Source organism: Ovis aries, chromosome X (genome assembly GCF_016772045.2).
Source record: "Ovis aries strain OAR_USU_Benz2616 breed Rambouillet chromosome X, ARS-UI_Ramb_v3.0, whole genome shotgun sequence".
Classification (NCBI taxonomy): Eukaryota; Metazoa; Chordata; class Mammalia; order Artiodactyla; family Bovidae; genus Ovis; species Ovis aries.
Window position 1 is genome coordinate 98,665,581 of NC_056080.1, and position 144,179 is coordinate 98,809,759.

A 144,179-nucleotide genomic window follows, 5' to 3' on the forward strand; every position below is an offset into this window, starting at 1 on the left:
ATATCCTGCCTCTCAGGAAGCAGGAGCACGAAGCAGCACCGTGAAGGAGTAAAGTGAGTGAATTCGAAGTCAGCTAGTCAAGTCCAAGCTCTGTATCCTAACAGCTGGCTGTGCTACATTTGGCAACTTACACACCCTCTCTGAGCCTCGGTTTTCTAATCGAAACCAGGAGGATATGAATACTCGCTCTGCGAACCTCACCCGTTTGTTGGGACGATCAAATGAGATGTATTCTAAACGAAGGCTTTAAACGACAAAGCCTTGTGCAAACGCGAATAGGTGATAATATTATTTTCTGAGAACCTCACTCGGCAGTGGACGCAGAGTAGGAGCCGAGCACCGCTGATGAGGGGATCTCAGCCATCCCGGTCCATGCTCTGGCGACACGATCTGCACTGTGTTGTAACTCTGCTTGGGAATCTGTCCGAGACTTGTTCGGGACTTGCCAACTCTGTCTGCACAGCACCTGGCTCAGCCCTTGGCCCTGAGAGAAGCCTAGGTCGTGGTACTAGTTTGTGGGGGTGACAGTGGGAGCGGCAAGAGGAGGAGAGGCCCTAGCAACAGCACTTGGAAGAACTCACTTTCTGGGCGGCTACACCACCAACCTGTGGCCAGCAGAGGGCAGCAGAGACCCTTCCGAAGCCCAGACAGTCCGCGCAAGCCCTGGTACCCCGCCAGGAATCCGTGCATCTCGGACCTTGCTTGAGATTTAGCCTCTCCCTAGGGAGGCCTGGTGTGCTGCAGTCCATGGGGTCGCAGAGTCGGACGCGACTGAGCGACTGAACTGAACTGAACCAAGGAGTGGAAATTGCGCTCCGTTTGACTAAAGTGTTTTCCGACCCTTTAGCAGTTTGCGAATTTCGGCCTGAAACTAGGGCAACAGGAGTCGTTTTAGTCACCAAGGCCAGACCCAACGTTCGCTAAGCCACCGCATCCGTGAGCTCTGAAACTCTCCGCGGAGGGACAGTTGTGCTGCCCGCTTCCTTGCCACAGAGTTCCATGCGTTTGACAAAACGTATTATCAAATTTGGAAAGAGTTCCTGGCTTTTGAAGGTTGAGAACTGGAAACTTCTGTTTTGTTTTGAATAGTGTATTCAAAGTCCCTTAGAGAGAGCTGCCATCTACATATTATTTTGATGTTCTATAGTTAATAGAAAGGCTCATAAGTCCACATTGGGAGTCACTTAAAGTGGTTGAATGGATGGTAATTATTTTAGCTAGCAATGGAAAGAAGAGCCCAGCATACTGGTAAAGTGGCCTGCTTCTACTAATTGATGGGCCAGCCTTATTATTTTTTCCATTTGACACCAAAAGGCTGCTGGGACTAATGGCCTTTCAAGAGAAGGCAAAAGCTTTCTATTTATTTACCTTATTCTCTAGCTTTTACAGGGTCCCATTTTAATACCCCTTAATTACTCTATAGCAGTTGAGTGAAGGGGTTAAGAGTAATGGGCTTTGGAGTCAGACAAAACCGGGCTTGAATCCTGTCTCTAACAGCTGCCTGGGCTGGGCCACTTAAGCTACCGCTCTGAGCTTTAATTTCCTTATCTGTAAAATGGCAACACTAATTCCTGCCTGGAAGGGTTATTGTAAAGATTCAATGAGATGATGCATCTAAAGCACTTAGCCCAGAGCAGGGACCGATGAGTGCTCAGTAAATCATAGCCCTTGATATTACTCAAATATTGTAAGAATGCTAAAACACAGGCATACACAATTATGAATTCACATTGAGGATAGTCAGTAGCCATGATAAAATGCTCAAATCAGACCCTCATAAGGTAATGAGGTTCAGAGGGATGAGGTAATGCCCCAAAGTTGGTCAGAAACTGCTAGAGATGGACCTTAAGTCCTGTCTGTCTGAAGCTAGAATTAAGTTTTCCATGTCAACTTTCTTCTGGAATGGCAATCAACTCTTCCCTCCAGCCTGAGATATTGCAGAGCTCTGGTGTAAGGGGCTGCCCTGAGTCTCCTTGGACAGCCATCCTAGAGCCCATGTCTCTAATTGAGGCTGTCTCCCAGGAAGCTGAGTTATTTGCCTAGAGTCACACAGTTGGCTGAGCAAGACCTGGAGAAAGAGTGGGAAATCCATTGTTCCTTAGCCTTGACCCTGTAGTTCTAGAACATAGAGTATAATTAATATTCCAGGCATCCAGTCATTCATAAATATGGCACTGGGAATATGGTAGTGATCCGGACAGACCCAGTTCACTGTCTAGGGGGGAAGAGATAGTTACCTGGGATAAACATGGGGTGGCCAGTGCTGTGATGGCTCCCAGGGAGCCGTGGGAGCTCAGAGGAGGACACCTAATCCAGGCTTAGGTGGAGGTGAGGGTGCAGGCCCAGGAAGGATCAGTTCTCTTCGTCGGCCAAGAATAACATCAACTGGCCAGTGACACAGTGCTATTTGCATTCATTTTTTGACCAGACATTTACTGAATGAGGTACCTGTGCCAGGCACTGTGCTAGGCACGATAAAACACAGAGATTACTCAGCCCTGGGTATTGCCCTTCTGAAAATTGGCACTTTCCGTTAGGAAGTAGGTGGCATGGTGCTTTTCAGTTTATTCAGAATTATCAACTCCCTCACCTTCAGGAAACAGGTAACAGTAAGTCTGAAAAATTCATTGGTTGGATTTCTGCCTGGTTAAAACATCTGTTGATTATTTGTTCTTTTTGCATCACAAAATGTGTTATTTTGTGAGCAGGAAAGCGCACCTGAATTTCTGGAACTTCCTGCACGGTTATAGGTTGTGATATTAACTAGTGGAGTCTTGAACACTGACCTTTGCCTTCTGAGGATGAAATCAAACTCAACGTCAGTGATATTAAAGCAGACATGTTAGCACTGAGGTTTGTCTTTTGGTTTTGGCTTCCATTTTTTAAATTCTAGTTTTATTCCATTTAGAACCATGACATTTTGCACCATAGGTTTGTTCTACCTGAGTATATAAATTTTTAAACTGTATATAAATGGAATCTTGCTACTTCTTTTGGAACTCCAAAGTATTTCTCTTTTTGGTAAAAAAAAAGGCAATATACTCTCAGGGTACCAAACTCTTCTGACCTAGAGTTGGAAATGCTTCTAATTTCAATAATTCTAGAAGTTACTGACATTAAGCCAGTTAGAGTGGACAGATTACCATTGCAGTCAGGTTTGGGGATACAAAATCTTAGCAAAAGGGTTGGGAAATTCTGAAAAATGTATCTCAATTATCTTCCTCAAAGTCCCTTTTCTGTCATTAGTAAGTTGGATGCAAACTAACAGAAAATGAGAATGTCATGTCATGGCCTATGTTATTTCAATGTATTTCACTTTCCAACTTCGCAAAGAATATATTGAGTATTTGCAATAAAATCCTCTGCTGTTGCCTTCACAACATGACCAAATCATAACCAGAAAACTAGGGGTTTGCACCATCTTGCAGGATCTTACTTCCCTAACCAGGGATCAAACACGGGTCCCCAGCAATGAAAGCTAGAGTTCTAACCACCAGGGAATGCCCTATAAATATATTCTAAGAGAATGATTCTGTAAGAAAATCTCTGTGGGTGCAGGTCATTGTAGATTGTTTCATAGAGAGATGTTAGGTGCAAGGAAATGGTCAGCTCCTGCATTCTGATATTATGATGAGCTCTGTGGCCTGATTTTCACCTTATCTGGAGATTCCAGATCTGCATTGACTATGAAGTTGGGGAGACAGCAACAAGTGTGCCCTGTTAGAGCATCAGTTTTCTCTTTCTTCTTTCTGGGACATCGTTTAAAAGTTCCCACGACTAAGAAAAATATTTTTTAGACTTTAAAAAATGTGATGGAAAGCACATCACTTAAAATTTATCATTGTAACTGTTTTAACTGTACAGTTCAGTAGTGTTAAGTATAGTCACAATGTTGTATTGCATATCTCCAGAACTTTCTATCTTGCGAAACTGAAATTATACCCATTAAACAACTCCCTGTTCCTCCTCCCATCTCTAACAGGTTTTATCAAGGGACCATCACCAATCCTTTATGGGTCAGTGCTCTCACTAAAGGGAATAATCGTTACAGAAACTGTTCTCTCCCTCTCCCTGTGTTGGGACCTAACAAACGCCATGATAGGCTTCAGGGACTAAGGTAGGACTCACGGGAAAGGCTGAGTCATTGCCCAGTGAGGTCATCCCCGCGGATGCCAGGACTTGTCTAATCAGCATACTCCCTGTAACCTGGTTTGAGTTTATCAGGACGTAAAAGACATCCCCCTGCAGCCAATAGCCAATTAGTAAATACCAGGAAACCCCTCCAGCCAATAAAGATTAGCCAATTAGTAAATACTAGGAAACTCCTGCAGCCAATCAGCCCTTGCCAACTCTCTGTTCTAAAGCCTATAAATACTGCTGTAAATCTGGGCTCGGGGCTCCTTGCTCCACTCCACTGCATTGGATGTGGCGGGAGCCCTAGCTCGAGCTAGAAATAAAACCCCTTCAACGCTTTTGCATTGCTGTGGACGTCTTATTCTCTCAGTTTTGGGGACTCGGACTCTGGGCATAACACCTGCCCACTATTCGGGAACAAAAGAAAGATTCTGAAGTAGTGATGTTTTATCTTTTGTTAACTCAGATCTCAGAGCTGAGTTCTATTTCCCACCATCATTGCCCACAAGGGCTAGAAGCAGAAGTTTTGAGACCTTGAAATGCAGGGTTTTTGTAAAAACAAAAAGTTAAAATTAATTCTTTTTTAAAAAATTGAAATGGCAACCCACCCCAGTATTCTTGCCTGGGAAATCCCGTAGACAGAGGAGCCTGGTGAGTTACAGTCCATGGGGTCACCGAAGAGTTGGACATAACTTAGCCACTAAGCAATAACCAGGAAAAAATTGCAGAGATCCCCCTGGGCTAATAGAACATTTTCCTTAGAAAGGGCAGAGCTGGTTTGGAATTCCAGCTCTGAAGAATTTCAGGCTGTGTGACTACTACAGACTGAATACGTAGCTCCAAATTTATATGTTTTGACCTAACCCCCAGTGTGGTATTAGGAGGTGAGGCCTTTGAGAGATTAGGAGGTCACAAGTGTGGAGTACTCATGAATGAGATCAGTGCCCTTATGTAAGAGACCCCAGAAAATACCCTCACCCCTTCCCTTACCTGAGGACACACCAAAAAGATGACTGTTCAACGCAGAGCACATCATGAGAAACTCTGGGCTGGAAGAAGCACAAGCTGGAATCAAGATTGCTGGGAGAAATATCAACAACCTTAGATATGCAGATGACACCACCCTTATGGCAGAAAGTGAAGAGGAACTCAAAAGCCTCTTGATGAAAGTGAAAGAGGAGAGTGAAAAAGTTGGCTTAAAGCTCAACATTCAGAAAACGAAGATCATGGCATCTGGTCCCATCACTTCATGGGAAATAGATGGGGAAACAGTGGAAACAGTGGCAGATTTTATTTTGGGGGGCTCCCAAATCACTGCAGATGGTGATTGCAGCCATGAAATTAAAAGATGCTTACTCCTTGGAAGGAAAGTTATGACCAAGCTAGATAGCATATTCAAAAGCAGAGACATTACTTTGCCACAAAAGGTCCGTCTAGTCAAGGCTATGGTTTTTCCTGTGGTCATGTATGGATGTGAGAATTGGACTGTGAAGAAAGCTGATCGCTGAAGAATTGATGCTTTTGGACTGTGGTATTGGAGAAGACTCTTGAGAGTCCCTTGGACTGCAAGGAGATCCAACCAGTCCACTCTAAAGGAGATCAGCCCTGGGATTTCTTTGGAAGGAATGATGCTAAAGCTGAAACTCCAATACTTTGGCCACCTCATGCAAAGAGTTGACTCATTGGAAAAGACCCTGATGCTGGGAGGGATTGGGGGCAGGAGGAGAAGCGGACGACAGAGGATGAGATGGCTGGATGGCATCACTGACTCAATGGACGTGAGTTTGAGTGAACTCTGGGAGTTGATGTTGGACAAGGAGGCCTGGTGTGCTGCGATTCATGGGGTTGCAAAGAGTCGGACATGACTGAGTGACTGAACTGAACTAAACTGAACCAGGAAGCAGGTTCCCACCAGACACCAAATATACCTGTACCTTGATCTTGGACTTCCCAGCTGTGAAAAATAAGTTTCTGTTAAGCGACCTGTACATGTGTGTTCAGTTGTCTCTGATTATTTGTGACCCCGTGGACTGTAGTCCACCAGGCTCCTCTGTCCATGGGATTCTCCAGGCAAGAATACTGGAATAGGTTGCCATTTTCTACTCCAGGGGATCTTTACATTTTTAAAAAACAAATGGGTTACAAAATTATTTTCAATTATGTCCAGCTGGAGAAACAGTTATGGAAAGGGCAGAGTTTATTGTTTATATGGGAGAAAGATGTGATACAAAGATAGCTACTTAGTTTTATCTCTGGAGGGGTTACTTGTTTTCTGTGTTACACTTGATTTTTAGAATGAAAAACTGCTTCTACACAAGTCTCAACTGGCTTTGCAAACATCCTTATTTGGAATTCTTGAGTTTTTGCTTACTGAAAAAAGGAAATTGTCACCTTTTGTTGTTTTTTTAACCCAGGTATCATTCAAGTGAGTTTCCAGCCCACTGGAAACAATTCCCATTCTTTCAGATCGTAAAGTTCAGGAATGGGTGTGTTTGGGGGGGAAGGGTCGCAGCCAGTGAGTCAGAGTGGATCAAGCCGCTTGTCAGTTTCTCAAAACTGTAGAGAAAAATGTGTTTATGGGCTCTAGCCCTATTGGGCTCGACTTTCCAGTTTCAAACCTTGATCCACCTGATTCCACCCCTTTCCCAGCTAGCTAGCATCTCATAAGATTATCAACTGGGAGTGTAGATTAAGCCCCACAGATAATACATGGGGCCGGCTTGTGTATGTGTGTGCAGTCAGCAAGAGTAAAATGCCAAAGGTAGTCAAAGAAATGCTTTTCAAGTTAGCTTTTTGGAAGTGAGGGAGAAAGTAAGAAAGGATGGTTCTAGACAGATGATCTGGGCAGGGACTTACTTGTATCAGAAGAGCTGGGGTCTTTCAGAGGCAGGAGGCCTTTTTTCTCTTTGTTACTGTGGGAAAATTGACTACTACTTTCAGCTTTATACGAGAGAACTTCCAGGCTGAGGGATTTTCGGGGAAATAACATCAGATTACCCAGGTTACACCAAATGCCAGGCCTCTTGGAATCATTTTTTTTTCCCTAAATAGCATAATTAAGAGTTCAATTCTGATGGTACGTGTTACCTTCTAACACAGATGAATCTTTCTACAGTGAGCCAAGATAAACACCCTTGTATAATGATGCACACAAGTGCTAGAGTCAGCCTCCACCCAGAATTTTCCCAACCATCACCTAAAAAAGAACAGCACTTTCGAAGGAAAATAACTTTGAAGGAAAATGTACTGTTTTTTTTCTCTTAGTAAATCTCAGAAACACATGTAACACATTGGAAAAACGATTGAGACAAGAGAATTGCTCTATTACTACCAAGGTCATAGATTCACTCATGTAAAAGCTGTGGTCTTTACACAGCAGATGGGAGAACTAAATAGCTAACAGCCACCTTGATGGTAACCCTTGGTAAGTATTATGGTGGAGAGAAAAGAGCCCTGAGATCAGACCTGGGATCTGGGCTACGTGACCTTGGGCAGGTCATTGGCCTACTCTTGAGTCTTAGTACCCACATGTATTGCTGCTGCTGCTGCGCTGCTAAGTCACCTCAGTCGTGTCCGACTCTGTGCGACCCCATAGATGGCAGCCCACCAGGCTCCCCCGTCCCTGGGATTCTCCAGGCAAGAACACTGGAGTGGTTGCCATTGCCTTCTCCAATGCACAAAAGTGAAAAGTGAAAGTGAAGTCGCTCAGTCATGTCTGACTCCTAGCGACCCCATGGACTGCAGCCCACCAGGCTCCTCAGTCCATGGGATTTTCCAGGCAAGAGTACTGACCCACATGTATTACGTGAAGGTAATCATGTCAATAGCAGAGTTGCTGGCAAGTTTGCATGAAATCATGGAAGTGAAAGAATTTAGAATTAAGAATAGCTTAATCCAGAATTTTCACTTTATTATTAACCCTTTGAGCTATGGGAACAGGGGGTATATGTGTGGGGAGTGCTGAGGGCAGGGATACCGGGATTGTCAGAGCTAAATACCAAGCTCATGCTGGACTGTGAGCTACCAGATTGGAGAGATGGAAGAATTTGGAGAAACTGGTCATTTCATCCAGAACAATCTGCAGGGAGGTCCCGCTGCCTGGTCTTGGACCCATGTGGGTACCCACCCGGGTAGCCCCAGTGGTTCTGTGCTGAAAATAAAGTGTTTTCTCGATGTCACTGACAGTGGAAGAGCTGTAGGAAAGATCCCGTGGTGATGGCAGTCAGGCGGGCCCCTGTGTGAGGCTGTCAGGGGCAGACGAGCACACGTGGGGTGTGGAGACCCAAGGTCCCCCTCGGGGGGACAGCAGCCGAGAAGTCACGGAGCTCATCTAAGAATGCTCTGGATACAGAACTTACTCTAGCCCTGGCTTGGGATGGGACAGTTTGCTTACTAATTTGTGAGTTACTTGTCAGATTGCTCAGTGATTAGAATCACTGTTTTGGAATTGAGTGATCAAACTTTTCAAGTGACGGTATCTCATTCATCAAGGCCAGCCTGAGACTTCTTCAGCTTCCCTTCAAACTTCAAGGATGCAGGAACCGTCCTGCCTCCCAGCCACTCTCTGTGGGTCTTGCCAGTGCCATTAACAGGGAAGCTGGGTATCATCTGGTTAAGGCTAGAAAGTGTCAGGCCGTTTCTGGAATCTCTCTATTCAGTTGGAAGAGTGGGACAACCCCATTGGGTACCATGTGGTCACTGTTGATATGGGCAACCATGCTGATGGAGGGCAAGTTGGCCAATTGCTAAGTAGGAGGGCAGTGAACACAGAGGGTGAAATTTGTCATTTTATTGGGAACAATCTACAGGTTTGCTCCCCACCACTAAACAGCTCTTTTAACCATCTTATATGCTCAAGATTCACTTAACAAGTTTAAAAAAAAAAACAAAAAACATGCTGCAGGGCATAGGTGCCAAGAAAAAGTATAGAATTTCAGAGAGAACAGAAACTTGCTTTGAACCCAGTGCTCTTTGGTGGCAACAAGAAGAAAGGACGGTGATGTCTCCAGACCCTCTGGATTCACAGCAGAAAACCAGAAGCAGGTTTGGAAAAAGGAATTCTCTTCTTTAAACCCATGTTCAATAAAAGAACAGATCTCTTCTTCTCTCTGGAGACTGGCTTCCTGAAAAATAGAATATGCTTGATGAGATAGCAGCTGGCTTGGTGCCCAAGGAACCCAGATTTGAGTCTTGACCTCACCACTCCCAGCTGTGTGACCTCAGGCAAGTTACCTAGCCTATCTGAGCCCCCCTTTCCCCATCTGGTAAATGGGAATACTAATGATACCCATTGCCTACATGAGTTAAACACATGCAAAGACCTTAGAACAGTGCCTGGCACAGATAGGCTCAGTAATACTTGTTAAAGAGGTAGTGTTCTTATATGGAGTAGAATAGAATTAGCGTGTGGTCACACTGCAGCTAGCTTATTCGGTAAGACCAAGGACAGAAAACTGACCCTGGCACTTACCTTGACTCTGGGCAAGTTACTTAACCTCCCTAAAACTCCATGTTCCCATCTGTGAATGAGGATAAAAACAGCACCCATGGTGTAGCGAGCTATGGGTTCTTCTTTTACCTCATTTCTGTGGTTCTTGCCATTCTCTGCACCTTCTAATGACCTTTGGTTCACAGTGCCTCAGTCAGCCATTCGCCGTGGCCACACACTAGACCTTGTCATCACGTACACAGGTGGCACCCCTACCATCTCAATTTCAAACCACCATCTCCCGATGTCATTGGCTTAAGCAGTCTTATCACCACATTTTTATATACTCTCATCCTCCAATCCATCAACCTCTACTACCCAGCACCTTCCATCTGCCTCCATTTCCTTCTTTGAGCAGCTTACATAGCACGATCCCATGCTATGGGCCCTCATTCATCAGGCTCACTTGTCAAACTCTCAACCCTGGATGAGCCAGAGTTTGGCTTCTCTGTGCGTTACATTAACCCAACAGCCCTGGTGGAAAAAAAAAAAAAAATCACACAAGTCAGCCAACTGTTTCCACTTAAACTCATGATGTCAGCCTTTATAGCTGATTCAAAATCATTTGATTAGTATGTTTCCAACTCCCCACAAACAAGCCTGCAAATCTAGTGGCATCTGTGTCCTTACTCCCCATCTTTTGTCTGCTTTCAATGGTAGAATGCCCCCTCCTCCTAGCAAATGCCAATGCTTCCCCACATCTTTGCAGTTGTCTCCAGCCATGAAGTTATTGTCATTGTCTTGTCATCCATCTCTTCATCTCTGTATAGGCTCTATTTTTATTTTTTCTTTCTGGTCACCTGAGGGGTTGTTTTTTTTTGTTTTTTTTTGTTTGTTTGTTTTTTGTTTTGCAGTGGGGCGGAAGCTAATTACTTTTCTGAATAGGCTCTAATATTTGCCTTCTTTAAAAAATAAAGAAATAAAAGACCCTCTCCGCCCCACTAATCTCTGTAGCTACTACCTTACTTTTATTCACCTCCCTCAAGGCTAAGCTTCTGCAAGAAGGTACTGCCATTTACTGTGTCCACTTTCTCAGCTGCCATTCTCTCTTCAACCTACCCCATCCAGCTTTCGTCCACATACTATTAACGAAAACTGCTCTTAACTACATTATCAAAATCTCTGATGCCACATCCAACAGAAATTTCTCTGGCCTTCTCTCATTTGATCTCTTGGAAGCGTTTGACACCGGTAATCACTCTCTGTGTTTGGAAATTTTCTCCTCTTTGAGTTCCTGTAACACCTCACTCTCTGGCTCTTCTCCCACCCAGGGGCTGTTCCTTCTCTGTATTGTCTGCTTGGTTCTCATATCCCCCAACTTCTAAATATTGGCACACTCCAGGACTCTGTCCTCTGTCCTTTTCTCTGCCTGGGTGATCTTTCAGTGGCTTGTAGTGTCGTTTTCATACCAAACAATCTCAAAAGTTTACTCAGGCTCTCCCCCGCTTCTGAACTCCATACTTACATACAACTGTTGGAGAGGGCCATCCGCTTGCATGTCTTATCATCACCTAGAGTGAATGTGGCCAAGGCCGAGCTGTGTTCTCCTACAATCTGCCTCATTTCCACACATGTACCAGCATCCACAGAGTTGCTCATGCAGGCAAATGAAAACCTAAACACCCCACATATTAATAGATCTCAAACACATTCACTTCATCCACCGTCCACAATTGCCATCTGATTCGGGCCACCATCTTGTGCTTCTGGCCTCCTAACTAGTTCTTTCTCCAATGCATCCTCTGCACAATAGTTCCGTGGCCTTATTAAATGCAAATTGGATCACACTTCAAACCCTGCCATACCTCACTGAGTCACTTAGAAGAGAAAATCAACCTCCCACCATGATCCGCAAGGTGCTCTGTCGCCCGGCCCCAGTTGACCTTTCCAGGGCTCACTCTGCCCACACTCGTGTTTCTCCTAGTCCTCACTCACTTCTGGTCTGGGCAGGGCAGCCTCCCCCATCTCCATCCCAGCTCATCCTAAAGCTCCCGGCATCCCTCAGTCTATTTGGGTCCCTGCTCACATATCACTTCATCATAGAAGCCACCCTAGACCCCCTTTATCCAAAGCTGACCTCTGTTTTGCTCTGTTTCAACACTTGGTATGTTTCCTTCAGACTTACCGTAACTTGCAAACATTTTATTTTGTCCTTTTTTTTTTTTGGTGGAGTCTACCTTCCCAACTAGACTAATAACTGTGGGAGCAGGGACCAAGAGTTTTCTACACCATTGTATATATATATATGTGTGTAAGTGTACCATGTCTGGCAATATTTTCTGTAGAGATTGAAGGAATGTACAGTGAACCACTGTCTGTTTCTGCAGATTAAAAAAAATCAAATTCACTAAATATTTTGGCACCAGTTTTGGGGAGTCCCTCCAGAAAGGTCCCTCCAACTATGCTTCCAGCAGATTGCTCTTCTCTCCACATGGTCTCTGCCTCATGTGGGTGTGTGGTACCCACTCGAGAGGACTAGACCATATTGGAGGGGCAGGAGGGAATTGCCTTCCTTCAACAAATATTTATCTGGGGCCTAACAGAGGAAATCTTTCAGACTACCAAAATCTTTCCTGACAGTTTCATCCAGCTCACTTCAAAATAAGGTCAATATATGAGAACTCCCTGGTGGCCCCATGGTTAGACTCAGCATTTTCACTGCAAGGGCCCAGGTTCAATCCCTGGTTGGGGAACTAAGATCCCGCAAGCCACTTGGCATGGCCAAAACAAAACAAAAATCCCAAATCAGGTTAATATAAAATATATCAAGACTCAAACTTATAAAGAGGCTAATGAGTTCCATGCCAAAACTACTCAACCAGGAAGTGATGGTGCAGAATCTGGGTTTCACAAGCTCCCCTCTGGTTTTCAGCATCAGGCAAGATGGGGAAATGGGCGCTGTGCTCTCTTAAGAATGTGGGCTTTGAGGGGTGTTCCTGGTCCTTTTTTCACCTAGAAAGTCACCCCCTTCCCACTCTCCATGTCCTGCTGCCTCCCTCTGCCCAGAGCCACAGTGGCAGAATAGCCAACAGGGGGCTGTTGGCATAGCCAGGTACCCATTCCACACTTCCTGTCAACTATTCTCCACATGGCCCCTTCTCAGGGTAATACTGCTCCTTTGCATGCTTTCCAAGTTTCTGTGACCCCTCATCTTACTCAGGATACTGTCCTGGTTCACAGATGGACAGTGAGCCCATATACAGTGAAGCAATCATACCGGTTGCTAGTCTTCACTGCTATACACTTGGTTTAAGTTGGAATTTTTTTTGATGATTTATGTTTAATGTAATTTATGATGTTGATGATTATGACACTGTGAGAGCAAAGAAATAATTGTACCCCTGCCACTTGCTGTATGATCTTAAGCCAAGTCCTTTCACCTGTTTGAGACTCAGTTTACTCATCTATAAAATGGCTATATTCATTTCTTCACTCATCCAACCTCTACTTACTGCATGCCTCATGTAAGGCACCTAAGATGTCTTCATACATGAATCATAAGATCATTGTGGGGACTGAGCTCACCACCACCGATACATGGTGTTGCTGTTAATTTGGGCCTATGAGCAATTGAAAGCATCAGGCTTTTGGTAATTCTAAGGCTTACAATTTTTTAAATGTATAAGCTAACAAGTACTTAGGAGACTTGATAATCCTGATTTCATACATTAGAAGGTGAGCAGAGCTCATCCCTTCAGGAAGACTTCCATGGAGCCTGATAAAACTGCTAAGGCTCTTGGATCAGCCCTTAATCTATCTTGTCACTTGGGCACAACCAGTTCCTCACAGGGGGTGATTTGTGACTTGCTTGTTTCACTCAACGGCATCAAAAAAATTTAATTTATACTCTATCAATAGGTAGATTTTTACCATTTCCTTTTTTGATGTTCTTTTATTGTTTCCGGCATCTGCTCACTCATTCATTAGACACATATGTTCTGACCTCATGCCAGGCACTGCCACAGGTGCCAGGATGGGTTAGTACACCTCTCAAAGTCTTGGCCCTCAAGGAGTGGACATTTTAGGGAGGTCTATATATTTTGCTCACCCCCACTCCACAGCAAACTGTAAAGTGCCAGAGATCCGAGGCTGCGGTGGCAGCTCTTCCCTTGATGCCTCTCAGACACACAGTGAGAACAGCTGAAGGCACATGGATGCCCTCCCTAAAGGCACTTTTTGCTGCCTTACCATGTGCTGACTTACTAGAGTCTCATTTCCATTAGAATTTACATGTCAATACATATATGTGAATTAATCCTTATCAGAAATCTGATGAGGTGGGCATTATTTTAATCCTCCTTTTATAAAGCTACTGAGGTATGGAGAGATGAAGAAATGTGGTTAAAGTTCCTGAAGCTAGTAACTAATGAAGGTGGATTCAACCCTGAGCCATGAAGGTCCTCATGTCCAATCAGAGATCACCCTCATTGGGCGGTTCTTACTAACACCACTTTCAAATTGAATGTGGGGCCCAGAGTCCTAGCCTTTGGTATCAGGTGGCATTTTCTGACTGCAGAGTCCTGGGGTGGCCCTATGTTCTAGGCTGAAAACTGAACATCTGGGAAAGAGCAGGCTAACCTTCATGAATTTGTTCATTTTCCTGCATCACCTTGGTTACCTCACTAAATCCAGCTCAGATAAAAGAACTTAATAAAATTGCTTTCACAGCCAAATTAGAAAATGGGCAAACCATTTTACAAGATACTAAGTGCATGGGCTCTTTGAGACTTAAAGGCAGCCAATTCAAAGGGTAAAAACACTAAATAACAGAAATGAGAGTCATTCAGTTGCTGGAGATCCTGGTTTTTCTGCTAGAAGTTTGTTTTCAGGATGCGGAGACAAGATATCAAAGACAGAAGCAGACACTCACTTTCAACTGCAAAGCTGGCACCGGCAGGTCCACCATCAGGGGGGAAATAGATTTTCTTAACTAGAAAAGAAGAAAATATGATTGGGAATGAAATCAGGGACTGGGTTAGAAAGTGCACAGTAGCCCCCCAAGGAACCCTAAATCATGTGCTCCTCAATTTTGACATTTGACGTGTTTTCTTTTATCAGATGCTACAAAAAGAGACACTTCTGTTTTGTATGCCCTTAGGGTTTTGTTCCCATATTATGGGCAGTGTTTCTGATCAAAGGTTGCTGACTTCTTCAACAGATCCTGGACTGTCAGCCACTGATTCATCCATTGGATATCAGCATTAGTTGGAGAGTGTAAAGAGTTGGCAACAGTTGAGACTTTGGTGATGAATATTTGTTTGAGAATGGATCTAGAACTTTCGGGACTATGATAATGCTGGCATTGTGGTTTTGCTATGATGTGCCTGGCATATACTAGATGCTTGTTAAATCTTTGCTAAATTTCATTTGAACTGCATGGGCTTGTTTTGTTTGGGACGCGATGATTTGAGCTGTATTCTAACCATCCATCAAGACAGGGTTCCACTGTGTGCGCACAAGCATATACACACAGTTGGCCTCATTTTCCCCTCTGAATCCAGCAGGAACAGATTTCTGAAAAAGAGGACAAGGGTGGGAATGCTCATAGGTTTCCCAAGCTTGACATTTTTATGATTTACTCTTTAAGTACATTGCTAATCAAACTCTGCACATGATGGAGTGGTATTTTAACAGAAAATTTGTTTTTGACATTAGGATGGAACACAGCATCTGACTTTAGACCTCGGTGTAACATAAATATACTTAGTTCAGAAGTAAAAGCAGCTTCTGGCAATTTCTTTCAGGCACAGACCAGGGAGCTGTAAAAGAAAACTCATCCAAGGTGCAGAAAGCCAAAGATGGAGCCCCAAGAAACTATGAAGCATCTATTATTACCAATATTTCATGTGAAGGGAAAATCTTGCAGGAGAGTCACTTGTTTTTTTTGGTCAAAGTAAACTTCAGGCCAGTTCTTTCCCATCCTTTTACAAAGAAGGGAGTCTTTTTTCTCGATGAGTATTTTGCATCTGCTGCTGCTGCTGCTGCTGCTGCTAAGTCGCTTTAGTTGTGTCCGACTCTGTGCAACCCCAGAGACAGCAGCCCACCAGGCTCCCCCATCCCTGGGATTCTCCAGGCAAGATTTTGCATCTGGTAGGTGCTAATTAAATATGTCGGGTGAGTGAGTAAATGGAATAAAACAGTGAATGAGCATTAAGGAGGTTTTCGCTTGGATGAGGAGTAGGGGTCAGGGAGCAAAAGCCCCAGACAGCCAGGCACCATGACGGTCTCCACGCAACAAGGGGGTGGCCTCCACTGTTTCTTTGAATTTTAATATGTGGAGCAGATGGTTGGTATAGACGGCCCTTGTTTCTACCCAGGAGTCTGGCATTATTGCAAGTTGCCAACCTGTTTGGAGGATAGTTTTGAGCCTATAGGTGTATCACTGAGCTCTGTTTTACACATGGGTTATCTGGCAGTTCACAGTGAGGTGAATGCAAGACCCTAAGATTTTAGGCAGCGGCCCATCATTTTTCTAAGCTAAGTCCGAGTCAGCAGACCCGGGTGAATATTCTGGGCCAACTGCATCTGGCTGGCTATCTATGCAACCCTGTAGTCATTAAACAGTGACTATCGATACAGCCTAGTGAAGATAGATGTTTTGTCCCTCAGGAGCCCCACAGCTGGAGAGGCAGCAATTAGTCTTCCCATCCCATCTCATGCTAACTCACTCTCAACCACAACCAATCAGAAGCAACCCTCCAACCGTACTTGGAGGCATTTCCTTACAGTGGGCTGAGCTGGGAGGCAGGTTGAAGAGCAATCCTGTGCTTCCGGCCATCTGGGCAGAGTTGCCATCCTCCCACGAGGCAGATTCTTGAGGATGGGTTAGGCATCTCTCTGGCTGGAGGAGACTTAGGAGGGGCTCATACTTCCCCTCAGCCTGGGGCTCCGGAACCAAGTGCCCAGTGGAAAAAGCATGAGGGTAGCCAGGCTCTGGGAAGCTGGGGCTGGCGAGGGAGGAGAAATGCCACAGCTCGCCAGGTTGAACGGAGGGGCCCCCAGTCAGGGACAGTGGGTACTGATCCATAGGCATGAGACCAGATCCATTCAAGCTGCAGCTGGCGGCGCCATTTGCAAAAGGTACTTCCGGCTGTGGCTTTGTCCACGGAGCAGAGAAACGCCACTGATTTGGAGGCATGTCACTATCTGGGAAGGAAAGATTTAGAAGACAGGTTTGTTTATTGTTTTCAAAATGGAATTAGCTTTTTTTATGGTTAACACAGGGGCTTCCCAGGTGGCTCAGTTGTAAAGATTCCATCTGCCAATGCAGGAGATTCAGGAGATGCCAGTTCGATAGATCTCTGGGTTGGGAAGTGCCCTGAAGGAGGAAATGGCAGCCCACTCCAGTATTCTTGCCTGAAAAATCCCATGGACTTACAGTCCAAAGGCTTGCAAAGAGTCAGACATGACTGAGCAACTGAGAATGCACACACCTACTATGTATGGTTAATATAATGTATTTTTAAATGAGAAAAATGTAGAGAAGTTTAAAAAAATCACTCTAAGCATAATATCAGAGACTATCAGTGTCTATCTTTAGGTGTACTTATTTCCAGGATGTTTCTATATATGTACACATTGTTTTTCCAGTTGTTCTCATGTTATTAAAATATCACAAACATCCTGCTATAGCAACAAATAGAACCAACACCAGCTTTTCAAATCACTGCATGGCATGCCGTCAGAAGGCAGTAACATGACTAACAAACACAATACTTGGGCAGCTCAGTTATTCCATTTTTTCAATGAACAACATTGGGATAAGCATCTTCATATATACATCTTTATATACTCATCCAACTAGCCCCTCAAGGAAACTTTTCCAGAAGTAGAATTACTTGATTAAAGGTGATTTATGTTGTTTGTTGCCATTGTTTGACTTTTATTTTATAGCTGATGTTTTGAATACACTGAAGAGAAGAACCCTTCATACAGTTTTGTGAAGCCTTTCCTCTTCAATGTATTCCAAACACTGGTTGCCAGTATCATACAAGTCTGGGGATGAAACTTCATTTTCAAGAACAGTCTGGGCCATGGGGATGTTAAGAGACTGGACCAAGTTAGCAAAGCAGATTAGCCAAGTAGAGATCGGAGCTGGAGGGGGTCAATGATGGGTAGGAAAGTGGTTGCTTCGTGGGCTCAGTCATGTCTGACTCTTTGTGACCCTATGGACTGTGGCCCACCAGGCTCCTCTGTCCATGGGGATTCTCCAGGCAAGAATACTGGAGTGGGTTGCCATGCCCTCCTCCAGGGGATCTTCCCAACCCAGGGATCAAACCCAGGTTTCACACATTGCAAGTCTGATTCTTTACCATCTGAGCCACCAGGGAAGCCCAGTTTCTTGGACTTCTTTCTATAAAAGCAAAATGTTCAAGGTCAAGTGGTGACTCAGGTTCTTCTTGTAAAATTCTTGTGGACTAGCTAATGGGGATGGAGTCTCCTGTGGTCTCAGAGACACTATTCAAATTGTGCCTCTAACAGCAGCTGAATTGGAGTTCTCAAAGAGTCTTGGGCAGCTTGACATGATCGGATGTTTTCCCCATTCTCAACACCCACTCAGGGAAGAGGGGAGGTGGGAGAGAGCCCTGGCAGATGGTCCTTAAAGCCTAGAGATTCCCATCTATCCAAGATAATGAAGGGGGCATGGGTGTGAAGACAAAGGGAGACTGGAGGGCTGGAGAGGCCGTCTGGCCCCCTTCCCTTCCTCGTGCACCTCACCCAGCGCTCATGAATGTTCAGTTTGCCTGGATCTTTTCTGATAGGTCTGCCCAGTGATGCTGGAGTATCTTACCCACCAGCACAGCTTTTCACGTAATATAGATGGTAAGGGCAAAACAAGCCCTACCCTACATGGCAGATATTCTGCTCAACTTTTTACATTGTTCAGGAGACGGTCGAAGGTTGGCTTCTTTTAGTGAGGTCAAGGGCAATGAAACAATTAGCAAGATTTGTTCCTGAGGATGACTGCTACTTTTGAAAACTGATATCTGCTGGGTAGTAGCAATTCGAGGCAGTATCTATGTGGGGTAGCAGCAATTCAGGGCCACTGTGTAGCACAAATAGAATGATTAAGCTGACTTAGGCTAATCACTGTTCCTGCTTCATATTGAATGAGGGTACTGCATGTCCTAAGCACAAATGAGAAACAATGTTTAGCCTCTGACAACTGGGCAGTTTCCATCTGAACTGGCCTTCCAGATCTCATACATAGGACCAAGGTTTGGAAGGCTTGAAATGTGGAAAGCAGGGCCCCAGCTTGTTTTGAATATTTTCTTTAACTGCTTCCCTTCCAGAATTGTCTGACTGAAAGGTTAAGGGGAGTGGGTGGATGTGCCTGTCCAAGGTCCCACTTGGTCACTGAGTGCACCAGAGCACAGTTTGGATGGGAGTATGTGGGAAGACACAGAGAGTCCCAATCCTGAATTCACAGTAACCCAATTGTAGGCCTTGGGGAGCCCAGAAAAGTCACCTTTCCAGGGCAGGCTTGGGTGTGGTGTCCCATGGAGTGGACACCCTGGACTTTGGTGGTCTCTTTCTCAGGCTTCTTGGACAAACTGCTCCAGTAACCACACCCATCTAGTCGGAGAACCACTGGACTGGCTCATGGTGACTGGTGCAAATAAGTGGCCCTGGTGACACTTCCTTACCCGAGTTCCCCCTCTTAGAACCCCAGGCAAGATTCCACTGCCTTCTCAAACCCCAGCCTACACTAATGAATGGAGAGCAAGCAAGGAACACTTTGGGGACATTTAGGGAAGGCTAGGTTTTTCATATTCTATTTTTTTCCTTCAGATGTGAGTCTATACTAGGCAGTGTTTATGAAATATTAACCACTCCATATCTTATGTCTTAAAGTAGATGCAGCTTTAGTCTTTTTTAAAATTGAAATATAATTGGCTTACAATATTATTTTAGTTTCAGGTATACAACAGAGTAACTCAATATTTTTAGAGATTATACTCCATTTATAGTTATTCTAAAATATTAACTATAGTCTCTGAACTATACATTACATCCTTATAACTTCTGTCCATAGTAGTTCGTATGTCTTAATCCCCTTCCCCTATTTTGCTCCTCCCCTCCCCCCCAGGCTGGATCTTTCTTTCAGTAGGAATACAAAAGGCTTCCAACCCCTGGACCCCTATTGTGAGCATCTAGCCCCTGCCTCTTAGTTCCATCCATGCCTCTAGCATTCACGAAGCCCCTGGTTCTAAGACCAGGTCCTGTTCAGAGAGCACAAGTCCCCATTTCCTCCTTATCCCTTTAGGATGAAAATGTCAAGCTACTCTCCCACCTGTTAAGCAAACCCAGAGACATCACCCATGACCACCATAGATGCTTCTGAGAGCCCCAGAACCTTCTAGAAAGCACCTCTAGGCCTCAAGGAGTTTGCTTCTACCCCAGAGGATCCTCCCTACACTCTGTCCTTGCATGGTGGCCCTGACACCCTGTTCCAGGCTGGCTTCTGGACACACCAACTTCAATGTCAACCCCTCAGAGAGGCTTCCCCTTAACAGCCAATGACAGCGAGCATGTCTCCTCCCATGGATGGAAGGGGACAATCCATGTAAAAGGTTTAGCATGGTGCCCAGGACCTTATAGGCACTCAAGAAGTGAGAGCTGCTGCTGTGGTTAATATTATTAATTATTATTTTGGTTTAGAAACGCAGCGTAGGCTCACATTCACGGGTTTCTCTCCTGGCTTGCGACACTCTACAGGATCAACCAGGAAAAAAAGCCAAATGATAATGCGGGGGGCCTGAGGAGTCTCTTTGCCCTCAGTCATCACAGAAGGGAGGGGAGGAAAGGCCAGAGCCAAGGAGCCTGGGAAGCAGCGGTGCTTCAGGGCTGATATGGAGGATGGAGTAGATACTGGCTATAAAAGAGAGATTTCTGGGGCTTCCCTGGTGGTCCAATGGCTAAGACCCGCGTTCCCAATGCAGGGGTCCAGGGTTCCATCCCTGGTCAGGGAACTAGATCCCACATGCCACAACTAAAGATCTTGCCTGTTGCAACAAAGATTGAAGATCAGTGCATCAACTAAGACCTGGTGCAGCCAAATAAATAAAATAAAAATTAACAGAGATTTCAGAAGCCTTTGCTCCGTGTGTCAATTCCCAAAAATAATCCATCAAAGGTGGGCAGGAAAGATTGTCAATCTAGAGGAGCTTTTGTTTACTAAGCACTTACTATGGGCCAGGCTCTTTGTCTAGCATTCTGGATGCATCTCAGGAGAGCTTCACAACCGTCCAGATGAGAAAATAGAGACTCAAAGTGGTTAATGTAACTCGCCTAAGGCCACAGAACTAGCAGGTGGAGAGCTGGCTGAGTCTCAGCTTCACGCTTGGCCGGCTCTGCCTCCTATTATCTTGAGGATGCACCCACTCCTGCAGCTGGAAAGGTGGCAGGTGAGCACAACGGGCCTAACATTTCTGGCAGCAATTTATCAGCAGATATCAAAACCCTGAAATCTGAATGGACTTTTTGATATAGTCATTCTACCCACAACAATATATTTTAAGAATATAATCAATGATGCTTGTAAAAGTTGAGCTGCAAGGATATTCAATGTGATATTTACATATAGTGAAAGACTGGCAACAATCTAAATGTCCAAAAATTTTAACAGATTTGAAACACCTATCGAAAAGGATACTCTTGAGGCATAAAATGATGTCTTAGTAGAACATGAAATGGCAGTAAAGATATGTATGGTTTATTACCTGTTAAAACTCCAAGTGACGTTAGGTTGTAAAACTTAGTATGGGCGCCTAGATGTGCATGTGGTTTTGTGTCCTGAATGCTTCTCTGTGTTTTGTAAAGTTTCAAAACTTAACACAGTATCTTTGTAATTAGAAGAATTAGTTTTAAAGTAAAAACTTAAGAACCCACTTGACTCAATGAACCTGAGTCACAGCTGTGAAAGGCCAGTGCATAATTGCCTGGTTGCCTTCCATCTAATCTTTCCTTCCTTCCTTCTTTGTTCCATCTCCACCTTTAATATAAATGCTGCTTTACAATGGAGTCGAAGCCGAGAACCCTCTGAACACACACACATATCTTGCCGCATGAAGTTCCCAACTTTGGCCTGACCGATGTGCACACGCTGACACTCCCCTCTCTGCCATTTTGGCTGGTGGCACTTGTCTCTGATGTATTCACTCCAGAAACAAAGAAATATTATTTGTATTAGCTGAGGTTGAAATAACACTAGGACAGAGAGACAGCTTGTGGGGGACAGCTCTGTTTCAGGGCACCCCATGTGTGTGTAGGGGGGAGACTTTCCTACTCAGTCTCACCCCCTCCTTCACAACCACCTGTCTAGGTCCTTTGCTGATTAGCCAGTTTCCCTTTCCCAACTGAAAATGGAGATAAAATACAAAACATGTGCTTGTATTTTGAAAATGGCTAAGAGCTCTGTGCATGCATGTTCAATTATGTCCGACTTTTTTGCTACCCTATAGGCTGTATGTAGCTCGCCAGGCTCCCGTTTGTGGGATTTTCCAGGTAAGAATACTGGAGTGGGTTGACATTTCCCCCTCCAAGGGATCTACCTGACCTAGGGACCGAACCCAGATCTCCTGCATTGGCAGGTGGATTCTTTCCCACCGAGCTACCTGGAAAACCCAGTATGAGCTCAGTATCTAGAATCAAATGATCTGGTTATGAACAGCTGCTCTTATGAGCTGTGGGATCTTGAACAAATCACTTGATTCTCTGAGCTTCATTTTCCTTATCAGGAAATGAGCACGGTGAGAGTTAACCAAAAGGTTACTGTGAAGATTCACTAAAATAATTCATGTGCCAGCCCCTGGGAAAGGGCCTGGAACATAGGAAGCACTCAATAAATGTTGGCCATTAGAAACACTATTAGTGAGAGTGCTAATGGGCAACAGTGTGGACGACCTAGAGATTGTCCTACTGAGTGAAGGAAGCCAGACAGAGAAAGACAAATATCATTATAATATTGCTTATAGGTGGAACCTAAAAAGAGCTTATTTATAAAACACAGACTCGCAGGCACAGAAAACAAATTTATAGTTACCAAAGGGGAAAGAGGGAATATAAATTATGAGTTTGGGATTAACAGATACACTCTCACAAGGAACTATATTCAGTATCTTGGAAGAATCTGGAAGGGAAAAGAATCTGAAAAAGAATAGATACATATTATATACTTACATATAACTGAATCATTTTGCTGTACATCTGAAACTAACTCAACACTGTAAATCAACTATACTTCAATTTTTAAAATTGAAAAAATAAAAAGAAAGAAAGAAACCCAGCATTTCTTCCCCAACCCCATTGGATTCTGGAGGAGGGGAGGGAAGGAGACTGGCTATGAGAGACCTCGGAGGGCTCAGGTTGTGCGAATACCTTCTCTCAGCAGCCCTTGAGGGAAGGGAGCCAGCCCTGGGGCTGGGCTCATGGCTGGGACAGGAAGAATACAGGGTGGGTTGTGCACCAAGACAAGCCCCCAGAAATGGTAATTTATGAAGCTTCTCCGAGTTACCTACTCTGAAATGGCCAGTGTCCTTTCAAAAGGGAAACAATTCAGATACTTTCAGCCTGTGTTTTCTTTTCTACCAGTAGGGCCAGTATAAATTATACCTAAGTAAATAAAAAAACCAACTTGGATTTGAAAAAAGCAGCCAGGAAATTCAATGGCATTTCCTAGCCACATGGGCCTGTCAGAGTACCCTTAAAATGTGGGTGAGCCCGCCATGGGAGCCCATGAATGGGAGCCTGTTCTCAGCTTAGCTGGGGCCTCGCTGAGGCCAGGCAGCCTGGGGCAGGCCTGCAGGGGCTGAGAGGATGCTAAGTGTCGGACGAAGAGCCACTTTATGGATTTCCCACCATTTTCGAAGCTGCGTGCAGTTCATAGAACACCTCCAGTGAGAACCACTGGGGACACGTCTTCTTTCAGGGGACCCTCCCCAGAGGCAACAGAGCTTATGAGAAATTTGACTCCTAACTGTGTAAGAGAGGCCTTGAAGAAAAGAGGCTTTCTCCTTCATTTGTTCAGTCAGCTGGACAAACACCGGCCTAACCCACAACACATGCTGTGAGGGAGATTTCTTCACAGTCGGGGGATCTGTGAGACCATCACACGGAAAATGTGACAACACAGAAGGTAGGCAGAGAAGAAAGCCGCCTCTGTTTGGCCAGAGAAGGCTATCTTGGGCCAGATACAAGACCACGTCCAAGCTTCCTTGGTGGGCAGGGGCTTCATAGAATACAAAGTGAAGTCAGGAGAGTTAAGAAACAGGGCAGCGGCCACCCAGCAGAAGCCAGTGGACAACTTGGAAGCTGAGGGGAGGGTCCTGCTGGTTTGAAGGCGGGCCCTCACATCCACTGTAGACATTCAAAAAACCTGCCTCGAGCCCTCACACACCCCAAAAATTAACTACCACCTCCATGGCACTTGCTATGTGCCACTTGACATGAGTAATCTCACGATTCCTCCTTTAGTTCAATGATACTCAGTTTTACAGATGAGGAAACAGAGGCCCAGAGAGATGAAGTGATGTGCCCTGAGGTCACATGGTTAAACAGCAGAAAAGCTGACCAGCCCCAGGGTGCCTGGGTCTAAAGCCATATACCAAATGATCCTGTCTCTCCAGTAACCCCATCAACGACAGACATCAGCACCCTGTGATCCAAATCACAATGTCATTCATTCCCTAAATATTTATTGAGTACTTTCCATGTGTTGGACATTAGGGTGGGTACTTGGAAAACAGCACTTAACAGACCGACAGCATCTAGGGGGTAGGAAGAGATAAGAAACCCGTAAAATACACAATATGCCCCATGGTGACGCATGCTAAGAGAAATAAAACAGGGTAAGACAGTGACAGGGTGGAGACTTCTATGTTTTAAATAGACTGTTCAGGAAGGCCAGTCTGAAAGACGACATTCTAACAGAGATTTCAATAAAGGGGAAGTCTCGCAGTTACCTGGGAAAGAGCATTTCAGGAAGAGGGGAGAGAGGAAGTGCAAAAGGCCTGAGGCAGTACTGTACCTGCCACACGCTATGAAGAGCAAGGAGGCTATGCTGGAGTGAGAGGATGATGAGATCAGAAAGCTGACAGGGGCTCAGGCAAGTGAGGGCCCCCTGTAAGGCCTTGGATTTGACTCCGAGTAAGATGAGAAGTGGAGAAGGCAATGGCAGCCAACTCCAGCCCTCTTGCCTGGAAAATCCCATGGATGGAGGAACCTGGTGGGCTGCAGTCCATGGGGTCGCTAAGAGTTGGACACAACTGAGTGGCTTCACTTTCACGCATTGGAGAAGGAAATGGCAACCCACTCCAGTGTTCTTGCCTGGAGAATCCCAGGGACAGGGGAGCCTCATGGGCTGCCATCTATGGGGTCGCACAGAGTTGGACACGACTGAAGTGACTTAGCAGCAGCAAGATGAGAAGTTACTGGAGGATTTTGAACAGAGAAGTGATATGGTACAACTTTCTGATTGCTACTTTGAGAACAGACTGAAGGGGAGCAACAGAAGCAGCAGAGAGACTGATGAGGAGGCAAAAATCCTGTGGGGAGAGGATGGCTTTTCAGACTAAGGGGACAGGAGTGGAGGTGGAGAAACATGTTCAGAGCTCAGACAAACTTTGAAGGTAGAACTTACAGAATTGTTCAAAGGGTTGGATGTGGGGTATGAGATAAAGAGAGGAGTTAAAGATGACTGCAATTAATTGGAAGGATGCAGCTGCCATTCATTGAGACTATGGACAGAGCAGGGTGAGGGGAAGATCAAGAGTTCAGCTTGGGGGACATCCCTGCTGGTCTGGTGGTTAACACTTAGCCTTCCAGTGCAGGGAGTGTGGGTTTGATCCCTGGAAGGGGAGCTCAGATCCCACATGCTTCTCAGTCAAAAAACCAAAACATAAACAGAAGCAATACTGTTAACAAATTCAATAGACTTTTGGTCCACATCAAAAAAAATCTTAAAAAGAAAATTTAGCTTGGGACCTGTTTGGTTTAGATTCCTATTAGCTATGTGAAGTGAAGATATCAACTAGGCAGCTGTGTAGATAAATCTGAAATCCAGTCTGGGTAAAGATATGATATTTCATCAGCCCATAGGTGGTGTTTATGTAGATGGTATTTAAGACAAAGAGACTAGAATAGATCCCCCAGGGCATGAATGTAGAGAGAGAAATTGAGATCAAAGTCCTAGGGCCCTCAAATGTTTAAGAGATGAAGCCTTGAAGAGAAGAGGACATTCAGCAAAGGAGACTGAGAAGGAGGGGTAACCAGGGAGAGAGGTGGAAAACCATGAGTATGATATTATGGAATCCAAGTGAAGGAGGTTACTTCCAAGAGGCGGGAGCAATCGACTGCAGCAAATGCTGCTGATGAGTCAGCTAAGACGAGGACAGAGAAAGACCATTTGCTTTGGAAAGTGGAAGTCTCCCACGAGCCTGGATAACAGTGTTTCAAAGAGTGATGAGGATGACAGCCTGAGGGGAGCAGATCTGAGAGAGCAGAAGAGGAAGAGGAAAGAGCATGCATGGACACCTCTTAGGAGTCTGGCTGCGAAATGAAACCAAGAAATGGGACAATAAGCAACCAAGAATTGGTTATATCTCAGGTTGGGTTTACGAGGCAAGGAGAGAGAAAATGAGGGATGACGAATTGCTGGTGCTGACAAAGAAACGATTGTCATATATTCAAGGCAATGTGTTTAGAATTAACTCAGAGTCAAATCGCCAAAGTGGACAGACTTAGCTATGCATGAAGAGCCTGGGATTTTGACCCTTCCTAGGAGCCAGATAGAGCCTCTGAATCCCATTGACCGCATGGATGGGCTTTTACCCACGCATCAATTCCCCAAATGACTCAAGAGCAGCCATTCCTGCAGCTGCTCTGAAGTACTCAGCACACCCTTAGACAGCACCTCCATGCTCTCCACCCAGCCCCTGGTCCCCAGTGTTAGCTTTAGTACCTGCTCCTACTATGCTCCCCTTCCACATGTTTCCTGAACTCCAAAGAGTCTCTGAGAAAACCATCTCACCTGACTGGAAAAGTTATTTCTAGGAGAGAAGCAAATCTGAAAGGCTAGAGAGGCTAATACACCAATTCCCTATCCAGACCCAGAGGCTAGCCAGTCAGAGTGATGGCTTCTGAAAACCAGTGAGCTCTTTACCCACAGGCAGAGGCCCCCTCCTGGGAGGCATGTCCATCCTCCAACGGGAGCAGGGCATTCAACGCATAAGCTCGGCACCTTTTGGCATTGTGCTCTTGAAGTAAGTGTTTTGAGATGAGACAATGCTTTAAAAAAAAAATCACCCAATAGTGTGTGCAATAGACACTGTTAAGGGTAGGGAGACGGATGCGGAGAGACAATCATTTTATCCACCTCCCTCTGGCCCCACTCCACCCACTATTAACTGAGAGAAGCCTGGGTGTTTCTACAGGGGACACATGCCCAACTCCTTTGGTGTTCTTGCCCTGTCAGACCAAGGTAGTAACAATAATAATGGTGCTCTCATCGCATACTGAGTGTGAACCTAGCATTTAACCTAATTGAGGACACAATGAAATCCGTATATTAATTTGATTAAAGTGCGTTTTTTTTCCTTTTTTTTTGCCCACGCCATGTGGCTTGTGGAATCTTAGTTCCCCAACCAGGGATGGAACCTGTGCCCCCTGCTGTGGAAGCGTGGAGTCTTAACCACTAGCCAACTAGGGAATTCCTTAAACAGTGTCCATTTTCAAGCCGAAACTTCTGAGAAAGGGGTGTGGCTTCTCACGGAACAGAATGATGTGCCTTTAGCAAATATACACACGTCTCAGAACATCAGAACTGTTCTTTGATGATAGCCTGATAGGGAATTCCAGCCCCTCCCTCCCAACATGCTCACCATTCCTCAGCAGCACATCTCCGCTCGGGCTGGAAGGGTTCTGTCCCTGGGGGCTCTTGACATTGCCCAGAGCTCTGGAGAAGTGTTCATCCACCACACTGCTAATGTCCCCTTGGAAATAGGTGAAAAGGACACAGCGGGAATTCCATTCAGTTTTAATAGGGCTCTGTGTGTGGACGGTGGTCTTCGTCACGTCTTCCATGGTGACTCAGGGGAGAGCTGCAAAGCAAACGCAAAATGTTACTGGCGCTCTTTTTCCAAGCGGTTTGGCTAAGTTGGCAGAAGTGGCTTCCTTGAGGACAAGCAGTTTGTGCCTAAGGTTCAGGTTCTCTCACTGGGGCTCCCAGGAGCTGCGCAGCTGCTGAGCAGTCTTCAGGAAAAAAAGATAAAGTGCTGAAGGGGTCCTCTCTTATAAATGCAAAAGAGTGCCTGGGAACGTGATTAGAAGAGCATCAGGAAATGAAAAAAAAAGGGGGGGGGGGAGAAAAAGGACACTGAAGCCAAAGACTGCAGTATTGCCAGCTGGGGAAGTGCCTGCCTCCCACTAGATTCCCCTGAACAAGGGCACGAGTCCTCCAGTAGACCTTGACTAAGCAATCAGTGGATACTGACAATTTGTTTCCCTAGCAAGCCTTGATTTCCACCTTGCCCACTTCTCTGCAGAAGCACCAAACATACCAAATTCTCCTGCTCCCCCTGACATGGTGATTCGTGTGGGATGGGGTCCTGTACTCACCCCTACCCCATCTTAGAATTAGCAATTACAATCAAGGCCTCCAGACAGACATACTCTGCCCAGAGTCACTTAGAAAATGTCAGAGCTTTAAATCCAGGTGCATATTGTTTTATTTTTATTTTTTTGGCTGCACAGTGTGGCTTGCAGGATCTCAGTTGCCCAGTGAGGGCAATGAACTCGGACCATGGCAGTGAAAGCCCGGAATCCTAATTACCAGGCCACCAGGGAATCCCCAGACAGACACTCGGCACCCAATGCAGCTAACATTTTTCACACTGATATCTGTTGGGAAAGAGCACTCTGTTCACCAGGCTTCCTGTGCGCCTAGAGCGGTGCCTGCTCAATATTGAGCAAATGCTCCAACAGTCATTTGCTGAATTGCCTTCAACTTGGCCTCAATGGGTCCTACCTGTGAGCTCCCTGAGGGCAGAGGCTGTCCTTTTTTGCACCTAGGCAGGGATCAGGCACGCAGACGGCACTGCAGAGAGAAGCCATGGCTTTTCTTTACCAGGGAAATAATAGTTCTGGGTGCTTCGTCACCTCTGGCCATCCAATCCAACTTGCCCAGAGTTCTGGCTAAAGACATTCTAGTCATTCTGATGCATATAATGCAAATGACTAGAGTTGAATGGCCCGTCTCCTGGTCTGTCTCCTGGTCTAGTCTCCGAGATCCAGGAGGATGGGGGCCATTTCTTATTCATTTCTTTATCTCTAGCACCTAACACTAAGTAAACAATGGCTGAGTGATGAAATGCCATTTCGTGCAGAGAAAGCACAATGCAAGGAAATCACACCAATTAGGGCTCAGAGGACCTGGGCTTGCCCTTGACTGGGTGTGTGCCTTTGGGGAAATCACAGGGCCTCTCTGGCCTTCAGATTCCTCTAGGGTAAAATGAAGAGGTTGGAGTATATGAATTCTCCAGCTTATTTTATTTTTCTGCCAGAAGTGTCAGTCAATTATCATGGGAACATTAGGAGGGAGTCTGGAATAAGCAGAGGACCCTTATTTAAAAGTGCTCCTTTCAGAATCTTAGCCCCAGTCACAGCTGGATTCTGCTGTCTCTAGAAGCCTTTGATTGAGCACGTCAGTCTGTTTCCCCCTGGGTGATAGACATGTTAAGCATCACCAGGCACCACCCTAAAAAAAATGAATCCACTGTATTCTTATTTCAAAAACACATGGGAGCCACCACGTTGAAAAACCGTCCAGCGGTGTCTTCTAAAGCTAAGCGTTCGCTTACCATAAGACCCAGCAATCCCACTTCTAGGCACATAACCAAGAGAAACGAAAACAGATGTGTGCGCAAAGACTTCTACATGAGTGTTCGTAGTGGCTTTGTTTATAAAAGTGAAAACAGCCCAAATGTCCATCACCAGGAGAACAAATAAACGAACTGTGACATTTTCATACAATGGAATGTTCTTCAGCCATAAAAAGGCACAAACGACATCCACCCAACAGCATAGATGAATCACAAAAACATTAACCTGAGTGACAAAAGCCAGACACGAAAGACTGCATATTGTATGACTTCACTTACATGAAACAGGCACAAATAATCTATGGTGATAAAAATCAGGACAGCAGTTGCCTTGAGGTAGAGCTTGGAAAAGAGTGAGAGTGGACTCACAGGGGTGCTGGAAATGTCTTACATCTTGAAGAGGCTGAGGGTTACATATGGATGCAGATGTGTCAAAACTCATCAAATTGTCCAGTTCAGGTCTGCAAGTTTCACTGAAGGCAAATTATTCCTCAGTGAAAAAGCACATGATATCTTCAGATACTTGGGACTTCGAGCAATAAAGCAAAGGTGTAGTCCTTGAGCACATTATGGCATCTCAAAGTATAATCTCACTTATCTGTGGAATTTTCAAGAGCCAAACTACAGAATAAAATGGTCATTCCCAGGGGCAGGGGGGACAGAACCAATGTTGTTAAAGGGAATAAATGTGTAACAAGCAGTGAACAAGCCCTAGAAATCTACCACACAGTGCAGTGAATCTAGACAATACTGCCTTCTAATCATCAAACTTGCTAAAAGACTAGAATTTAATTATTTGAACCAATGAAAAGAAAGGGTAATGATGCATCATGATAGAGGTGTTAATTATGGCCATGATGGTAATTGTATGACAATATATAAATTCATCACATTAACATGTTGTACATGTTAAATCTACACAATGTTATCTATCAAATATATTTCCAAAAAATAGCAAATCAAATGACTAATAAAGCGATGGTATTATGAATGACCAAGTAATGATAAGCATGGACGAAGCCTTTTTGCTAAAGCTGCAGTTCACAGAAGACCTATTCTGTCCCAGAGGCTCCAAATATATTTTCTCCAATCTTTATAACCCTCAGACTAGGTACTATTATCCCCATTTTAAAGATGAGCAAATCTGGGCTTAGAGAAAGAGGAAATCAAGGGCCCAGGCCATGCAGCTAGGTGGTGGCAGAGCTGAGGTTTGAACCCAAGTCTCCCTGGCTTCGGTGTCTGGCCTTTTCTCACCATCCCTTTCTACCTGTCAGGGTGAACAGCCCCTTCCCCTCCATGGGACCCTCATCCTGATCCAGTCCTCTGGCTCCCAGTCAGGCCGGCAGACGGTCTGTCTGCACATTCTCATGGTGTCTCCTGGAAGCCTTCACCTGCAAGGGCAGCTTAGCACCTTTGTGTGTCTTGCCCTCTTACCCTCTTGCCAGTGGCCGGTGCCACTGGCTGAGGTATGACCCAGCCTGCCATCTCTCCTTGCTAAGTCTCCCTGAAGCCATGAGAAGCAGCTGGCCAGACCCCTGAGACATCAATGCCGTGAAACATGCTCCTAGCCTCCCTGGGCAAAGACCATATGCTAGTTCCATAGAAACAGAGCAGATCAGAAAATACCGTCTCGGTCCCCCTCACTTGAGGAGCTCAGACCTCACACAACTGCGGATCCTCAATAAATCTTAAGTCCTACGCATGCCCCTCTTTTCCTTGCCAAACACATGGACACATACTCTAAAGGAAAGCCCTGGAGTACATCTCTGGATCACATCTCATGAGCAGTTCCCTGGCTGTAGTCAGACCTCAGGGGATGAGGGTCTGTATTTGAGGGCTATTCACATCTGTGAGCTGTTACCTGGTTTAATCCTTTACAGAATCGCCTCCCACTGGACCTCTGGAGTGACTTGAGCGGTTTCATCCCCACACGAACCCTCCTTGAAGAGTCTCTCCTCAGGAAGTGAAGTGGTGGGGTGGGTCTGGCTTAGAAGGAGGTGCTGCAAAGCTGGAACCGAGGGTAGGACTTTCCTGGCCAAGATGCTGCTGTATTGGCGCCTGGCTTTGTAGCAAAAGCCTCTTGCAGACAAAACCCTTGGCCTTGGCCAAGCTTTGCCAGGTGTGCAGTTCAAATAGTGTAATTACAATATTCCCCAGCGCTCAGAAATTTAAGACACCAAGTAGGCATCGAAATAAAGCCTGGTTTTCGGCCCAAATATTTTGGGCCAAGAGGAAAAGAGCAATAGTTTGGCCTCCATTCTACCAGGATGCCTACCTGCACACGCTTACCACCCTTCTGAGAAATGGTACCCAGCACCCCTGGGCTTGGGATGGGGAGTCTGAGAGGTTGTCACAGTGATCACTTGGAACAAAGCCCCAAGGGCACCGGAAGGCATCTCCTTAAGCAAAGCGTGTGATGCCCCCTACCACTACCACCCCCCTCCAGCCCCAGTTCCTTCTCAGTTGAATTCCCATCCCTCCTGCCTCCCCCAGAGTTCCTACCTTCTCTCACCTTAATTCTCGACCATCGGCGGCGGAGACACAGCAAGATGCTATGGCCGGTCGAAGGTGTGTTTTGCTGGCTAGAGCTGCCTGGCCTGCTTTAGAGCAGCTCAGTACTGGTCCGAGCAGGGCCTGGCGATCTTGTGCCCTCCCCTCGCTAACTTTCTACCCCTCTAGCTGAGCCTATACGAAGCATTTCCTGCTAGCTATCTATTAAGAATGCAGAAAATGTACTCCAACAAGTCAATCGGGTTGGGCACCTGCAGGAATGAGGAAAATAGGTAGTTCTTTTTTTATTTCTTTCTTTTTGCATTAAAAAAAAAGTGCTTAGCGATATTGTCTCTTAAAGTGGGCAGCCAATTGTTTGCCCGGAAACCACACACAGAGTAGTAGCGTCTCCAGCATCAGTGCTGGGGCTGGGATCCAACCGATGGGACTTTGGCACTGAGAGAAAGCTTGGCTGGTCACTAGTTTCTTCCTATGGGAAGAGAAAGGGAGCTCAGCCCTCTAGGATTCTGGACTTTCTCAGGCTTCCATGGGCCCGGAGGGATCGAGGACTTCTCCAAACCTGCAATAGATGAAGCAGTTCAGGACTCTAGCTTCAGGCTCATAGCAAAGGAGTCCCAGTCCACATTCTGAAAAATCTGCAATAGCACCATCATTCAGACCCCAAAGCCTGGAGCCGTTCTTTGCTTCTCCCATTCTCTGTTTCAACCATATTAATTTAACAGATATTTATTAAACACTTACTATAATGCCAGGCACCATTCTGGGAATTTGGTTCCATAGTGAACAAAACAGACCAAATCCCTGCCTTCGGGGAATAATAAATACGTAACATGTTTTATGTTTGCCTATAGTATATGGACTTGTCAGGTGTCAGTAAGTACTATAAAGAGAAATTAATCAGCCAGGGAATAGGAAGTGTCTCATTTATCTAGGATGTTCACGAAAAAATTTTCTGATGAGGTGACATTTGATCAGAACCCCGGGTAGTGGTGGAAGCATGTCAATACCTGCTTGCCTGATATCTGGGGGAACATCTAATACAAAAGATGGGATCACACCCAACCTGTTTACAGAAGGGTGAGGAGGCCAGCATGGCCGGAGAGGAGGGGAGAGGAGAGATGGGGCCATGGCACAGAAAGCCTCCTCGGCCATGCTTAGGCTGTGGATTCCTCCTGTAAGTGAGAAGGAAACCCATTGGAGACGTTGGAGAAAACCATCAGAAATCTTGACACACAGAGCGTCAAAACACATTCCAGTCCCATCCTTTTCTTGGTCACCTCTGTCCTTTGTCACCACCTCAGCCCTGCTCACTCTCCTGCAAACCCCCATCATTTCTCTGCAGGACCACAGCTTCAGAACTCAGTACTTCCACCTTTCACTTTTCTAATTCTTCACCCCAAGACAGCCACAGTGATCATTTGAGGATGTGCATTAAACACTGTCACTCCTTGTTGAAAAGCTTCTAGTGGTTGTTTTTTCCTGACCTTGCCCCAACCTTGCTTCACTCCAGCCCCACTCACTGCTGACTAGTCCTTGACCCGGGATGCTCATCCCCCAGACCACCTCCTGACTTGCCCGCCTCTTCAATGAAACCTGGGCTCCGTCACTGCCTCTGAGAAGCCTTCCCTCACCATCCTATCCAAGCCAGCAGCCTCTCATACTCTTTGTCCTCTTCTCGCACTTCCTATTTCTTCAGGGTACTTTTCACCTCTGGATGTCATATTGCATAGCTCTTTGTTTATAGTTGGTCGCCCCTTCTAAAATCATGCCTGGTATATGTATTACTAGGATTTCAGTAAATATTTGCTAAATGAATGAGTGAGTAGTGAGGGGAGAGAGAAATTATTCAGGTATTCACACAAATAAATAGACGACCGCAAAGGTAATGAATCAGTATCTGGTGCCAGGCGAGGCTGTGATAAGGATGCTTGGATTCATCAGCGAAGGCCAAGTTGTCTTCCCTGTGCAAATAATGCTCGAGCTGAGATCCCAGAGGCTGAGAAGGAGTTAACCACGCGAAGAGGGGAGAGATGACTGGTCCAAGCAGAGGAAACAGTATGTTCAGCAGCCCTGTGGCGGGAGGGGCCTGGCAAATATGAGTCACAGGGAAAAAGGTAGGGAGACAGCGGCAGGGAGTGCCTTGCAAGGTGAGCTGGAAAAGTAAGCAGGGGCCAGAGCCAGCAGGGCTTTTCGAGCCCTATGGAATAACTATCTCTTTCCTAAGAAGAAGAAGAAGCTATTAAATGGTTTTATGGAGATGTGTGTTAAAAATGGGGAAGGGGAGGGAGTTAGAAGCCCCCGATAGTGAAAGCGCAGAGTCCTAACCACTAGACTGCCAGGGACGTCCCCAGACACGCATTTTGAAAACCTTGGTCTGACTGCAATATCAAGAAAGAATGGAGGGAGCACGTGGCCGTGAAGAGATCACTTTGTGGTCTAGGGTACAGAGGATGGTAGCTGCATCTGGGAGTTGAGGTGAAAGCAGAGAGAAGTGGATGGATTCAAGATGTATTTAGAAAACAAATTTGATACTGGATTGGACACAGGGAATGAGGGGTCTCAAAGATGATAACTCCTAGGTTTGGAGGGTGCATAACTTCATTAATTGGTGTGCCTTTCAGAGCTATGAAATATCACTAGTGTGTTTTCTTTAGGAGAGGAAATCGAAGATTTCTGTTTGAACATGTTGATTTTGAGGAATTTTTGAGCTGTCTAAGAAAGGATGACAGTAGTCCATAGGCAGATAGGTCTGAGTTGGAGATAGAAACATGGAAGCTAATGTTATATAAACTGTCATTAAAGCCTTAGACTCTAACTCACCCAGGAAGAGTAGAGACTAAAACATAGAAAAGAACTAAAGCACTCTAAAAAATAAGGGAAAATAAAAGAAGCAAGACCTGTTCATGTAACTGCAACCTTTACCAGTCAGGTGGAAGTGACAAGCCAACAGACATTACAGAGAAAGAATGGCAAAGGAGAGAGGATAAACATCATGAGTGTCAGGACCCTACAGCCCAAAGAGGACCATGTTTCAAGATGGTGGAACCTATCACCTGGGTCCCATATGCTGAAATGTGGGAGAATCTGATGCCTGAAAATTGGATTTAGTAGCATGGAAGTCATAAGTGATTTTAGTGAGAGATGCTTGCTGGAGGCAGAGGCAGGCTCCAGTGGGATGGGAGAAGAAGAAAGTACCCACAATGTAAAGAGGAGTTTGCAGGAGTTTGGAGGTGAAAGAGAGTGGAAAGATAGAGCAGAATCCAGCAGTGGGAGCATCAGGGCTTGAATGACTTGGGATAGATTTCAACATGACTAAAGACCAGTGGAAACGGTCCAGTTCAGAGCAAGAGATTGAATCTACCACAAAAAGAAGGCATTGTTAATAATAAGAAAATATTAGAGAAAGCAGGAGGAGAGAATGGGATCAAAGTCCAGGTGGAAAGATGGGCTTTAAATACAAGGAAGGACTGTTCTGTTTTCACAGGAGAAAAGGGACATAAAATGGTCGCAGACATACATAGTTTATAACTTTGGTACCTCTGGTAAGTATTTATCTACTTATTTTCAGTAAGAGAGGAACTGGACTAAGATGCAAGAGATCTTGACTTTTGTATAAGTTCTTCCCCTAAATAGACTTATAGCCTTGGAGAAGTTCTTTCTCATTTCTTTGCCCATTTTTAAAAGGAGCGTGCTCTATTAGATGATCTCTAGGATTTCTTACAACTATACTTTAAGTAAATCAAGGGAATGTGAAATTCAAATAGCACAGTGGTAAAGAATCCACCTGCCAAGGCAGGAGACACAAGAGATGGGGGTCAGGAAGATCCCTTGGGGAAGGAACTGGCAACCCACTCCAGTATTCTTCCCTAGGAAGTCCGATGGACAGAGGAATCTGGCAGGTGACAGTCCATGGGGTCACAAAGAGACATGACTGAGCACAGCACACACACATACTTTCAGCACTTCCAGTGGGCCAGCTATGCACTAAACAATTAATGTGTATTAAACCACTTAAATAATTCTGCAAGGCTGGCACTATTATTATCCAATTTAAAAACGAGTAAACAGAGCCACAGAGAGGTTAAGAGCTTGTTGGAGCCAGGCAGGCCAATTCTATAGGACTGTACACGAAACCACTGTTATCTGACCTTTCAGAAACAATAGGAAATTTCTGGAAATTATACTCTGGAACCCACATCCTGCTCACACAGGAATGGAAGAAGGATATTGGAGAAATGATTATGAATCTTCCAAATAGAGCCCCTGAAAAGCTCAGAATTCGCAGGGCTTAGGAGCTAGAGTGAGTCATGAAACAGAAAGTAGAGAAGATAGGGAAAGGTCTGCCAAAGTGGCTGGGCCATTCTCCAACTCTGTGCACAGTGTCTTGCTGTAGTGTTTAGCCCTGGCCATGGCCAGTGAGAGAAGCTTTCTAAATAAAGCCCTTCTTGTGCACAGAAAGGGAGTCCAGCATTGACTCTGTGGTTGGAGAGATAAGTGGGGATTGTCCAGGTAATTTGTAGACCACCATAAGGCTATGGAGAACAAAGGACATGTTGGAATAGCAGTTAAGTCCTGTAAACCATGATACATTCACTAAGACACTTTCCCCACCTCTGATTGCCACCTGTTCCCCACCCATGCCTCATAAACAGGAATCCTCCTGTTGGCACATCCTAACTGTTCACCTGCATAGCTCTGTCACATTTCGAGAAAAAAACCTGTCTGGTGAAGAGTGATTCACAACTGCTGTAGACTACAAACCAATTAACCAAAATGTAGCCACCTCAGTCCTTCATACGAATGGCCTGTCAGTAGACGTTTCAGGAAAACCAACAGCACAATGGAGAAACACTAGAATGAACAAGAAAATAATTGACTTCTGAGGGGAAAGTTCATGTGGAAAATGCTTTAAAAATTCTACCTTGCATCCTGAGAGATGTCCAAGAGGATACTGCATTGCTGGAACAAAATTAGTCTGCTAAGAACAACTGCTGAGATAGAACAGGTCAATCACAATGGGCATAACTTGAAAATGGCCTTAGCAGCATGGAAGCCAGATCATGGAAGAACAGTAGGACAGACTATGGAGTACAAAGGAGTATTTCATATTTTTTAAGGTTCCATATCAGCAGGGAACAAATGGATGAATCAGTTGATGGTATCAAGACAACAGGTTATTCATTTGGAAACAAATTAACTTAGAGGCATATCTTAGAGTTCAGTTATCCCCTTTCTCTCCCACTTGAGTTTCTCGATCTCTATTGGATCATTTCCATCATTATTCAGATATGCCCATGTATCTCCCATTTTTAACACCTCATCCATCTCCATTTCCATTCTTTTGTTCTTCTTCAAAGCAACATTTCTTAGACTTGTGGTCCATGAGTAGTCACTATCTCTACTTCTTACCTTTCCTTTCCCTCCTAAACTCAATCCATGGGGGTGTCCATTCTTGCCACTCCAACATATCTGCTCTTGTTGAGGTCACCAATCATCTCAACATTACTAAATTCAGAGACATCTCTCTGTCCTTTTCCTACTTGATCTCTTACAGGTGTTTAGCAGGGTTGGTCACTTGCGTTCTTCAAACATCCTCTTCTGGGTTTCCATGGCACCACTCTTTCTTGTTTTCCTCTGACTTTACTGCCTCTTTTCCCCCAATCTCCTTTGTTCAATGGATTGCTTAGTTTTGGGTTCTCTCCTTTGATTCTATAATCTCTTGTTTGATAATCCCACCTCCAGAGTCATAAATACCTTCTATGTAACAATGACATTACATTACTTTGCCAACAAAGGTCCATCTAGTCAATGCTATGGTTTTTCCAGTGGTCATGTATGGATATGAGAGTTAGCTATAAAGAAAGGTGGGCACCGAGGAATCGATGCTTTTGAACTGTGGTGTTGGAGAAGACTCTTGAGAGTCCCTTGGACTGTAAGGAGATCAAACCAGTCCATCCTAAAGGAAATCAGTCCTGAATATTCACTGGAAGGACTGATGCTGAAGCTGAAACTCCAATACTTTGGCCACCTGATGCGAAGAGCTGACTCATTGGAAAAGACCCTGATGCTGGAAAAGATTGAGGGTGGGAGGAGAAAGGGACGACAGAGGATGAGATGGTTGGATGGCATCACTGACTCAATGGACATGAGTTTGAGTAAATTCCAAGAGTTGGTGATGGACAGGGAGGCCTGGCATGCTACAGTCCATGGGGTCGCAAAGAGTCGGACATGACTGAGCGACTGAACTGAACTGAGCTGACACAAATTTACATCCCTAACCCAGACCTCTCCTCTAATATGCACTTCAAACATTGCATGTTGAAAACTGAACTCTGAATTCCTTGTGCTCCAATTGTTTCTTATGTTTTATGAAAAGTAAATACTAGAAGAGTTAAAGATAGAAACATAAAAATTAAACTATTAAACTACAAAAAGAATATGTAGAAATGGATTTAGGGGAAATATATTACAGTAGGTATCATTTGAGATGGGGGAGGTCTTTCAAGCATGCCACAAAGCTCAGGAGGTATAAAGGGAAAGATTTTTCCATTGAAACACAGAAAACTCCTGCATACCTAAAACGAACATAGAGTTACAAGACTAAGGACGGAGAGAAACTTCTTGCAGCACTTATCACAAATGGCTACTATTTAGAATAGAAAAAGAACTACAAATCTTTGAGAAAAGCCAAGCAAGTCAATAGAAAACTTGACAAAGGATATGAAGAAGCAAATACAAGAGCCAACAAGAGAGAATAGATGTTTCACTTCCCTAGTTATTAGGGAAATATAGATTAAAAAGAGACCACTTTCAACTATCAGATTGGCAAACATTTTAAAGATTAACAACACTTAGTAATTAACAAAAATATGGGGAAACTGCACACTTTCACACACCATTGTAGTGACTGGTGGTGTGAGCTCAACATTTTTGGAGAGCAATTTGGCAAAATTTTAAATATGTACATGATTTATGATGCAGCATCCTTCCTTTATGAAACATATTTTAAAGAAATACTAAAAGGCATTTAAAACTCAACTGGCATTTCACACAATGTTCTGATTTATAACAAGATAACTACAGGCCAACTGTGATCGTTTGAACGTGAACACTGTTCATCTGTGTAAACCTCCGGAGAGACTGATAATAACTGTTAGTCTTTGCTTAATTTAAAAACAAAACAAAACTAAAGCGAACTAAAGAATGTCAATCTACAGAGAGGTACAGTAAAAATTCCCTTTTTATCAGATGGGTAGAGCCTGCAGCTATTAGATAGGCACCGGTATTCTGCGGGTGTGGGGGAGGGGAGACAGTGGCTATTTATCTAAAGCATTTCTTAAAAATTTATTATAGTTTATGGTAGGAAATGAAACACATTTGTGTCGCCCCTCTTTCCCTCTTTTAAAAGTGAATTGCTTCCCATAATCTAAATTCACAGTTTAGAAATGGTCAAGTGTTATTCAAATCGTTTCCTACCATATTTATTTAGTAAAGCTAACACCTCATGAAGACTGCATTATCTAAAATCAGTGTCTCATTGTAATGCTTGGCAGCACAGTGGATATGTTCATTACAGCTGTGTTAACAATCAATGTCGATCGCCACGTGACCTTTTTAGTTTCTCCTGACACCACCAGAAGTGCCCTCCCTCTCCTTCTGTTCTTGGTGTGCCTGACTTAACACATCTTTGCAGCTCACATACTTTCCTTACGAAGCTTTTCCTGACTCCTGCCCCCCTCCCCCACCATGGAGACGGGATCAGTGTTTATTTGTGGCCCCACTGCTTCCAGGCCAGCCTTCTATCAAGACTGGCTGCACCAGCAGCACCTGGGAGCTTGTTAGAAATGCAGAATCTCAGGCTCTACTCCAGATTTAGGGAATCACACTCTCTGGGGGTGGGGTCCAGTGTTTTAACTAGTTTTTCTAGTTTTATATACTAAAATTTAAGAAGCACTGACCTAGGGGTACTTGACCAGAGTCTCATCAATCTCTGGGTACAAATGAAATCACACTGACATCACTGCCCAAATGACACTAGCTCCCTTGGTCACCCCCATTTGCGGGATTCTCAAATCCTTTCCAGGTCTGCTCCTTTCCCCACCAAATATTTCTGGGAGTCCCTAGGGTGTGTTCACAAATGCGTCTGAGTTGATCAGGATGGCTGCTCACCCCCGCTGTGCCTGATCTCCACTGCTGCTCAAGAGGAAATTTTTTTGAAAAAATAAATTTGTTTATTTTTGGCTGCGCTGGGTGTTCATTGCTGTGAGGGCTTGCAGAAAATGGGGGCTACTCTCTAGTTGTGCTGCATGGGATTCTCACCGCGGTGGCCTCTCTTGTTGTGGAGCATTGGCTATAGGGCACGTCGACTTCAGTAGTGGTGGCCCCTGGTCTCAGCAGTTGCAGCTCAGAGGTTCTAGAGCACAGGCTCAATAGTTGGGACGCATGGGCTTAGTTGCTCTGAAGTATGTGAGATCTTCCCGGATCAGGGATTGAACCCATGTCTCCTGCATTGGCAGGCAGATTCTTTACCACCGAGCTACTAGGGAAGCTCAACAGGCATCTTTTAAGCTGATAGTTCTACACAATCCACTCAAGAGCTAGTTCAGTTCCTCAAGTGAGCAAAAATATAACTGTGTTTTGGCCTGGCGGAGTTAGATGTGAATAACTGCTGGTCACAGCATAAGGCTAAATGTGTTACCTGCCCCATAACTTGCATGGAGCAACTGAATTGCCCAGCCAAAGGTAACTTGCTTGCATCTCCAATTGAAACATCCTACTGAAGTGTTTTCCTGGTAGTTCAGATGGTAAAAGCATCTGCCTACAATGCAGGAGACCCGGGTTCGATCCCTGGGTGGGGAAGATCCCTGGAGAAGGAAATGGCAACCCACTCCAGTATTCTTGCCTGGAAAACCCCATGGACGGAGGAGCCTGATAGGCTACAGTCCTTGGGGCCACAAAGAGTTGGACACGACTAAGTGACTTCACTTCACTGAAGTGTTTCGACCTGTAAGTACCCCCTCTTCTCTTGCACATCCATTTCTCTGCAGCATACCATCTGCATAGTGTCACACACTGTGTGTGTGTGTGTGTGTGTGTGTGTGTGTGTATGCTCATTAAAAAAAAAAGACTTCCAGTTCTGGTCTGATCTGTAAGAAACTTGGAAGTTACCAATGCATCCTAACAATAAGTAAAAAGCTACAAACTTAAAAATCAACAACTCTTCTTAGATTTGTAAGACTAGTGAGGTCACAGGGCAAACTGCTGCCCCCAAATAGAAGAGACTGACAGGGGAATACAGAGAGCCACAATTTACTGGAGCAGAAACCACTGAGGAAAGTGGTGCTCGGGCAGGAAAACCTGAACTGTAATCAACAAATTGCTGGAGGATCAGTATGGGCAAGTCTAAGAGATAAAATACTCCAGGGGGACCTAGTCAGCAGTGAGTGTCCACATTTTATGAGTTTTACCTCCAGGAACTCGACCAGGTTCTCACAGTAAAAATTCGAGAAAAATTCCCTTGTGCTTCCAAAAGGGGGAGGGGAAAAGGAACCATTTTGAAAAACACCAGAGCACTCTTTTTTTTTTTTTTTTTTAACAAGATCTACCCTCAAGAGAGACAAGAGAGACTAGTTAACCAGAGCCTAACCTACTAAGGTTTTTAGTGGACCCTTTCACTTTTCACTTTCATGCACTGGAGAAGGAAATGGCAACCCACTCCAGTGGTCTTGCCTGGAGAGTCCCAGGGACAGGGGAGCCTGGTGGGCTACCGTCTCTGGGGTCGCACAGAGTCAGACACGACTGAAGCGACGTAGCAGCAGCAGCAGCAACTGACCTGAGAGAAGGGAAATACTCAACTCTAGCCCCCTCTAGCCTTCCTCTCTCACCTAAGGAGGGAGAAAAAGCTGAGAAACACTTGTGAGTTCATATTCCCGAGGCAAAGTTTCATTAAAAGACTGAGACCTAATCCTAGGACTGTAAAATGCCTCCCCTTCCCCAACACCTTATCTGCCTATCACTAAAGTTCTGTGTATCAGAGTTCCTTTCATCTCATACATTGCGTCTAAATTTCATGAAAAAATTCCAAGGCATACTAAAAGACCAAACGCATATTTTCTTGTTTTTAAATGATCCTTTCAGTACAGAAAAAAATTTAATAAATTTCAACACATATTCATACACATTCATTCTGAAGCTTTTATAACTTCAGGAAACTCAGAATGGAAAAGAACTCCCTTAATTCGATAAAGGGCATCTGTAAAACACTGACATAATAATAAATAATACATCAAAACACAAATTTGAAGAAACAGAGCAACCATCAGAACCAGATGTTGGAATTATCAGACCAGAAATTTAAAGTGACTGTGACTAAGTTGATAAGAGCTCTAATGGATAAAGTAGACATTGTGTCAGAACAGATGGGCTCAGTAAGCAGATAGATGGAAAGTCTAAGAAAGAATCATAAAGAAATGCTAGAGACCAAAAGTTCTGTAACAGAAATGAAGAATGCCTTTGGTGGGCTAATTCATAGACTGAATACCACTAAGGAAAGAGCCTCTGAGCTTGAGGATATCTCAGTAGAAACCCCTAAAGAAAACAGGAAAAAAAGAGTGGGAAAAAACCCCAGCAGAATATCCAAGGACTGTGGGACACCTACAAAAAGTGTAATAATACACACATAATGAGAATATCAGGAGAAGCAAAGGAACCAAAGGATTATTTCAAACAATGATGATGTCCCCAAATTAATGTCAGACACCAACCTACACATCCAGAAAGCTGAGACAACACCAAGCAGAATAAATGCCGACAAAACTACAGCCAGCTGTATTAGTTTCAAAGGACAGAAAATCTAAGATAAAGAAAAATTCCTAAAAGAAGCCAGAGGGGAAAAAACACCTTACCTGCAAGAGGTACAAAGATAAGAATGATATCTGATTTCTCAGAAACCATGCAAACAAGGAGAATGTCGAGTGAAATATTTAGTGCTGAGAATAGAATTCTACCAACCTAGAATTCCATAGCCTGCGAAATTATCTTCCAAAAGTGAAAGCACAATTCCTTCACTTTTTGTTTGTCTAAGAAGGTCCTCACTGCTTTTTCACTTTTGGATAGGTCATTCTTGATTCTTCTCTTGCCCTCAATCCCCACTCTATCAGCAAATGCTATCACCTCTCCCAGAGAATTATATCCAGAATGAATGCAATCATTTCTCACCATCTTTACTGCTATTTTCCTAATCGGAACCACCATCACCTCTCACCTGGAACAGTGCGATAGCCTCTCCGGGCATTGTTTGTCCTCTAGGCAGTCAGCAGGATCTTTCTGAAGCAGAAATCAGATCACATCACTCCTTCGCTTAAAAGCTCCAAAAGCTTTCTTTTGTATAGCCTCTTTCTGACAGTGTGTCTTTGTGTGTTGGAAATTACTTACTAAGTAATAAGGGACTGATATTGGGATAACACAGAAATTGTGCTGGTTAACACACCGTTTTTCTAGTGCATTAACATTTTAAAGTGATCTGTGGCAACCATCCTATTACAAAGGCCTGGGCAATGTACAAAGACCCTAAGCAAAAAGCAGGAAATCTACAGAGAGACTTTCTATGAGTACTAGTGTGCCTGGTTTAGTGCTCTGCATAGAGGCTGTGGTCTTTTCTGTGGTAAGCTATCTGTCCAAGCAATGAGTACAGATGAAGATGCTGCAAAGGCATTTCTCTCATGGTAAAATGACAAATAAAAAGGCTATGCCCTGGATTTCACTGGTGGTGCAGTGGGGAGGAATCTGCCTGCCAATGCAGGAGACATGGGTTCGAACCCTGGTCTGGGAAAGTCCTACATGCCGTGGAGCAACTAAGCCTGTGTGCCACTACTGTTGAGCCCACGAGCTGCAACTACGGAAGCTTGTGCACCTAGAGCCCATGCTCTGCAACAAGAGAAGCCACTACAAGGAGAAGCCTGCACACTGCAATCGAGAGTAGCCCCCACTCATTGCAACTAGAGAAAGTCCCCGCACAGCAAAGAAGACTATGTTCTGATTCATTTTATTTAATTTCACTGTGTGTATGTGTGCTTAATTACGTCTGACTCTTTCTGGCCCCATGGACTGTAGCCCGCCAGGCTATTCTGTCCATGGGATTCTCCAGGCAAGAATACTGGAATGGCTTGTCATTTCCTTCTCCAGGGGATCTTCCCAACCTGTGTCTCCTTTGTCTCCTGCATTGCAGGCAGATTCTTTACCACTAGAGCCACCTGGAAACCTGAGGATGGTCTTTATTAGAAGTGAATGCCCTCAAGAACTCATGTCTTGGAGAAAGAAGCTGACTCAGGGATTAAGACTGTGAAGGATTAACTGGCTGGGCTACAGAGCATAAATGCCATCAAGGCATAACTCTACTATTACCGTAACTGGAATTTTTTGTGTTAGTCGCTCAGTCGTGTCCAACTCTTTGCAATCCCATGGACTGTAGCCCACCAGGCTCCTCTGTCCATGGAATTCTCTAGGCAAGAATATTGGAATGGATTGCCATTCCCTTCTCCAGGGTGTCTTCCCGACCCTGGGATCGAACCCTGGTCTCCCGCACTATAGGCAGATTCTTTACCATCTTAGCCACCAGGGAAGCCCATTAGAATTGGCATTGCTTTTTAAATGTTCTGGTTACCATGTTCCTTGGGTTTTGAGTGGTTTGCCCTAACGTTACATTTCCCATTGTTGATTGTTCAGTCACTCAGTCACATCCTAATCTGTGACCCTATGACTGCAGCACACTGGACCTCCCTGTCCTTCACCATTTGCTGGAGTTGCTCAAACTCAAATTCATTGAGTTGGTGATACCATCCAACCATCTCATCCTCTATTGACCCCTTCTCCTCCTGCCTTCAATCTTTCCCAGCATCAGGGTCTTTTCTAAATGAGTCAGCTCTTCCCATCTGGTGGTCAAAGTATTGGCCCTATTATTTTTAGCACACATTTTCTGCAGAATGTGAAGTTTTTCAGGGGCATTGTTATAACATTAACAGAAACATCTGTATTTACATAATCAAAACTTCTTACCACCTTCATCCCCCATGTTAGATCTACCTCCAAAACATGTCCTTAATCCAATCACTTCTCACCTCTTCCATAGCTACAACCCAGTCCAAACCACCATCTTTGCTTGCCCGGACTACTGAAATAGGCTCCTTTCTTCTCTCTGCCTGGACTACAGAAATAGGCTCCTTTCTTCTCTCTTCCTTCTAGTTCATTCTCTATGTAGGAGTAGAGGTCTCTGAAGAGATCCCTTTAAAACACAAATCAGGTGGCACCAACACTCTGTTTAAAAATCAACTCTCTAGGTGGGGGGAGGGGTGATAAATTAGGAGTATGGGATTAACAGATGTGCAACATTGTATATAAAATAGATAACCAAGGACCTACTGCATAGTACAGGGAACTATATTCAGTATCTTGTAATAAACTATAATAGAAAAGGAGAAAAGAATATACATAAATATGTAGAACCAATCACTTTGCTCTATACCTGAAACTAACACAGTATTGTAAATTGACTATACCTAAGTCAAAACCAAGTCCAAAAAAAGTAAAAGAAAACATCAACTCTCTAATGGCTTCCCATTATATTCCAAATAAAACCCATTCCCTTTCCTTGGCTCTCAAACCATGCTTTAGAGTCTGTCTGTTTCTCCCTCTTCCTGGAACTGTCTTCTCCAACTCTTCATCTGGCAGGTTCTTTCTTATCATTCGGGTACTGGCTTAGATGTCATCTTTCCAGTGACCTTCCCTCTTTACCACACTAAAGAATTTTCTCCCCACCAAATCAACTCTAGCACATCATCTTGGTTTTACTTGCTCCCAGTATCTACCATCTGAATTTATCTTTTAAAAATATATGCATTGTCTATCCACCCTCCAGATTCCCCTTGTTCACTTCTGTATTCTCAGACCTAAAACAATGTTTGGGCCATAGTCTCTATCCACTAAATGAACAGATTAACTAGTACTTCTGAAAGCTGTATAAGCAAACTCCTGATTACATGGGACTCAGACATAAAAAGTTCTAAGATTTATAGACCTGTTCTTGTATTCTATGGATATACTTGAATTCTCCTACTCATTCATTTGAAGAGATTCCTTGACTTCACCATTGTCTCTGTCATCATTCTGGGTGATTTCAACATTGAAGTGGAACTGGAAATGAAGCTCAAAATCTTGGTATTAAGGCAGTGAGTTTGTAACAGAGATATTGGTATATATGGAAATGAAATAGAGTCTTCCCACCAACTTGCCCAAACCCCTACTCTCTTGCAGTGATACTGGCCTTTGTATTTGAATCTGGCTCTTGTTTCTTCATTTTCATTAAAGATGGAGCTACTTCTACTGGTTGGTGATGATGTGCATAGTCAGATTGGAAGAGACCTAGTTTGTAAAGAACAACATTTTGGTAAAGTTTCCAGCTGTCTGCAGAGCTGGTAGAGAATAAAATGACAGGGAAGAAGAGTGTCAGGAAGTCAGAGAACGAGATGAAAGGGATTTTACAATGGAAATATTCCACTGTTCATTTGCAAAAGATACTTTCTACCCAGTAAGATTTCCAGAAATGAGGAGTCCATAAGCTCCCTAGAGAGAGTTCCTAGTGATTAACTGTCAGAATGCTTAACCTATCTTAGCAAGGCCTTTTGCTATAGTTCAAATCCAGTTTTGTATGAAGATGAAGAAAAACAATGTGATAAAACTGTAATAATGAAATTTTTCATGTTCCCCAATAGAGATTAACTCTAACCATGAACCTTGTGTTTACAAAATCTTATCTCATTGGTGTTACATTACAGATAACTGTTGCCCTACTTGAAGTTCTTCACATTTTTCTAAAAATGTGGAGATTCTCACAGAACACAACATTCTTGATTATGATTCCCAGCCCTGAAAAAATATTTGATTGTCTATTATGTGGGAGAAAGCTGTGGCTGTTACTGAGCTTGCAGGCAGCTGGGTCTGGCGGGGGTGGCAGATGGGAGGAGGGGGATAGGGAAGGCAAGTAAACAAAATAATCTGTTGCTGTGAAAGGGGTTCAACAACAATAGTATCAAGGGGGAGAGGAGGGTGGGTTACAGAGGGTCAGGATTTCTAGGCAGGTGATACCTGATGGGAAAGGCAAACTCACTGGGAAAGACCCTGATGCTGGGAAAGATCAATGGCAAAAGGAAAAGGAGGCAACAGAGGATGAGATGGTTGGATGGCATCATTGACCCAATGGACATGAGTTTGAACAAACTCCAGGAGACAGTGAAGGGCAGGGAAGCCTGGTGTGCTGCAGTCCACAGGGTCACAAAGAGTCAGATATGACTGACGGACTGAGTAACAATACTTAGGCAGCCTGAAGGATGAGATCCAAATTGGCCGGGGAGACAGCATCCCAGGCTGAGGCGTGTGCAGAGGTCCTGGGATAGGAATAAGAACCCAAGGTGATGGCAGTGTGAACATGAGTCTGGAGAGGGCAAGATCACTCAGAGCTTTGTGAGCAGGCCACAGTAAGCAGTTTGAACTTTATTCTAAGTGTGAATGGAGCATTTTAATAGAGACCCATCAGGGCACTGTGCGCAGTAAGTGTGGTGGAAGTAGACATGGGATGAAGTATTCAAATGTTGGGTATATTTGGAGTTAGAGCCAACATGGCTTGGACATGGGAGGTGGAGAGAGAAATCAAAGATGATTCCTAGATGTGGAATTTGGAGAGTTGGGCTGCTGAGGTGGAAGGACCAGGGGGAGAACAGGATAATTTATTTTGATATTGAAAATCATCAAGAATGATGATGAGGTAGTGGAAAAGCCAACAAACGTCTTCAAATGAATGAATGACAGTGTGCAAATGTATCCGTAGAATAAATTCATTCATTCAACAAATATTTATTCGAGCCCTTAAGGGCAAGGCTAGGGTCTCAGCAGTAAAAGAATCCGCCTGCCAATGCAGGAGATGTGGGTTTGACCCCTGGGTCAGAAGATCCCCTGGAGAAGGAAATGACAACCCATTCCGGTATTCTTGCCTGGAAAATCCCATGGACAGAGGAGCAAGAGTTGGACGTGACTTAAGTGACTAAACAACTGTGCAAGGCTCTAGAAATGGTTCTGATGGATCACTGCCACATTTGCTTTCCTCCTCCACACCGCAGGGCATGTGGCATCTTAGTGCCTTCAACTAGGAATCAAACCTGTGGCCCCTGCATTTGGAGCTGAGTCTTAGCCACTGGGCCACCAGGGAAGTCCTGTCACGTTTTTTTTTTTCTGTCTTATCTAAACATAGATTACAGCTGCCTATTGAGGAGGGTTCATGCCTAATGCTGCCTCTATTCTCACTGCCCCTTCTGTCCCACTCCATCTAGTATATTAACAGATATACATTGGCCCAATCTATACTTATTAATGGACTGAATCAAATGAAATAGATGCTACAGTGAGTGTAAATATACCAAAACAAGTCTAAATTACTTGTATGTTAATATGGCCCCTAGTAAAAAGCATTAAAATGATATACAAATTTTGATTACCCTCATCTGTAATTTCTTAAGAATCTCCTGAAAACCAAAGCTTATGTTACTGGAATATAATTGTTTTACAATATTGTTAGTTTCAGCTGTACAACAAAGTGAATGTTATACGTATATATATTTTCTCTCTTAAACCTCCCTCACCCCCCACCCCCAGCCCACCTCTCTAGGTCATCACAGAACACTGAGCTCAGTCCCCTGTGCAATATAGCAGCTTTCCACTAGCTATCTACTTTACACACAGCAGTGCATATACGGCAGTGTTATCCTCCCAATTCATCCCACCCTCCCCCATCTTGTTTATTTAAAAGATAGTTTTGTGAGATCAGTAATATTCTAACCTTCTAACATGGATTTTCAAGTTTATTCCTATATAAAGTAGTTGAAGACTCAGAGGGCATGGTGCTCAAGCCTTTCAAAGGCATTCCTGAAGCAACTTTTGGTTTGTGCACTCAGAGTGGAATACATTATAATACTTATAGTTTTAAGAAGCACTACTCCTTAGAAATTGTCAGGGAATTGTTGAGCATTGCTGTGCTTACCACTCACCCTTACATTTTAATTTTCTTTTGATAACAGGATGTACTGCTGCTTAACAATAAATTCTGTTTTTAGGACCAATAAAACCTGATTACTTGGAAAACAGGTGGGTGCTTCATGACTCTTAATGTCCGCTCACCAGTATCACCTCATAAATTATTTACCATTTTACAGCTGTTGGTGAATTTTGCTTCCAGGATGTTTATGTGAAAAGAGTATGAGTATTTGATATAAACCAAATTAATGAGCAGGGGAAAAGAAGTTAGAATGAAAATGGCCTCCTTCTAAGTCTTAGAGCTAATGTATATTGTAGTTACGTGTTCCATTGTGTACAGAAAATTAAGCATTCTTTCCTTTTTGTTTAGAAAAACAATTCTCCAACAAATTACTATAAACTGTGAAGTGAAAGTGAAATCACTCAGTCTTGTCAGACTCTTTGTGACCCCTGGATTGGACAATCCATGGAATTCTCCAGGCCAGAATACTGGAGTGGGTAGCCTTTCCCTTCTCCAGGGGATCTTCCCAACCCAGGGATCGAACCCAGGTCTCCTGCATTGCAGGCGGACTTTTTACCAGCTGAGCCACAAGGTAAACCCATAAACTGTAGTAAAACACAATAAATAAAGTGTTTAAATACTTCTGCCTTATCTTTAAAAGGAACACTATTTTGGTGTGCAATTTTTCTGTTTAACTTTCTTCACCTCTTTCACTGATTTGTCCCTGGTGAAAAGCCTGAAGATTTTCAACAGATCCCAGACATGAACTAAAAATTTCTCAGAAAGTTGGCTTGAAGTACAAGTCTTTTCTGTCTGAAGAGGGTAATGATTACACTGACAGACGGTATAATGAAAATGCACCAATGCAGTTTATTTTAATTCTAATTTATGAGAATAACTTCTTAAGTGCAACATCAGAAGTCAATTCATCAATACTGAATTTGGAAAGCGCAATCAAGAAAAGAGCCACATTTTTTTTTTTTATTGGAACTACACAATTTCCATAGTACTAGGTACCACGATTCTAGAACAAAATCAAAAACAAAAATCTGAAGTATGTGTGACAATAGTTCTTAAACTCCAGGAGATCCACACGAACTGCCCCAAACTGGATACAGAAGGTTGCGTAGTGTACGTACAGATTTTTCTGGGGAAAGGTCCTGTAACTTGAATCACCTTCTAGAGGTGTCCAAACAGTAAATGGTGGAATTCTAATCTCCTCCATATTTTCAGTAATGGAAACTGTGGACTTTGGGAAGTTCACCTTTACACATTTAAGAGTGAATTTTCATGGGAAGAGGGTAGAAAAAAGTAACTTGTGAGGACTGGGGAGCAAAAAACTCCGAAGAGTTCTTTACTTCATAAGTTTTAGTAACATGTTCTGGTTTAGAGAGAGGAAATGGGGATATCAGTGGTAACATCATAAAGTGGAAGCAAGGAGACACCTACAGGGATTTTTCAAGGCCTTAAAAAAAACCAAACGTTAGTATGAATAAAGCAAGAGCAAGAATTAAAAATGCAATTTAACTCAAGTACAATTTTCTGTTTCTGCATATCAACAACTTTCTTTATTTCTGAATGTCACAAACTTCAATCAGAATACTTTAAAAAATATTATTTTGCATGCACTTAAGAAATCTGACAAAGGACGAGGAGCAAGTTAACTTGCATTATGCTATGGAGTTTGAACTGAACAGCCAATGAACACATATTTAAAATCATTAGGTACAGGTAACCATGAACACTTCACTGCATTAATCGGATGGCATCCTACCTCTATGCACACGTTCATGTAACACTACGAGTAATTACCCTGCAGCAGAGGCAAAATGGAGATGGAATCTCCCTAAAAAGCAAGTTTAAGGGATTAAATAGTGTCGTCATCATCATCATCATCACTACTGAGAACAAAGCTGCTGCCTGTGGACAAGGGCCCTTCCTCCTTAACATTCCCTAGGCCACCCACAGTCCCTCTCTCATCCGAATCTTCAAACAATTTGTCACTGGAGTCGTCATCAAACAACTTCTCGTTGGAATCATCATCTTCAAACACCTTTTCATCTATGTCTTCATCTTCCTTTACATCTCCATCTTCCTCATCTTCTTTTCCGTCCGAATCTTCAAATACCTTTTCATCTGCATCATCTTCTTCGTCTTTTTCATCAGCATCTTCAAGTTCCTTTTCTTCTGCATCTTCTTCGTCCTCTTTCTCATCTGACTCATCATCAAATACCTTTTCATATGCATCTTCCTCTTCTTCCTTTTCATCTGACTCTTCGTCTAACTCTTTCTCAGAGCCTTCTTCATCAAACACTTTTTCAGAGCTGTCATCTTCGAATTCTGATTTTTCAGACTCATTTTCGTCTAACTCTTTTTCCGGAATGTTTTCATTAAATTCCTTGTCAGAGGCATCTTCCTCAAAACCTTTCTCAAGGCCATTTTCTTCTAACTCTTTCTCAGAGCCATCGTCAAACTGCTTTTCTGAGCAGTCTTCAGACTCTTGTTCTGAGTCGTCATCTTCAGAAGCCACCTTTTGGGGGCTGGCCTCCCCCTCAGACTCCTTGCTGGGGCCTTCTTCTTCAGACTCCTTCTCACGGCCGTTCTTGTCAGGATCCGTTTTGAGTTTCTTCTTTTTGGATTCTCTTTCAGGGACAGTCTCTTTTGACTCTTTGTTAGGATTACCCTCTTCACGCTCTTTCTCAGGGCTGCCTTCTCCAGACTCTCTCTCGGGGAAGTCTTCTTCACGCTCTCTTTTGGAACAGCCTTCCTTAGACTCTCTTTCAAGGCAGCTCTCTTCAGATTCTTCTTGGGGACCTTCAGCTTCTTTCTCAGGGCCACTTTCTTTAGCATCTTTTTCAGAAGCAGCTTCTTCAACTTCTCCCCCATCTTCCATTTTCTCAAACTTCTTTTCATCTATAGGTTCTTCAAATGCCATTTCAGTTGCAGCTGCTTGAACATTTGTTTGAGATGTGCCAGGATGCTCAGAAAAATGCCTAACTCTAGAAGGCCCTGCCCTTTCTGGAGCACGGATGGAATTTGAACGCTGTAGGCCTCTGTTGGCCTCGGGAGCATTGAGGAAAGCCTCCCATCCTCTCAGCCTTTCCTCCCTTTCTCTTGTGGTCTCCTCCACCTGTGTACACATGGAAACTGCTGTTAAGAGGTGTTTTAGGCCAAAAGAAGTAACAACGTCTTGGAACATTTCTAATATTGCTCACAGTACTCTGATTTTATAAGGTATCACTTCTGGGAAATGAAAGCAATTCCCTATCTTCACTTTCCAAACTTTACACCTTAATTTAGCAGTGCTGATCTTAAGATCGTTTAAATAAATGCCCAGTGCCACAGCACTGCAGAAATGTCTCATCAATTAAAAAGTTAATCATTGAACTGTCTGTACTTTATAAGACAGAAAAGAAGAGAAACACTTTAGCTTAATGCCTTCTTTCCCTATTGCTGTTCTGAGCAAGCTCAACACTTCAGACTTATAAACTGAAAGAATGAAGCATTTTTCTTTCCATACTCTCAATGTAAAGGGTTATTTAAAAGTACTGTTACATTAAACAGATTACACATAACTGAAAACTTACATGAAAACTGCTAGATCAGTATCTGTTGGAATGAAACAATTCATGTGCCCTTGACAGTTGCAGAACTCACCTGATAATCCGTAGTTCCATCCCATGCTTGGGCAGTGATTTGACGCCCACCAAACCACCTTCCATTGAGGGTTTGAATACAATAATCAGCTTCCTCTGGATCCTTAAAGGACACAGAGGCCACACCATCGGGGTGTCTCTAGAAAAAACAAGGAAGATAAAAGAAGGAATGAACGAGAAAACTGAAAGAGAAATATACACACGTGGCAAAGTAGGGCAGTAGTATTTTTTCTGATCATTTAAGCTAAAGATTTTATGTATGAAGTCTTTCTTTCCATTTACTCCAACCAGTGACAAGCAGCTAGCTACTTCTTTAGCCTAACTTTGTCTAGCAAAAACCAAGCATGATATACTTGGAAATGTTCCTGCTCATAACAGTGTCAAAGGAGAAGCAGAACAGCATGGTTGTTAAGAATGTGGACTCTGAAGCTGAACGGCCTTGGGATTAAATCCTGGCTCTGCCATTTAGCAGCTAAATGACCTTGGGCAGGGTGCTCAATTTCTAAACTCTCTCATCTGTAAAATGGGTAAATAAATAAAAATTAGGTAAAATAGCATGTACCTATCTCAGAGGATTAGGAGGATTAAATGAGATAACATGTAAAGTAACTGTAGTTTACAATCAATAAATGTTGACTCTTTTACACTTTCACCTGGCCATACACTCACTCGAGAGTGATGACAAAGGAAAATAACCAAGGCATAAGCAAGTCTATCAAAGTCTTGGCTTGTAATCCATGTTCATCTAATTATGCTATCTAATACTGCTAACAGACCACCACCACTAGAGAGCAGACCTACTACATAAAAACATTAATATAAAAAACTTGGAGGCATACTGACATTTGGTAATAACTTACTAAAATGGAAAAAAAATTGCTTTAGGAATCATTTGTTCAAGCCACGAACTTACATCAAAGAGAAGGAGCTTCCTAATTTGTCCGAACTTTGAACACTCTACTCGAAGGTCTTCTCTGATTTCATTCAACACCAGTGGATCATCCTACAAAAACACACTCAATGAAAAGGGGTTTTCCCCTTTATAAATCCTGAGAATGAAATTTATTGCTTTGACAAACCAACAAACAAAAGTTTTGCTTAAGGTTATTAGCTATGTTTGCCTGCAGTCTACAAAATTAAAAAAAAAGTCAAAGTCTAAAGAAGTTAGACTATCACATCTGCTGCTGCTACTACTAGTCTGCCTGGCTTTAAGATCGGGAATGGACAAGTATGGTAGGCAGCAATGGAACGTCCAGTGGTAAAGGAGAGGGAAGAAACATGTCAGTGAAAATCCCCAATACTAGCAGCTGTAGCAGGTGAAGTCCTGAGGCATATATTAAGTCAGAGACTAATAATTCTTATGTTCTGCATCGGCGTCACAATGACTGTGAAGATGAAAAACCTTTGCTTTGTGCTTTGCATAGATTCCTATTTACCAAAATGTTGCAAGGAGGAGACATATATCCTTTTCATTGACTGAAGTGAAGTGAAAGTTGCTCAGTCGTGTCCGACTCTTTGCGACCCCATGGACTGTACAGTCCATGGGAATCTCCAGGCCAGAATACTGGAAAGAGTAGCCTTTCTCTTCTCCAGAGGATCTTCCCAACCCAGGGATTGAACTGGGATCTCCTGCATTGCAGGCAGATTCTTTACCAATTGAGCTATGAGGGAAGCCCTTCACTGACTGAGTGTCCTACAATCATTCTTTGTGCTTCTGAGATTTTATTTTAACTCACAGGGTAAACCTCCCCTATAAGGATTCCTGTTCATCTTGCTTCCTACCACACTGCAATAGAAACCCACAAATAAGGAGCTGCTGTTAACCACACAATAAAAGCACGCACTTAACTACTGCTTTATTGCAACTATGAGTCTATTAAGAATACTCAAACACTGCTGCTTCTAGTGGTCTTGAGTCCCCCCTCCCCCAACAACAAAAGGATTTAAGATTTCTTGTGGGAATTAAATTTTCTTCAAGTTCAAAAGCATGAAAAAGGCTCATAAAAAGTTATATTACCAACTTGAATTTCAACTACATAAAAACATATACAAGGGTATCCTATCTACTAATTTCTATTGAAGCAGACCTAAACACTTTTTAGGAAACATCTGAATCCTCACCAACTAAAGAGAACAGCAAAAAATGACAAGTGGCTTCTCCTTCCTAAAGTTTGTCAAAAGGCAAAAATAAACAACTGGTAGGCAGTTACTGAAATCAAATTTAAAATTAAAACTGTAAAAATCCTATAAACCTGAGGCTTCTAAAACTATAGCTGGCAGGACTCTGGATTTCTCCCAATTATAAAATCTAACTCTGGAGAATATGCCAATTTGTTTTATATAAAATTCTCAAACCTGAGAGGAATGGGGAATGGAACATAAACTCTATACTCATTTGGTAAAGCCACAGGGTGGCTTCTAGGGATGTGTGTGTGGCAGGTAGCTCCTATCAGATTGGATGCTTTCTGCAAACAGGAATCTCCCTTGACTGAATTTCAAATACTTCATAGAACACAGCACAGTTTTTTCACACAATGAACAGTCGATAAAAACTTTTTCAGTTTGATAAACTGTTCCTAGTAACTATTTTTTTTACCAAAGGAAATCAGAATTATATTAAAAAAAAAAACTGTTTCTAAAATATTTGATGAATTTAAGCATGATTCCACAATTCTACTGTGGAAGGGAGGGGTGCATCACTGTCTTTGTTTGTTTTTTAAAAACTTTTTTGTTTTTATTTTTGGCTGTGTCAGGTCTTAGTTGCAGCATGCAGGCTTAGTTGCCTGGTGGCATGTGGGATTTCAGTTCCCCAACCAGGGACTGAACGAGTGTCCCTTGCATTGGAAGGCGACTGTCAACCACTGAAGCGCCAGGGAAGTCCCTGTCTTTATTTCTTTATCAAAGCCTCAGTGCCCTTCCTGAAAGAACATCAAATTTCAGCCAAAGACTTCCCAGACTTCTGTTTTCATTTTTACCAGCTTGAAAAACAAATATGTCTTTACTGCTATAGTATCATGAGACTTAAAGATAATAACCCCTTCCCCTGGTTAAGTATCTTTAACTTGGCTAAGCATGAAAATTTTCCAAAGACAGCTCTTCGCAAGCAACAGACCTGAGACTAAACTCAGACTGTTAAGCCGAAACCTTTCGCATGCGACACTCATAATTTTTTTCCAGAGTGGTGCTTTGTTTTCCCAGGAATAAACCGTATTTCTCATTCCTTTCCAATCTAAACCTATTTAAGACAGTAGCCAATAACCCCATGTAGCTACTGAGCCCTTGAAACGTGGCCTGTCCAAATTGATGTGGGCTGCAGGTGTGACGTAAATACCAGATTTTGAAAATTTAGTACCAGAGCGGGGGGGGGGGGGGGGGGAGAATGAAACATAGCTTATTAACATTTTTATGGTATATGCTAAAATTATAATACTTGGATATATTGGGTTAAATAAAATTCATTATTAAAATTTACTTCCCCCATTTCATGCTGTATTTATACTGTGGCTGCCAGAAAAATTTAAGTTACACATGTGGCTCAGATTAGACTTCTATTGAACAGCCCTGGTATACACAATGAGAAACCCACCTCTGCATCTGAGTTTCGGTTTTCCATCTTTTAGTATTCAGATTTGCCAGGCATGATTTTTTTTAAATAAGGCTTTGAATTAAACACTGAAAACCCCCTAAAGTTACATTTAAAATACTAGCCTTCACTGTTCACCCTGATACCAAAAAGTATTTCTAGGTATTTTGCTTCTAGCACTAATCAACTGTTTGGAATAAAGACATACAGGCATACCTTGGAGATACTGCAGGTTCGGTTCCAGACCAGCACAATAAAGCAAATATTGCAATAAGGCAAGTCACATGAACTTTTTTGGTTTTCCAGTTATGTTACACTATACTGTAGTCTATTAAGTGTACAAAAGCATCATATCTAAAAAAGATATGCCTTAATTTTAAAAATACCACTAAAAAATGCTAACCATCATCTGAACCTCCAGCAAGTCATCATAGTAACAAAGATTACTATAACAAAGACTATAACACAAATCACCATAACAAATATAGTAATAAAGAACAAATATGAACTACTGTGACAATAACCAAAATGTGACAGAGAGAAAGAGAGTGAGAAAATGCTACTAGAAAGATGGTGCTAACAGGCTTGCTCCACACAGGGTTGCCACAAAAACTTCAATTTTTTTTTTTTTTAAAAAGGTTCAACCCCTGGTCAGAGATCTAAGATCCCACAAGCCACATGGTATGGCTAAAAAGGAAAAATAATAATGATAAAATAAATAAACTGAAATAATTACATGTGGCTATAGTCTACCATACTGGACAATCTACTACAGTGGACAGACCTATACTGATACACTTTTACATTCAAGCCGATGAAACACTGAGCAAAAAAACAAAAACTGCTGACAGGCTCTCACCAAGCTGGGCAGACCACACGAGACCAGGTAGATGGGCAAACAAAGACAGCACCAAGGGTTTCTCTGCCCAAGAACTCTGAAGCCCATCACTGCCCTTCCCAGCCGCTGTGGCACAGCTGCCTGAAAACTTTCCTTCATTTGCAAAGATGCTAAAGAGAAAATATTCTATCCATTGAGTGAATGAAAACACTCTGCCTTGTGAGTAAAAGGGGTTTCATTCATTCTTTCACTTCTTCAGATAAATATTGAGGGCCTTCTGTGTCCTACGCACTGGGAATATAAGAGCAAACCAGGAAGACAAGAGCCCTGGCTCTCACGGAGCTCATATGCTAACAGATAAGATCCAAAGACTTCAGGTAATAAATGCTATGAATAAAAGAAAACCGGCTAATATAAAGGCTCTATAATTCCACAGTTTATACTAAACCAATAAAGACTTTCTTTTTTAAACAATTAAGAACTGACAAGCATAAAATTTCTATCCTTTAAAACATCCACTGGAGGGAATTTGTAGGAGTCAAGGAAGAATAAATGTGGCTTTTGGGAGGAAAGATTATTTGTTAAGCTAGGAAAAATTAAGTCTGCCCAGGGTGATAGCTAGACTTAAGTGTCTCAATGAGCAAGGCAGGAGGCAGAAACAGGTTAATCACTCAACAGACTTTAACTTACAGAGAGCCTGGATACTTAATAAATTAAATATACATTTATGTTCATGTTCAAGTGTTAGGAGTATAGAATGTTGTGAATCTAGAGGTCTCCAGTCACAGAAATTAATAGGTCACCTAACTAAAAAAATAACTATCTGCCAAAGAAATAGAATGTAGATGAATCACAGGGAATTCTGGAGTTGTACCAAGCAGACTAGATACCATGATCCATCTATACATGCCTTTCAAAGCCCCAGCTGGGAGGGACAGCATTTCAAAAAGCATTTAGTGTGCCTGTGAACGTGTGTGGGCTTTTTTTGGCCAACCTTCCAGCTTGAGGGATCCTAGTTCCCTGACCAGGGACTGAACTTGGGGCCCCCAGCAGTGGAAGCTCAGAGTCCTAACCACTGGGCCGCCAGGCAAGTCCCTATGTGCATTAAAAAATAACAACAACAACATAGTTCATTATCACTGCAAGTCTAAACTGGCTCTGTCATATTTCAAGATTCTTCAGGATTCGAGACAGAAGAGACACCACACAGTACTAATAGACCACATGTATCTTCTCGATGACCTCAAAAGATACAGGCTTCATAGATGCACAGTAAATCTTATCACCTCACTATTTGCAGAGATGGAGTTTCACAGACCATTTTGGAGCTCTCTAAAAGGGGGGTAAAATGATATTGCCACTCTGACTCTGTTTCAGTGCACAAAAGGAACAAGAGTGGGCTTTGATAGGAACAAGAACATATGCAAACTGTCTGGAATTTTACATTACGAACATTGTTTTCTTATGTGTAACTTGTTATCATTAATTTCAGAATCCAGGCAGAGAATAAAGAATTGTTCTTCCATGAATGATCCCATGAGTCTAGGCCAAAACACACAGATAAGAACAAGACGCAGAATGTAACACAAGGTACCCTGATGGCAACTAATATTCCTTAAACCTCTCTAGTAGCTCTTCTTCCTTTATTCACTTTTATTTGCTGTTCCTAGAATTGTCCATGGACCTCAAGTATTACAAAGTCCTCCTAATAGCCACTAAAGGGTTTTGTAAAAATTAGATTCTGAAAAAACAACCTCCACTACTCAAATGTCAGGGACTGTATTTCACTTGGAGAAGGAAATGGCAACCCAATCCAGTACTCTTGCCTGGAGAATTCCATGGACAGAGGAGCCTGGTGGGCTGCTCTCCGTGGGGTGGCACAGAGTCAAACACGATTGAAGCAACTTAGCACGCATGCATGCATTGGGGAAGGAAATGGCAACCCACTCCAGTATTCTTGCCTGGAGAATCCCAGAGATAGAGGAGTCTGTGGGCTGCCGTCTATGGGGTCGCAGAGAGTCAGACACGACGGAAGTGACTTAGCAGCAGCAGCAGCAGCAGCAACAGTATTTCACTAACCTAAGATTTTTTAAGGATCAAACGTTTAGCACTAAAGTGAGGTTTTCATTTCCAATTGTGAAACTGGTCCTCCCCACCAAAGTAAGCCTGTATTGTTGAACTGTACTTAACATCCACAAGTAACTCACAGAAATCTTTTCAAGACTGTATTTTTATATAGCAGCTGCCATTTGGGGCCACAGTATGGGTATTAGCCTGGTTTACTTGGGATATGACTAAAAGAACACTGGACTAAACCTGGGAAAATCTGAAACCTTCAATTGATTCTTGGTTCCATTTTCCAACCATGACAACTCATGAACATGCAGGATGTGACATGAGAAAGATGCGATGAGGCAAGCTCTGGGTTCTCTTGAAAGAGAGAATATCTGTGTTTCTAACCATAAGAATACTTCTTCCTACCTCAAAATCCATTGGATGAAACATGTTTTTGATGATGACAACTCGCTCATGGCGCATTCGGGATGGGCCAGCTCGTCTCTCAGGTCTCCAATCCAACTGCCTAATGTGACAAAGTAGGAACAAGAAGTTGTGAATTTCATTTCAGACTTGTTGGAGAGAGGAAAAAAACAAGCTATAAATATAATCCTTTACTGAATGCTTAATAATGATAATTATTATTTGCTTTCAAAACAACAATGTGTATTTTAGTCACAGTTACTGCACAGCTTTCTGAAATAAAGACAATCGGCAGGTGATAGATGGACCCAGTATCTGAAACGCCCAGAGTAAGTATATTTTTCAGAACTGCTGTCTGGTTACAAACATTCCAATGAGACTCCTGGAAAATTGGTAATTATTTAGTATTTACGACTATCTAGGAAAAGACACTTCGAGGCCAAGGAAATGTTCAAATTGTATTAGTTTCTAGGTATTTTATAATTATAAAGAACAAACAACTGCGTTGAAATATGTAAAACTACTCTGTTACAATCTTAAATCTTACTGGTTTGTCTATAAAGTGCTTAGGTATCTACTTTATTCCTATAAAAACTATTGGCATCACAACTAAATGCTTTTATAACCATTTTACCATTAGTTTAAGTATAGTGTTAGAAGCTTTACTAGAATTCACCCTGATCTAAGTGCTCATCATTTTGGCTCATTTCTTAAAAACAGCATATTTCAAAAAACATTAAATAAAGTAATAGAAACTTGATGACATGTATATATTATATATAAACACATAGTACATAAAAAATGATAAAGCTTATAATTTCTAACTCCTACTAACAAGTATGAATGTAAAAATTTAGCTCCTGGTATGCTGATTCCATCCACATTAAAAATGAACTAATGGCTCTTGTATATAAACCTAAAACATCTTATTTAATTTGATATTCAACATTTTCTGTAGAGATGGCTTTAGTTTATTTAAGTTCCTATTGTATTAAAAATGAACACCCCAGAAAATGCAAAACACCGTCACTACCAAACATCCTGTTACACAGATTACTGAAGGTTTCTGAGGATCTAATAAAAGTTTAAAAAAATTTTGTTTTATATTGGTATATAGTTGATTTATAATGTGTTATTTTCAGGTATATAGTAAATGAAACTCTTTAAAAATAATCTGTAGGCATATTTGATGGAACAAAACTATGCAGTTATTACCAAAAACATACTCTAGAATATTTATACAAAATCTTTCAAAACAGAAAAAAAAACCACCAACTTTTGTTGCATAGACAGCTTTTTCTTGTAGTCTTTGCACTTCTTCTTCTTCTTTGAGGCGTCATATTCTCCCTTCAACTGAAATTTTGCCACCTCCACATGTAATTTGTAGCCTCTAATTTCATCTTCATCCAAAAGTTTTAATGCCAGATCCACAGATTCTCTCTTTGTAAAGTGAAAACAAGTTACAATCAGTAAGTTACACACTGAAATGAAACTTTAGGAGTGTTTTAGATGAATGATTTGACTATACATAAAATAAAAATTTAAATGTAACTACCTACATGGGAATAAAGAACTCCAGAATGCCTATCAGGAAACTTGTATTTAAGTCACAACTGTCCCCAACCGGTTATATGAAGCTAGGCAAGTTATTCAAGCTCCCTGAGCCCCAATTTCTTCATCTATAAAATGGGAATGGAAATGCGTTCTTTGCAGAGTTCTTGACAAAATTAAAGTTATACCATTACTGGAATAGCAGTTTTGCCTTTTGGAGTCTCGATTTCTCATCTGTATAATGAGGCAAATGGACTTGCGTGATTTCTAAGGTGCACTACAGTTTCAAAATTCTAAAAGTTTCCTACTTAAAAGACTAGATGACTCAAGAAACTGGGAATAGTTTGGTCAGCCTTTAATTTTTTTTTGTTCATCAATTAAAATGTAGGTCTGTGATATACTAGGAAGATGATTATCTGACAACTTGAACATTACACACATGTGTGGATTCTGGGTCCTATACAAAGGGGGCAGTTGTCAGCTCTGCACTGATTCAAAGATCTAAGGAAAACTCAAAAGGACAACTGAATTCAGCCACACAATCAAATATGGATCCTGGAACAATTAACTATGTTATTCTGGAACTCAATTCACTGGTTTGGTAATCCTGTACTTTTATGGGTCATAAATTTTATACAAAAAGTTTATCAAAACCCTACTTTTCTTTTTAAAAAATTGTAAAACTCAATGAAACCCCCTAAGAGACTCTTCACAGATTTTTAGTAAACCCTGAAGAACTTATTAAGTGTTCAAGTTCCTTACATTTGAAAATTACATAAATATCTTCCTATAATGGTCATAGTCTTGTATGATCCCCATTATGTTCAAGAACGAGGTCAAAAACCTATCTTTCCCAAAGCTGTCAGCTTACTCTTAGCCCCCTCTGATTTCACTGAAATGCTGTATACTCGCAACACACTTGTGACATTGACACTGTTTTAACACTTTGATTTCACTTTGTAATTATTTTCAGGTTCCATGACATATGTTAATATGCCATCATTGTGCCCATTTCTTTCATACCCCGCAATAATGCATAGTAACACATGCTCCTAACGTGACAGGTGTTCCAAAAATAATGGCTGCCTTGACACTGAGCTTTCCCCTTTGCAATTTATGGTACCATGAATACATAAAGTTCTGCAGATGTCTGTTAATACCATTCTATCTTCTCTCTCATTCAAAATATATTTCAAAGCACTAAGCTTAAGTTATCACTTCCTTTACGGTTTAATTCAGGGGTCAGAAAACTTCTTTTGTAAAGAGCTGGGAAGTTAATATTTTAGGCTATGTGGGCCATGTGGTCTGTGTTGCAGCTACTCAACTTTGCTGTTGCAATGTGAAAGGAGGTACAGACAAATGCATAAATGAAACAATGTGGGAATGTTCCAATAAAACTTCATTCACAAAGACAGGCAATGGGCAGAAGTTTGCCAAACCCCGGTCTAACTCATTCCAATGGGGGAATAAAATGTTAGACTTTCTTATCTTTGTGGCTTTTTGAATGTGTTCTGCGTTGATTACATTCATATACTCGTAAAGAGATCTTTGCAGCAAGAATTCTTTTAAGACAAAAGAAGCACTTCTGTCCTATGACTTACATAATACCTTGACTTGGTAACACAGTTTCTTACAAGAGCACGTGAATAACTTTACAACATCGTTTTTTACTAGAGCAAGTAAACAACTTTATCAGTGTGATACACACAGGCACAATCAGAAACAATAGTTTTATTCCCATCCTGTTTTGAATAGCCCTCACCCTTGGTTATCAACTATACAAAATTATAGCCCTGGTTCCTGAGCTGAAAATGGAGATAGAAGAAACTTCCATGACCATATAACTAACCTTCAAATAACAGCAAAGTCCATCTCCTTTAAGATTTCCTTGATTATCTTTGTAAAGCTTGACCTTAAATTCTTCTGTTTGAGGATCTCTCATAATAATGCCAAACTTTGACATGAGCTGTATAAATTCATCCACTGTAATGTCTGGAGGCAAACCTGTGATGTTAAGGAAAAAAAATTTTAAAGGCATCTATAACAAAGGTGAGGGTTACTTAAGTTTCTACTAATTCAAAATCTGTAACTTGGATAAATGATAAGTGCACCAAAATTTTGGTTTTCTAAAAGTGTAAAAATCTCACATCTATAGACTTAAAGAAATTTCATGTTTACATTTGAATACATACATACTCATTTGAAATATACATACTCAGGTAACTGCTGAGTTACCTACAGCCATCAGAAAGGATGGCATGCAAAGTTATATACATGTACTTTTTCTTAGTTTTATAAAAAAAAAAAAACATATTCCTCACTAATGTAAATGGCTGAGCAAATAAATGACACAATGGTTAAAAAATAGAATTCAGAGATATGGAAATCTAAAAATAACTTTGTGGAAAACCTCAAAATCAAATATTTTCTATTCTAAATGTGGTTAAAAGGTATACATACCAGATACATAAACATTTGTATTTCTGCCTTCTTCAACATGAAACCATCCTAAAAATAAAAATCGAGTTAAAAATCAAGTAAAAACACATGCAAGAAAAGGTAAGAGTCCCATTATGAAATCCTGACAGTGTGGCAGTTTCTCAAAACTTCCAGAAACTTTTTCTTACCCTTGAATAAGACAGACTAAATCAAATCACTGGCTAGTTTTCAAAGTATTTGAATCTTTGGACAAGTAATTCACTTCGGAGCCCTGTCTGAAAAAAGATGGCTAGCTTACCTCGGTTCTTTATGAATCTGATACTACCTTAAAAAAAACCAAACCTTACTCTTGCTCTGACTTTAAGCCTTGGCATAGGTTGCTTCTGACTCCAATCTACTGTCAGATCTGGCCAAGCTGAAGCAAAATTGACTTGTTTAACTTAACTGGAAGTACCAAAAAAAAAACCAAAAAAAACCCAAACCAACCATATAAACAGAACTTTAAATAATCTTCTAATAAGAATTCTGTTTTGGAAAGGAAGAAACTGAGAACTGAACTGAATTGAAACAATCTGCTTGATGCCTATAGGTTAGTGGGAGAGCCAACACATGAACCCCAATAAAAATAATAATAATTAAAAATACCCATCTTATGATTCTGTCAAAGTTATAATTCTCCAAAAAGTAAATACATATACACATACTCATATTTTTAACTTTTATACTCATGTTTTGCAAGCTAAATCTACTTGCCTGATTCAGCCTTTCTCTTTTCTCCCTTCTTTTTCAGATCACTGGGTTCAGGGGGTTGTCTTTGCGGAGGTTCTTCTGCAGGCCTGGCACTGACATCTTGGATACTTGCAGTAGAACTCGATGCGCCATCGTTAGAAAAGCCATAATTGGCCTGATATGTAGCAATGAAATCTTCAGTGATCTAAATAAGAAGTTTAGTGCACACACACACACACATTAAAAAATGATTTCCTACTGTGAAAAGTTTACACTGTATTAAATAACAGTATATTCAGTTATACAATGTCACATTTGAGTGTTTCTGTGGATAACAGTAATTAAAGCATATATGAAGAACAGTCACCTACATAGAAAACTGTGCAAGAGAATAAAAAAATTAAGACATGGGTACTTGGATTATCAACACAAAAGTCTGAGATACTATTAAAGGCATTTTAAGTGATGTTGGCACCTTTCCTAGTTGTTTCATTTGTAAATTACTATCTCTGTAGTCTACTTGACGAAGACTACAAGTATATATAGCAAAGGAAGTACCAGATAACAATAAACAGAATAAAAACCAACAGTCAACTAATAATCTAACAACAGAATCAAATTTTCTTTTACTATACAGATGAACATAAGGATATGTACTCAAATCACATTATCATTTAATGTCAAAACAAATCAAGAACAAATCCAACTCACATCCATCCTCCTGGCTCTTAGAGAAAAGAACAATTGTACAATGAAACAAATGTAGTTATATCTTCCTACCAGTCAATGTGAGGCACACATAGGAATGAGGAAAATTTTGAACTTGGAAGTTTGAAGTGGTATGGGTTCCATAACATAAAAAGATAGAGCCAAAAATTACTATACTATCAGACGACTGTTGAAGTACTCAGAAGGCTGAAGAAACCAAATCTGCACTCTAGCTGGCACCACCAGTACCCAAGTGAAATGTTAAGTTTAACAATTTAGAGGGATTGGAACATACACACAAATAAAAATTGGGAAAGAAAACAGTTTAAATAAATAATTTAAAAAATAACACTCAAATTACACAATGCAGACACGGTTTGCATCACTGGCTTGCAAATCTATTAGTGTGCGATAAGTATCCTTTTTTTTCCACCTGTACCACAAGACTTTGATTAACAGGGTACTCTGACCAAAAAGTTTACAGAACCAAGTTTAACATCCGTCATTTTACTTCCAAGCTGAAACTGAATGCTTAAAAATTTACAGGTACTCTAAATAAATAGGCACAGATCCTTTCCATCCAAATTCTGTGCTCCTCCTGTCATATTCCTGTAGTGATATGGTTCAAATATACGTGTCTAGGACCAACTTTAGTAGGAAAGAAAAAAAAAGATGCAACCTTTAATCAGTAAAAATTTACCAATTTATCAATTTTTTTCAACTCAAGAAGTTGCATTTTGCACCTAGCACATCAGTTAACCATCTGAATTCCTAGGATAAGATTGAGACTGCCTTGAGATTAACATCCATTGAATTTGCTCTTGATGTTTTTCTCTTTGCAATAAAAAGCAGTCACTGACATAAACCAACTGCAACCTTCATAGATAAAATTAATAAGGCATAAAAAGGACTTAAGAATTAAATTACATTGAAGACATCTTCCTAAAGATTTCCGTTCCTTTACACGTCGGTTCTGCCACAGACACAACAAAAAGAAACGTCACAACCAGAGGGGCTCTAACCCAGGACCTCAGCAAAGAAAACGTGAAAGGAGCGCCCCGCGAGGCTGGCCAGGTGGGCCCGCTGTGCAGCGGCGCCCGGGCGACTCTTACCTTGGGGAACCAAGCCTTCTTGTCTAGGTCCCACTCGTACGGGGTGTCAGTCGGCTGCTGCCCGAAAGAATCGGTTTCTCCACCGGGATCTTTCTCGGTGTCGTCGTCCTTGGTGTCTCCGTACAATTCTTGCATTCGCAACTGCTCATCAAACTCGTCATTCGCATCCAAGTTGTTGCCGCTCATGTTGCCCACTTAGCCTAGAGGCAAGGTCCGGTCGAGCGAAGAGGCCGAGCTGATGCTGGAGGGGAACAGAGAAAAGGAGGTTGGCCACACTCAGCTCGCTCCCCACCGCCCCCCGGCCCGCCTCCCCGCGGCGCCCCAGCAGCCCCCGGGAAGTCAGGGCCACTCGGCGGCCGCACCGCCCCCCGCTCCGCCCGCTGCCCGCCCGCCGCGCGCGCGCGCGCGTCGCAGGTCCCGGCCCCGCCGCGCCACCGCCCACCTGATTCGCCCCGCCGGGCCTCGCCGCCGCTGCCCGATCCGGGTCGAGGCGGGAGCGCGCACGCGCGCCGCCGCCGCCGCCGCCGACCGGGTCTGAGGCAACTGCGGCTCCCGCGTCAACGTCTGGAAACCACTTGGAAACCGAGGCCCGCTCAGGATGACGAAGTCGCCATTGTTGGCGCGTCGCGTCGTCGCGGGGCGCACCGGCACGCCCCCAGTGGCGTCAGTAGGAGCCGACACGGGCCAGAGGCGTGGGGCCCCGGGGGCGGGGCTCCGGGAGCTGCGCTGCTGCCGAGCGGAGATGCTCAGCAGGGCTGTCCTGGCGCGGGGGCCGCGGGGAGCGCAGGGCCTACGGCCTCTTGGGAACGTTGGGCTCCGCGGGGTCCGCAGCGGGGCGGTAGCCCAAAGGCGTGGGAAGATTCCCACTCGGCCGGCGCCGGAGCAGGCGTCGAGGCGGCCGCCATCTTGGGGGAGTGGACGGGACAGGCGGGACAGGACGCGCTGCGACAGAAAGATGCGCCTCCTTCTCCCAGAGGCCCCTCCTCCGCGTGGGAAACGAGTCTTTCACTTGTTTCGTGAAGACTTCCCTAGGAGAGCCGGGTTAGCCCGAGCTGGTAGTACAGGGTCTGATGTATAGTGCGTGTGTGGTGAGTGAATGAATGAACGAACGAATGGTGAGTGGAAGGACCAACCTTCTCTCCAAGTCTCTGCTCCGTCCTTTTCTTTCTGGTACCTTCCTCAGGCTGGAGATGACTCTGGAAAGGAAAGGCAACAGTTGCCTGTCCCTTGTTCTCCAAATTTCAGACTTGCTCAAGCTACAAATCTGAAACTGTAACATCCAGTGTACACACCACCTTTACTGCCCCACTAACGTCGTTTTTTGATGTTTTAGGAAAAAAGTGCATGTGATAGAACTTACATGCATATTTATAGTGTAGATAACGAGTTTTATTGGGCTCATATACGTTTTGCTAAATATTTCTTTTAGGATCCAAAAATAGTATTCAGCTGTTTTCAGCAATATGTTATTGAGCTTCCATTTCATTCCTGAATAGGTTCACAGCATAGGTGAACTAAGCAGTTCATAGGTATACTAAGCAGTCCTGCTGCACGTGACTCTGAGCGCCTGCTGTATCCACAGGCCCTTCCGAGCAGGTGGCCAAAAGTTGATGTTTAGCTCCTGTGTGACCCAGTTGGAGGCCTGTGAGGTGACTTGGTAGGGTAGCCCCGCATTCTAGACTGAGTTTGACTCACTGAGCCAGTAAGCCTCTCCCAGAAAGAGGGACGAGTAGGAAATGTGGGCATGGGCAGAGTAGTCTTCTGTGGCCAAGTTCCGTATGGGTGAGAGGAGAAGCTGAGGCAGTGATAGAGGGTCATTGAGTCACCACTATAGTGGAGTTGGGAGCGAAACATGCTTGTAGCTATGATAGCATTCTGTTTGGCCATTGGGTCCCACAGTTTTGTTGCTACTGTTTAATGCTATTGTCCCTATGCGACCTGGTTCCTACTTTTATTTCCTTGTGGATTCCTAGAATTCAACCCCTAGTAACTGAGTTAATCTGGAAGTGTCTCTTTATAACCTGTTCTCACCCCCCCCCCCCCCCCCCCCCCCCCCGCAAGATTTTTTTTGCAAGAAACAGTCCAGGTAACAAGCAAAAGCGGGGAGGGCTGGATCCTTTGTTATTATAAAGATAGTGGGTACCTCCTGAAACTCCAGGACTGGAATGTAGATAGGCTATACAAGGGCCTGCTGGACCCAGGAACCCAGAACCCAGTCAGCTGGCTTCTCCCTGACTGTTCTCTTCATCCTTCTCTTGTTCTCTGTGAAGGGTGGTCTGTGCAGTATTCCTGGCATAATAGGCCACCAGCTTCTTGGTGTATAAAAATTCATTAACCTACAAAAGCAGAGACTACCTGGCCAGAGGAGTCACCTACCTGGCCTAGGAAGTCTTCCTGGAAAATGACTGAGTTATACCAAACTAGGGATTTTTTTTTTTTTTAATGGCCCATTCAGGCTCACTCTGTTGGGGAATTTTCCTCTCCCCATTTTCTGTAATCCCAAGACTTAGTGGAAATAAAAGTAACTTCTTTTGACAAAAAATGTGATGGATCCCTGACTTAAGATGGTTATAATTGCATAAATTATTTAAACCCAAATTTGCTATTGTCAGTAGGAATGCCAGTGTTCGATGTTTTGTGGTACTATCAACCTCAATGACAAAGACTTAATCTAAGTTTGTGACTTTGGTTTCCTGCTTTGTAGCAGGAAAAAAATATGGTCCATTATTCTAAGTCTTGGGTCAGGGCAGACCCTGAGTAAAATTGAGAAGTATACAAAATTTATTTTTCATGTGTCCTCCCCCCACCCCACCCGCAATTTGGGAGCCTGTCCAAAAACAAAGAAATATTCCATAGTAGCTTTTCTGAACACAGTAGTCAGTGTGAAACAAACTGTGGATTTCTTGTAAGGTTAGCTCTGACAAGGATAATCTGGTTTTTTTTTTGAAGACCACCCCCTCCAAAACAAAAAGCAAAGCCATGAATTTTAATCCCAATTAAATCAGTTTCTATCAGATCTTTAAGTTACCTAGGGATTACTCAGGATGAAAAAATCAAGTTCTTTGAGCTCTAGTTTTATCAACTGCTAAAAAGCTTGCTTAGCTTTTATTATCTGGTACTTTTGTGAAGTTATTTCTAAAATGTTATTCTTAGGAGAGTAAACGTGTAATTTTTACCCAGAGTAAGGAAAACAGTAAAATATTTTGGAGTTTGGGAACTTGAAAATACCCTTTGAAGTTAAAATGCGTTCTCAGTGATATTCTGTTAGAAGTACTGTTTTTAGAATATAAAGTTACACAAAGTCATTGAAAACTTTATTTCATATTTATTTTTCTCCCCACTTATTACAACATCCAACTCAAAACAATATTAAGACAATTCTAACATCCCCTACTTTAAGTAAACCAATTTTGCTTAAATGTAAAGTCTAGTGTTAATACTATATCCCCTTTAGAAGCCACATCTTTAAGCAAAAATTCACAGTTACACAAGCCATTTAAGGAAAGCTCAAAGCTATCAAAAGCACACCCCAAAGTCAAGTTTTTGAAAATACAAATTTAACTATCGACAGTTAAAGGCTTTAATTTGCCCCAAGAAAACATTTTCTGAAACCACAGATCTAAAACTGACACATCTATTGACAAGTGTTTTGAAGTAATATTTATTACAACGTTATAGTGTTAGCAAGTAGGAACAGAGGATAGAAAATCAGAACCTTCCATCTGATTTCCAAGGGCAGAGATTAATTAGGTCACACTCTTATTAGAGGACTTAGGCACACATCAGTTTTAAGATAGTCAAGCAGAAAGATGATCTGATAACAACTAAACACCCAGGTGTTAGGGATTCCACGTGGTACTTCTGCATTTTTTAGAAAGAGGGCACTGCTTACCAGAAAGAAATGATTTTTCTCAAAGGATGAATTTCAGACAGTGACAACCTCACAGATTTTTTGACAGGGATCCTTCTTTGGAGCCCTCAAATGACACTAAACATGGCCAGTGATTCTGCCTATGAAGGAGACAGGTTCTTCACAATATCTGTGAATGATAACTTTGCCCAAGTATCAGTCAATGGGAGTTGTAACTCCAGAACTACCCTAAATGAGTAAGTGCTGACCTAGTAAGGCAAACACCCAGCCCCAGATCCTTACTTAACACTGACCCCTCAACACTGTCATTGCCATTGCACAGCTTTAGTTCCAATGGAATAGAGATTAATGGAAAAGGGCAGTCAAGAACAAATTGTGTGAAATTTTATTTTTTAGGACTTCATTTTTTTTAAGAAAATTGCAGAAGAGATGTTTTACCTCTCTTTGATCCCCTTTTCATATGCAAAGTATAATCTCTAGATTTACACCACATAATAAACACAAACACAGTTTTATGTAAATCACAAGAGTATATGAGAAATAAGCATCAGAGATGTGATGGAAACATATAAAGTTTTTAAGTGCCATGTGTACTTCACTTTATCTCCTATTTGGCCTCTGACATAGACAAATGTGTCACTATACCTAGTGGGGCTCCATTTTATTTAGAAAGCCCAGTAACGTTAATGCTTGTACACTGAAGAAAACTATGATTTGTCAAATTCTTCCCTCCTAAGATGCCACCACAATTTACAAGCCATTGAAAATTCTGACACCATATACCTACGCATAGCTCAGAGTTGAACAGACACTCTGGGAGGAAAAAATACCATTTTTAATTGAAAAGCTAGACTCTGTCATCTTCCTTCTTCACACTGCAGCCAGTGAATGGGGACACACTAATTTCAGACATCTGAGTGCTTGCAGCACCCGGGACCCTTCCCATCACTGCTAGGTTGTCAAGAGGGGTATTAGCAGCAGTAGGGTCAGGCCTCCCTGCCTTGCAACAGAATAATTGAGCTTTAAAATGCTGCTGGAAGGTATTGCTCAGCCAGTAAAGAGCAAAGGGGTTTACACAAGAATTGCTGAAAGCCAGAATCCGAGAGATGATGGTGACAAATAAGTGAACGGTAGAGGAGTCCATATAGGTTTGAGAAGTGAATGAGCGGTAGAGATACAGAAGGTGATTCGGCAACCAGCAGAGAGCAAAGAGAGCCACCAGCACCAGAACTGTTTTGGCAATTCGCTTCCGGGATTCAATCTATAGAGAGAAGAAAAATGACAGCAACAGCAACCAAAAACCAAGAACCCATCGACAAACAAAACACCCCCAAAAAGAAAACACTGAGCTGGCAGAGATTTTAAAAAGCCATTTTCTAGATTAACTGAGAAATTTATAGTTAACAGGCTGGTGTCTCTTTGCACACGCAAGTGTGGGAAGGCAGCCTGTGGCTACAGAATACAGCAAGTGAATTGACATAGTAACCTGTGATGTTGGTCTCTGATTAGCTCTAATTCAGGCTCCTGTCTCGTTTTGAGATACTCTAGGGTGTCTCTATCTCAAGGAGTGTTGTGGAACCTTTGAAGATTTAATTTTATTAAGAAATAAATGCTGTACAAAACTTTTAACTGCATCAGCAGAGGCTGACTAAGTTTGAACAGTCTTTTGGGGATTGTGAAAGTTGACAAACTTGTACCTAAAATTGTTTTTAATGTATAGGAATTCTACCCATATAATCAGGGGAATGAAAACCAATGTGCCATCCTTCATATATGAAAATAATCCTACCTACACCTCTTAATAAGAGAAATGACCCCAAAGAAGTGAAGGCATTGCCTGTAGTCACAGATAGAGCAAAGAAAACTGTTCACATGGGCATGAAAATGCAACTTTATAAAATGGTGAATAAATAAATAAAATACAACTTTAGCCTCCTGAGCTAGCCTCCTGAGCACCACTGTTGAACCAACTGAAAGGACTAGCTTGAAAAAAAAGCACTGAGCTCTCCATGTACTGGTCAAGAGGTAAATGGAATCATCTCCTACCCAAGAAAGATAGAAATCCTGTTGGGCTTTTTTTTTTTTTTTAAATTAAGTGGAACAATGTTTTGTCAATATTCTTTTTATTCCATTCATATTTATGAGAGGAGAGCACACCTGGGTCTTGCAATGGTCTTAATCAAGCTACTGTGAGTCACTGTGTTCTCTTGCCACTGGCGCTGGGTCCCTCGAGACCCTCTACCCCCAGTCTGCTCATCTATGTGTAAGTGGTTTGCATTGAATAATGTTATGGCTTCTTGCCAGTTCTACCATCCTGCGTTTTTCTATCATTCTGTTATACTTTCTAAAACAAAAGATGCTTCACTTTATAGTCTCATCTTGTGTGATGTTTCTCACTGTTCTATGGGGTGAATTTTGACTTACCCCAAACTTCAGCTGCCCCTTTTCTAATAATAACAGTCCTACCATTTACTGAACATTTACTATGCAGTAGGAACTATGTTAAGCATTTCATATATATCATCCAGTCCTCATTTTCATTTTATACATGAGGAAAGTGAGGCTCAGAGAAGTTAAGTAGCTTGCTCAAGATTGTTCAGCTGGTATGGAATTAAATCCTGGGTCTGACAGACTCCGGAGCCCATGATCATAGCAAAAGTATGATACCGCTATTATATTTATTGTCCAAAGGTACAAAATGAGGCATTTCCCTTCTAAATACATGCATGAGTCCTGATGAATACATACCTGCTTGCGGGCATGCCTTTGTTCCTCAGTAGGTATGTTCAAGGTGCTTTTGTAAAGAGTTCTAGCAATCAGAGAATAATAGACAGAGATAATCGAAAGTGGAATAATGTAGAATACTAAGAAGCACAGAAGAGAATGTATCTCTTGCAGGAGCCTCTCAGAAACAGGGTAAGAGGCACACGCTTTAAATGTTACATTTTTGTCAGGATCTTGAAAAGTATATACATTTGAAAATATAGCCTCCGGTAGAGCAATGATCATAGACACGATCCAGATGCAGCCAGCTTTGGCACAGGTCTTCAGGATGGCATTGGGGGGCTGACGCTCCAAGGGCTTCACAACTGCCTTGTATCTAGAAACATATAATCACAGCAAAAGGCAAAATCAATATAAAAATGACAGAATCTAAAAATTAGAAGTGACCTTAGTGATCATCCAGTTGTACCTCCTATCCATATGTATATAACCAACTCAACATTAACTAGCTGAAATTGGCTAGGATTTCCAATACACATAATACATCCCAGTAATTTTTATTTATGCTAATCACTTTTTCCTTTTATTCACTGTTGAGATAGTCCAGATTTGCAATTTATATGATTTTCTTGTAGATCCTCTATTTAGGGCAAATAAATATTTTTTGGCATGATTTTGTGTGTGATGGAGAGTAATTCATTACCTGTGTATTACCTTAAGTGTTCTAAAAGACTTCATTTTTAAGTAAGTGACTGATATTAAATCTAATTCTCCTTTCTTCATGAGTGAGCAGACATCAACCTTACTATAAAAGAATTCTATGAGTTTATGCAGAAAAGAGGAGAGGGTTAATTTCTTCCCTGTTCAAATGCTAATTTCTTGCCCAAGCCAATCTGTAGGTAGTTTCAGGGCAAGGCAAGGGTGAAATCGAAAAACCCTATACCCATCCAAAGATGCTTCCTTATTCTGACAAATCTACCTCAAAATCTATATAGCCTTTAGGTAAATCTGTCCTCAAACAGAATATAAAACCAGTCAAAGAAAATTCTATAAAAGACACAAGGAAAGATTTTCTTCCTCTCAGATCCTGGAATCTGAAGAAGCTTTTCCTTCTGGTACCGCCAGACATTGATTACTTACCGGCTTCTCGCAGGCTTTATAAAGCATCATTTTAAACATTTGGAGCCTCAATTTTTTTATGCTTTCACAGTTATTATTCTACAATAGGCGCACAGAAAAACACAGTACTTAGGCTGAAAATATCCTAACAGAGTCCAAACACCCTGACTGCCAGAGGTTCTCATACACTCCATTCATACAGCTCTAAAAGTCAACCGGGATTAATTTATGTCTCTGGAAACGAGAATGTCATTGAACGCTTATAGAAAAAAAACAAATACAATTAAGTCACGACATTACATTGAGTTACCAGGAAGCCAAAAGCCTCGCCGTTTTTTCACCATTAATTAATTTGATTCATTTCAAGTAAATTAGACACATGTATCTTTTTAACCATTCTTCCGGTAGACAGTAATGTATATGCGGTCAATTTCACACCTATGCTGATGTTTTAATGTTGACAATATTGCACCACTAGGCTGCACTCATGTATAAAGCAAAAATTGTTTTTCTTTTTCACCTGGAACAATTTGCCTTAATAAACTGAGGGGAGGGGGGAGACCGTTCGGTATTCTTTCAAACAAACAATTACAGTTCAAAGAAAATAAACGATCCCCGAAGCACACAGTTTCAATCTCTCCTCCGATGCTAACACAGAAATTTTAACATTCTCATATCAACTTTTATTTAAAATGCCTCCCGATTTCCCAATCTTACATCCCGGTTACAGAGTGTGAGAAAAGCAGCAGAGTAACCAGTAAACGCTACATACAAGCTTCCCTTTCTTTTTGTCTAATTTCACATCCTGGCAAATAGAACTGAGAAAAGAAACCCACCTGTCAGCACTGAGAATTGTTAACGTGAACACTGATACACCGACAGAAGTGAGCCGGATGAAAGAGAGCACCTTACATCCAATTCTTCCGAACAGCCATCCCTCTGCCAGGTAGTGGGTTACATCGACTGGCACACAAGTTAGCAGAAGTAAAAGATCTCCAAAAGCCAGGCTGGTGATGAAAATATTGGGAACTGTTTGCATGGATTTGGTCTTGAAAAAGACTTTGATGAGAATAGCATTTCCAAGGATGCCCACTGAAATGATCACGGCATAAGTGATATAGATGGCACACAATGCTTCTATTCCTGGAGAGTTGTCTCCGGTCCTTCTTTTATTTGTGGAATCATTAGGGACGACGGAGCTCGATGATTCTGTGTCATTTGTGGTTGAAATTAAAGTCTGATTAGGTGACTGAGGCTGCCTTTGAGACATTTCTTCTAAAGCCTATGCCTTGAAAATTTCTTCTGCTCAGTTCAAATGTAGTTGATTGTCACGTCTAATGCCTACGTCTAGTAATGAGATGGTAGAGGAACAGAGCAGAATGGCAGGCAAATCCAAGACACTCAGATACTCCTTTCCTTCAGTTGTTCTGTGTCTCCCAGCATGCTTGGCTAAATGCTTACTGATCTGGCACTAGAGGGTGGGAGGTGGAGGAGTTTTATTGACGTTTCCATGACAGAAGGAGGGGGGTATTGGAAATGCTCTGCAGTTGCTTATTCTTTCCTGTTGGGGAGTCTTAGGACTACCCAGGTGTTATTAAATAATACTTATTGTATACTAGAATCACTCTGCTTCCATATCTAGCCACGAAGATCTGTATGGATTTTGTCAATTTTCATCCTTTTCTCTGCATTCAGCAGGTGGCCTAGTGTGCTCTCTTTGACAGGAAATAAACATGTATGTCCCCTGAAGCACAAACTTGAATCCACTCCTCCAGGTTTAATATCAAAGAGGTGCTGAAGCAACAAATTATGTCACAACCGAGGAGGGATAATTCAGGTGACCTGGGCTTATCACCTGATTCTGACGCATGGTAATTCCCAATCCTGCGTATTACCAGGGCCCTGCTACACAAACAATATCAAAGCAACCTTTAAGAGATGACAAATCCAGGCAAACCACCAATTGCTTTGTCTCTAAATGTCCTAATAAAACACCATTTACTGTGTGACTTGCTGTTTTAATGCCATGTATTTTTGTAAACGTTGTTTGGGGTTTCTCCCTTTAGAAATGGTTAAAAAGGAACCTGCCTGGTTGCAAAAGAAAACAACGGAGAACACAACTCAAGGTTCTGACGCAAAAGGACTTCTAAGAATGAAAATCATTCTTTTCAAGTGAGGGAATGCCTCAGGTTATTCTAGAGGTGATGGGCATGTAGATAATGTTTATATTAACCCAAGGACGCAGAAAATAAAAACAATCCTCATAGTACCAGCAAGAAATGCCCCTTGTTACAGAAAATGTATGTGATTTCTGTGTGTATATGCGGGGTGGGGGGTTGTTTGGGAGTGGGAGGCGAGCAGTTTAAAGGCATTGGATAATATTACCTGCTCAGAAATATTCTCTGAAATGATCAAACCCAGAGGATAATCTCTCAGCTAGAAGAAACTTTTTGTAGTAAGGTGCTTATAAATATATCCAGATCAGAATCAGTCTGGAAAGTGATATGACAGACAGTAATATATTTGGTTAGCCAATGAACAGGAGCAGCAAACAAAGATTACTTTTATACTGACAGAATAATAAGCATGATAAATTCTACAGGGAAAGTGAATTGGGTGAATCGAATCAATTATCTGGCTAATTTGAACAACCTAAACCACACCTATTCTCCACCCCCTTATGAAATTATCCTCAAAGCTTGAATTACCCAGTGAAATAACTGTTTTTGATGGGAATGAGGAGGGGGGATGTTTGGATTACCCCAAACCCCTGAACTTTGAGGTATATCAGTTCAGTTCAGTTCAGCCGCTCAGTCGTGTCCGACTCTTTGTGACCCCATGAATTGCAGCACGCCAGGCCTCCCTGTCCATCACCACCTCCCAGAGTTCACTCAAACTCACGTTCATCGAGTCAGTGATGCCATCCAGCCATCTCTTCCTCTGTCGTCCCCTTCTCCTCCTGCCCCCAATCCCTCCCAGCATCAGAGTCTTTTCCAATGAGTCAACTCTTCGCATGAGGTGGCCAAAGTATTGGACTTTCAGCTTTAGCATCATTCCTTCCAAAGAACACCCAGGGCTGATCTCCTTCAGAATGGACTGGTTGGATCTCCTTGCAGTCCAAGGGCCTCTTAAGAGTCTTTTCCAACACCACAGTTCAAAAGCATAAATTCTTTGGTGCTCAGCTTTCTTCACAATCCAACTCTCACATCCATACATGACCACTGGGAAAACCATAGCCTTGAATAGATGGACCTTTGTTGGCAAAGTAATATCTCTCCTTTTGAATATGCTATCTAGGTTGGTCATAACTTCCCTTCCAAGGAGTAAGTGTCTTTTAATTTCATCGCTGCAATCACCATCTGCAGTGATTTGGGAGCCCCCCAAAATAAGGTCTGATGCTGTTTCCACTGTTTCCCATCTATTTCCCATGAAGTGATGGGACCAGATGCCATGATCTTCGTTTTCTGAATGTTGAGCTTTAAGCCAACTTTTTCACTCTCTCTTTCACTTTCATCAAGAGGCTTTTAGTTCCTCTTCACTTTCTGCCATAACGGTGGTGTCATCTGCATATCTGGGGTTATTCATATGTCTCCTGGCAATCTTGATTCCAGCTTGTGCTTCTTCCAGCCCAGCATCTCTCATGATGCATTTAAGTTAAATAAGCAGGGTGACAATATATAGCCTTGATGTACTCCTTTTCCTGTTTGGAACCAATCTGTTGTTCCATGTCCAGTTCTAACTGTTGCTTCCTGACCTGCATATAGGTTTCTCAAGAGGCAGGTCAGGTGGTCTGTATTCCCATCTCTTTCAGAATTTTCCACAGTTTATTGTGATCCACACAGTCAGAGGCTTTGGCATAGATGTATATACCCTTAAGTAATTTCATGCACTGGGCTACTTCTTAAAGATCTGCTCTACAGAAAATGGCTCTCCATTGTATCATTCATCTGTTGATGGACATCTAGGTTGCTTCCTTGTCCTGGCTATTGTAAATATTTCTGCAGTGAACACTGGGGCAGATGTGTCTTTTAGAATTGTGATTTTCTCAGGTATATGCCCAGTAGTGGGATTGCTGGGTCATACAGTAGATTTCGACTTCTTAGGTGGCACTATCGGTAAAGAACCCACCTGCCAATGCAGGAGACATAAGAAGACTCGGATTTGATCCCTGGGTTGGGAAGATTTCTTGGAGGAGGGCATGGAAACAACCCACTCCAGTATTCTTGCCTGGAGAATCCCATGGACAGAGGAGCCTGGTGGGCTATTGTCCATGGGGTTGCAAAGTCAGACACGACTGAAGTGATTTAGCATGCAGCATGGCAGGTTTATTCCTAGTTTTTTTAAGCAATCTCCAAAACGTTCTCCATAGTGGCTGTATCAGTCTACGTTCCCACCAACAGTGCTAGAGGGTTCCCTTTTCTCCATATTTTCTCCCGCATTTATTGTTTGTAGATTTTTTGTTGATGGCCATTCTGACTGGTGTGAGGTGATATCTCATTGTAATTTTGATTTCCAATTCTCTAATAATGAGTGATATTGAGCATCTTTTCCTGTGTTTATTTGCCATCTGTATGTCTTCTTTGGAGAAATATCTGTCTAAGTCTTCTGCCTATTTTTTGATTGGGTTGTTTGTTTTTCTGACATTGAGCTGTATGTGCTGCTTATACATTTTGGAGATTAACCCTTTGCCAATTGTGTTTACAATTATTTTCTCCCATTCTGAAGGGAATATTACTCAGCTATAAAAAAAAGAATGAATTTAAGTCAGCTGTAGTGAGGTGGCTGAAACTGGAGCCTCTTATACAGAGTGAAAAGAGAAAAACAAGTATTATATATTAACACATATATATGGAATCTAGAAAAGTGGTACTGATGAATCTAGCACAGAATGGGCTTGTGGACACAGCTGGGGAAGGTAAGAGTGGGAGGAATTGAGAAAGTAGCATCAGCATACGCACACTATCATGTGTAAAATAGTGGGAAATTGATGAATAATGCAGGGAGTCCAGCCTGGTGCTCTGTGATGACCTAGATGGGTGGGATGGGGAGAAGGGAGGGAGGCTTTGGAGGGAAGGGATATATCTGGTGGCTCAGATGGTAAAGAATCTGCCTGCAATGCACGAGACCCAGGTTTGATCCCTGGATCGGGAAGATCCCCTGGAGAAGGGAATGGTAATCCACTCCAGTATTCTTGCCTGGAGACTACCATGGACAGAGGAGCCTGGTGAGCTACATGTGGTCACAAAGAGTTGGACACGACTGAGTGACTAACCCTATCACCTTCACCCTTTCGTGTGTGTGTATATATATATATTTGTGTTGGTTTCTGCCATGCAACAACATGAATTAGTCATAATTATATATACATATATATTACTTATTATATGGCAAAAAACAAACACAAAATTGTAAAGCAATTTTCCAACAATTAAAAAATAAATAAATTAAAAACAAAACAGCTCTCTATACTGTCCACATTTTGTTCTCACAAAGCTAATGATAAAATCTCTTTGGGATTCCTAGGTAGCATTTAGCAGAGAGTGAACAGTATCCCCCAATTCACATCTCAGCTGATGGCCGCACAGTACTGTTTAGTAAGAAACAAACCCTTGTGTGTGGGTTTTAAAATTATCTGAATTCCAAAGATATCAGGCACACTTGCCTTGGGCTGCAGCCACCAGTGTGTCTTCCCTCCTTCCTCTGCCCTCTGGTCTGAAAAGGTCAGGAGAGAGCAGGGATGTCCCAGGTGCTGCTGATGTTTTGGGCTCTTTAAATTTCCAGAATTCCAGCAGATCAGAGATGGAAGTCATCTTCGAGATGATGACAACAAATCCTCAATTTTTTTCAGAGGCAAAAATGAGGTTCAGAGGGGGACAGTATCTCATGCAAGGTCACACAAGCATTCTATAGCAGAGCTAACATGAAAAGTTCCCTCTGGGTTCTGAAAGATTAAAAATCAGTGTCAAGTGCTGAAAACCCCTCAGCTCCTGACCATGAGCCATATTCGCTCATTTACATTGTGGACATAGGTTTTCCATGTGTTTGTTAACTAAAGAGTAAGAGATCTCCAGGCTAACAAATCATGATAGATACTCTAAATGCATCTACTTATGCTTCATTGACTATGCCAAAGCCTTTGACGGTGTTCAGTTCAGCTCAGTTCAGTCGCTCAGTGATGTCCGACTCTTTGCCATCCCATGGACTGCAGCACACCAGCCTTCCCTGTCCATCATCAACTCCCGGAATTTACTCAGACTCATATCCATCAATCAGTGATGCCATCCAACCATCTCATCCTCTGTCATCCCCTTCTCCAACTGCCTTCAATCTTTCCCAGCATTAAGGCCTTTTTAAGTGAGTCAGTTCTTTCCATCAGGAGGCCAAAGTATTGGAGTTTCAGCTTCAATATCAGTCCTTTCAATGAAGATTCGGGACTGATTTCCTTTAGGATTGACTGGTTGGATCTCCTTGCAGTCAAAGGGACTCTCAAGAGTCTTCTCCAACACCACACTTCAAAAGCATCAATTCTTCGGCACTCAGCTTTCTTTATGGTCCAACTCTGACATCCATACATGACCACTGGTAAAACCATAGCCTTGACTAGATGGACCTTTGTTGGCAAAGTGATGTCTCTACTTTTTAATATGCTGTCTAAGTTGCCATAACTTTTCTTCCAAGGAGTAAGCATCTTTTAATTTCATGGCTGCAATCACCATCTGCAGTGATTTTGGAGCCCCCAAAAATAAAGTCAGCCATTGTTTCCCATCTATTTCCCATGAAGTGATGGGACCACATGCCATGATCTTTGTTTTCTGAATGTTGAGCTTTAAGCCAACTTTTTCCCTCTCCTCTTTCACTTTCATCAAGAGGCTCTTTAGTTCTTCTTCACTTTCTGCCATAAGGGTGGTGTCATCTGCATATTTGAGGTTACTGATATTTCTCCCAGCAATCTTGATTCCAGCTTGTGCTTCTTCCAGCCCAGCATTTCTCATAATGTACTCTGCATATAAGTTAAATAAGCAGGGTGACAATATACAGCCTCAACGTACTCCTTTTCCTATTTGGAACCAGTCTGTTGTTCCATGTCCAGTTCTAACTATTGCTTCCTGACTTGCATACATATTTCTCAAGAGGCAGATCAGGTGGTCTGGTATTCCCATCTCTTTCAGAATTTTCCACAGCTTATTGTGATCCACACAGTCAAAGGTTTTGCATTGTCAATAAAGCAGAGATAAATGTTTTTCTGGAACTCTCTTGCTTTTTCAATGAAACAACAGATGTTGGCAATTTGATCTCTGGTTCCTCTGCCTTTTCTAAATCCAGTTTGAATATTTGGAAGTTCACAGTTCACATATTGTTGAAGCTGGGCTTGGAGAATTTGGAGCAATACTTTACCAGCATGTGAGATGAATACACTTGTGCAGTAGCTTGAGCATTCTTTGGCATTGCCTTTCTTTGGGATTGGAATGAAAACTGACTTTTTCCAGCCCTGTGGCCACTGTTGAGTTTTCCAAATTTGCTAGCATATTGAGTGCAGCACTTTCACAGCATCATCTTTTAGGATTTGAAATAGCTCAACTGGAATTCCATCATCTCCACTAGCTTTGTTCATAGTAATGCTTCCTAAGGCCCACTTGACTTTGCACTCCAGGATGTCTGGTTCTAGGTGAGTGATCACAGCGTCGTGATCATCTGGGTCATGAAGATTATTTTTATATAGTTCTTCTGTGTATTCTTGCCACCTCTTCTTAATATCTTCTGCTTCTGTTAGGTCCATACCATTTCTGTCCTTTATTGAGCCCATCTTTGCATGAAATGTTCCCTACTCTAATTTTCTTGAAGAGATCTCTAGTCTTTCCTATTTTATTGTTTTCCTCTATTTCTTTGCATTGATCGCTGAGGAAGGTTTTCTTACATATCCTTGCTGTTCTTTGGAACTCTGCATTAAGATGGGTATATCTTTCCTTTCCTCCTTTGCTTTTTTGCTTCTCTTCTTTTCACAGCTGTTTATAAGGCCTCCTCAGACAGCCATTTTGCTTTATTTCATTTCTTTTTCTTCGGGATGGTCTTGATCCTTGTCTCCTGTACAATGTCACGAACCTCTGTCCATAGTTCATCAGGCACTCTGTCTATCAGCTCTAGTCCCTTAAATCTATTCTCACTTCCAGTATAATCGTTAGGCATTTGGTTTAGGTCATACCTGAATGGTCTAGTGGTTTTCCCTACTTTCTTCAATTTAAGTCTGAATTTGGCAATAAGGAGTTCATGATCTGAGCCACAGTCAGCTCCCGGTCTTGTTTTTGCTGACTGTATAGAGCTTCTCCATCTTTGGCTGCAAAGAATATAATCAATTTGATTTCAGTGTTGACCATCTGGTGATGTCCATGTGTAGAGTCTTCTCTTGTGTTGTTGGAAGAGTGTGTTCTCTTGGCAAAGCTCTATTAGCCTTTGCCCTGCTTCATTCTGTACTCCAAGGCCAAATTTGCCTGTTACCCCAGGTATTTCTTGACTTTCTAATTTTACATTCCAGTCCCCTATAATGAAAAGGACATCTTTTTTGGATGTTAGTTCTAGAAGGTCTTGTAGGTCTTCATAGAATCATTCAACTTCAGCTTCTTCAGCATTACTGGTCAAGGCATAGACTTGGATTACTGTGATATTGAATGGTGTGCATTGGAAACGAACAGAGATCATTCTGTCATTCTTTTTTTTTTTAATTTTTTTTTTTAATTTTAAAATCTTTAATTCTTACATGCGTTCCCAAACATGACCCCCCCTCCCACCTCCCTCCCCACAACATCTCATTCTGTCATTCTTGAGACTGCATCCAAGTACTGCATTTCAGACTCTTTTGTTGGCTATGAGGGCTAATCCATTTCCTCTGAGGGATTCTTACCCACAGTAGTAGATATAATGGTCATCTGAGTTAAATTCACCCATTCCAGACCATTTTAGTTCATTGATTCCTAAAATGTCGACATTCACTCTTGCCATGTCCTGTTTGACCCCTTCAGTTTGCCTTTATTCATGGACCTGACATTCCAGGTTCCTATGCAATATTGCTCTTAACAGCATCGGACCTTGCTTCTATCACCAGTCACATCCACAACTGGGTATTGTTTTTGCTTTAGCTCTATCTCTTCATTCTTTCTGGAGTTATTTCTCCACTGATCTCCAGTAGCGTATTGGGCATCTACTGACTTGGGGAGTTCATCTAAGACAAGAATACTGAAGTGGTTTGCTATTCCCCTCTCCAGTGGACCACATATTGTCAGAATTCTCTACCATGACCTGTCTGTGTGGATCACAACAAACTGTGGAAAATTCTTAAAGAGATGGGAATACCAGACCACCTGATCTGCTCTTGAGAAATCTATATACAGGTCAAGAAGCAACAGTTAGAACTGGTCATGGAACAACAGACTGGTTGCAAATCGGGAAAGGAATAGGTCAAGGCTGTATATTGTCATCCTGCTTATTTAACTTATATGCAGAGTACTTCATGAGAAACACTGGACTAGATGAAGCACAAGCTGAAATCAAGATTGCCAGGAGAAATTGCAATAAGCTCAGATATGCAGATGACACCACCCTTATGGCAGAAAGTGAAGAAGAATCAAAGAGCCTCTTGATAAAAGTGAAAGAGGAGAGGGAAAAAGTTGGCTTAAAGCTCAACATTCAGAAAACAAAGATCATGGCATGTGGTCCCATCACTTCATGGCAAATAGATGGGGAAACAGTGGAAACAATGGCTGACTTTATTTTGGGGGGCTCCAAAATCACTGCAGATGGTGATTGCAGCCATGAAATTAAAAGATCCTTACTCCTTGGAAGAAAAGTTATGATCAACCTAGACAGCATATTAAACAGCAGAGACATTACTTTGCCAGAAAGCTCCATCTAGTCAAAGCTATGGTTTTTCCCATAGTCGTGTATGGATGTGAGAGTTGTACTATAAAGAAAGCTGAGTGCCGAAGAATTGATGCTTTTGAAGTGTGGTGTTGGAGAAGACTCTTGAGAGTCCCTTTGACTGCAAGGAGATCCAACCAGTCAATCCTAAAGGAAATCAGTCCCGAATCTTCATTGAAAGGACTGATGTTGAAGCTGAAACTCCAATACTTTGGCCACCTGATGTGAAGAACTGAGTCATTTGAAAAGACCCTGATGCTGGGAAAGATTGAAGGCAGGAGAAGAAGGGGACGACAGAGGATGAGATGGTTGGATGGCATCACTGACTCAATGGACATGAGTTTGAGTAAATTCCAGGAGGTGGTGATTGACTAGGAGGCCTGGCATGCTGCAGTCCATGGGGTCGCAAAGAGTTGAACACAACTGAGCGACTGAACTGAACTTTACCCTGTAATTCACCCACATAGCATAACCATGTCTAGTTAATTGAGATCAAGTTGCAAGGCACTTAGCCTGTACTAGATGATTAAGTCCCTTTTTGTTTGTTTTTAGTGTACAACAGGTCAATCTTATCATCCAAGGTTTTCAAAATCAACTTCTTGGTTGTAGATTTGTTGCATAGTCGCTCAGTTGTGTCTGACTGTGCAATCCCGTGGACTGTAACCCGCCAGGCTCCTGCGTCCATTGATTCTCCAGGCAAGAATACTGGACTGGGTTGCCATTTACACATTGAACAAATAAATTACCAATCTTCTAAAGTTAGCTTTCATGGTTTCATGTCAGTTCAGTTAATGTTAGCAAAATCTTTAAAAAATCTCCATGGAACTGGGCATCTAAGGATGCTGAAGAGATCTAATCTCCCTCTAAAGTGGCGGCAAGAGGGATTAGAAGACAATTGCTCAAGAGTCTGCAAACTTGGCTCTAATGTCCTCAGCCATCAGTTGAACATGAAAGGGGATCTCACATTTTGGTTTGCCTCAGAATCGCCATTAAGGCATGTCAAAACACAAATTGCTGGGTCTCATGTCCAGTGTTTCTCATTTGATTGATCTGGAGTGGAGCCTGAGCATCTGTGTTTCTAACAGGTTCCTTGGTGATAACTGATTCTTCTGGTAGGAGACCACACTCTGAGAATTACTTTAATATGATAAAAATGAAAATAATCCAGTTGACCAGCTGAGATCAAAGAGAGATTTCTGTGGGTCTTCATTAAAGAAAGAGGAATTCTGGACTTCCCTGGTGGTTCAGTGTATAAAAATCTGCCTGACAACACAGGGGACATGGGTTCAAATCACTGGTCCCAGAAGATCCCACATGCCCTGAAGCAACTAAACTCGTGTGCCACAACTACTGGGCCCACTCGCTGCAACTCCTGAAGCCCGTGCGCCTAGAACCTGTGCCCTGCAACAAGCGAAGCCCCCTCGACACAACTAGAGAAAGCCTGCACAAAGCAACTAAGCCCTAGCACAGCCAAAAATAAAATAAAGAAAAATCCATGTGCCACAATGAAAAGATCCTGCTTCACACACAGAAGATCCCACGTGCCACAACTAAGACCTGACATAGCCAAATAATTTTTTTTTAATGGATAACAAACAAGGACCTACTGTACAGTGCAAGGAACTCTGCTCAATATTATATAACAACCTAAATCAGAAAAGAATTTGAAAAAAGGATACGTGTATATGTATAACTGAATCACTGTGCTGTACACCTGAAAACTAACACAACATTGTTAATCAACTATACTTCAATATAAAATAAAAAGGTAAAAAATTTTTTTAAAAAAATAAAAAGGAATTCTGTGATGTGATGGATACTTCAAAAATCCTCCCTATGGGAGGGAACTATGTATACCTATGGCTGACTCTTGTTGATGTTTGACGGAAAACAACAAAATTCTGGAAAGCAATTATCCTTCAATTAAAAAAGAAATTAATTTTAAAAAAGTCAAAGTGAAGATGCTCAGTCATGTCTGACTCTTTGCGACCCCATGGACTGTAGCCTGCCAGGCTTCTCTGTCTGTGGGATTTTCCAGGCAAGAATACTGGAGTGGGTTAAAGTTAAAAAAAATCCTAAGTTCAGTTCAGTCACTCAGTCGTGTCCGACTCTCTGTGACCCCATGAATTGCAGCACGCCAGGCCTCCCTGTCCATCACCAACTCCCAGAGTTCACTCAGACTCACGTCCGTTAAGTCGGTGATGCCATCCAGCCATCTCTTCCTCTGTCGTCCCCTTCTCCTCCTGCCCTCAATCCCTCCCAGCATCAGAGTCTTTTCCAATGAGTCAACTCTTGCATGAGGTGGCCAAAGTACTGGAGTTTCAGCTTTAGCATCATTCCTTCCAAAGAATACCCAGGGCTGATCTCCTTTAGAATGGACTGGTTGCATCTCCTTGCAGTCCGAGGGACTCTCAAGAGTCTTCTCCAACACCATAATTCAAAAGCATCAATTCTTCAGCGATCAGCTTTCTTCACAGTCCAACTCTCACATCCGTACATGACCACTGGAAAAACCAGAGCCTTGACAAGACAGACCTTTGTTGGCAAAGTAATGTCTCGTCTCTGCTTTTCAATATGCTACCTAGGTTGGTCATAACTCCCCTTCCAAGGAGTAAGTGTCTTTTAATTTCGTGGCTGCAATCACCATCTGCAGTGATTTTGGAGCCCCCCAAAATAAAGTCTGACACTGTTTCCACTGTTTAACCATCTATTTCCCATGAAGTGATGGGACCAGATGCCATGATCTTTGTTTTCTGAATGTTGAGCTTTAAGCCAACTTTTTCCCTCTCCTCTTTCACTTTCATCAAGAGGCTCTTTGTTTCTTCTTTACTTTCTGCAATAAGGGTGGTGTCATCTGCATCTCTGAGGTTATTGATATTTCTCCCAGCAATCTTGATTCCAGCTTGTGCTTCTTCCAGCCCAGCATTTCTCATGATGTACTCTGCATAGAAGTTAAATAAGCAGGGTGACAATATACAGCCTCAACATACTCCTTTTCCTATTTGGAACCAGTCTGTTGTTCCATGTCTAGTTCTTTTTTTTTTTTTTTTTAAATTATTTTTGATGTGGACCACTTTTAAAGTCTTTATTGACTCTGTTACAATTCTGCTTCTGTTCTGTTTTGGGTTTCTGGCTGTGAGGCACATGGGAATCTTAGCTCCTGGACCAGGGATCGAACCTGCACCCTCTGCATCAGAAGGTGGTGTCCTAACCACTGGACCACCAGAGAAGTCCCCCATGTCTAGTTCTAACTGTTGCTTCCTGACCTGCATATAGGTTTCTCAAGAGGCAGGTCAGGTGGTCTGTATTCCCATCTCTCTCAGAATTTTCCACAGTTTATTTTGATCCACACAGTCAAAGGCTTTGGCATAGTCAATAAAGCAGAAATAGATGTGTCTCAGCTCCAGGTAAACCACATCTAGTGAACCATCGGGTGCCTGTGCTCAAATTTCTCAGGATTCTACGGGTGATCTTCCAATGGGAGAAAGATGAAATGATTTAGCTTTTGACCTATGACTCAAGCTCAAATTCTGTCTGCATATTTGAGAAGTGAAAAATGAATAACTAGAATTCTCAATCTGTACACCCCAACAAGAGGTTCTCCTCTCCACTTTTTTAAAGCTCTTGGACTGGAAACAGGATGGATTTCTTTGTTATTAATTAACTGGGTTAGATCAACTTAAAGAGGACAAATTTGACTTGTGAGTGTATTTGGATCTATGTAATAGGGATTCCTGTCATCAAAGAGTTCTCTGATCTCCTTCATAATTTCTTGCTCCAAAGCATAATCACTCTAATTTCATATTTCAAGGGGAGACTACTATTCAGAGTGGCCTTTTCAGAGACCAGGTTAAAAAAAATACAAATTATGCAATAGTAGGCTTTACGAAGAGCAGAAATTCCACCTGAATCTTCAAGTGGAATTTTTTGTTAAAGCAAATTCTTGTCATGGTTAAACATAATGGCTCCTGAAAAGTGAACAACCATGTAGGCTATTCAGATTTTGATGCCTTTCTTTGTGCTGATCATGATACTTGTCCACCCAGTCAGTTCAGTTGCTCAGTCATGTCTGATTCTTTGTGACCCCATGGACTGCAGCAAGCCAGGCTTCGCTGTCCATCATCAACTCCTGGAGCTTGCTCACACTCATGTCCATCAGGTTGGTGATGCCATCTAAACCTCTCATCCTCTGTTGTCCCCTTCTCCTCCTGCTTTCAATCTTTCCCAGCATAAGGGTCTTTTAAAATGAATTCTTCACATCAGGTAGCCAAAGTACTGGAACTTCAGCCTCAGCATCAATCCTTCCAATGAATATTCAGGACTGATTTCCTTTAGGATGGACTGGTTGGATCTCCTTGCAGTCCAAGGGACTCTCAAGAGTCTTCAACACCACAATTCAAAAGCATCAGTTCTTCGGTACTCAGCTTTCTTTATAGTCCAACTCTCACATCCATACCTGACTATGGGAAAAACCATAGCCTTGGCTCTATAGACCTTTGTTGGCAGAGTAATGTTTCTGCTTTTTAATATGCTGCCTAGGTTGGTCATAGCTTTTCTTCCAAGGAGCAAGAATCTTTTAATTTCATGGCTGCAGTCACCATCTGCAGTGATTTTAGAGCCCAAGAAAATAAAGTCTGTCACAGTTTCCATTGTTTCCCCATCTATTTGCCATGAAGTTATGGGACCAGATGCCATGATCTTCGTTTTCTGAATGTTGAGTTTTATGCCAGCTTTTTCCAGTCTGCTTTTTCACTTTCATCAAGAGGCTCTTTAGTTCCTCTTTGATTTCTGCCACAAGGGTGGTGTCATCTGCATATCTGAGGTTATTGTTGTTTCTCCTGGCAATCTTGATTCCAGACTTGCCTGCAAGTGTCCAGGAGTCTCCGGTGGAGACGTGAATCCACAGTGGCCTGCTGTGGGGTCAGGGGCACTGAATACAACAGTGTGAGCCTAAGTCCTTTTGAAGGAGGTTGCCATTACTGCCATCACCCCTACCATTTGGAGCCCAAAATCACTGCAGATGGTGATTGCAGCCATGAAATTAAAAGATGTTTACTCTTTGGGAGAAAAGTTATGACCAACCTAGACAGCATATTCAAAAGCAGAAACATTACTTTGCCAACAAAGGTCTGTCTTGTCAAGGCTATAGTTTTTCCAGTGGTCATGTATGGGTGTGAGTTGGACTATAAAGAAAGCTGAGCACCGAAGAACTGATGCTTTTGAACTGTGGTGTTGGAGAAGACTCTTGAGAGTCCCTCAGACTGCAAGGAGATCCAACCAGTCCATCCTAAAGGAAATCAGTCCTGAATATTCATTGGAAGGACTGATGCTGAAGCTGAAGCTCCAATACTTCAGCCACCTGATGTGAAGAGCTGACTCATTTGAAAAGACTCTGATGATGGGAACAATTGAAGGCAGGAGGAGACAGGAATGGCAGAAGATGAGATGGTTGGATTGCATCACTGACTCAAAGGTTATGAGTTTGAGTAAACTCCGGGAGTTGGTGATGGTCAGGGAGGCCTGGTGTGCTGCAGTCCATGGGGTCGCAAAGAGTCGGACACGACTGAGCGACTGAACTGAACCAACCTGAACCCCTACTATAGTTTGGCCTCAGGCCAAACAACAGGGAGGGAACACAGCCCCACCCATCAACAGAAAATTGGATTAAAGATTTACTGAGCATGGCCCCACCTATCAGAACAAGACCCAGATTCCTCCACAATCTCTCCTATTAGGAAACTTCCACAAGCCTCTTATCCATCAGAGGGCAGACATAATGAAAACCATATTCACAGAAAGCTAATCAAACTGATCACATGGGCCACAGCCTTGTCTAACTCAATGAAACTATGAGCCATGCCATGTAGGGCCACCCAAGACGGATGAGTATGGTGGAGAGTTCTGACAAAAAGTGGTCCACTGGAGAAGGGCATGACAGACCACTTCAGTATTCTTGCCTTGAGAATCCCATGAACAGTCTGAAAAGGCAAAAGGATATGACACTTGTCCTCCCACACATACCTCATATTCTTTGCTGTGGTCAGTTGAAGTTCTCCAATTGTAATAGATGGAGGCAGTTTTGCATCATACAAAATGTTTAGGCTTCATATATATATATATATATATATATGTATATGTATATATAATATGTGTGTGCTAAGTCACTTCAGTCATGTCTGACTCTTTGTGACCCTATAGACTGTAGCCTGCCAGGCTCCTCTGTCCATGGGATTCTCCAGGCAAGAATACTGGAGTGGATTGCCATGACCTCCTCCAGGGGATCTTCCTGACCCAGGGATCGAACTCCCGTTTCTTACATCTCCTAACTTGACAGGTGGGTTCTTTACCACTGGCACTACCTTGGGAAGCCCTATATATATGTATACATATATGTACACACATTTATATATACATATATATACACACATATATATATGTGTATGTATATACATATACATTTCGATCCCTCAGTCGGGAAGTTCCCTGGAGAAGGAAATGGCAACCCACTCCAGTACTCTTGCTTAGAAAATCCCATGGACAGAGAAGCCTGGTGTCCATGGGGTCGCAAAGAGTCGGACACGACTGAGCGACTTCACTTCTTCACTTCATATATATATATATATACACACACATATAATTTCATTCACACTGCACAGCATGTGGAATCTTAGTTCCCTGGCCAGGGATCGAACCTGTGCTCCTTGCATTGGAAGCACAATCTTAACCACTAGACTGCCAGGGAAGTCCTAGGCTTACAAAATATTGAGGTACAAATTATGAAGTAATGAATTTATTTCTTAGTGCATTTCTGCCTCTCAATAACCTTCTCCTTTTTCCTAGAATTCTCTCACATACCCTTAATCACGTGTCAAGTCAATAAAGGCCAGACACTTACCATATGGCCCCACAATTCCACTCCTAGGTATATCTACCCAAGTAAATGAAAACATATGTCCACAGAAAGACTTGAATGCAAATGTACACGGAAGCATTTTTCATAAAATCAAACTGGAAACATCAGTTTCCAGTCCATCAGTTGGAATCAACTAAATGCCCATCAGTTAGCAATCAGGTAAACATAATGTGACTTATCCATATCATGGAATACTAATCAGAAAATTTAAAAGAACAATATTATTTTAAAATCCAATTTATTGATTATCAATTTTACTTTTTTATGAGACAGAAATTACCATTTTGTAGCTATTTAGTTAGCAACACGAAACCCTTTCATGATCTATTATCTGTAGTGGGAATCGTTCCACATAAAAATAGTGACTCTTACAAATTGGAAATTGTATATTAAATGCATTTGACCATTCCCTCCTTGACCTTTACTGTAAGATTGGAGTAACTTGGGAGAGTTAGTTTTCTTACAAATTAGCACCTAACTTTCATGCGTTCAGAGTGGCTACTGATCCCAAATAAGAATAAACTATTAACATATGTGACAACAGAGATGAATCTCAAACATACTCAATAAAAGACACTAGATATTCTGTGTGTATGTGTGTGTGTGTGTGTGTTAAGTCACTTCAGTTATGTCCTACTCTTTGCGACCCCATGGACTGTAGCCCACCAGGCTCCTTTGTCCGTGGGATTCTCTAGGCAAGAATACTGGAGTGGGTTGTCATTCCCTTCTCCAAGGGATCTTCCTGACCCAGGGATTGAACCCGTGTCTCTTAGGTCTCCTACATAATCAGGCAGATTCTTTACCACTAGTGCCACTGGGGAAGAACAGATATTCTGTATGATTCTTTAATATGAAATTTTTAGAGAAGGCAAAGCTATGATGAGAAAAGGCACATCAGTGTTTGCCTGGGTCTGGAGGCTGGGGCAAAGATGACTGCTAAGTTGAGGCTAATGGAAGTGTTTGTAATTATGTGGTGTGATGATGTTTGTGTAATGGCATACCTTTATTAGGGCTTCTCAGGTGGCGCTAAGTGGTAAAGAACCTGCTTGCCAATGCAGGTTAGACTTAAGAGACGTGGGTTTGATCCCTGGGTAGGGAAGATCCCCTGGAGAAGGGCATGGCAGCCCACTCCAGTATTCTTGCCTGGAGAATCCCATGGACAGAGGAGCCTGGCGGGCAGCAGTCCACAGGTTTGCACAGAGTCGGACACAACTGAAGCAACTTAGCAGGCGCACACATACCTTTATTAAAACTCAAATTGTACACTTGAAATAAGTGAGTTCATGGTATGTAAATTGTACCTCAAGAAAGCTGAAAAATGAGAAAAAAAAAAAAAGGAAGTCCCAGGCTGGGCACTGTTGGGGGATAGAGATGAGTATGCCACTTCCTGCCCGGGGGATGGTGATACAGAGGATTCAAGACTACTCTGGTTAGTACTGCTGCTGCTACACCCAGTACCAGACTCTGCTCTGCAGCCTTCTGCCAGGACTAGGGCTCCTGTTTGAGGAGACACAGAAATGAGTGGAACAAACCACTTATCCTCAAAGAACACGATGAGAGAGAGGAGGTAAGGGCACCACCAGGACACCTGAATTTCTCGGGCATGTATAGACACTTGTCACACAGGATGTTTAGCTTCTTGCAAAGTCCTGCACCTCAAGTATTTCCTGCAGCCCCTAAGGATGGGGGTCTTAGTTATAGTTTGGGACTTAGATTGTCCTAGAGTCGGTGGCAATTTTTTAACACTGCAAGGTCTTTTCTAGTGTCTTCCCTGTGCTCACGAACAAGTATGATTAATATATTGCCATCAGTCCTGTGGCTGCTCCACTGGGTGTCCTACCCTCTGCTCTACCGAGAACAGCAGTCCGTCTCCAAGGAGCACAACTGATCTGTGAGGTGCTTCCAGAATCACAGAGTAGGATAAGCATGCATGTTAAAAATAAGGTCTTCTTAAATCTTAAAACTTCTCATTACAAGAAAAATATGTATGCATAGTGATGGACATTAACTCAAGTTATTGTGGTGATCATTTTACGATATATCCAAATATCAAACCATTATGTTATATACCTGAAGCTAACATAATGTTGTAGATCAATGATACCTCAATTTAAAATGTCTCTCATCTTCCAATATCCAGATCACAATGGCACTGACACCCCCTCCCCTCCATGCGCACTCATGTTTTTCTAGAAAGGATTCTAATGGTTTCTTAAGTCTACCCAAGAATCTCTAGGGTCGTCTCCCTATATACATGAATCAGTCCTCTCTTTGTTTGTTTGATCTGGTCCCCTAAATTTTTGGCAACCTAATCTTGACTCTTGAAATGGACTTCACGACTATTCACACCAAGGTGGTCCCACTTGCCGCTCTCGGTTGACTGATTAAATTCTCCCTCATTTACATATAAGGAGGTTGCTGAATCCAGGTAGCTGGTTCTAGAGTCCTTGAAAGTGAAAAAGGTAGCTTGAAGCTGAGCCCCCAACACCTGGCTCGAGCTCCATACATAAGGGGTATGAACTGCGAGTTGGAACTGAATACATAGGTGAGCATCCTATGGTCCCAGGAATGGAGATAGGAGGATGTCACGGTCTGAGAATGTGACAGGATCTGCACTGCCCCTCTCACAGGCCAAAGGAAGTGCTTTAAGGTCCAGTACAAGAGTATAGTGACTTTCCTGGGCAGGGCTTACACCAAGAACATCCATCTCTTGGGACCAGGTCCATGTCATTTTTTACTACTGAGCAGTAAAGTGCAGAGAACTAGCATAACAGAATGTCCATGTCCTAAGACAAAGCAAATATCAATCCTAGGAACATAAACAAAAAAAGGAACTAATAGTTGTGAGTAATAATGATAATTTGAAGCTCTGTAGATGCACATACTTAATAATAAAAGGTAGACCCTGAACTCCTGACAAGCAAGACAGACCACTATGGCTTTGTAAATACAGGACGGTGCTTCAGTTCGCATTTTCTTTCTTTCGTTCCTTCTGAGATGCTCTTCCTCTGTTCCACACTATCCACTTTCTTTCCAGCAGAGCACTGCGCAAAATAGCTCCCTGCCTCACTTGGCCAGAGTAAGAGCAAGAGGACCAGACCCTGCCATCCTGGGGGAAGGAAGAGCATGTGACCTCGGCACCAGCAGGGGCAGCGAGGACTCTGGGAGCTCCTGGCACATCTGGCCTTTCCTCTCCAGAGCCCACCTCACCCAGGAGCTGAATTTCCCATAAACAGACCAAAGTTCTCATTCTTCCTCCCTGTTTGGAATTCAGACACACCTGACGGACTCTCAGAGGCACTGGGCAGGCCCACTTCTCCAAGTGGTGTGAGGGGGAGAGAAGGTTCTGTGTTCCAGGCTGCCTATTCAGGTGAGGGTTTGAACTTAGACACCAAATTTCTGAGTCTCATAGCCCTTAGCTAAGTAGGAGTTCATGGTGGATATGAGGTTGGGGAGTAAACATTCCCAGATTAACGTGAGGTTGGTTAACTGAAGCAAGACGACAAAAATGCTGCCAAAGCAAGACTCCACACAACACCTCCATGTCTCCTGTCTTTAAGAGTATATAACAAGCCCGTCTTAGCAATAGTTACACCAGGGTAATGAAATGAACTGTTTTATACTTTTCTCTCTCACACACACACCACATGTTTGAGTGCACATCAATAAGCAAAATTATTTACATACTCTCAAAGATGATCTCTTGGAAGACTTTCAAAAGATTTTCTGATAACAATAGTCCCAAGTATGGAAGGGGGAGAAGTTGAAGAGCCTGAAACAAGATTTGCCAACAGAGCCCCTCTAGGGTCCTTTAGAGTCCAGACTCCACTTCTCACAGGCTGGCGTATGGAGCTGTCTGCCTCACCTCATTGCTTGTGTGTGTGTGCAGTCACCCAGTCATGTCTGACTCTGTGACCCCACGGACTATAGCCCGCCAGGCTCCTCTGTCCATGGGATTTCCCAGGTGAGAATATTGGAGTGGGTTGCCATTTCCTCCTTCACGGGATCTTCCGCACCCAGGGATCAAAATCAAGTCTCTTGTGTCTCCTGCATTGGTAGATGGATTCTTTACCACTGCAGCAAGAAATGAGCTGAGGGCTCTCATTCCTTAGCTCCCTTGTAAATAAAACAAGTGTGTTAGAGCCTTTACAGGCCTGGAGTGAGGGATTTAGCTAATGCTTTTCTCTTTCAGCTGAATTTACTATGGACGAGAGGACACTATCTTATTTCTAAAACTAATAAACCAAGACTAATCCTTGAATCTTTGACAGTGACTCAACAGAGTATAAAGATGAAGGATTTGTGATCACAGCTTTTAGGAGGTTAAAAGCAGAAGCCAGAAAACAAGGATTCAAACTTTTCCAAAACTGATTGATCTTTGCCCAAGGATTAGTACCCTCTCCACACCCTTTCCTCCATTTTCCTTTCTGCCCTGTTGAATGTAGACTGTGGGCTCTGCCGCTCTCTCCTCTCTGTCAGTTAGACTGACATGGGGCAGCTGGATTTGTGCCTTTTACAGAGCCTGGAGCCAGGAAACACCTTCAGCTTTTCCATTTTCCCAGAGTCGGATCTCTTTCCAATAGAAGCAGGTGGGTGCTGATCATTAAGGGGATAGGTCAAAAGTCAGCTTCCTCTTGCTTGTTGGGTGGAAGACAGCCCTAAGGGAGAATTAAAGGGAGCTCTGGTCCAGAGAAAGCAAGTTAACAGTGGAGGAAATGTTGGTACCCTGTAAGGTCTTGGAGCTTCACTCACAAGCCTCTGCTGCCACGTGCCTGTGGTCTCTGCAGACCCCTGTCCTCTGAGATTGAATGGAACTGGAAATAGCTTCAGCTTTTCAGTTTTTCCAGAGTCTGATCTATTCCAACAGAAGCAATTGTGCCCTGATGACGGGCCATGGATTAAGAGACATCCTCCCCTTACTAGATGGTTGGGAGGAAGCCCAGAGGGAGACATGGCTGGGTGGCCTAGACAAGGAGATTTGGTGTTAGGCCAAAAAAAAAAAAATTGGTGGCAACAGCAGGGACAAATTTGCTGCCCTGTCCACGTTAGTGCCCCTTCCTAAGAGTTACCCCTATGAGAGGGAGGCTCAGTGTGAAGAACGCAGCCTGGGAACTCTGATATTGCTCCTCTAGAGTGTGGCAGAATCGGTGAGAACACACTGTGGCCTTGAACCAGTGAGTGTGGGAGATCCCTTTTCTGGGCCACAGCAGCTGTGTTCCTGCCTGTACAGAGGCAGGTGCCTGGAATTACTCATAGCATTTCTATCATGTTTCAGCTTAAGCTATGTGGAAGGGAGCAGTGTGGTGGTGATTTGTGGCAGAAAATTTTGCATCAGTAGTGATCCTTGCCTCATGTGCTGGGCTGACAGACAGCTCAGGCTGGTTGGCCTCTGGAAGTATTTTGTGGGAAGGTGGAAACAGAAAGGGAAATACTAGTGCCCTGGTCCCACCTGTGTGACCTCTCTGGGCCTTTTCTTGGGCTTCCCTGATGGCTCAGATGGTAAAGAATCCGCATGCATTGCGGGAGACCTGGGTTTGATCCCTGGGTCAGGAAGATCCCCTGGAGAAAGGGAATGGCAACTCACTCCAGTATTTTTGCCTGGAGAATTCCATGGACAGAGGAGCATGGCGGGGTACCATCCATGGGGTTGCAAAGAGTCAGACACGACTAAGCAACTAACCCTTTTATGTTCATATAATTATTTGGAGTTGCTAAAACTTTCCTTCCCCAGATATCCTTCAAGCCACCTCAAATACCTCATGAGGATAAAGCAAAATAATGTGTGTAAAGTGCTTAATACAGTACCTGGAACATAGTAAGTGGGACTTTAATAAAATATAAGTATACAATTGATCTACGAAGACTGGACTTACACAATCATAATCAGCAGTTCGGGTTAGATTTACACTGATTCTTAGTTCTCACTCCACCACAGCATCATCTCAAAAGGTGTTAAGAGATACCTGTGCCTAGGCCTCAGGCCCAGAGGCTCTGAATCAGTTGGTCTGGTCTGGATCCCTAAAATCTGTACTTTTTTTTTTATTTTGGCTGCACCACACTGCATCTTAGTTCCCTGACTAGGGATTGAACCTGTGCTCCCTGCATTGGCAGCACAGACTCTTAACTACTACACTGCCAGAGAAATCCCTAAAACCTGTATTATAAAAATCTCACAAGCTGATTCCTAATGTGTGGCAAGGGCTGAGACCAATATTAGGGCCTAGAGATGTTACTAAGTCTGGAACTTAAGGTCAAATTATCATCACCTGGCAAGAAGGGAGGCCTGAAGACCCTTGGAATGAGTTAGGGCCTTTAAAAGTAGGGTTGAGGGGAATGGTAAATGACCACTTTGACCAAACGACAAGGTGGGTGGCTGTTCTCTTTTCTTTTTGCTTTTAAAGATATAGCATTATGACAATAGAACTATAGCTACAGCGTTCTTACTCATGCTTTTCCTAAAGGAAATGCCACATCATAAAACACTTTGGGACTCACTGGTTAATTGAGTGAATAATTCAATCTTCAGGAAACTAGAAGCAGCATGTGAAAGTGAAAGTCACTTAGTCGTATCCGACTCTTTGCGAGTCCATGGGATTCTCCAGGCCAGAATACTGGAGTGGGTAGCCTTTCCTTTCTCCAGGGGATCTTCCCAACCCAAGGACTGAACCCAGGTCTCCTGCATCGCAGGCAGATTCTTTACCAGTTGAGGCATTAGGGGAGCCCAAGAATACTGGAGTGGGTAACCTATCCCTTCTCCAGCTGATCTTCCTGGCCCAGGAATCGAACCAGGCTCTCCTGCACTGCAGGCGGATTCTTTACTAGCTGAGGTACCAGGGAAGCAGAATAAACAAAAGCAGCATAAACATCCTTTTATAAAATTTCAACTTTGAGCTCAAGATGTTGCTTGGCAAATACATTTGAGAATATATCTTTCTTGTTTATTTCTGGGTTCATAGCATCTATTCCAGTGACTTTATGCAAAGTAGCGAAAGTGTTAGTCGCTCAGTCGTGTCCAGCTCTTTGTGACCCCATGGACTGTAGCCTGCCAAGCTCCTCTGTCCATGGGATTCTCCAGGCAAGAATACTTGAGTGGTGCACGGGGATGATCCAGAGAGATGATATGGGGTGGGAGGTGGGAGAGGGGTTCAGGATTGGGAACTCATGTACACCCATGGCGGATTCATGTCAATGTATGGCAAAACCAATACAGTATAGTAAAGTAAAATGAAGTAAAAATAAAAAGTAAATAAATAAATAAATTTAAAAAAGAATTACAGTAAAAAAAGATATAATGTATATTATACATATGCAATAATGCCTATGTACATATATATCCATTTCATAATCTTAAATTTATCTCTACTTGTAACTATAATTAAAGCTATTTTAGTCCTTTTTTAAAATAAATGATCAAATATTATATATATAAAAAAGAATACCTGAGTGGGGTTGCCATGCCCTTCTCCAGGGGATCTTCCTGACCCAAGGATCAAACCCAGGTCTCTTGCCTTGGAGGTGGATTCTTTACCACTGAGCCACCAGGGAAGTAAGCGCTCAGTAATTATTTGTTGAGTGAATGAATGAATGAAGGAAATGAACATGGCTCCCCAGACTGATCAATAGAACTGAGCTTAGCTGCTAAGAAACATTCTAGCTTAGGAATGCATACATGTGAGACAAGTCTTTTGTCTATATTAGTAAGTTAACGTTAACTTCGTAAATTATTGTAACTAAGAATTTCCATACGTGCTGCACCCTCAGAAGACTTCAGTGAGTGAAGAGGAGGCAGAGTTATAACTCTGAGCTGGTGTATCAGTAGTTCTGGTACTTCCTCCTTGGATATGTGCCACTAGATCAGTGAAAGTTTGCATCTTGATTATTAAAAAAATAGTTGGGTCACAGTATATAAAAAATACCAAGGAATAGGCAAAAAAGCTAGTAAAATTAATGAGCTAGCAAGGTTGCAGGATACAAGAGCAACACACAAGATTCCATTGCATCCCTGTATAACAGCAACAAACATGTGGAAGGAAATTAACAATTGTTGATGTTTAGTCACTCAGTCATGTCTGACTCTTTGTGACCCCATGGACTGTAGCCTGCCAGGCTCCTCTGTCCATGGGATTTCCCAGGCAAGAATACTAGAATGGGTTGCCATTTCCTTCTCCAAAATAGCAACAAACATCTGGAAGGAAATTAACAATACAACCATTTTTTAATTACTCCAAAGGAAACGTAACACTTAGGTATAAATCTACCAAAGTGTGTATAGGTTATCTGTGCTGAAAATTTTTAAATGAAGATGCAAGAAATCAAGGATTTAAATAAATGGAGAGACACACCTTGTTCATGGATTGGAAGACTCAACATAGTAAAGATGTCAATTCTTCCCAAATTGATCTATAGGTTTAAATGCAATTCCTGTCAAAATCCCAGCAAGATGTTTTATACTTATAGACAAGATTATTCCAAAATATATATGGAAAGGCAAAGGAACTAGAATCACTAAATCAGTTCTGAAAAAGGATAAAGTGGAAGAGATTACTCTACCTAATGTTAAGACTTAACTATATACCTATAGTAATTAAGGCAGTATATCAATAGTTCTGATAGTTCCTCCTTGAATATGTGCCACTAAATCTATGCAACCTTGCATCTTGACTATCAAAAAAATAGTTGGGTCACTGTGTGTGAAAAACAGACTCATAGATCAATGGAATAGAATAAGGATCCTAGACTAGATGAATGCAAATAGGTTCAATTGATTTTTTATGAAGACCCGAAAGTGATCCAATAGAGAAAGAAAAGCATTTCCAATAAAGGATGCTAGAATAATTAGACATCCATATATAAAACTAAAATGACCCTCAACTTAAACCTCACACCATTTACAAAAATTAACTTCAAATGATAACAAATTTAAATAAAAACAAAATTAATTTTAAAAATTCAGAAGAAATCATAGGACAAAATCTTTGATATCTAGGGCTAAAGAAAGAGTTCTTAGGACATGATGCTAAAACCATGACCATAAATTTTTTTGAAATTAATAAATTAGACATTATAAAAACGAAAACTTTTCCCTGGCAAGATCCATTAAGAGAGTGAAAAGATCAGGTAGAGACTGGGAGAAATTATTTATAAGACGGATTCACTTCCTGGGGCTGCCATAACAAATCATCATAAATTTGGTGGTTTAAAACAGCAGAAATATAGTCCCTCACAGTTCTGCAGGCCAGAACTCAAATATCAAGGTGTCAGCCTTTCTCCGAAGGCTGTAAACAAAGAATTCTTCCTTGCCTCTTCCTAATTTCTCATGGCTGCTGGCAAATCCTTGTCATTCCTTGGCTGCAAATGCATTGCTCTAATTCCAGCATTCTTTGCCACATGGTGTTCTCCTTAAGTGTCTTCGCCCAAATTTTCCTCTTTTTATGAGGATATCAGTCATTGGATTAGGGTCTGTCCTCCAGTATGACTTCATTTTACCTTGATTATATCTGCAAAGATCCTATTCCCAAATAAGCTCACTGTCATAGGTCCTGGAGTTTCGGGGGAACACAATTAAACCCACAACTTGAATCATATCTTCAACAAAAGCTCTATATTCATAATATAACAAGAACTCTCAAAATTCAACAGTAAAAACACAAATCCATCCAATCATAAAATAGGTAAAAAGCATCAGCAGATATATCACCAAAGAGAAGATGTGTGGCAAATAAGCATAGGAACAATGTTAAATATCATTAGCTATTGGGGAAATGCAAATTAGAACCACCAAGAGTTGTTACCACACACCTATTAGTGTTAGTCGCTCAGTCGTGCCCGACTCTTTGCGACCCCATGGACTGCAGTCCACCAGGCTCCTCTGTCCATGAGATTTTCCAGGAAAGGATACTGGAGTGGGTTGCCATTTCCTTCTCCAGGGGGTCTTCCCAACCCAGGGATCGAACCCGGGTCTCCTGCACTGCAGGCAGATTCTTTACTGACTGAGCTATTAGAACAGTTAAAAATTAGTGATAATACTTGGTGAGGATGTGGAAAAACTGTATCACTCATGTACCACTGGTGGGAATGTAAAATGGTACAGACACTCTGGAAAAAAGTTTGGCAATTTCTTATCATTTTAAATGTATACTTACCATATGACCCAGCAATCACACTCTTGGGCATAAAGAAATGGAAACTTATGTCCACACAAAAAAGTGTTCACTATTGTTCATAGCAGTTTTACTTGCAATAGCCAAACACTGGAAATAATTCAAATATTCTTCAGTGAGTGATGGTTGCACAAACTCTGGTATATGGTGGAATACAGTAAAAAAAAAAAAAAAAAGAAAGAAAGAAATGAGCTATTGACATATGCAACAATTTGGATGGATCTCAATGGCATCACGCTTAGTGAAAAAAATTATTCTCAAAAGGTTATATACCGTATGACTCCATTTATACAATACTTAAAAATGACAAAACTTCAGAGATGCAGAACAGATTAGTGGGTGCCATCGGAGAGGGATGGGGGTTAGGTGCAAACCCAAAGACAGAGCACCAGGGAGTTACTTTGTGGTAATGGAAACAGTTCTGTGTCTTGATTGTGGTAGTGGTTATACAAACCTATACTTGGTATAGAATTACATAGAGCTATATACACATAAAAGGACTTCCCTGGTGGCTCAGATGGTAAAGCGTCTGTCTGCAATGCGGGAGACCGGGGTTCAATCCCTGGGTTGGGAAGATCCCCTGGAGAAGGAAATGGCAATCCACTCCAGTACTGTTGCCTGGAAAATCCCATGGACAGAGGAGCCTGGTAGGCTACAGTCCATGGGGTCACAAAGAGTCGGACACGACTGAGCAACTTCACTCACTTCACTCATACACACATAAGCGAATGCAGTTTTAAAAATTGTGGAAAATGAATAAAGTCTTTAGTTAACAACATTATACCAATGTCAATTTTCTGATTTTGATATTGTATTGCAGTAATATAAGATGTTGTTGTTGGGGGAAGCTGAGGGCAGCGTGTGCAGATCTTTCTACTATTTTTGCAACTTCCTGTGTGTCTATAATGATTTCAAAGCTTTGTTCATCGTCTGAATGCCAGGTGTGTGGATTCCATTAAATTATCTTCATCATCTTTGCAGGATCATCAGAGTTATTATAAGCTCTGTGTAGTAATAATAACAATTTATCAAGCACTTAGTATGTGTGAGCTACTGTGCTAAGCATTTATCTGATTTGATTCATGCTCTAGCCAGAAGAAATAGGTAGCATGATGTCACCTACCTTTAATAGATCAGGAAACTGAAAATTGGAGAAGTTCTGTAACCTGCCCCTGGTCACAGGGCTTTAAGTGGCAGAACAAAGCCTTGAATATGGATCCACCTGACTCCAAAAGTGTGTAATGAAAAACAATGCCATAATGACTCCAAAATGAGGCATATGTCAGTTGCCTTAGTGTCTGGAACACAACCGATATCCCGTGACCTGCAGGCTTTGACTATCATCATCTTCACCATCACAGATGACCCCGAACTTACAAGCGATATGCATTCAGTAGAAATCTTACTTCAGATTTGGAGTTCAATCTTTTCCCAGATTAGGGATATGTAGCAGGAGACTCTCTGCGATGCTGAGCAACGGCAGCCACCGCAACTCCTCTTCAGCCACATGATCAAGAGGGTAAACAACCAATATACTTACAGCCAGACAACCATTCTGTTTTTCACTTTCAGGATAGTATTCAATACATTTGAAAAAATCATTTAATTATATTTTAGGGGGCACCACCTTGAGTAGCTTATGGGATCTTAGTTCCCCAACCAGAAATTGAACCCGCACCCTCAGCTGTGAAAGTGCAGAGTTCTAACCACTGGATAACCAGGGAATTCCCAGAATTCAATGAATTACAGGAGCTACTACACATTTTATTATAAAAGAGGCTTTGTGTTAGATGATTTTGCCCATCTGCAGGCTAACATAAATGTTCTGAGCATGTTTAAGGTAGGCTAGGCTGTGGCGCTCTGTAGGTTAGGTGCATTAAATACATTTTGGACTTACTGATTTTTTTGAACTGATAATGGGCTTATTGGGATGCAACCCCATTGTAAATGGAGGAAAATACGTATTTACTAATTGTGGTCTTACCTTTAGTATTGAGAAACATCTGGTCCTTAAGCTTAGGGTAATGCTTAGGGCCGTAAGAAAGAAGTCAGATTCTCATCTGTAAAAATCATCAGAATAACGACCTCACAGGGTTATTGTGAATTTTGTGTAAAATGAAAGGTGATAATATACATGAAGGGTCCTTTGTAAACAGCAGAGCTCCTCTGATACTAGTTGCATTGTATTTTATTCTATTACTTTACCTAGAGATTGGCAGCTAAAAAGCTTTTTGCCTCTCAGCCATGCCACAATCCACAAGCTCATCACCCTGCTCTCTCGCTGTGTGTTTCTATGGCATCAATCACCATAGTTTCTAGACTCTGTGACAGAAATATTAGGTGAAAGGCAGTTTAACGGAAGGAATCGGTGAATTCGATTCAGAGAACTCCATCCTCTCCAGCTTGAAGCAGAGTTGAGCTGAGCAGCAGGTCACATATCCACTGTTTCTCCATTCATTGCTTCCAGATTCCTTTTGCAAAGCTTAAAGGGATGGACTTAGAGTTTTAAAAATTATTATTATTTTATTGAATTATAATTGCTGTACAACATTATATAGGTTAGAGGTGTACACTATAGTGACTCACAATTTTTAACTGTTATACTCCATTTATAGTTACTATAAAACATTGGCTATATTCTTTGTGTTGTACAATCTATCCTTGTAGCTTATATTATACCTTAAACAAATGCATGCATACATGCTAAGTCACTTCAGTCGAACCCAGGTCTCCCACATTGCAGGCAGACGCTTTAACCTCTGCACCACCAGGGAAGCCCCCCAAATCATCTTTCCTCCTAGTACAGAATTTCACAGTTGTTCCTCTACATCAGGGGTTGGTTCACTATGACCAGTGAGTAGAGTATGGCCTCCCATTTGTTTTCATATCGTCCCTGAGCTAAGTGTTTTTGTCTTTACTTTTTTTAGGACTTCCCTGGTGGCTCAAACTGTAAAGCATCAGCCTACAATGCGGGAGACCTGGGTTCAATCCCTGGGTTGGGAAGGTCCTCTGGAGAAGGAAATGGCAACCCACCCCAGTACTCTTGCCTGGAGAATCCCATAGATGGAGGTGCACGGTAGGCTATAGCCCATGGTGTCGCAAAGAGTCGGACACGAATGAGTGACTTCACTCACTCACTTTTCTTTTTTTATAGCTTGAATAAAAAGTAAAAAATAATAGAAGAATATTTCACAACATAAAAATTGCATGAAATTCACACTTCAGTATCCATAAATAGACTTTCATTGGAACATAGATAATCTCATGGTTCAGACAGAATTGAATAGTTAAAAACTGAAAATATTTCCTAGCTGGCCCTTTACAAATGAAGCTTGCTGACCCCTGCTCTATGTGATAAGAATATCAATCATCCCAGATAAACTTATCTTCCAAACAGAAACAGACTCACAGACATAGACAACAGACTTGTGGTTGCCAAGGGGCGAGTGGTGATGGAGGAGGGATAGATCAGGAGTTTGGGATTAGCAGATGCAAACTATTATATGTAGGATGGATAAACAACAAGGTCCTACTGTATAGCACAGGGAACTATATTCAATATCCTATGACAAACCATAATGGAGAGGAATATGAAAAAGAATGTATAACTAAATCACTTTGCTACACAGCAGAAATTAACACAGCATTGTGAAACAACTATACTTCAATAAAATAAATTTTAAAAAGAAGAACATTGATGATTCATATTTCTAACCAAATCTATCTCCCACACTGTATCACAAGCTTTTTATAGTGAAAGATCCATTTATTTTTCTCTCTTTGTATCCTACTAGTTGCCTGGCACAGTGTTTTAGTCATAATAGACAATTGATGAGTGTTTTTTTAAACAACAGAACTGGATCAAATTTCCATAGCATTTGGGTTTCTGAAGTGTCATCAGGCAGAATTCTTTATACCCAAGCCATTCCAATTCAGTGCCTGAGGTCAGTTGTAGAGATGCTACAGGTAAAATAATACTACAATCGATAGCAGGAAGAGTCAAGAGTTATAGTTCTGTATCAGTGTCTGTTGTTTTTTACTCTTGGGAAGACTTTCTCAATATAGACGTTCTCAGAAAACCCCAAAACCATAAAAAAGATGGATACATTAGACTACACAATAATAAAGAATTTATGTATGGCAAAACCACCTAAACGAAGTTAAGAGATAAATGAACTGGAGAGAAGAATTAATATCAGATAAACAGCAAAGTTCCCCAAACGAATAGCTTTCACAAGTCAATAGGAAAAAAGACCAACAAGCCTTAGAAAAATAGGTGAAGACGAACACACAGTTCACAGAAGAGCAAATAAAAACAGCTATTGACATATGAAAAGATGCTCAGAGGGGTCCTAAGTGCAACCCTGGGTCATGGCTTGTTCTTGCCCTTGGGAGGCAGTGGAACCTGTGAGAAGTCCAGCACGAATCCATCCTCGCTCATTGTCATCGCTCAGGGCATTGGCATTTCATTCAGCAGTCCTTAACACACAACTGCTACAAACCAGACACTGTGCACAGTACTTAAGTGCTTATCTTTTTCTTTCCCTAAATTGAAGTAGCATTCATACCCACCACCTATCAAAATAGAGAATATTTTCATTGCCCTGGAAAATATCCTATACTTCTTATACTTTTTTCCAGTCTATCTCTGCCCCAGACCTTTATTTTGATTTCTATCATCATGGATTAGTTTCACCTCTTGGAGAACTTCATATAAATGGAATCATATAGAAAAAAATAAGATGCTCAGCTTCAGTAATAATAAGAGAAATGCAAATATAAACACCATGATATAATTTTTGCCACCTGTAACAATGACAAAGCTTAATGACACAGTTCATTCTTGAAAGTGTGGGGAAATAAGCACTCTCATGCATTGCTGATAGAAGCACACATTTTCTCTGTATGAAAATACTCATGCCTTAAAAAACATAAAATAAAATATATATACCTTTTGACCAAACCGTTTCACTTCTAGGAATTTATTCTGCAGATATACTTATATATGTGTTAAATGATTTACACACAAGGTTAGTCATCACAGCATTTTTTAAAATAAAAGCAACATATTAGAAGCAAGCAAAATACAAATCAACAGGTGACTGGGTAAATAAATGATATTACATCTATAAATAGAATACTCTGCAGTCATAAGAAGAATAAGGAAGGACTTTACATAAATGAAAATGATAGAATTTTCAATGTATGTATACCCTCTTATAAATTTTGAATTTATAGCATGTAATGCATTACTTATACAAAGGAAAATTTAATTTTTTTTAATGTATCCATTTATTGTTTCTTGATGGTGGCTATTCAGGGTTTGTTTCATTGTCATTCCTTAGACGTATGCTAGACATTTCTATCTGTTCAGTAGTTAATAAAACTTATCAAAAATGAATGTTTATTTTGAAGGGTAAAGATTTGTCAATTTAGGGAAGACTTTTTTAGGTCATTGATCATGAATGGTAAAATTTGAGTCTGGGACTTTGCAGTGAAAATCAAGGTTTGTGAAAATATAAACACATTTTAATTTAGTCAAAGGCACTAATGGTGATGAATATAGGCAAAACTTCTCACTTATAGTGAATCATTAATTTTGACAATAGAAGTGCAAATAGGACCATAAATAGAATTTCCAATTATTCTCCAATGCCAAATATGTCAGATAGGATTTAGTCATGACATATTTATAATGAGGGGTATTTCTTCCTTATTTTCTGTGCCCTGTTCTGTGCAGAACAGTATTGATCATGAGACAATGAAGGACTCTGTCTCTCTTCAGGTCTGTTTTGGTTTGTTATCCTTTCAGACAAATGTCAAACAAATAGGAATTTTTTAAATGGTTGCTTCATAAATTAACCAAATGAGAAAAATTCTTTCTTCTCCGAGTGTATTGTTTCTAGGGATGAGATTTGATTGAAAGTTCATCCATATGCATATAAAATTAAGTGTTATAATAGCAATCAATTTTGCTTATACTAACTACTGGGTCTGAACGTCCCCAAAGTCCCATGTAAATCTTTAGTATCCAAATAACATACTATATGATTTTAAAACTCGAGGAGTAGTTAAGTCAGTGCTTTCCAGTGACACTAACAATACCACACTCTAGTTCAAGTGTTACTGCTTACTGGCTCTTCTGTCTCCCCCACTGGCTTGGGAGCACTGTAAAGGCTGGAATCGTGTATCTTTTCACCTTTTTAGCTTCCTTCTGTAGATTCTCATAATCATCGTTATAGAATAGATGTTCAGTAGGTTGTCAAATCGGAGAAGGCAATGGCACCCCACTCCAGTATTCTTGCCTGGAAAATCCCATGGACGGAGGAGCCTGGTAGGCTGCAGTCCATGGGGTCGCTAAGAGTCAGACATGATTGAGTGACTTCACTTTCTCTTTTCACCTTCATGCATTGGAGAAGGAAATGGCAACCCAGTCCAGTGTTCTTGCCTGGAGAATCCCAGGGACGGGGGAGCCTGGTGGGCTGCCATCTATGGGGTCGCACAGAGTTGGACACGACTGAAGCGACTTAGCAGCAGCAGCAGCAGCAGCAGGTTGTCAAATGAATGAGTAAGTCCCCTCTCCCTATTGTTATTGGCCACATTTAAAAAAGCTAGAGTAGAGACTTTGTTGTGCAAGTTTTGGAGTTGAAGTAAGAGGCAGAGAATGAACAGGACTCCCCAATCATGCTTTACTATCCCTCTGAGCCCCTGACCAACCATGCTCTAAGTCATATGGTCGACAACTACTGGCTCTCAAAAAGAATCAAGCATAAGCACCCCAAAGAATAGAAACCCCAACTTTGAATCACTGTACTCATGTTGTTGTTTAGTCACTAAATCATGTCTGACTCTTTGTGACCCCAAGGACTGCAGCACACTAGGCTTCCCTGTCCTCCACTATCCCCAGAGTTTGCTCAAGTTCACTCGTGGCCCCCATACTAATTTGTACCTTGTTAATTTTATTTTGGTCTTTGCTAGTTGCTTCATTTACCAAGATGGATAAAACAGGTCCAGACAACATCCAATAGAAAAGCTTAGAATTCAAATGAATTTGCTTATGGTTTAAACCTCTGTTCGTTTGTTTAATGAAAATTAAATGCTTAAATTTTATTTGAGTACATGCTTGTAACAGATTCATCACTTTTATCCATTTCTGTCTCTAAATCTCTTGCTACTCTAGAAACCAGGAGCTGGCAAACCACGGCCCAAGACCAGTCACTTGTTTTTGCAAATAATGTTTTGTGAGAACACAGAGACACCTGTTTGTTTGTCTCTGGCTGCTTTCGCAGCGAAGTTGAGTAGTTATGGCAGACACTGTGTGGCACTCAAGCCCAAAATATTTACTATTTGGTCCTTTACAGAAAACTTCTCTGACTCCTGCTATTTCTGTATGATCATATGACAAAAGATCTAAAGGAGGGTACATTGCTTCAACATATACCTAATATTTAACCAAACTTGAATATGTGCCAGACACTAGGAATTAAAAGATGATGAAGACCCTGAATAATGTTTGTACAAGACACACTTTCAGCACCAAGGAAAGGACATACTCCCATTCCAGATGACAAGGTAAAGAAAGTTGCATTTGCAATCTAAATGTTACAGTGAAAAGCCCCCAGACAGGAGGAAGCTCTGAGGCAGGCTAATTTGCTTTGCCTTTCACAGAAGCAATTATATGCTTTCTAGAAACCTGAAGAAATTCATTCCAGCAGAGAAATACCTAATTCAATCAACCGATGTGTTAAGAAACTCCATGGACTGAAAGGAGGAAGACTTCAAGCTCTACTGGGGAGTTAAGGGAGGCCTTACAAATAGCTGTGAAAAGAAGAGACGCGAAAAGCAAAGGAGAAAAGGAAAGATATAAGCATCTGAATGCAGAGTCCAAAGAATAGCAAGGAGAGATAAGAAAGCCTTCTTCAGCGATCAATGCAAAGAAATAGAGGAAAACAACAGAATGGGAAAGACTAGAGATCTCTTCAGAAAATTAGAGATACCAAGGGAACATTTCATGCAAAGATGGGCTCGATAAAGGACAGAAATAGTATGGACCTAACAGAAGCAGAAGATATTAAGAAGAGGTGGCAAGAATACACAGAAGAACTATACAAAAAAGATCTTCACGACCAAAATAATCACGATGGTGTGATCACTCACCTAGAGCCAGACATCCTGGAATGTGAAGTCAAGTGGGCCTTGGGAAGCATCTCTATGAACAAAGCTAGTGGAGGTGATGGAATTCCAGTTGAGCTATTTCAAATCCTGAAGGATGATGCTGTGAAAGAGCTGCACTCAATATGCCAGCACATTTGGAAAACTCAGCAGTGGCCACAGGACTGGAAAAGGTCAGTTTTCATTCCAATCCCAAAGAAAGGTAATTCCAAAGAATGCTCAAACTACTGCACAATTGCATTCATCTCACACGCTAGTAAAGTAATGCTCAAAATTCTCCAAGCCAGGCTTCAGCAGTACGTGAACCATGAACTTCCTGATTTTCAAGCTTGTTTTAGAAAAGACAGAGGAACCAGAGATCAAACTGCCAACATCCACTGGATCACTGAAAAAGCAAAAGAGTTCCAGAATAACATCTACTTCTGCTTTATTGACTATGCCAAAGCCTTTGACTGCGTGGATCACAATAAACTGTGGAAAATTCTGAAAGAAGTGGGAATACCAGACCACCTGACCTGCCTCTTGAGAAACCTATATGCAGGTCAGGAAGCAACAGTTAGAACTGGACATGGAACAACAGACTGGTTCCAAATAGGAAAAGGAGTACATCAAGGCTGTATATTGTCACCCTGCTTATTTAACTTCTATGCAGAGTACATCATGAGAAACGCTGGGTTGGAGGAAGCACAAGCTGGAATCAAGATTGCCAGGAGAAATATCAATAACATCAGATATGCAGATGACAACACCCTTATAGCAGAAAGTGAAGAGGAGCTAAAAGCCTCTTGATGAAAGTGAAAGAGGAGAGTGAAAAAGTTGGCTTAAAGCTCAACATTCAGAAAACGAAGATCATGGCATCCGGTCCCATCACTTCATGGGAAATAGATGGGAGTGAAAACTGTCAGACTTTATTTTTGGGGGGCTCCAAAATCACTGTAGATGGTGATTGCAGCCATGAAATTAAAAGACACTTACTCCTTGGAAGGAAAGTTATGACCAACCTAGATAGCATATTCAAAAGCAGAGACATTACTTTGCCAACAAAGGTCCGTCTAGTCAAGGCTATGGTTTTTCCAGTGGTCATGTATGGGTGTGAGAGTTGGACTGTGAAGAAATCTGAGCGCCGAAGAATTGATGCTTTTGGACTGTGGTGTTGGAGAAGACGCTTGAGAGTCCCTTGGACTGCAAGGAGATCCAACCAGTCCATTCTAAAGGAAATCAGTCCTGTGTGTTCTTTGGAAGCACTGATGCTAAAGCTGAAACTCTAATACTTTGGCCACCTCATGCAAAGAGTTGACTCATTGGAAAAGACTCTGATGCTGCGAGGGATTGAGGGCAGGAGGAGAAGGGGACGACAGAGGATGAGATGGCTGGATGGCATCACCGACTCGATAGATGTGGTTTTGAGTGAACTCCGGGAGTTGGTGATGGACAGGGAGGCCTGGCATGCTGCAATTCATGGGGTCGCAAATAGCCGGACATGACTGAGTGACTGAACTGAACTGAACTGAGGCATATCTGTGGGCTTCCCTGGTGGCTCAGACAGTAAAGAATCCACCTGCAATGCAGGAGACCTGGGTTTGATCCTTGGGTCGAGAAGATCCCTCGGAGAAGGGGATGGTTACCCACTCCAGTCTTCTTGCCTGCAGAATCCCATGGACAGAGGAGCCGGGGGGCTACATTCAATGAGGTCACAAAGAGTAGGACACATCTGAGTGACTAAGCACACCCACACACAAGCATAAATATTAATTTGTCTAATGCTGATAAAAACTTTATGTGTTGGGGATTTTACTCATTATCCTCTCTTTACACACGAGAAAACTGAGGTACAGAGAGGTAAAGTAACTTGCCCAAATCAGACAGCTTGTAACTGGGAGTAGGTATTTGAACTTATGTGGTTTGACTTTGAAGTCTGAGCTGTTAACCACCCACACCGCCTTTAACTGATTCCATGACTTTGGACAACTCACTCAATCTCTCTGAACCTCAGTCTCCTCATCTGTAAGACAAAAAAGAATACATTTGAATCAGTTCTGATGAGATGGATGAAACTGGAGCCAATTATACAGAGTGAAGTAAGCCAGAAAGAAAAACACCAATACAATATACTAACACATATATATGGAATTTAGAAAGATGGCAATGATGACCCTGTATGTGAGCCAGCAAAAAAGACACAGATGTGTATAGCAGACTTTTGGACTCAGAGGGAGAGGGAGAGGGAGAGGGTGGGATGATTTTGGAGAATGGCATTGAAACATGTATACTATCATGTAAGAATCGAATCGCCAGTCTATGTCCAATGCGGGATACAGCATGTTTGGGGCTGGTGCACGGGGATGACCCAGAGAGATGTTATGGGGAGGGAGGTGGGAGGTGGGGTTCATGTTTGGGAACGCATGTACACCCGTGGTGGATTCATGTCAATGTATGGCAAAACCAATACAGTATTGTAAAAGTAAAATAAAGTAAAAATAAAAATTTAAAAAATAATAAATAAAATAAAATAAAAGGCAGAGACATCACTTTGCTGACAAAGGTCAAAAAAAATGTTGGTTTTGATCTCTCAGGTTTTTAATGGCTATACTATTTTAAGATTCTTGCTATTAATAGACATTTACATGTACCTAATACTGTGGCAATTACCAAAGACAATATAATACACATATTACTCATTCACTCAATAGATAATTAATGTGTGTCTACTATATACTGAACTGTATTCCAGGCACTAGAGATACAGCAGTGAACAAAACAGAAAAAAAAAAAAAAACACCTGCTCTTATAGTACTTGCATTGTATAGAGTGCCATAATAATGATGAAAACCATTTGTAGAGCAATTCCAGTGTGCCTGACATTATGCTCTGTAATTTTGTGGGTCATTGTTTCTTTTAATCTTTGCACTGGTCATGAGCCCTATGGTACAGATGAGAAAACTGAAACTTGGGGAGGTGAGGTGCTTACCAAAGGGCACACCTAGTAAGTGGCAGAGCCTGGTTCATTCTACTTGCAAAGTTCATGTGTTAACTCACGTCGCACTACTTTCCTTATGAGGACTTTCTAACCGATGGGGTTTCTAACATACAGTATAGTGAACTGGCTTAAAAAGAATCTCTTGGTATTTTGATCATTTTTAAAAAGTGAAGCAAGAGTAATGGTAGGAACTTAACCTGCAAAGGCACATCAGAAACTCTGAGCTGATAAGCTAGAACATAAGGATTCCTATCTCTACGGTGACCACTGGGCCTCTTGAGAGGAATCACAAAAGGCATTTATAGAGATTTCCTTTACAAGGATTTCCTTGCATTTCCTTTACAAGGATTAAAATTCTTGGACAAAGTAGAAGGCAAAGGGTGCCCTAACCTCTGGCTGGGTAGTCAAGAGGTCCCCATGATGATGGAGGACTCACACTCTAAGGAAGAAGATAGGAAAAAGAAGGGTAGAAGGGAGAGAGAGAGAGAATATTCTTGTGTCTTTGGTCTCAACTTTGAAGTCATCCAGGAATGCATTTGGACCCAGGGTGATCTCAATCAAAAGCTCTTTAGCCCAGATCCTAGAAGAACTTCTAACTCCACAAAGTGTACTGCCAAGCAGGGAGTTAACTCGCACAATTTTGGTAGCAAACCTGCGCAAGGAATCAGAGCCAAATTTTGTGCGTGTCCTAAAGTTTGGTGGGAACTTAGGGAACAATATTTGCAAAACCTGAATGGATTCAACCATTCCTCAGTAGATTCCAGAAGGTCTTTGGGTCTTTAGTACTTGTGATTATATAGCTAAAGTCAACAGCTATATAACTATTCAATGAATTAAAAATATTCCACTATATCAACCATTGTACAAATGTCTTAAAATCAATTGCAACATAATGGATCCAATTGTCTGGATAGGTCCAAGGATTTGGCTCAGTTAACAGTGTGTGTGTGTGGTGGGGTAGAGTCATTCAGGTTTGAATCAAAGCTAGGATTCAGACATGCCTAAATTCTGTAACTTCACTGAGCTCTCCACTCTATCACGCCATCACTGTCTCTCAGTTCTTTACTCCTCCCAGCTCCTTGTGCAGCTTAGGTTCCATGAACCACTATTATAATCACTTCTTTTCAACTCTCTGGTTTCTCTATCTCTCTACCTTTTCTCCCCGTCTCCTCCCTGAAAGTATTTACCTGTCAAAAATCCAACTCTGATTGAACTCAGCACCGGAGCCACTAAATGTTTCTGGAGATAATCACAGAAGTGGGAGACCTGCCTTGACTTTCACAATCACCAGTGAAAGCAGTGCAAGTTCCTCAGTCATATCCAACTCGTTGGGACCCCACAGACTATACAGTCCATGGAATTCCTCAGATTACTGGAGTGGCTGGCCTTTCCCTTCTCCAGGGAATCTTCCTAACCTAGGGATCAAACCCAGGTCTCCTGCATTGCAGGTGGATTCTTTACCAGCTGAGCCACAAGGGAAGCCCAAGAATACTGGAGTGGGTAGCCTATCCCTTCTCTAGCAGATCTTCCTGACCCAGGGATCAAACTGGAGTCTCCTGCATTGCAGGTGGATTCTCTACCAACTGAGCTATCAGGGAAGCCCAGTATCAAAAGGCAATTAATACCACTAGGCAGTCCTGGTACATTTTCCTGATAAATTCATTTTATCACTCTTCAAATTATTGATTTCACATCTCTCCTCTCTCGTCAAACCTGCTATACTCCTCATTCTCAACAGATAACCTCACTTTATATTTCACTGAGATAATAGAAACCCCCATACAAGAATCCCCTCCTTCTTGCAGTTATCAGTCATTACCCACCCCTTGCAATACCTAGTCTTTCACTGAAGACTTCAGTACCTGAATTACCATCTCCTCGGCCCAAATTCTTGATATTCTTGGTGATTTCAGCATCTAAATGTAGGATCCCTCCAACCCTCTAGCTGCTGGTCAGATCCATGACTTCCTTTCTCTTTTTGTGATCTTTCCCTCCATTCCACTTCAGCCTTTTGTCATTTGACTTTTGTCATTATCCAAATATTCACCACCTGCAAAATTTTGACTTAGAAGCATCTCTGATTGCTACCTCCAACCCTTCCAGCTCACTTTTTCTAGAGCCTCTATGCCAACCACTCTTTGACTCTTATCTAGACCTCCAATCCATTAACCCTACCACTTTTTCACCAACCAATTGAAACTCTCATGGCTTCACTTTCCAGCTTAGATACTGCAATCCAATACTATGATTACCCCCTTGCATATATCCTTAAAGGACTGATGCCTTTCTCCCACCATCATTCTTGCCTGTCAAAACCTCAGTGGTGGTTAAACCCAATTTTCCACCTATTCTGAGCTGGCTCCTGAGCAGCTAAAGCTGTCTGGAGAAAAGCATGCAACCATATTGACTGGTCTCACTTAATATTTTTGCCAAGACCTCCAGTGGGCCCTTAGTTCTGGCTGTCTGTCTTCTTGTATAAATGTCTCTAGTCAAGCCACTCTTCTGCTCTCCCAGATGATTATTTCACAGCTTCTCCTCTTCAACCTCCAAAACTCTTTTCACTTCTTTACCTCTCAAAAGATAACTTTTCATTTCATGAGAAAATGGATATGATAAAAAGTTTTATATGTTTCTACCACCAAATCTACCAACTTGCCTACCTCTACCCTTGTGATTAAGTTACACATAAACAAGAGGCCAAGCTCTCTACCTGTACACTGGATCCCATCCTCCCTTGTCTACTGGAGAATACAGCTCCACATATATGCCCCCACCCTCTGCATCATCAATATTCTTCTTGTACTGGATTATTACCATCAGCATACAAAAATGTGTTGTATCATTCATCACAGAAAAGTCAAATATCCTTCAAGCTGTCAGTCTTTTCCTCTTCTCCTCTTTACACCAAAACTCAAAAGTTATAGAATTTCACTGTCTTCCGTTACTTTCCTCCCATTCTCTCTTGAATTCACTTAAATCAGGATTTCATCTCCACTGGTCCACCAAAATCTCTCTTAATAATCTCACCAGTGACCTTCATGTGACTTAATAGCTCACTTCTCAGCCCTCATCTTAGCATCACGGATGCTTTTGGCACAATGGCTCCCTCCCTCTTGATATACTTGACTTTCTGGAAACCATACACTTCTGGTTTTCTTCCTATCTTGGTAACCACTTCATTTCAGCCTCTCTTGCTAGTTCTTCCACATCCTTTCAACTTCTAAGTTTTGGAGCACTCCGGAGCTCATTCCTCAGACTCTTTTTCTTCTCTGTCTAGTGTTGTTGTATCAATGCCCATAGCTTCAGGTGCCAGCCATCAGTTGATGACTCCCAAATTGCTGTCTCCAGTTATGACTTCTCCCTTGGGCTCCAGACTCATCTCTCTGACTGCTGTCTCTTCATTTCCACTTGGTTGTCTAATATAGAGCTTGAATTTAACGTAAAAAAAAAAAAACAAAACTCTAGATTTTTCTACTTAAATCTATTCTTCTCCTAGTCTTCTCATCTTAGTTAATAGTATCACCATTTATCCATTTGTTCAGCCCAAAAGCTGAAGAATCATCCTGGGTTACTCTCTTGCTTTCACCCCAATCCATCAACAAGGCCACTCAACTCTCCTATCCAAGTCATCGCCAATCAACCTCCTTCTCACTTTCCACAGCACCATCCCAGTCCAAGGTACGATCATATCTCCCCTACCTCTTACCTAGTTTCCCTGGTTCTTCTCTTGCTCTTCTGCAATCTATTACCTACAGAACAGCCAGACTGATCCTTTATCAAAGAAAAGGCTTCTCATTGCTATTAGAATGTAATCCAAAGCCTGTAAAGGTGATCGTAAACTTCCCATGCCCACCTTTCCCGTTCTGACTCCTATCTTTTTCATCAGTGCTACTAGCATATTTCTCCCCCGGGTTTTTTTGCTCATTGTTCCATTTCTCTGAAACTTTCTCACATTCTTTTAGGTCTCTTCTCCTCACAAAGGACATTTTTTTGGGTTAACTTGGAAAAATAGCTACTTCAATTCCCCCATACACACAACCACACAGTGACCTCTTAACCTATTTTATGCTTCCTCCTAACAGTTATTTTTTCTTGAAATTCTGTTACATATTCTGTGCTTTTAATTCTTTGTTATATGTCTTCTCCCTTAGAACAAAAACTCCATGACAGGAAAAGAGGGACTTTGTCTATTTCACATTATCCTGAGATAGAGCCCAGAACAGTGCCTGGTGTGTGTTCAGTGAATGAATGAATTGTCTCGTCACCAAACCCATAACTCTGCCTTCATCTGTACATGCCCTCTCATCTTTCCTGATACAATGAAGACTATTTCCTTCTTCCAATGAAGACCAAACCCATTTCTTGCAAGCTATAGCCCAACTCTTCTTACCCAAGGATAATGATGACAATAGCAACAATAAAAATAAATACTTACTTACTATCTGTCAGGCACTGGTGCTGAATGCCTTATATACATTACCTTGTTTAATTTATTACCTTATTTACAACATCCCTATAAAATAAGTACTACTTGTTACTTCCATATTATAGAATAAGAAGTTAAGGCTCTAAGAGATTAAATGGCTTGATTGCGGTCACACATCTAATATGTGGCAGAGCCTGAATTCAAATGCAGATTTCCTTACCTAAACCCACACTACAGCCTGTTCACTCTGCTAACCTGGAAAAAAAGAAAAGAAAGTGAAGAAAAACAACAATGGATAAATACAAACTATTACATGGAAATGCCCGAAGATATCAGTAATGTTTCTCCAAACTTTCTCCCACCCCAAACATAATTGAAAAACCCAGGAAAATAACTATATTTCAGGTGAAAATAAGGCCATCTTTCCTTCCTCTCAATCACCCATAATTTCCTTTTTTCTTTTCCATGCACCACTCACTGGTGCCACGCTGGTGTGATATATGTCCTTATGTAAATTTAGAATCTTGAGGTTTCAAAACTCAGTTTCCTAAAATATCAAATGAATTGCAATCTTATTCTGCCTCTCAGGGTGATCTTTGGTGCAAGAACTCGCCATCCCCCTCTCCCCCGTCCCAGCATCTAGCTAGGCTGCGTAGGAAACTAGTCATCAGCTCACAGCCCCATGCTGTTAGATGAATTCCTATCTGATCACATTGCTCCCTGGCCCTCCTTTTGAGTATAGGGAAGTTTGGCCTGGGAGAGGGGAATTAACCAGGACAAAGGTGGTTGGATTTGGATCCCAAGGGCTGGAGGCTAAGACAGGGAAATACCCAAAGCTTCCAAGAGTAGGAAGAGGCAGAAGCACCAGTGCAACTCATGAGAACTGAGACTTAAGCTAGGGAAACTAGCGTAGTCACTATACTCACTATACTCCCATCAGCAGAAGTGGGGTGGAAAATGGGACACAAAGTTGAGAGCAGAATGAAAAGAAGGTTGGGAGCAGGTTGAGAAGGCCCAGGAGTGCTGAGTGATCATTCTGAGTGCTCCCGCTTCCTTTCCAGGCTCCTCTGTCACCATCCTCCCCCCACCTAACAATATGAATCCCAGAAAGTTCTTCCATGCCTCTGAGATATCTCATAGGTTGTTCCCTCATCCTGGAATACCTTTCTTGTACACCTTGGCCCACAGAAATCAATTCACCTTTCAAGGATCTACTTAAAAGTCACCTCCTCCATGAAGCCTTCTTCATCCTCCTCAAGTTAAAATTAGTCACTGCATCCTCTATGCTATCAAGTTTACCTGTACTCTTCATAGCACATAAATTCTGTGTTATATTGTAGTTTTTTGTGAACATGTCTGCATTGCTCACTACTGTGTAAGCTCTATGAGAGCAGTTTTGTTTCTTTCTTATACCTAGTTTCTTGAAGACAGGGAATTTTTAATCTTTGTCCTGTTTATCTTTGTGTTCTCAGGGCCTGGCAAAGGGGCTGGCACAAAGTGTTTATCGAATGAATGAATGACTGATGAATGAGGAGTGAAGGAATACCAAAGACAAACCACAGTATATAAAATATTAAAACAGCTGGCAAGGCAAAAAAAAGACACCCTATTTTATCTATACTCCATCTTTTTCCCAAAAAGACTTGACATGGCTTGAAAGTCATATATATTTACATTAGGACAAATATAAAATTAGAACATTGCTGAAGAGAACAGAAAGTGAGCAACTTTTGTGGTAGTAATTAGTCTCTTGGTTTAAAGCAGTAAGAAATAAAAATCCATCTTCAAAAATCCCATTTTCTGCTTTTTCACTCTTGACAGAAGCACACAACTTTCAGCAAAACAGTAACCCTCTTAGAAGAACTCAAAGACACAGGATACTAACACACATGTCCTTTCTCATTAATTTTTTGTTATTCTTTTCTCAGCACTAACCAGTAAAGTACATAGGTGAGAAAACAAATGTCAAGGAGAGACAAAGAAGAGAAGTGTCAAAAAGAAATAAAGATTCAAGGCAAAAGATGAAGTAACCTTTGCCCACTGGGATATGCTGTTAAGTGAGTCAGCTGTCCTTAAATCTAACAGCCACCAACTTCTAAAGAAGATTTAAAGAGGCTTAATTTAAAGATTTAAAGAGAGAGAGAAAGACACAGAGAGACAGAGACAGAGAGAGAACATATTCTCAGGTAAGCTAAAGGAAAGATAAGGGGACATCTCTGGTGGTCCAATGGTTAACACTCCATGCTGCCAATGCACACAAGTTTGATCCCTGGTCAGGGAAGTAAGATTCCACATGACACATGGTGTGGCTAAAAATAAATAAATTAAGGAAAGATAGGAAGAAAAATCAGCAACTCCATCAGGAAAGGAGGAACAGGAATGGACTGGGACCTAAAGGTAGAAAGTTACCTTTAGTTAACTGTACAGTAAGGTACAGTAACTGGCCTTCTTGGCAGTCAAGGAAATAATACACAAGGGGCTACAAATCTCTCTCTGTCTAAAGAAAACATGGCCCCAATAGTAAGTCATCAGTTCTGTTTCTCCAGGAGTGAGAATGGCTGTTTGAAACCCTCCCACTCTCTTAGCCATTGCCCTTTGTGACTGGTGACCCACAGTGGCAGGTTTGGCTGTGACCTTAAGAAGGAGGGAAGGGGAGTTGAGGGGTTCAGAACTACAAGGTTCTGAACATGTGGAATTGTTGGCTCTGTGCTCCTGCCACTGAGCCACCCAGTCATGGACTTTGACAAGTGATAGATAAGAAACCTTCCTCCAAAGAATCATGTATTTAAAACAAATATTAACACTGAAAATATGATCATTTAGGTTATTTACCTTGAGCTCCTTTTTAAAAAGAAAACCATTGAAAATTACAGTGATGGTTTATTTAACTTCTCAATTTGGAAAACCTTCTCAGAACATAGGGCAGTAATAACTAACATTTTCTATTTGTTAATTAACTTTTCCCATTGCCAACAGCTTAAACCTAGTCCCCTCCTCCGTAGAAAGACAAGTTACAGCTAACGTTTAAACATTCATCTCCCCCTTCTAATTGCTGTGTAGGAGTAATTCTATGATTCTGGAAGGAAACTTCAGTGAATAAATGAACGACTCTCTCATTGCTATTTGGAAGTTATAAAAATTACAAGACATCATTCCATTATATTCTCTCATTTCCTTGTCATTGGAAAAGGTTCCAACCTTTCATCATATTAAAAAGCAATTATCAAAATGTTTTATTCCATAATAAGTTGACTACTAGGAGAGAAAGTATTCAGAAATCAAAATAAGGGGTTCTTTTTAGCATATAAACAAGTGAGTCAACCTTCCATATCTAAAAAAAAATGATCGCTGAATGATTACCTTTAAAAGCAACTTTTGGGAATTTGGTGTCTTTATTTTGGTGTTTCTGTATTGACTAATTCTTGTGAAACCATTGTGATTGCATGAAAGATGTTATCTTCCTGCTGACTCTGCAAGTTTTTTTTTTAATTTTAATTTTTATTTTACTTTACAATACTGTATTGGTTTTGCCATACATCAACATGAATCCACCACAGGTGTACATGCGTTCCCAAACATGAACCCCCCTCCCACCTCCCTCCTCATAACATCTCTCTGGGTCATCCCCGTGCACCAGCCCCACGCATGCTGTATCCTGCATCAGACATAGACTGGCGATTCGATTCTTACATGATAGTATACACGTTTCAATGCCATTCTCCCAAATCATCCCACCCTCTCCCTCTCCCTCTGAGTCCAAAAGTCTGCTATACACATCTGTGTCTTTTTTGCTGTCTTGCATACAGGGTCATCATTGCCATCTTTCTAAATTCCATATATATGTGTGATGGACTTCAGTTACAGCACCTTCCAAAGTTGGCCCACAGCGCATGTGCCAAGGTTGCTGGACTTTTTAGAGAGAATCTGCAGAGTGCATTCTTCTGGAGTCAGCCGGTCCACCAGCAGTAGGCTCTGACTCCAACACGGTGCAAGGCACTGTGCTTCTGAGCTGAGGAGAATTACAAAGGGATTTAAAGATATGCTGCCTAACCCCTTCATAATAATCCTTAACATTTGCACAGAACCTTTCAATTTACAAAGGGCTTTCCTCTAGGTTACCACTTTTTATCCTCACAATAACTGATAGAAGCCAGTACACTAGGTCTTACCAATCCTCATTTGATAGATGATGAAACCCAGGCTCAGAAGATTTATGTGCCTTGTCTGAGGTGAGTAAAAAAGGATCCGCGGCTAGAGACGAACTCCTATGAGGAAGAGTGCAGTGCTCTTTAACATCTTGTCACTTTTCACTTATCAACAAATGCAGGGCAGCCATGAAAGGAGTAGAGCAAAATAAAATTGTATACAGAGTCAGCAACCTGAGTGATCAGTCAGAAAGGAGCAAAAGATACCGGGGTTGAGATGAGGTGGGCTGCAGTGTCACTCATGCCTGAGGCTGCTAGACCATAGGGCAGCTTTGTGTGAATTAGAAAAAAAGATGTTCCTTTCTAATGGAAGCAGTCCTGGAAGTACACGGAGCTTACAGAGCCTATGTGGGAAGTAGAGAAAGGGGGAAAGTGGTGGAGGGTACCCCTTCCTGCCAACAAATGTGACCAGTGCCAGGATGCAGGGTCTGATGAGCACGGTTTAGCTTTCAACCCTCATTCTCCTTCTCCGCTGGGTGCCTTATGCTGGGCATTTCTACACAGCCATGCGGAGTGGTCCCAATTTAAGTAACTAGCAAGTCTAAGAATAGGGAAAGCTGGCTAGAGTCTTTGCTACTCAAAATCTTGTCCTTGGACCAGCAGCATGGGTTTCACCTGGGAGCTTGTTAGACATGCAAAATGGCAGGCCCCTCTTCCAGACTTCTGACTGAGAGTCGGCATTATCATAAGATATCTAACTGATTTGGGTGGACATTTGAGTTTGAGAAACACCAGGCTACAAACAAGAGCCGGGCTAGGAACAGGATTTCTTGGAGCTGGAGACAGGACAATCAATGCTTTTTCATTGAACTGGAAAGCAGGTTTGTCTAGCTGCAGAAGAGGGCACTCAGACTAAAGAAGATGACACTCTGCTTGGAACTCAGTGTGGAAAAAACTTGAACTCTTCTTTGTACTACTTCCTTTGGCGTTATTTGAACCATCTCTGATGCATTAAGCCCTACTCATCTAAAGCTCATAATCCCTGTTCTCAAGGAGGTCACAGAGATAAAAGAAAATATCCAATCCACTGCAACAGGAACTGCCAGTGAAGATGTAAACAAAGTGCTGGGGGAAGTGCAGAGGAGCAGCAAACCCCTCTCCTTGTGATATTTGAGTGTTGAGTTGAATCACAAAAAATTGATTACTCACACAGAGAGGAGAAAGTTGTCTCTGCAGGCAGAGATGTCTCTCTCCTGCACTGAATCATGGACCTTCTGTCGGGGTCTGGTTTAGTTTATATCTTGCTCCCCTTCCCTTATTTCAGGGCCTCACACAGTGGCCAGGGCGTAACTGTTAATGAATGCTTGTTCAATGACTGATGAACCAACAGGCAGACTGGGTAAATAAATGAATGGCTTTGGAAAGAGGAATCATGTAGACTAACATGGGAGGTGGAGAGACCTGATAATTGCCCAGGAATAATATGGTTAAGATCTGCACAGGGGCTATGGCTTAGAGAAACGAGGGAAAGATCTAAGAAACACTGTACCATGCTAGTATTTCTTGTTTGAAAGAGAAATGTGACAATGAGACAGAGATATTCTTAAAATACACTTTTGTCAAATCTGAATGCCCCTTGACAATGAGCTGAGCAAACTGCAATCAAACCCATTCTCTCCAAATGGATTGCGTGGAGGGCACGGGGAAAGGCCGCTACCAGGAATTAGTCTGACATTTTCCAGCTCACCGTGGGGTTCCATTTTGCTTTGGGTGAGAAAATGGGCATTTTCCTTTTACAGATCTTCACCGCACAGAATAAGGCAGTGGTCCCCTGAATGAAATCTGGTCATTAGTCTATCTTTCATAATCTGCATAATACTGCCAGAGTAGTGCAGAGGGAGGGGGTCTCAGGCCAGCAAGCCAGGGACCCAAAGGGGCCCATCTGGGCCCTGTTAATACAACAAAGCACGTCGCAGCCCAGCAGCCCCAGAGCTTCCTTGCACTAAATATTCAGTAATGTGGCATAATTGGCTTGGAGCCTGCATATACTACTGTAGGTTGAACACAGATGGCATTTTCTACAATATGAGAAATACACTTGAGAAATAGAAGTAATTTAGGCTCTCCTCTTTAATGTAAGACATGATTGGACTTTCAGGGATGGCTATGTTGAACGGATGGCATGCGGTTGAAGCCAGTGGAGTTGGTGGGGCTGGGAGGGGGAGGAGAGACTTCATGTAAAAGATGCAGAGACACCGAATCAAGTTCATGGTTCACCTGGAGAAAAAGAGGGATGCAAGGACTCCAGAGGCATTTCAGAACTAGGGAACAAATTGAATGTGGGTGGCCAGACATTGGCAAGACACAAGAATAACTCTTAGATTTCTCATTTGGGGAGATGGGGTGAAGATGAGTTGGGGCATGAACATGTTGACTTGGTGTCTAGGAGTCATTTAGGTGGAGATGTTTGTTTCAATGAAAATTGGAAATATAGGGTTGGAGTTCAATAGAGAGGTTTAGGCTAGAGATACAGACATGAAATCTATAAGCATATTGTTGCTAACAAAAGCCATAGAGCGGATTCTCTCTCTCAGAGAGAATTCACAACACAAGAAGAGAAGACTGAGGAGAGAATGCCTGTGGGAAAAGAGCCAGGACAGAACGGTACCAAGGAAGCTGAGGCAAGACAAAATTTCAGCATGGAGGGGTCGTCAATACTTTGGAACACTACAAAAGGTTGAACAGGCTACAGGCTGAGAGGAAGTAATTAGATCAGTTAATTAGCAGGTCCTTGGTGCTGGAGATAGATCTCTCAGGAGGTGATGGAAATGTGTTTCTTAGAAAGGAACACCTTTTCATGGAAACAGAAAGGAGTTAACAAGTAAACAAGCACAATAGAATAGAACGTAATGTTTTGGAGAACATCTTCACCATTAATAGAAATATTAGTGCCTGGAAAATTAGCAAAGAGGAAAGATGTAATCAGGCTTGGCTGTGTAGAAGAATAACTAATTTGAATCACTCATGCTAATAGCTCACCACTTATGCCTAATTAGCATGTGGCATGCTAACTATTGTGTATACTAATACATACTTGTCAGCTTAACTTTTTTTTTTGGTCGCACCATGCGCACGCATGTAGGATCTTAATTCCTCGACCAGGGATCAAATTCGTGCCCCCTGCAGTGGAAGTGCAGAGTCTTAACCACTGGACCACCAAGGAAGTCCTTCAACTTCATTTTAAGTTTTATTTTTTTTCACAGCTAAATTTTCTTCGGGTCTGCTCAGGCTTCACAACTTGTAGCTTATGTAATATTGTTTGTTCACTATCTTAAAAAGGTTTTAGAAGGAGTATTAGCTTGGACAGGAGAAAATTCTCAGATGTCGGTTTACTTCTGTGACATTTAACTTGGCAATTAGGGGCTGAGAGAGGAAAAATATAATGTATATACAGGGAAAATGGAGGCCAACTTTATGGCCTTGTCACACTCAAGAAATATGCTTGCTAATGGAGATGCTTGTTCCGTTTTGAGAGAAGATTGTGTTTTTGAAAGAAGCTTTCTTCCCAGGCCTCTGGTAGTTACATATAATTACCACATCCTAGGGAACACAAATGTGATGAAAACCCGGCCAATGTGTTCTTTGGAGGTCATCTTGTGAGATGTGGTTTGATGTGCATTACAACAAAACTTATTCTAAGATTTTTGTTTGTTTGTTTCCCCACACAAAGACTCATTTGTTGGTTTAGGACACTAAAGTCTGTATTATTTTAAAAGGTATTGGAATATGCTTTTAACTCTGTTTTAATGTTATAAGGTTTGATGGATAAACAATATAATAACTACCTTTTATTGAGTGCTGATTCTGTGATAGACATGTTACATGTACTATCGCAGTACTCAAAAATTTGTATTGAATCTTCTTTAATTTTGTCCTTAATGTTAAGAAATGTGTGTGTGCTAAATCACTTCAGTCATGTCCGACTCTTTGTGACCCCCATGGACTGCAGCTCTCCAGGCTCCTCTGTCCACGGGATTCTCCAGGCAAGAATACTGGAGTGCGTAGCTGTGTCCTCCTCCAGGGGAACTTACAGACCCAGGGATTAAACCAGCGTCTCCTGTGGCTCCTGCATTGCAGGCAGATTCTTTACCACTGAGCCACTGGGAAGCCCTGCTAGGAGATAGACAATATTATCAATCCCTTTTTACAGAGGAGGGGCTAAGGGATCATCTGCCATCTACTACCCATTTCTTTCTTCCCAGTCACAGCAAACACCATTGAGTTGCCTCTGCTCCCTGTCTCCTGAGAGCTACTCCAGCCAGGCTCTTGTCTCCACCATTTATAACACCTGCTCCAGTGAAGTCACCAATAAGCTTCCCATTCCCAATCCACAGGTCAATTCTCAGTCACAATCGTCCTTGACCTGTCACTGTCTTGCTTTTCCTCCAGTTTCACTAATCCTTAGCTTCTGCTGGCTATGTCCTATCTCTGATGCAGTGGGGCCTCTGGACTCAGTCCTTAAAGCTCTTCCCTATCTCCACTCCCTTTTCGGGTAGTCTCATCTAGTCTCATGGCCATGACTCCCAGACTTCTCCCTCGAGCTTCAGATTTGTGAAGCTCAATATCACCTACTCAATATCACCTCCACCAGGATTTCTAATAGACATCTCCATGTGTCCAAAGCACTGTTTCTGATCTTTCCCCACAATAAACAAGTAAGAAAGAATGAAACCTGCTCCAAACTCTACCTTTCACAGATGGAGGCCATAACTATACCTTTCAGCAGATGGGGACAAGATTTCCATCCTTCTGGTTGTTCAGGCCAAAAACCTTGGAGTCATTTTGACATCTTATGTTTCTCAATCACCATACCCTATCTGTCATGAAATCATGATGGATCCACCTTCAGAATATACCGAGAATTCAACCATTCCTCACCCCCTCCACTGTCATCTCTCTTTTCCTTGATCTTGCCAGGAATACCTCTGTCTACCACAGGAAGCCCTATGGTTAATTTCCTTACCTCTTTGTCCAAATGTCACCTTCTCAATAAGACTTACCCTGACCACTCTATTTAATACTACAACCTGCACCCTCCCCCCAGCAACCCAATGCCCAAGTACCCTTCCCAGCTTTTTATTTAGTCCATGACACTTTCTACCTTCTAACACATCACATAACTTAGTTATTTATTATGTTAATTATTTGTTGTCTATCCCCCACTATTAGAATGTCAGTTCAGGAAGGCATGGATTTTCATCTGTTTTATTTGCTACTGTACACTCAAGCACTGAGTACAGAACCTTGCCTATAGCAGGCCCCATGGTTTTTTGTTGGATTGCATCAAACAGCTTAAGTTTCTTGCCAAAGGTTGGTGACATAGTGACAGGTCTAGCATTTAAACCTCAGCCTCTCTGATACTATAATGACTCCATTCTACTGCTTTCCATTATAGCCTGTGGCAGTGGGTCTCAGCAGGTGTGCCCTGTACCCCTCTGGTGAGTCAAGAAAGAGAAGTACTTTTACTATGCCCAAACATGCAAAATGATATGATGATGGCTATCATAAAGAATATTGTGCTGAGTAGACCATGGAATATAGAATAGATTGGAGTTCAACCTGCAAGGGAGGAAGAGGCAAAGGGCAACATCAAACAGCATCAAATGAATGTCACAGAACAACATCACCAATGTCCAGAAAGACAGCAAATTCATGTGCCTCATGGGCATAGAGGTGAGGGTGGTCAGAATAGTGAATTTTTCCACTAAAACCATGACACAGGATTGGTGTGTGTTGATAAACATGAGAATAAGTGTAGCCACGCTATTCTAGGCCCTGTAAGGCATTGTTTTAGTGCAGTAGAGACCATCTTATTATTATTTTAAATATTTATTTGGCTGTGCCAGGTCATGTTTGCAACATGCAGAATCTTCCATCTTCATTGTAGGTGGGATCTTTAGTTGGGGCATGTGAATTCATAGTTGTGGCATGTGGGGTCTAGTTCCCTGACCAGGGATTGAACCTGAGCCCCCTGCATTAGGAGCACAGAGTCTTAGCCACTGGACCACCAATGGCTTTACTATTATTGACTTGTTTAGTAAACTTTCAAAAGCCCTTCAAGCTTGCTGCCAAAAATTCTAGTATTCAAAAGTGTGTCCTATCTCAATAAAAGTGTTTTTTAAAAAGCATGCCAAGATGATATGGGGAGGGTGGTGGGAGGGGGGTTCAGGGTTGGGAACTCATGCACACCTGTGGTGGATTCATGTCAATGTATGGCAAAACCAATACAGTATTGTAAAGTAAAAAAATAAAATTTAAATTAAAAAGTAAATAAATAAAAAGCATGCCATAGATTTTTAAAAAGATTGTTGAGAACCCTTGCAATCAGGTTAAGTTTCACTGGCTTTAACCACTCTCCCTCTGTGTAAGCAAAGCAGGGCAGTATACCTTTTTCTTGCTTTTATTTTGAAATTTTAAATATAATCAGAGGGGGGACATCCCTGGTGGTCGTCCAGTGGTTAAGACTTTGCCTTCCAATTCAGGGGTGTGGGTTCAGTCCCTAGTCAGGGAGCTAAGATCTCACATGCCTAGAGACCAAAAACCAAAATATGAAATAAAGAAACAGTATTGCAACAAATTCAATGAAGATTTTAAATATGGTTCACATCAAAAAATCTTTAAAAGAATTTTTTTTAATTAAAAAATTAAAAAAAAATACAAATAAGCAGAGTGATTTCCCTGGTTGCCCAGTGGTTAAGGTCTTCCCTGCTGGCTCAGTCGGTAAAGAGTCTATCCACAATGCAGGAGACCCAGGTTCAATCCCTGGGTCGGGAAGATCCCCTGGAGAAGAAAATGGCAATCCACTCCAATATTCTTGCCTGGAGAATTCCACTGACAGAGGAGCCTGGTGGGCTATACTCCATGTGGGTCACAAAGAGTTGGACACGATGAGTGGCTAACACTTCCACTTTCCAGTGATTAAGACTCCATGCTTCCATTGCAGGGGACAGGGGCTCAATTCCTGGTCAGGGAATTGAATTCAATTCCTGGGCAGACCCCACATGCTGTGTGGTTCAGAAAAAAAAAAGCTGAAACCGTATGATGGAGATGAATTTATTTAAGATGCAGACAACAACAACAAAACAAGTGAGAATTCTCTGATATGCAGGGTTCAGGGAAAGGAGTACAGGGCTTGGGAGACCTGAGTCTAGTCTAAGCTTTACAACTGGGAGTGCAGCTTTGGCCAACTCATTTCTCTTCTCAGAGCCTCAGTTTCTTCCTCCATAAATAAGTGATGATGATGAGGTGAGGGGCAATCCTAGATGATCTGCACACTCTCCCCCAGCTTTGATCCTGTGTGTGTCCATTATTCTGTGTTGGAGATAAAGGTGTTGCTTGAAACAGAGTCTTCAAGAGATTAGAAAGTATTTTGATGTATATCTTTGTCTCTGTATTTAGTTAGTGCCTTGCTGCTGCTGCTGCTGCTGCTGCTGCTGCTGCTGCTAAGTCGCTTCAGTCGTGTCCGACTCTGTGCGACCCCAGAGACGGCAGCCCACCAGGCTCCACCGTCCCTGGGATTCTCCAGGCAAGAACACTGGAGTGGGTTGCCATTTCCTTCTCCAATGCATGAAAGTGAAAAGTGAAAGGGAAGTCGCTCAGTCGTTAGTGCCTTAGGTGCAGAAGATTGAGCTAATCAAACACATCTCATGACACATTTATCATCACTCTTGTCTTGTTGACTTTATTTGTCTGGCTTATCCCCACATTTTGGATCTTCCCGTGTGGCTCAGCTGGTAAAGAATCTGCCTGCAATGTGGGAGACCTGGGTTCGATCCCTGGGTTGGGAAGATCCCCTGGAGGGGAGCATGACAACCCATTCCAGTATTCTTGCCAGGAGAATCCCCATGGACAGAGGACTACATGTAGCCCCCCATGGACTGGCAGGCTTACAGTCCATGGGGTCACAAACAGTCGGACATGACTGAGCAACTAAGCACAGCACATCCCCACATCTCATTCACACACTCCTTCCTCCCTCATTGGCCACCATTCTCTTCTGATTAATTTACTATATTTTTGTTGGTATGTATTCTTATAAAATGTGTATTATCATTTTCAGTGAATGTCTTTTTCATTTCTGTAAATGGTATTACAGTACATATTATTCTTTCTTGCTTTTTTTTTTAACCCATCAGTATTTTCAAATTCTATACATGCTGCTCTATTTAAATCTAATCCCTTGCTTCTAATCACTGAAAATGACTCCCAAACATTGTGTCCACCACATTTTGCTGCTCCACTCTCTGGGTGATGAATGCCAGATTGTTTCCAACTCCCTGTCACCATAAATAATGCTGCAATAAGAGGCATTCCAATTTAGAGAAGAATTGTAGATGAAGGTGAGAATGAGAAAGGCAGCTGCTTCTGAACTGTGACTAGAATGCTAGTTAGGTCTTTTCTTCAACAGGCTATAAAGCCTCAGGTGATGGAATTCAATGCAAATACTTCCTCCAGGGCAGTAATCAGGATCTGAGTTCCTGTGGCGCCAAGTCATTATGTTAGCAGGTTTCTTTCACTGAACAGCTGTTTGAATCTATTGACCCAGTTAGTCAGAGATTTTGACATTGGGTAGACCTTTCACCGCTACCCTCACTCCCAAGAGATGAGCCCACACCATTCCCCATCCCCCAGTGATGCAAGACCATGGTCTTTGACTGCAAGTGGCTCTTGAAAGAGGTCAACAAATTCTTCTGTTTCCGTACTCAGCGCTTCCTCCCGTTCTCCATAGCAGCTATTACAAACCTTCTCGATTTTATCACTTCTCCCCATACTCTCAGCAGGTTACATCACCTTGTACTTCAGAAATAAAATAGAAGCCACTGGATGAGAATTCCCTTCGATTCCTATTACCAAATCTATAATTTGCCTGCATCTACTCCCATCCTTTCTTCTTATTATAATAGAATGCTCCCTCTCTGTCTAGGAGGAATCCTTCCATCTGGGCTGTGGATCCCATCCTCTCCTTCCATGCTCTTTGGGTTAAATTGTATTCTCTCAATATTTCAATCTCTCCCTCTCACTATTTCAATCTCTATACTTCTACTAGCCACTTCTCATCACCACGCAAATGTGTTCAAGTCTTTCTGCTTTTAATACTATATTAAAAAAAAAAAACTCTTATGATTTGGATTCCTTTTATTACTTTTTCTTCTCTGATTGCTATAGCTAGGACTTCCAGAACTATGTTGAATAACAGGGGGAAAGTGGACATCCTTGTCTTGCTCCTGATCTTAGGGGAATGCTTTCCGTTTTTCACCACTGAGAATAATGTTTGCTATAGGCTTATCATATATGGCCTTTACTATGCTGGAAGAAGAATGGAGCTGGAGGGATCAACCTGCCTGATTTCAGATTATACTACAAAGCTAAAGTCATCAAGACAGTATGGTACTGGCACAAAAAACAGAAATATAGACCAACAGGACAAGATAAAAAGCCCAGAAATTAACCCATGCACCTCTGGGTGCCTTATTTTTGACAAAGGAGGCAGGAATATACAATGGGGCAAAGAGAACCTCTTTAATAAATGGCACTGGGAAAACTGGACAGCTACATGTAAAAGAATGAAATTAGAACACTTCCTAACCCCATACACAAAGATAAACTCAAAATGGATTAAAGACCTAAACATAAGACTCAGTCAGTTGGTCAGTTAAATCGCTCAGTCATGTCCAACTATTTGTGACCCCATGGACTGCAGCACACCAGGCCTCTTTGTCCATCACCAACACCTGGAGCTTATGCAAACTCATGTCCATTGAGTCGGTGATGCCATCCAACCATCTCGTCCTCTGTCATCCCCTTCTCCTCCTGCCCTCAATCATTCCCAGCATCAGGGTTTTTTCAAATGAGTCAGCTCTTCGCATCAGGTGGCCAAAGTATTGGGGTTTCAGCTTCAACATCAGTCCTTCTAATGAACATTCAAGACTGATTTCCTCGAAGATGGACTGGTTGGACTCCTTGCAGTTCAAGGGATTCTCAAGAGTCTTCTCCAACACCACAGTTCAAAAGCATCTATTCTTCGGCACTCAGCTTTCCTTATAGTCCAACTCTCCCATCCATACATGACTACTGGAAAAACCATAGCTTTGACTCACAGACCTTTGTTAGCAAAGTAATGTCTCTGCTTTTTAATATGCTGTCTAGGTTGGTTATAACTTTTCTTTCAAGGAGCAACCATCTTTTAATTTCATGGCTGCAGTCAACATCTGCAGTGATTTTGGAGGCCCCCAAAATAAAGTCTGCCAGTGTTTCCACTGTTTCCCCATCTATATGCCATGAAATGATGGGACCAGATGCCATGATCTTAGTTTTCTCAGATCATGTTGAGTTTTAAGCCAACTGTTTCACTTTCCTCTTTCACTTTCATCAAATTGCCAGTCCAGGTTCGATGCATGATACTGGATGCTTGGGGCTGGTGCACTGAGACGACCCAGAGGGATGGTATGGGGAGGGAGGAGGGAGGGGCGTTCAGGATAGGGAACACGTGTATACCCATGGTGGATTCATGTTGATGTATGGCAAACCCAATACAATATTGTAAAGTAATTAACCTCCAATTAAAATAAATAAATTTATATTTTAAAAAAAGAGGCTCTTTAGTTCTCTGCTTTCTGCCATAAGGGTGGTGTCATCTGCATATCTGAGGTTATTGATGTTTCTCCTGGCAATCTTGATTCCAGCTTGTGCTTCTTCCAGCCCAGCGTTTCTCATGATGTACTCTGCATAAGAGTTAAATAAGCGGGATGACAATATACAGCCTTGACGTAATCTTTTCACAATTTGGAACCATGTCTGTTGTTCCATGTCCAGTTCTAACTGTTGCTTCTTGACCCGCATACAGATTTCTCAAGAGGTCAGTCAGGTGGTCTGGTATTCCCATCTCTTGAAGCATTTTCCAGAGTTTGTTTTGATCCACATAGTCAAAGGCTTTAGCATAGTCAATAAAGCAGAAGTAGATGTTTTTCTGGAACTCTCTTGCTTTTTCAATGATCCAGCGGATGTTGGCAATTTGATCTCTGCTTCCTCTGCCTTTTCTAAACCCAGCTTGAACATCTGGAAGTTCACGGTTCACCTACTATTGAAGCCTGGCTTGGAGAATTTTGAGCATTATTTTGCTAGCTTGTGAGATGAGTGCATTGTGCAGTTGTTTAAGCATTCTTTGGCATTGCCTTTCTTTGGGATTGGAATGAAAACTGACCTTTTCCAGTTCTGTGGCCACTGCTGAGTTTTCCAAATTTGCTGGCATATTGAGTGCAACACTTTCGCAGCATCATCTTTTAGGATTTGAAATAGCTCAACTGGAATTCCATCACCTCCACTAGCTTTGTTCATAGTGATGCTTCCTAAGGCCTACTTGACTTTGCATTCCAGGATGTCTGGCTCTAGGTGAATGATCACACCATTATGATTATCTGGGTCATGAAGATTATTTTCATATAGTTCTGTGTATTCTTGCCATCTCTTCTTAATATCTTCTGCTTCTGTTAAGTCCGTACCATTTCTGTCCTTTATTGAGCCCATCTTTGCATGGAATGTTCCCTTGGTATCTCTAATTTTCTTGAAGAGAGATCTAGTCTTTCCCATTCTGTTGTTTTCCTCTATTTCTTTGCACTGAATGCTGAAGAAGGCTTTCTTATCTCTCCTTGCTATTCTTTGGAACTCTGCATTCAGATGCTTATATCTTTCCTTTTCTCCTTTGCTTTCTGCTTCTCTTCTTTTCACAGCTGTTTGTAAGGTCTCCTCAGACAACCATTCTTTTCTTTTTCTTGGGGATGGTCTTCATCCCTACCTCCAGTACAATGTCCACTACAATGTCATGAACCTCCGTCCATAGTTCATGAGGCACTCTGTCTATCATATCTAGTCCCTTGAATCTATTTGCCACTTCCACTGTATAGTCATAAGGGATTTGATTTAGGTCATACCTGAATGGTCTAGTGGTTTTCCCTACTTTCTTCAATTTAAGTCTGAATTTGCCAATAAGGAGCCACAGTCAGCTCTTGGTCTTGTTTTTGCTGACTGACTGTATAGAGCTTCTCCATCTTTGGCTGCAGAGAATATAATCAATCTGATTTCAGTATTGCCCATCTGGTGATGTCCATATGTAGGATCTTCTCTTGAGTTGTAGGAAAAGGGTGTTTGCTATCACCAGTGTGTTCTCTTGGCAAAACTCTATTAGCCTTTGCCCTGCTTCATTCTGTACTCCAAGGCCAAATTTGCCTGTTACTCCAGGTATTTCTTGACTTCTTACTTTTGCATTCCTGTCCCCTATAATGAAAAGGACATCTTTTGGGGGTGTTAGTTCTAGAAGGTCTTGTAGGTCTTCATAGAACCATTCAACTTCAGCTTCTTCAGCATTACTGGTCAGGGCATAGACTTGGATTACCGTGATACTGAATGATTTGCCTTGGAAATTAACAGAGATCATTGTGTCATTTTTGAGACTGCATCCAAGTACTACACTTCAGACCCTTTTGTTGGCTATGAGGGCTACTCCATTCTTCTTAGGGATTCTTGCCCACAGTAGTAGATGTAATGGTCATCTGAGTTAAATTCACCCATTCCAGTCCATTTTAGTTCTCTGATTCCTAAAATGTCAATGTTTACTCTTGCCATCTCCTGTTTGACCACTTCCAATTTGCCTTGATTCATGAACCTGACATTTCAGGTTCCTATGCAATATTGCTCTTTACCGCTTTGGACCTGGCTTCCATCACCAGTCACATCCACAACTGAGTGTTGTTTTTGCTTTGCTCCATCTCTTCATTCTTTCTGGAGTTATTTCTCCAATGATCTCCAGTAGCGTGTTGGGCATCTACCGACCTGGGGAGTTCCGCTTTGAGTGTCCTATCTTTTTGCCTTTTCATACTGTTCATGGGGTTCTCAAGGCAAGTGGTTTGCCATTCCCTTCTCCAGTTGACCAAGTTTTGTCAGAACTCTCCATCATGATCTGTCCATCTTGGGTGGCCCTACACGACATGGCTTGTAGTTTCATTGAGTTAGACAAAGCTGAGGTCCACATGATCAGATTGGTTAGTTTTCTGTGATTGTTGTTTTCAGTCTGTTTGCCCTCTGGTGGAGAAGGATAAGAGGCTTATGGAAGCTTCCTGATGCGAGAGACTGACTGAGGGGGAAACTGGGTCATGTTATGATGGGCAAGAAATGTAAGACTAGGAACTATAAAACTCTTAGAGGAAAACATAGGCAGAACACTCGATGACATAAATCAAAGCTACATCCTCTGTTTCCCACCTCCTAGAGTAATGTAAATAAAAACAGAAGTAAACAAGTGGGACCGGATTAAACTTAAAAATTTTTTCACAGCAAAGAAAACTTGAAGCAAGGTGAAAAGATACCCCTCAGAATGGGAGAAAAGAATAACAAATGAAACAACTGACAAAGGATTAATTTCCAAAATATATAAGCAGCTCATGCAACTCAATGCCAGAAAAACAAACAACCCAATCAGAAAGTGGGGGAAAGACCTAAACAAACATTTCCCCAAAGAAGGCTTACAGATAGCTAACAAACATATGAAAAGATCCTCACCATCACTCATTATTAGAGAAATGAAAATCAAAACTACAATGAATCAGCCATGTCAATATATGGCAAAAACCACCACAATATTGTAAAGTAATTAGTCTCCAATTAAATTAATTAATTAATTTTAAAAACATGATCTTATAACAAAGCCTATCTTTAATAATCTGTATGAAATTCAAATAAATCACAGAATAATGATTGGAAGAGTAAAAAAAAAAGCTACAATGAGATATCACCTCACACCAGTCAGAATGGCCATCATCAAAAGCCTACAAACTATAAATGCTGGAGAGGGTGTGGAGAAAAGTGAATACTCTTGCACTGTTGGTGGAAATATAAACTGATACAGCCTGATATATAAACTGATACAACTGATACTATGGAAGACGGTATGGAGATTCCTTCAAAAACTAGGAATAAAACCACCATATGACCCAGCAATCCCACTCCTAGGCATATACCCTGAGGAAACCAAAGTAAAAGAGACACATGTATCCCATTGTTCATTGCAGCACTATTTACAATAGCTAGAACATGGAACCAACTTAGATGTCCATCAACAGATGAATGGATAAAGAAGTTGTGGTACATATACACAATGGACTATTCAGTTCAGTTCAGTTCAGTCACTCAGTCGTGTCCGACTCTTTGCAACCCCATGAATTGCAGCACGCCAGGCCTCCCGGTCCATCACCAACTCCCGGAGTTCACTCAAACTCACGTCCATCAAGTCGGTGATGCTATCCAGCCATCTCATCCTCTGTCGTCCCCTCCTCCTGCCCCCAATCCCTCCCAGCATCAGAGTCTTTTCCAGTGAGTCAGCTCTTCACATCAGATGGCCAAAGTGTTGGAGTTTCAGCTTTAGCATCAGTCCTTCCAAAGAACACCCAGGACTGATCTCCTTTAGAATGGACTGGTTGGATCTCCTTGCAGTCCAAGGGACTCTCAAGCATCTTCTCCAACACCACAGTTCAAAAGCATCAATTCTTCGGCACTCAGCTTTCTTCACAGTCCAACTCTCACATCCATACATGACCACTGGAAAAACCATAGCCTTGACTAAATGGACCTTTGTTGGCAAAGTAATGTCTCTGCTTTTGAATATGCTATCTAGGTTGGTCATAACTTTCCTTCCAAGGAGTAAGCGTCTTTTAATTTCATGGCTGAAGTCACCATCTGCAGTGATTTTGGAGCCCCCCCAAATAAAGTTTGCCACTGTTTCCACTGTTTCTCCATCTATTTGCCATGAAGTGATGGGACCAGATACCATGATCTTAATTTTCTTAATGTTGAGCTTTAGGCCAACTTTCTCACTCTCTTTCATACTCAGCCATAAAAACGAACACCATTGAGTCAGTTCTAATGAGGTGGATGAGCCTAGAACCTATTATACAGAGTGAAGTGAGTCAGAAAGAGAAAGATAAATATCATAATCTAACCCATATGTACAGAATCTAAAAAAATGGTACTGAAGAATTTACTTACAAGGCAGCAGTGGAGAAACAGACATAGAGAATAAACTTGTGGACATGGGGAGACTGGAGGAGAGGGTGAGATGAATGGAAAGAGTCACATGGAAACTTACATTACCATATGTAAAATAGCCAACAGGAATTTGCTCCATGGCTAATGAAACTCAGACAGGGGCTCTGTATTTACCCAGAGGAGTGGGATGGGGAGGGAGATGGGAGGGAAGTTCAAAAGGGAGGGGATATATGTATACTTATGGCCTATTCATGTTGAGTTTTGGCAGAAAACAACAAAATTTTGTAAAGCAACTATCCTTCAATAAAAAATAAGTTAATTTAAAAAAAGTTTTCAGCCTCAATCCCTTCCAGTGACCTCCACCTTTCTCCAGCACCAACTCCTGAAACATAGCAAATAATTTATTGGAAGCAATAGTTTTTTAAAAATTAATTTTTATTGGAGTATAGTTGCTTCACCGTGTTGTATTAGTTTCAGCTGTATAGCAAAATGAATCATCCATGTGTATATACATATATCCTCTCTCTTTTGGATTTCCTTCTCATTCAGGTCACCACAGAGAATTAAGCAGAGTTCCCCATGCTATACAGTATGTCCTCATTAGTTATGTATTTTATAGTGGTGGTTTAGTCGCTAAGTCATGTCTGACTCTTGTGACCCCATGGACTGGAGCCTACATAGTATCAATAGTGTATATGTTTCAATTCCAGTCTTCCAATTCCTTTCACTCTCTTTTCCCTCTTGGTATCCATACCTTTGTTCCCTGGGTCTGTATCTCTAGTTCTGCTTTGCAAATAAGATTATCTATGCCATTTTTCTATGTTTCACATATATTATGTGATAGCTGTTTTTCTCTTTCTGATTTACTTCACTCTGTATGACACTCTCTAGGTCCATCCACATTTCTACAACTGACCCTATTTCATTCCTTTTTTATAGCTGAATAATATTTCATTGTATATATGTACCACATATTTTTTATCCATTCCTCTGTTGATAAACATTTAGGTTACTTTCATGTACTGGCTAGTGTAAATAGTGCTGTTATGAACATTGAGGTGCATGTAGCTTTTTTTTTTTTTTTTGTGAGGCCCCACTTTCATGGTCTGTATTCGCACTGAAAATCACGATCAAGCAAGCTTTTGCGCTTCTGCTCCACAGGAGGTTTCTGTCCTCCCTAAGCTCACCTTAGGCATGTATCTTTTTGAATTATAGTTTTCTCGTGGTATATGCCTAGTAAAGGAATTGTTGGGTCATATGGAAGAGCTACATTTTTGAGCAATCAATGTAAGTTTAGAACCCATCCACTGGCCTCATCCTTTTTAACTATGGCTTGATCTTTCACCAAAATGGCTGCCAGCAATTTACCACTAATTGTGGACTCATGCAACTGAAAAAGTACATCAGAGCCCCTTCCCATGAAATCATTCTCTAAGAACTAGTGAAATGTTTACAAGAAAAATAATAACTAGTCAGGAGGGGAGTATTGGCAATCATTTTAATAGTTTGACTCCCACGAAAAAATTCTATATTGAATAAGTTTCCTTAGGTGTGAAAGAGCTACATTTGTGCCCCTACACACTCATCCTCCAAGATCTCACCAGAGTTTCCTTGTCCCTAGATCCAGAAGAGACATTTCTCCCTTGTCATATTTCCATTCTCCCCAGCAAATTGTCGCTAGGTTGTTTTGCTGTGAACCTCTCCCTTCTTGCCTTGCATGACACCTCATAGTTCTGGTTTCCTTCCTACCTCTCTAGTCATTCCTTCAGGATGTCTTTTGCAGGCTGATCCATTTCTGTCTGACCCTTGGTATCTCTCATGTCTGGGCTTCCTTGCTTCCATTATTCTATCTTTTATATTCTATCCTTCAGTAATGCCACTGATTCCTACAGTGACTTTGATTACCATCCATATGCCCCAAATCTCTATTTCCATACTTAACTGCTCCCCTCTGCTCCAGACCACATATCTAATTTCTTTTTAGGCATCTCCACCTAAATCCACAGGCATCTCAAAATCAGATGTCCAAGACTGAATTTATCATCTTTCTCAACAATCTCCATTTGATCACCTCCACTGTTAACTATCTCAGTGAGCGAATGGCATCAGCTAAGCCAGGGAAACTCAAAAGCACTATAAATATTCTGATCATTACTAAAATTTTAAGTTACAAAAACTATAGATGCTTTAATTACATAAAAATTTAAACAATCCATAAGTGGGACTTCCTTGGTGGATTCCTTAGTGGTTAGGAATCCACCTTGCAATGCAGGGGATGTGGGTTCCATCCCTGGTCAGGGAGCTAAGATTCCCAGATGCCTCAGAGCAACTAAGTCCATGCACTCTGGAGCCCTCACAACACAACAAAAGGCCCTGCATGTCACAATGATGACCCAGTTTGCTGTGACTAAAACCCAATGCAGCCAAATAAGGAAATAAATAAATACTTTTAAAAATCCACAATTATATACAATAAAAAGTGAAAGTCCCCACCAATCACTCTTCCCACAAGTAAACCACTATTGACAGGAGGGTATATCCAGATGGCCCAGTGGTAAAGAATCCACCTGCCTATGCAGGAGATGGGGGTTTGATCCTTGGGTTGGGAAGATCCCCTGGAGGAGGGCATGGCAACCCACTCCAGTATTCTTGCCTGGAGAATTCCATGGACAGAGGAGCCTGGTGGGCTACAGTCTATGGGGTCATAAAAGAGTTGGACACGACTTACTGACTAAACAAGTATATCCTTACAGACATTTTGAGCTACATATATATGGAAATGAATACACACACAGTTTTATTTTTACACATATTTTATCAAACTATATGTACTGTTTTGCAATTTGCTTTTTAGCATAAGATATATTACAGATATCTTTACATTATTAATCATACTGATGCAGCATTCTTTCTATTAGCTGCATATTATCTCACATTATATATAGCTCACATTTATTTAACCATTATAATATTGTTGGGCTTTAGTTTATATCCAGTTTTCACTGTTCCAGGGTTGCAGTAAAGACCCTTGCCCTTAAATCTTTGTATTTCTGTGCTAGGATAAAATGCTGGAAATGGGGTTTCTTGGGATAATTACATGTACATTTATATTTGGATGGACACTGCTAAGATATCCTCCAAAAAGCTTTTTCCCTTCTACTTTTCAACTGAGAGACAGCACGCATACACTAAAGTGGATAAAATGCTCTATTTTAAGTGTGCAGCTGCATAAATTTTTATATGTGTAAATTCCTGTGTAACCAACATCTCTATCAAGATATATACCAGTTTCAGCACCCTAGAAGTTCTCCTCTTGCACCTACCCAGTATATCGCCTCCCTCAGAGATAACCTTTATCTGACCTCTATACTCATCAATTATTTTTGCCTGTTCATATACATGAAATCATACTGTATATAATGTTTTATGTCTGGCTTATTTGACTCAACATAGTGTTGACATTTACCCACGTTGTTCTGTGTACCCATAGGTCGTTCTATTTTCACCATCATGTAGTATGACTATGTTTGGGTTTCCCACAATTTGTTTACTCCGGGTGCTGATAAGCATCTGGGTGCTTTCCATGTTTTTGCTGTTATGAATACCAAGTGGATATGAGCATTTGTCTTCAAGTCTTTTTGTGGTCATTTGTTTGTATTTTTCTAAAGCACATACCTAGCAGTAGAATTGCAGGGTCATAGGGTTGTTTAATTTTTTATTAGAAATTACAAAACAGTTTTCTAAAAAGGCTGTATCTGTTTGTCCTCCCACCAGTCATATAAATTGAGACCTCCACGAAGTGTATGAGAGTATCATACACAGTATTGTTACTGAGCATTTGGTTTTCTTTCTCCCCAGTCAGTTGTAAGAATAGTGTCTCTCTCATTCAGCACCTCAAAATTAATGGACTCTCAATAAATATTGTAAAGTAATTCAGTTCAGTTCAGTCACTGAGTCGTGTCCAACTCTTTGCGACCCCATGAATTGCAGCACGGCAGGCCTCCCTGTCCATCACCAACTCCCGGAGTTCACTCAAACTCACGTCCATCGAGTCGGTGATGCCATCCAGCCATCTCATCCTCGGTCTTCCCCTTCTCCTCCTGCCCTCAATCCCTCCCAGCATCAGAGTCTTTTCCAATGAGTCAACTCTTCACATCAGGTGGCCAAAGTACTGGAGTTTCAGCTTTATCATCAGTCCTTCCAAAGAACACTCAGGACTGATCTTCAGAATGGACTGGTTGGATCTCCTTGCAGTCCAAGGGACTCTCAAGAGTCTTCAACACCACAGTTCAAAAGCATCAATTCTTTGGCACTCAGCTTTGTTCACAGTCCAACTCACATCCATACATGACCACAGGAAAAACCATAGCCTTGACTAGATGGACCTTTGTTGGCAAGGTAATGGCTCTGCTTTTGAATATGCTATCTAGATTGGTCATAACTTTTCTTCCAAGGAGTAAGCATCTTTTAATTTCATGGCTGCAGTCACCATTTGCAGTGATTTTGGAGCCCCCCAAAATAAAGTCTGACACTATTTCCACTGTTTCCCGATCTATTTGCCATGAAGTGATGGGACCAGATGCCATGATCTTCGTTTTCTGAATGTTGAGCTTTAGGCTAGTTTTTTCACTCTCCTCTTTCGCTGTCATCAAGAAGTTCTTTAGTTCTTCCTCACTTTCTGCCATAAGGGTGGTGTCATCTGCATATCTGAGGTTATTGATATTTCTCCCGGCAATCTTGATTCCAGCTTGTGCTTCTCCCAGTCCAGCGTTTCTCACGATGTACTCTGCAAAGAAGTCAAATTAGCAGGGTGACAATATACAGCCTTGATGTACTCCTTTTCCTCTTTGAAACAAGTCTGTTGTTCCATGTCCAATTCTAATGGTTGCTTCCTGGCCTGCATACAGATTTCTCAGGAGGCAGGTCAGGTGATCTAGTATTCCCATCTCTTTCAGAATTTTCCACAGTTTGTTGTGATCCACACAGTCAAAGGCTTTGGCATAGTCAATAAAGCAGAAATAGATGTTTTTCTGGAACTCTCTTGCTTTTTCCATGATCCAGCGGATGTTGGCAATTTGATCTCTGGTTCCTCTGCCTTTTCTAAAACCAGCTTGAACGTCTGGAAGTTCATGGTTCACGTACTGCTGAAGCCTGGCTTGGAGAATTTTGAGCATTACTTTACTAGCATGTGAGATGAGTGCAATTGTGCAGTAGTTTGAGCATTCTTTGGCATTGCCTTTATTTGGGATTGGAATGAAAACTGACGTTTTCCAGTCCTGTGGTCACTGCTGAGTTTTCCAAATTTGCTGGCATATTGAGTGCAGCAGTTTCACAGCATCACCTTTCAGGATTTGAAACAGCTCAACTGGAATTCCATCACCTCCACTAGCTTTGTTCGTAGTGATGCTTCCTAAGGCCCGCTTGACTTCACATTCCAAGATGTCTGGCTCTAGGTGAGTGTTCACACCATATGATTATTTTGGTCGTGAAGATCTTTTTTGTACAGTTCTTCTGTGTATTCTTGCCACCTCTTCTTAATATCTTCTGCTTCTGCTAGGTCCATACAATTTCTGTCCTCTATCGAGCCCATCTTTGCATGAAATGTTCCCTTGGTATCTCTAAATTTCTTGAAGAGATCTCTAGTCTTTCCCATTCTGTTGTTTTCCTCTATTTCTTTGCATTGATCGCTGAGGAAGGCTTTCTTATCTCTCCTTGCTATTCTTTTGGAACTCTGCATTCAGATGCTTATATCTTTCCTTTTCTCCTTTGCTTTCTGCTTCTCTTCTTTTCACAGCTGTTTGTAAGGCCTCCTCAGACAGCCATTTTGCCTTTTTGCATTTTCTTTTTCTTGGGGATGGTCTTCATCCCTACCTCCTGTACAATGTCACAAACCTCCATCCATAGTTCATCAGGCACTCTGACTATCATATCTGGCCCCTTGAATCTATTTGCCACTTCCACTGTATAGTCATAAGGGATTTGATTTAGGTCATACCTGAATGGTCTCGTGGTTTTCCCTACTTTCTTCAATTTAAGTCTGAATTTGCCAATAAGGAGTTCATGATCTGAGCCACAGTCAGCTCCCAGTCTTGTTTTTGCTGACTGTATAGAGCTTCTCCATCTTTGGCTGCAGAGAATATAATCAATCTGATTTCAATGTTGACCATCTGGTGATGTCCATATGTAGAGTCTTCTCTTGTGTTGTTGGAAGAGGGTGTTTGCTATGACCAGTGTGTTCTCTTGGCAAAACTCTATTAGTCTTTGCCCTGCTTCATTCTGTACTCCAAGGCCAAATTTGCCTGTTACCCCAGGTGTTTCTTGACTTCCTACTTTTGCATTCCAGTCCCCTATAATGAAAAGGACATGTTTTTTTGTGTGTTAAATCTAAAAGGTCTTGTAGGTCTTCATAGAACCGTTCAACTTCAGCTTCTTCAGTGTTACTTCTTGGGGCATAGGCTTGGATTACCGTGATATTGAATGGTTTGCCTTGGAAATAAACAGAGATCATTCTGTCGTTTTTGAGATTGCATCCAAGTACTGCATTTTGGACTCTTTTGTTGACTATGTTGGCTGTTCCATTTCTTGTAAGGGATTCCAAGTAAAGTAATTAGCCTCCAATTAAAATAAATGAATTAATTTAAAAATAAATATTTGAGGAATTAGATTTGTAATTAAATGACCTCTATATATTATGCTTGAGGATCTCTACCACACAGCTGGAAGAGTGAACACATGTTACTGAGGATAATTTGCTTCTGGTGTGGATGTTTTATTACACCCAGGACAGCCCGAGTTTGTTATGGGTAGCACTTTGACATACATTGCTGCCTCCAAGAATCCCATGGACGGAGAAGCCTGGTGGGCTACAGTTCGCGGTGTTGCAAAGAGTCGGACACGGCTGAGCGACTTCACTTTCACTTTCATTGGTGTTTTAGCATGGGACTGGGTCCAGAGGAAGCACCTATAATGACCAACATGCAGTGCTTGGTCAGATAAACAGCTTAAAAGAATGTCAGACCTCCGTGAAACCTTTATTTTCTCACATTTCTGGACTCAGTCACAAGGAGGCAGAGCAGAGAGGGATTCTTTTCTAGTTGTCACTAGCTGTGTGGCCCCTAGCTCTAATACTAGGAAAAACAATCCCCCATCCTCAAGTGCACCCTCCATTTTTTTTTTTTACCTGTGCAAGACTATTTATTGCAACATTTTTTTGGAATAGAAAAAGTTTGGAAACTGTCATTAAGAAACCTGCTTAAAGAGTTATGGTGTAGCCATACAATGGAATGCCATGCAGTCTTAAAAGAAATAGCTCTTTATATGCTGACATATTACTAAATGTAAAACAACTGCAATATCAAAAAAAAGTCAGGGTGTAGGAGGAGTAGGTATATTACCTGACCATTGTGAGGGTTAAGACAAGAGGGGGAGAAGACCTGGAGGAATATTTCCCGGGTGGAAGGCAGCTAGAAGCCAATCCAGCTCACTGACAGCCTTCACAACCTGATTTCTTAGGTCCACCAACTGGGGACGTCTGATCCACTATTAAGTATACCCCTCTGTCTCTACTCCTGAAAGGGCCAGTGTCTGAGGATTTGATGGAGCCTCTACACTAGGTTCTTATTCTTCCCCTATAATTGCTCTAAAGTTTTCCATTCTTCTGGGAATTGGTGGGCTGAGGGTTGTTTTTTTAATCTTTCTTGCATGAACTAGGCCTTCATCAAAATTCACTGCAACTCAGATTAATTTCCATTTCTAGTCCCACTGCTGTCCAAAACCAACTAAGCATGATGGATGAGCTGGTTAACATTTTGAAGGTGAAAACTATCTATCTATCTATCTAACCATCTATCTAGCACGTCCCCTGATCTGAGTGCCTTCCCCCTGTTAATGTAGCACATCCTTCAGGCTCGCCTCCCCCCCCCCGCCATCTAAGTGATAGGAGGTGTGAGCAAAAGCCATCAACCATGTTTCTATGATGAATACTAGGTTCACAGAAGTAAATGTCAAAAACTTGGGAATTTGCCAGTCCTAATTTTTTATTTAATTTGCATAATCATTTGCATAGGACTGCATACGTTAAGGAAACATCTGTAGTTTTCTTATGCATGTAGATGACATGAATTTTTTCAATATTTGAAGTTACCACTTATTATTGATTTCTTTTGCATCTTTTTCAATATTTCCTGCAACACAGGGCCCTGAATGTCATATGCCTTCCCTGTTTCTATAAATCTATGTCTGTGAGTCTGTTTCTGTTTTATAAATAAGTTCATTTACATCATATTTTAAAAATTAGTTCCATGTATGAGTGATATCATATGATATTTGTCTTTGACTTATTTCACTCAGTATCAGAATCTCTAGGTTCATCCATGTTGCTACAAGTGGTGTTATTTTGTTCCTTTTCATGGCTGAGTAATATTCCCTTGTATAGATGTACCACACCTTCTTTATCCATTCTTCTGTTGATGGACATTTAGGTTGCTTCC

At 41.9% G+C, this 144,179-nt stretch overlaps 3 protein-coding genes across 4 annotated transcripts; all 3 read right to left on the reverse strand.

The window, feature by feature from the left end:
• Nucleotides 1-8,903: 8,903 nt before the first annotated feature.
• Nucleotides 8,904-32,146, reverse strand: VGLL1 (vestigial like family member 1). 2 transcript variants are annotated; one of them, XM_012107264.5, is made up of 5 exons: nt 32,002-32,146; nt 27,502-27,720; nt 16,349-16,768; nt 14,493-14,552; nt 8,904-9,257 (listed from the first exon to the last, which is right to left on the reverse strand). In XM_012107264.5, the coding sequence occupies exons 2-5, from the start codon at nt 27,701-27,703 to the stop codon at nt 9,214-9,216; spliced, it is 726 nt and encodes a 241-aa protein (XP_011962654.2). In that variant the 5' UTR covers nt 27,704-27,720; nt 32,002-32,146; the 3' UTR covers nt 8,904-9,213. The 2 variants fall into 2 exon arrangements, with proteins under 2 accessions (XP_011962654.2, XP_060264253.1); XM_060408270.1 differs by having other exon boundaries at nt 8,904-14,552; nt 32,012-32,146.
• A 17,788-nt stretch (nt 32,147-49,934) lies between these two features.
• Nucleotides 49,935-66,827, reverse strand: HTATSF1 (HIV-1 Tat specific factor 1). The gene is made up of 10 exons (XM_015105010.4): nt 66,624-66,827; nt 66,182-66,422; nt 64,386-64,566; nt 63,654-63,701; nt 63,043-63,197; nt 60,919-61,082; nt 59,646-59,745; nt 53,657-53,746; nt 52,745-52,882; nt 49,935-52,217 (listed from the first exon to the last, which is right to left on the reverse strand). The coding sequence occupies exons 2-10, from the start codon at nt 66,365-66,367 to the stop codon at nt 50,955-50,957; spliced, it is 2,325 nt and encodes a 774-aa protein (XP_014960496.1). The 5' UTR covers nt 66,368-66,422; nt 66,624-66,827; the 3' UTR covers nt 49,935-50,954.
• Nucleotides 66,828-70,835: 4,008 nt separating this feature from the next.
• BRS3 (bombesin receptor subtype 3) lies at nt 70,836-75,306 on the reverse strand. The gene is given in 3 exon segments (NM_001009215.1): nt 70,836-71,313; nt 72,801-73,152; nt 74,732-75,306. Coding segments are annotated over 3 exon segments (1,200 nt in total). The 5' UTR covers nt 75,166-75,306; the 3' UTR covers nt 70,836-70,899.
• Nucleotides 75,307-144,179: the final 68,873 nt, after the last annotated feature.

What these genes read in the sequence shown, in the direction of transcription:
- VGLL1 (XM_060408270.1), bottom strand. Translation starts at nt 27,703, where the DNA reads ATGGAAGACGTGACGAAGACCACCGTCCACACACAGAGCCCTATTAAA. An exon ending in AGATGTGCTGCTGAGGAATG is followed by an intron (nt 16,769 to 27,501) that starts GTGAGCATGTTG and finishes TTTCCTTCCCAG; the next exon opens with ATAGTGACATGCCTCCAAAT. An exon ending in GCCTCCCAGCTCAGCCCACT is followed by an intron (nt 14,553 to 16,348) that starts GTAAGGAAATGC and finishes CTTCTTTTCTAG; the next exon opens with TTAAGAAAATCTATTTCCCC.
- HTATSF1 (XM_015105010.4), bottom strand. Translation starts at nt 66,367, where the DNA reads ATGAGCGGCAACAACTTGGATGCGAATGACGAGTTTGATGAGCAGTTG. An exon ending in AAAGAGAAAGGCTGAATCAG is followed by an intron (nt 63,702 to 64,385) that starts GCAAGTAGATTT and finishes TTTTATTTTTAG; the next exon opens with GATGGTTTCATGTTGAAGAA. An exon ending in TACAAATGTTTATGTATCTG is followed by an intron (nt 63,198 to 63,653) that starts GTATGTATACCT and finishes TTAACATCACAG; the next exon opens with GTTTGCCTCCAGACATTACA.